The sequence below is a fragment of the Saccostrea cucullata genome, unplaced genomic scaffold, assembly GCF_032062105.1.
Source record: "Saccostrea cucullata isolate Sc308-1 unplaced genomic scaffold, CSIRO_AGI_Scuc_v1 ctg268, whole genome shotgun sequence".
Classification (NCBI taxonomy): Eukaryota; Metazoa; Mollusca; class Bivalvia; order Ostreida; family Ostreidae; genus Saccostrea; species Saccostrea cuccullata.
Genome location: NW_026935288.1, coordinates 296,534 through 440,712, shown reverse-complemented (window position 1 = coordinate 440,712; position 144,179 = coordinate 296,534). Strand labels below are relative to the sequence as shown.

General features: G+C 32.9%; 7 protein-coding genes, 1 long non-coding RNA gene and 1 other non-coding gene across 14 annotated transcripts in view; 4 read left to right on the top strand and 5 right to left on the bottom strand.

Moving 5' to 3' along the window:
- Positions 1 to 13,612: 13,612 nt before the first annotated feature.
- LOC134242400 (uncharacterized) lies at positions 13,613 to 44,551 on the bottom strand. The gene is made up of 3 exons (XR_009986858.1): positions 44,499 to 44,551; positions 41,498 to 41,650; positions 13,613 to 13,677 (listed from the first exon to the last, which is right to left on the bottom strand). It is a non-coding gene; the product is annotated as an uncharacterized LOC134242400 (long non-coding RNA).
- A 10,107-nt stretch (positions 44,552 to 54,658) lies between these two features.
- On the bottom strand, positions 54,659 to 60,453 carry LOC134242377 (terminal nucleotidyltransferase 5C-like). The gene is made up of 2 exons (XM_062724441.1): positions 60,337 to 60,453; positions 54,659 to 59,716 (listed from the first exon to the last, which is right to left on the bottom strand). Exon 2 carries the CDS (start codon positions 59,472 to 59,474, stop codon positions 58,254 to 58,256), a length of 1,221 nt encoding a protein of 406 aa, XP_062580425.1. The 5' UTR covers positions 59,475 to 59,716; positions 60,337 to 60,453; the 3' UTR covers positions 54,659 to 58,253.
- Positions 60,454 to 61,742: 1,289 nt separating this feature from the next.
- On the top strand, positions 61,743 to 61,815 carry Trnak-uuu (transfer RNA lysine (anticodon UUU)). Its single transcript has one exon. It is a non-coding gene; the product is annotated as a tRNA-Lys (tRNA).
- Positions 61,816 to 68,552: 6,737 nt separating this feature from the next.
- LOC134242376 (mucin-2-like) lies at positions 68,553 to 79,646 on the bottom strand. Of its 3 annotated transcripts, none has more exons than XM_062724440.1 (6): positions 79,490 to 79,646; positions 74,150 to 74,252; positions 73,704 to 73,840; positions 71,545 to 71,965; positions 71,172 to 71,258; positions 68,553 to 71,050 (listed from the first exon to the last, which is right to left on the bottom strand). In XM_062724440.1, the coding sequence occupies exons 2-6, from the start codon at positions 74,241 to 74,243 to the stop codon at positions 68,817 to 68,819; spliced, it is 2,973 nt and encodes a 990-aa protein (XP_062580424.1). In that variant the 5' UTR covers positions 74,244 to 74,252; positions 79,490 to 79,646; the 3' UTR covers positions 68,553 to 68,816. The 3 variants fall into 3 exon arrangements, with proteins under 3 accessions (XP_062580424.1, XP_062580423.1, XP_062580422.1); XM_062724439.1 differs by lacking the exon at positions 79,490 to 79,646 and adding an exon at positions 77,211 to 77,329; XM_062724438.1 differs by lacking the exon at positions 79,490 to 79,646 and adding an exon at positions 75,098 to 75,234.
- Positions 79,647 to 83,947: 4,301 nt separating this feature from the next.
- LOC134242391 (protein PIF-like) lies at positions 83,948 to 94,195 on the bottom strand. Its single transcript, XM_062724464.1, has 12 exons — positions 94,159 to 94,195; positions 91,282 to 91,812; positions 90,892 to 90,999; positions 90,546 to 90,740; positions 90,153 to 90,344; positions 89,801 to 89,977; positions 88,440 to 88,638; positions 86,314 to 87,969; positions 85,268 to 86,216; positions 85,043 to 85,139; positions 84,516 to 84,598; positions 83,948 to 84,174 (listed from the first exon to the last, which is right to left on the bottom strand). The coding sequence occupies exons 1-12, from the start codon at positions 94,193 to 94,195 to the stop codon at positions 84,028 to 84,030; spliced, it is 4,371 nt and encodes a 1,456-aa protein (XP_062580448.1). The 3' UTR covers positions 83,948 to 84,027.
- A 4,711-nt stretch (positions 94,196 to 98,906) lies between these two features.
- Positions 98,907 to 100,686, bottom strand: LOC134242399 (uncharacterized). Its single transcript, XM_062724469.1, has 4 exons — positions 100,580 to 100,686; positions 99,695 to 99,844; positions 99,426 to 99,530; positions 98,907 to 99,091 (listed from the first exon to the last, which is right to left on the bottom strand). Exons 1-4 carry the CDS (start codon positions 100,619 to 100,621, stop codon positions 98,963 to 98,965), a joined length of 426 nt encoding a protein of 141 aa, XP_062580453.1. The 5' UTR covers positions 100,622 to 100,686; the 3' UTR covers positions 98,907 to 98,962.
- Positions 100,687 to 102,269: 1,583 nt separating this feature from the next.
- Positions 102,270 to 119,436, top strand: LOC134242381 (metalloproteinase inhibitor 3-like). The gene is made up of 6 exons (XM_062724450.1): positions 102,270 to 102,336; positions 102,448 to 102,553; positions 102,999 to 103,103; positions 118,027 to 118,116; positions 118,691 to 118,806; positions 119,253 to 119,436. Exons 1-6 carry the CDS (start codon positions 102,289 to 102,291, stop codon positions 119,406 to 119,408), a joined length of 621 nt encoding a protein of 206 aa, XP_062580434.1. The 5' UTR covers positions 102,270 to 102,288; the 3' UTR covers positions 119,409 to 119,436.
- A 7,269-nt stretch (positions 119,437 to 126,705) lies between these two features.
- LOC134242380 (metalloproteinase inhibitor 3-like) lies at positions 126,706 to 130,243 on the top strand. 2 transcript variants are annotated; one of them, XM_062724448.1, is made up of 6 exons: positions 126,706 to 126,803; positions 126,914 to 127,019; positions 127,222 to 127,322; positions 128,165 to 128,267; positions 129,720 to 129,835; positions 130,052 to 130,243. In XM_062724448.1, the coding sequence occupies exons 1-6, from the start codon at positions 126,756 to 126,758 to the stop codon at positions 130,205 to 130,207; spliced, it is 630 nt and encodes a 209-aa protein (XP_062580432.1). In that variant the 5' UTR covers positions 126,706 to 126,755; the 3' UTR covers positions 130,208 to 130,243. The 2 variants fall into 2 exon arrangements, with proteins under 2 accessions (XP_062580432.1, XP_062580433.1); XM_062724449.1 differs by having other exon boundaries at positions 127,222 to 127,326; positions 128,178 to 128,267.
- Positions 130,244 to 143,428: 13,185 nt separating this feature from the next.
- Positions 143,429 to 144,179, top strand: part of LOC134242378 (metalloproteinase inhibitor 3-like) — a 15,637-nt gene continuing 14,886 nt past the window's right edge. For all 3 annotated transcript variants that reach the window (XM_062724444.1, XM_062724446.1, XM_062724442.1), the window contains exons 1-2: positions 143,429 to 143,535; positions 143,643 to 143,748. In XM_062724444.1, coding sequence (XP_062580428.1) covers positions 143,488 to 143,535; positions 143,643 to 143,748 — 154 coding nt within the window. In that variant the 5' untranslated portion in view covers positions 143,429 to 143,487. The remainder of the gene's footprint in view (positions 143,536 to 143,642; positions 143,749 to 144,179) is intronic.

The following is a 144,179-nucleotide window of genomic DNA, read 5'->3' as shown; positions in this document are numbered from 1 at the left end:
AAGAGTCTCTTGCTTAAGGCAGTGGTTATTTTAGAGTCACAGAGTAAGGAGTTCCATGTGTAAAGCGATGGTTAGGGCTAAGATCTTTTAGTTTTAGAGTCGCAAAGTACGAAATCTCTTGTTTTAGACAATGGTTATAAGGCATAGGCATCTTTCTAGAGTTACAGAGTAAGGAGTATTATACTTGTTTAAGGCAATGGTAAGGGCATTGAGGCCTTTTTGTCTTAGAGTAAGAAGTCTTTTGTCTTTGGCAACTAGGCTTCTGTTTTAAATTCAGGGAGTGAGAAGTTCACTCCTCAATGATGGTGAGGCAAAACCAAGCCATCTATGGGATTGATGATATTAGTGGCCTCCAACATAAGAGAAGTTTTTTTAAAGGAATGTAAATCAAGCAAACAGTATATGTTGTACAAAGTATCGTCTTCTGACTGTAGAAAAGTAAATAAATACCAGTAATGCATTTTACGTTGAGTTGATCCTTATTTAGCATACAAATTGGTTCTAGCTCAACATATACAAGTTCAAATGGATACCTTATCTGATAACAACAGAGCAGTCCAATACTATTCTGCTGGATATAAATGTAATTTAATGTTTTCTACCACATTGATTCTCTTTAAGAAAGCTATAATAAATGATTTAACATGGGGTTTGAGATTACAATGGATTTTAGAGGACACAAGAAGCTTCAAATTTCATTCATCAATCAAATTTAAGAAAATCAATTTTTCAGGCATTAATGATATCCTATTTCTTGTTCTCGTTTTTCAGGACTACCATTAGCAAAAGTACACTCCTTTGACACTTCATAATTATAAGCCCTAATTTTAATGCAGACAGATTTTCAGAAATCCATTGCACTCTGTTATACTGAAAAACCAATGCAGAAAAATCATTAGGCCTCATCAAAATCTCTGATCACAGACTAAGGTGCAAGCATCAATGTCGTATATTATTTATGATTTATCAATAATTGTCTCATCCATTATTACTTAAGGTCCTTATCATGCCTCTGTTCTACTTTCTCTTAAAACACACCATTCCCGTCCCTCTTTTTACAAAAACTCCACGGCATGCATGAAGGCGTGAAATATCCCATTCAATTATTGATGTTACGTCAATGTTGTCATTCAGATTCCATTTAAAATGGCAATAGGAAATAGACTCATGTTAGGGTTAACCATAAAGAAATGGCAGCATCACACATGGGAAATGATTAGTAACAAATGGAACATTGAATCCAGAAATCTTATTACTTTTTAATTTATACGCTCAATTAACACCTTAGAATATCAGGTAATTTCAGGTAAAATTGGTACTTCTCTACAATTTCAGAACACACTGTCAGTTACATCAGTATAAAACTGGTATAAGCATTACATATACTGCAGCTATACCATAGATATTTTAAAGTGTGTTTGATATATTAACCACTTTGCCGAATTGTGTATTTTAACCTGAAAATTTCAAATATCTATTTTTTTATTGGCCCAGCAAGTTTGGGATGATAAGGTTTTGCTGTACGTAGTAAAAATAAATTTCTGAAAATGAAATGTAGAAATGAAGAAATATCTCAAGGGAGATCACCAAGAAAGTAGCAAAAATGGTTGGGTCATTATAAAATCTTCTCAAGTACCACCTGGCCAGAAAAGTGAAAACTTAGAGGAAGCTTCCACAGGTAGTGTAGATTGATTGATTGATTGTATATTGTTTAACGTCCCTCTCGAGAATTTTTCACTCATATGGAGACGTCACCATATGCCGGTGAAGGGCTTCAAATTTTGACCTTTACTCGGCACTCAGGGCCATTGAGCAGTGAGGGCTCTTTATCATGCCAACGCCTGCCGCTGACACAGGGCCTCGGTTTTTAAGGTCTCATCTGAAGGACCCGCAACTTTCACTTCAAAGTGCTGAGCGCATGGCGAAGGAACAGTTGCTACCCATTTTAACGACTAGGTCAGTCGCGGCCGAGATACGAACTCACGACCTCCCGATCAATAATCAAGTGAATCGATGGCATATATGATTGATTGAATTACCAAAAATTTTAACTTTATTTAAAGGCTACAATAAGATAAAATCATGTCATGTAAATATTCACAAAATCCCTGTAAATCATAAAATAATATTCCTGTATTTCTGATTCCCTGATTTCTTCTGTCGAGTCCCATGCATGGGCTAGAGGCTTACAGGCAAAATTTCTGCTCTTTATACTATAGCAAAACGTTTAAAGTGCATACAGGTGGCTTCTAGGGTATGCAAAGACAATTTAAGGAGGGATGAACATAGTAGTTTGGTCTATTAACAGAGATTATTGGCCATCCAGCTATCCAAGCTCAGTGGTTAGAGCACCTGACCATTAAGGCATTGTCCTAGGTTGGATTCCAGATCCATGCAGCTATGGTGGTCAGACTGATTCAATCCCTGGTAGCAAGTTAGCTCAGTTAATTGATAGAGCACCTGACTGGAGAATTCAGGGGGCCCAGGTTTGAACCACAGACTGGCCAATGATATTTTTATCTTCTCCCATTAAACAACCAAAAGTTTTCTGCTATTCTCCAGTTACAGTACCTAGTCAAAGATTATCACTGCTGTGACTGGTATCAATTCATTTTTGTGAAAAGTACATTCTGTGGTCACCAAAAGGTGTACATAAGGTCGTTTATCAAAGTTAAATGGCTGATAACGTTTGTTTTGGGTTAACAAGCTCTCGTGCAATAGCACCTGTATTTAGTCTTATCTATAGACAAAGAGAGCACCAAATCACCTTTGATACAATACAGTACAACAAATCTATAACCTTCAAAACAAAATTTTATCTATGCAATGTTATTAAAATGAACCATTATTAGATCTTCAGCTTAAAGATAATCCTGCAAACTGCTACAGAAACAAGAGTAAAATAGCTAGCATAGTGGGAAATACAGATCATTTTTGGAAAAGACTTTTACCGTGCATTGCCCCTGAAATAACACATCTTTTAAAGATTCACCATATCAAGAAAAACAAAAGGTAAAAAAAGTTAACATCTCATGACTTGCAAAAATTATCCACTCTTAGCAGCTTATTTGTATACAAATATATATCTTTACATATAGGGAGTCACTGCTCTTAAAACCAATGAACAATATTTAATTGTAAAAGTATTCCGGCAATGAACTGAAAACAGAAAGAGCTGAAACAAAATACACTATCTGTTGTTTTGAAAACTAAACAACCTAAAACTGTCAAAATTCCATTTGTTATGATAGACCAATTCAAATTATAAGCTAGGACACACACTCTGTAAAACAAATTAAAATAGCCATAAGCTAGCTTTTTTTTTTTTACCCGGTACATGAGAAGTTGTTTGTTTATACATAATTTGTAATGACTGCAGAAGTTTAACCACACATAAACATGTTTACATGTTTATTTAAAAAAGGTGGATCATCTGGAAAACAAGAGGCCCCTTGGCCACAACACTCACCTGAGTCACTTTGACCTTGCTATTCTGCATCAGAATCTTTCTCCAAATATGCAGTGGTTAAAACTGGCTCAGACTGGTTCTTGACTCACAGCACTTCAAAATTGTTAAAAGTTTACAGATGGATAGACAGACAGATGGACAGCAGACTGCATGTGTTCTGAAAAAGTTCCTTAAGCGAAGTACAGCTATTTCTCTTTTGATATCATGCAATAGATGAAAGGGATGGCCAAAAAATTGCAGCAATGTTAATACTACTCACACCTTGTAAACTTTGGGGGGGGGGGGTCTTCTTCAGCATCAACAGGTGAGTTATGACTCACAGAAACTTTAGTTAGTTATCTGGAATAAGATTTAGTGTGCATGGTAATGATTCCTGTGTTCAATTTTAATATAATCCCCTGCCCCCCCCCCCCCCAAAAAAAAAAGTCAAAGATCTTGAGAATGGGACTAATGAAAGAAATTTAAATTGCTTTACCCTGTTTTATCCTATAACCTGTTCAAAAGAATTTTTTTTTATGTTTCCATAAATTAGGTCTGCTTATAGTCCTATAAATATGTTTTAACAAAAGCGTTATCAGCCACAGCAATTTGTTGCTTGGGGTTCTTTTTTGTCCTCTTTCCGCCAAACCTGCATCGCTTGACGTCACAGTTCCAAACTGCCTGACAGCTGGACTGGGTACGTCAATAACAAACATCCCCCGATGAATGGACAAGACTTCCGATTGATAAAGGAAGGAGAAGACTAAATTAATACACTGCAGATTACTGCATTCATCTGCTGTGAGCCTTGCCCATTAATTAGCTTGATGCTGTAATAAATATAGCAGGCTAACATTTCCTTATCAGGAAATGCGTCTGGGGAACATCGCTTAACATCTAGTAAACAACATCTCGAAGATTTGTCTCTATGATAAACAACTTTGACACCTTCATTAAGAATCCATTGTAATGATATTGTACAAACAACTAAAAGAAATATTTTTGTTATGTTGATAAAATAATATTTGTGCAAAGAACACAAAATAAAAATACTTTGCATATTTAGTTCTTTCAGATTAAATGACTTCAAAAGACCATATAAATTTACATGAATGACTTTAATTCAGGGTACATCAAATTAAATTTTACAGGATGTTAGATAAAATCCATCTCAGATTAAGTAAGGAACCTTATTTGTACCTGTTAAGAATTATTCTAGAAGATATCACCATACCAATTTTATACTGCAATGCTTTCAAAAAAAAATTTCATTAAGCAAAGTAAGCAAATCTATACTGAAATAGCATCAACAATTAAATTGTTTCTTTTAACTTACAGTGCTTGAAACATTTCCTTTAATTAATTATAACTTCTCTAAGCCTGGTGTAATCAATTTATGTACGTCATGTAAATCAAGCACAGACAAACTCGTTAGAAGTGTTTTTGAAATATTTGTCAGACATCAATTTTCAAATGTCTCATCTTTAATTAAGAAATGACCAATTAATGAATACTGATCAATTTCCGAAGAACTGGCAATCAAATGTAGTGTAAAAAAATTAGGGATGGCAATCAACTGTAGCCAACTGATGAACCATTGGACGTTCTGACCAATTTATCGGTTTATCATATCAAATGTTCTCAAAAATATTTTGTCAGCCTTTTAAAAAATGTTACTCAAAATAACAAGACTATAAATATTTAACATGTAGAAATATAAATAAAATGTTTAAATTTGATAAAGGTCCAAAATAAAGGGGTCCAAAACAAATTCTATTAATTGTGCTTTTTTATACCCCCCGCTTGAAAAGCAGTAGGGTATACAGCAATCGGTATGTCCGTCTGTCTGTTACGCTTTGGGCTACCAATCTCTTATCCGCAACTCCTCTCATACCATGAAATGAAATTTGATGAAACTTTCACAGAATCTTTATTACATATATTGCCATTGTGGACCTCATATTTTACTTTTTGAACCGACATATATTTTGGGTTTCCCATGGCAAAACATGGACACTGCCATTATATTAATATGGGAAGGGGGAGGATATCATTTAGTGAGATCATTGCTCACAGTATCTCTAGTTTAAATTACAACTTTTAGGAAATTGTAATGTTCAAATTGACTCAAATATTTTTTATTCGACCAACCGAATACAGATTTTTCTAACTGATAACCATCATTGTGACCGAATAATCGGATAACCAAATAAAATTTGCCATCCCTTGTAAAAATTTTCAACATCTTTAAGGTGCTTGCAAAGTGCAGTCTTTATTACAACATTCAATCAAAAAAGCATTGATCTTTCAAAAGTTTATTATTTATATGTCAAAAATACAAATAAAATATTTAACGCAATTTTATGACATTATTTTTTGAAAATGTGAAGTAAGCTTTTTTGTGCTTATGGTTGCATTAAAAGTTACCTATTTGAACCTTACACTAGCTAATATTACTTCACAAAAGGTACCTACCAGGCAGTGTACAATCTAGTTTGATTGATTGTGTCACATAAATAATTCAAACCAGAACATCTCCAGCATTTCAAACAGTCACCTTACAACATTAGATGGTCGACTGTACTCAATTTCAGAATTGAAATCTTTCAGAAGTAAGTGATTCATAACATTATGGCAATAAAAGAATTTTAATTTATATTTTAAATTCAAAGTTTGTTCATTGGTTTGGTCCTATTGCTAACTACAAAAATCATCAGATCTTTCATAACTTCTCTCTGTGTTATTAATCTCCTTTGAAAAGGCCATGGCTCAATATAACAGAAAATAAATTTCATTTTATATATCTGTTCAACTATAAATTTATACTCACACCCTGAATCGCCAATTACACCCCCAGGATCATGAAACAGACTGAATCGCCAAAATATTTATTATTAATTGTAGTAAAACAATATTGTTTTTTGGCCTGTACAACTTGTACAACATTTTAGTACAACTCAAAGATTTTGACTTAAGCTTAAGATGTTTCATGATCCTGGGGCCTGATCTGAAAGCTCAAGTGAGCTTTTCTGATCACCCGTTGTCTGTCATCCGTTTGTTTTGTCTGTCCATCTGTTCGTCTGTAAACTTTTCACATTTTCAACTTCTTCTCAAGTATCAGCTGAGCTAATTTTATCCAAATTAATGGTACAAAACATCCTTGGGTGAGGGAGAGCTTAGATTGTTAAACCGAAGGGCCATTTTAGTCCCATTGCAAAGGGCAACAAAAAAGGTGGGTCATTAAAAAATCTTCTCCAGAACCACTGAGACAGAAAAGCTCAGTGTTTTCCTTTTATTTTGGGTCATTAAAAAATCTTCTTTAGAACCACTGAGGCAGAAAAGCTCAGTGTTTTCCCTTTATTTGAAAGTTAAGGGTTAGAGATCAGTTGTAACAGGCTAGGGGCTGATGTTTATTAACAAATTTTCAATAGACCTTACAACAATTTAATTTTGAATTTTTATTTCAAAGCGGCCTTTTTATAAATTGAAGCAGTCAATTTGGCCGGAAGCCGGTTCTTAGGAAAAAAACACTGAAAGCTGAGACTTATGTGGAAGCATCCTGGGGTAGTGTAGAATCTAAATTGTTCAAATCATGACCTCGATCATGGAGTAGGACAGGGCCACAATGAGGAATCCAATTTTTACATTGAAATATTTAAAGAAAATCTTTAAATTAAATCTTCTTCTTAAGAACCATTGGGCCAGAAAAGCTGAAACTTATGTGGAAGCATCCTGGGGCAGTGTAGATTCTAAATTGTCCAAATCATTATCCCTTTGGGCAAGGTTGGGTTACAATGTGTATTTCAAGAGAGAAATCTAGTTAAGAATTATATAAGTGTGCAGTCGATGGCCAAAGTTACTCAGGTGAGCAATGTGGCCCATGGGCCTCTTGTTTTCATTAAAGTGTTGATGGGAAAAAAATCTACATGGTTAAGGGAACCATCTGCATGGTTAAGGGAACCATGGCATTATGAAAATGAAATCCAACTTGAAAATTGACTCTCTCAACCTTCCTTTTACCTTGAAATAATGCAATTTAAAGAACACTGAAGGCCATGTTCCCAAAAAAATAGCGATTTGTACAATAAATAATGAGCTAGTCATGCTTTTATATGAAATACACTTTTTTTCTGCTGGTGACCTTGTTCTTGGGCCAAGGTCATGACACAACAATATTTGTCACCATAACCTTCAATTTCTTCTTCATTTTGAACTTTTGAAAAATACATGAATCAAACATTTTTGGCCCTTAACTTTGCATGATTTAACTTATCAAAATGTTCTAGACTAATTAAATATTAATTTTTAATAGAATTGACATAAAAAAAGGACTGTGTGCACAGAGCTTCTACATATTTTCTGAGCAAGTGAACTTGAATTTTTCTTAATTAAATATCTCACAGAAATTCAATAATCTATCAAACCTGAGCTTCCAACGTTTCTCCATTATTTATACATAATTATGGTCCATACATATAATTATATAGATGATGAAGATGCATGGTTTATATATGAAAGCATTTTTTATTGACCTCAGTTTGCTTCCTTTTTGTTAAAAGGTAAAAGTGGGGTGGGGTTGTATTATCTCTTACTTTACATATAAATCTTTTTCAAACAAGCTTTTTAAAATATATATAATAATTACAGCAATTACAATCTTTTCAGCTGTCAAAATATCCCAAAGAAAGGTATGGCAATTGTGATTCATGTATGCTGCTATCATAAACTCAGGGTCAAAATTTTCTTCAAATTACCAACGACAAATATTCATTGAGTTGTCTAATACACATTTTTTTCTGCCCCAAAACAGGGAACAATTGATATGAAATGTCAATGTCTGAGTTTGGCTTTTAATCCTGGAATGATCTATAAAATACCAATCTGGATCATGGTGCATATCAGTTTCTAAAACTAAACTCTCTCATTATTATACTTATACAGATAATACATCAATCCCTGGAATACACTTAGATCAAGCAGGAAATTATCACCAGGTCTTCAGGGATCGACACTAACTTTAAGACCATAGTTGTCAGCAGGGCTAGCCATTTCTAATTTCTACTAGCCCTGTTCATGTACTAGTTGTCCAGCAGCCGAAGGCTGTTGGCCGAGTCGCGAAGCGACAAATAATCTTAATCAAGGGGGTTTCCCCTGCTGCTGGGGGTACGGGGGGCCTCCCCTGGGAAATTTTGAAAATAGAGATGCCAAATCCTGCATTCTGGCTGTATTTTGGGTAAAAATTATATGACACTCTATGATTGTACCTAAGACACTTTTCTCTTACAAAAAGTCAACATTTATAATCACTTATGGTATTTCGAGTTTTGACTAACAAAAATAATACTGTTGATAAAACATGTTTGAAAATAGATTTAACAATTATCAGGTACATTGTGTGTAATTGATAATTATTTCTGTTGTTCTGAGTGAGTATTTGGTAAAAATCTTAGTAGTCCTGCAGGGCAAGTTTATAGGCATGTTTATTAGCCCGACCTCAATATTCAGTTGTCCCAGGCCAGCGGGCTACCGTTAGTGTCGAACCCTGGTCTTTTGATCATGTCCTCCTTGAACTGACAATTTTACAAAGCCAAAAATTAATATCGCCATCTCATATCTTGATTTAATTTTCAAATGAAGTAGCATTGGCCTTGACTTTATCTATTTTGTAAATACATGTAATTACAATAAAGATGGGCACAAATTTTAGAAAGATTAGCATACTATTATAATATGAAATTTTTGTTAACTAGATGTAACACAGATTTAATTCATATATGTCACAATGACAATAAATCTTACAATTTGACCCTATATTTTTTAATATCTTCAAAACAAAACATCATTGCGAAAAATGCCCCGACTCACTAGGAATTTCAGATAATTAAAAAAATTGATCTCAAATCTCTTAATTAATAGTATTGGTAACAAAATGTCATAAACCAAGGGGAAGAATTCATCAGTCAATAGATTCAAGATTGAAACTAGATAAGCTCACAGTTCCATTATGACATGATTGCTCAAGAAAAAAATGTAAAAAAAAAAAAAAAAAATGTTAACAAAACATTATTTTCTCTGTCAGATAGCTAGGTCTGATAACTTTAGCTAGCAGTCATTCTTACATGTCTATAGCTATAAGTTTTACGGTGAGATTCAAACACAAAACAACAGAACCAATGCTATTCCAAAATACATATCTTAATTATTACATATATCAGTACTCCACGTGATTTTTTCCTGTAGTCTAGCAAAAAAAATCAAATAAATAAAAATGACAGCGAAAAAAAGACAAATCATTTGAAGGTTTGACATTGCTACATGCATGTAATGATTTTCAGGCATTTTTATGTCTGTACAAGAAGTCAATGATAGGATATTAGTCGGTCAACTTTTCATAGCCGAGTGTTAATGTAGAACTGTGTCAATTTATTCACCGATATATTATAGAAAGACGAATATTTCTGATCAAAGGGAGCCTATTTTCCATCTTCCAACAATCATTGTCTAAATTAAGCCACAGTCTGGAGTCCACAAACAGCTCTCTCCTACCCTATGGAAGAGGATGGTACATTTTGGTCATGGTTTAATTGCAACGATGACCAATAGTATACCTGAGTTGTGATTTTGAATGGCCAGAGTGAGAGGCCAGGTCTTCAGTCCCCATTGATTCAACAGATAAGGAATAATAACACGTGCAGGCAAGGATCCATGATTTTGTGTTAAAGAGCAGAGCTGCCAACAGTCTGAAATGACAAATAGTAAGGCGGGGTCTACGGACCACCAATGCCCCCTGCCGCTGAAGATGTTTTGTAAATGGACATGCAATCTTACAAGGTCCCTGGCATCACATTCATGTCATGTTTCTATTTTGTTTAAGACATGTGTCCATTGAGGAGTAAGAAGTAAATATATAACAATTATAGTAGAAGAGATCTGTTGCAAATTTTGTCCTCGTAAAGTCGAGCTGAGAAGTGATTAAAAATTTTGGTCACAAATTGAATCCAGGTGCCATTGAGTAACCATTACGCTATTGGGAGTACTGCTCTAAATGTACTTGTGTATACTTTTGCTACAGTACACCTGTCTGAATTATAAAAGACGGGCCATTATTCATAATTTCGCGCCAAACGCCACGTTAGATATTCGCGCCTTTTCTTTGGACTGATCTATTAAATAGGTGTGATAGCTTCAATGAAGTTAAGAAAAAAGTATGTTCTCATAGCCTACATTTCGAGGTTTAAAAAATATATTTAACACATTGTACACATTCTATAGAAAAGTAACACTAAAGCACTGAAATGACTGTAATTTAATGTTTTTTTATTTCCCGTCTCAGAAGTGAACTATGCCGATTAGTTACACTTTCATAAAAAGGTTGAAACGTTTCGCCAAAAACATGCGTGTGACAGTCAAGGAATCAGATACCATTTATGTTCAATAACACAACAAATAAATAAATTAGATGGTCTTATTAAAATGTTTTTCTTATTTTTGTTTTTTCTAAATATCACACAAGTGTGCATAAAAACAGTGGTTCTACGTTTTATACTTACTATGTATATGCATCGAATTTCCCTTGAAAAACTATAACTTATAACTATGATTTAAATATGTTTTTCCGTTTTGCAAAACAAATGATAATAGGTATCTCTCATTTGCACATTTTCTTTTCTTTTTCTACTTTGAGAACCAACCAAAACCAGTTACAGAGGACGTTTGAGAAGACACTGGAATAAATCTTTAGTTTGACACAGAATTGTAACGTAATTACTACGTGATCTATTAACGGGTAAACCATTAAGCTATTATGGGAGCACTGCTCTAGATATACTTGTGTATACATTTAATTGCAACAGTACACCTGTCTAAGAATTATAAAAGGCGGGCCACTGTTGATAATTTCGCGCCAAACGCCACGAGTAAATATTCACGCCTTTTCTTTGGACTGATCTATTAAATAGGTGTGATAGCTTCAATGAAATTAAATAAATGAAACGTTCTTATCGCCTTTATGATATGAGATGATACCAAATAAATACTACTACTACTACTTTATTTTATTTCAACGTTAAGAAGGTATATTTAACACACTGTACACATTACATATCGTATCTAGCCCAGTTACACTAAAGCAGTGAAACGGAAATAAAGTTTTAAGATTGACACGTAATTACAACGTACTACTACGTGAAAGTCCAAGAGTTTTTTCTATTTCATGTATCCTTATGTCAGAATGGTTTAATCAAACGTTGAGCTGCCTCCATAAACCACTACAGTGAATATTTCACTTACAGCGGCCATCCCCGCTCAGATTTTCAAATATTAATATCTAGCGTTAAGATTACCAATATTCAAACAACTTATATAGTAAGCATATATAGAAGGGTCTCTATTAATATTTCAAAAATCAATAATAAATAATGGAAAACAAAAAAGTTAGAAAATGCACTTTTTTAAATTCGCATCTCCTAACGACAGGAAATATTAGACTTCTATCTATCACGAGCTATAATCCTGAAAGTTTCACATTGATATCTTTTACCGTTCTTGTTAACTGCAGACAAAATTGCATTTTAAAATCAGAAAATTGTCTCTGGCAGAGAAAAATTGCTAAAAAATCTCTCGAAGAAAATAACTTGAAACAACACATTGTTCCTGTTTCATGAAAATCCATGTGAAAGGACAAAATTAGATGGTCAGATTAATAATAAGAAGAAACAATATTTTAAGGTCTTCCGCCCTCACTATATAGATTGCCACTATGAAAATACCAGAATTATCAACTTTACAAAACATCTCTCTAAGGCGTTTTTAACTTCCTTTCGTAAGGGTTGGCAGCTGAAATTTTGAATCAATTGACTACCAAGGTCCCTGGCAGTTCGAAGACAGTGTCCATTGAGGAGTAAGAAGTAAACTAGTGGAGAGCTGCAAATTTTGTCCAATACTGGGCACTTACTGCCATTGAGTAAAGAGGGGTCTTTTTTGTGTCAGCACCTACTGTGGCACGGGACCTTAACTTTATACGGTCTCATCCAAAGGACTGATCTCCACGTCAAATAGTAGGATTTGAACCCGTGACATAAAAATCAACTCCTTACTTCGTGACTCTAGACCAGACGCTCTAACCATGGCGCCACACGTGTGACATTCAATATCGTGACACAACAAATAATAAATATTATAATCCCCACTAAAAACTCTAATAACACCTAAGTAACATAATTTCCCAATATTTCGGTAAATGCTCAAATCAAATGCTTATAATTGTAATTTTTTGAGATACAATGATGCATAAAATTTTCTAACAATACTGTACATGTATGTAATATGCAATTTAAGGACATATGCAACGTAGTTTGTACTTCTTGATATTTTTCCATGGAGATGAAGAGTTCTAATTCTTGAAGGAACTGTGTTCTATATTTTAATGTCTGTATATGGTGGTGTACACTTCTTTTAAAGCAATTTTTGATGAAAGAAACATCTAGAATATATGTTTGATATTTTTTATATAGTTTTCTTTAAATCATCCAAGAATATTAATCAATTGATATCTTTCAAAAAACCCTGGTAATGCATGCCGATTTTTTGTCAATAAACATCTGATGACACTAAAATGCTAATTTAGGAATATCTTGAAAATCTAGAGTAGGTGTGTTGCGTATGTCCTTAACAGATCAAATTTTCTAGCATTTAGCCATCAAGAATTATTATTAATGTTGTGTAAACACTTTTAATCAAAAATATAAATTGCTGCAAAATCTTAGACTTAGACCCCCACTTATATGAATATCCAGTTGTTTTTATATGAATAGTTTAAAAACATTTATACAGTGTATTTAATATTTTACATTTAAATACTATATATTTTGATCTATACTATAAATGCAACTCTTAATGATGTTTAAGATTCTTACATATTTGCTTAGTATACCAAACAATAATTTTTTTTTATATGTGTATGTTTTTAGAGTATTTATCAGAACAGAACTTATATAATAAAGAGGCCTCTGGACAACAACACTCACCTGTGTAACCTTTGTCTTCTTAAAAACAAATTCAGTAGGATGATATCTTTTTGTGGCTTGATGTCAGTTTCACAATTGTAAACTAAGCATTGTTGTTTCTACGAAGGCTGTGTTTTTCTATGTAAAACATCCTTCCCTGTTCTTCGTTATGGTCAAACTCTTGCCCCAAAAGCCATCATTTATTAATGTGTGCAAATTGTCAACCTAAAGTTAATGAGAAAAAACTTCTTTTTTTTTTTTCTACATGTTATTATATATTTTTATTGGCCTATTCCTGAGTGTCTTGAATCTCATACAAAAGGCCCATGGGCTAAAATGCTCACATGAGTCATTTGGCCCTGCTGTTTTGCAATAGATTTTTTCCCCCAAAAAAATACACATATTGTTTTAAATAACTCCACCCTAGGTTTACATTTTCTTAATATCTCATATCCTTCATAAAAATTAAGGATAAAATTACTCAGGAATGCTTTGTACCAACTTTGTTGAAAATTGGCTCAGAGGTTCTTCTGAATTAAGTTGAAAATTAGAGATGGAATTGAACTTGAGGAGGGGGCAGTGTTCTTCAGCAAAATATTTTGAAGTGACCTCACTCTACCATTCATACTTTTTTATATAAATCTCCACCTAAAAAGGTTTATCCCTTCATTTGATAAAACTAATTACTAATTAGCCCTAGAACACCTTCACTCAAAGAGATGAAAGCAGACTTTTACATTGTATAATTATTGCAAGCTTCACTTGACCCTCTAACCCTGGTTAGCTAAAAATCATCCAGATAAATCAACATACTAGCGTACTTGAAAACCTGCGTAATAATTCAGTGTCACAGCTGCTGTATTGATGGGGATCGACAAACAACTGCTGAGCCAGCGGTTTTGATTTATACTAATTCATCTCCACAAAAGACAACATCTTTTCATGTTTCTCCTTTATCATCTTACTTTTTTTTTTTTAAATTCATTCAACTTTTGGAAAATGCACTCCATAATTTTTTTTTCCTCTGACAGCAAGTGTCTTACATTTATTTTCAGTGAACTTAATCTATCATACCTAATAACACCTTGTTCAAGGCAATCCCATAATATTGGAAGAGCTTATACATCAATTTTTTTTCCCTTAATTATTCTATGTTTACAACAAATTCATCATTCTTAAATATGTTCCTGCGCAAAGACACAAAACAAGAGAAAACAATCTTAATGTATAGTACCAGTGTAAATATATCCGAGTGAACTTATATCTCCCGCTTGTAAAGGCATTGTTTTTGTAAATTTTGCACATTTTGCAATTTTTAATATAAAACGAGCTTAAACGTTTGATATATGATACATCCATCTTTTTAATATGTTCCTCTTCACAATTTTTGTCCCCCGCTTGAAAAGTGGGGGATATTAATTTGGGTTTGTCCGTCCGTCAACGCTTTCGTTTCCACACGATATCTCGAGAACCCCTTGAACTTTCGCAATGAAATTTTGCATAGCAACTCCCTATGAACTAAAGAAGACCTCTATTGATTTTGAGGTCAAAGGGTCAAAGTTCAAGGTAATAAATTCGCAAATTCTGTCCGTTATAACACATTCGTTTCCACACGATATCTCGAGAACCCTTTGAGCTTTTGCCATGAAATTTTACATAACAACTTCCTATGGCCTAAGGAAGACCCCTCCCTATTGATTTTGAGGTCAAAAGGTCAAAGTTCAAGGTCGTAAATATATACATTCTGTCTGTGTGTAACACTTTCCTCTCCGGGCGATATTTCAAGAAGATTTTGAGCTTTTGCAATTGAATTTTATACCAAAAGTCCCTTAGACCTCTCTCACCCCTCTCAAAGTGTCCCGCCCCGTTTGTTTTAGAAGTATTTATTGTATTACATGTCTATATTTTTAGCACAGGGACATGAGGAGAGTTATTACGCATAAAACAGGTTTTTTAGCGGACTCTATATTCTTATTTCATCTATTAGAACTGTTTAATAAAGGTTAAATTAGACACAATGCATTGTGTAAAATTTTGAAAATATATACATGTATGTGACTTCATCTTTGTATATACTAGTAGCTTAAATAAACAGGTGGGAAGAGAGAGGCTTCGTGGCGTAGTGGTATGTCTCTCGCATTTCGTGCGGGAGATCAGGGTTCAAGTCCAGGACGACGTATTTTCTTTTTTTTTCTGAAAAATTTTTTTTAACTAAATGATAGTATTCAGCATGTGAAATGAAAAATTTGTAAGGTGTGGCTTCTACAAACTCATAAAATCATCATCACAGAGTGATAAATATTCCATATAAAAAAGAATCTTCTATACTCATAATAAAGAATAAGCAATCAAATCTTTATATTCATATTGATATATTTTATTTGCTTCAGTATGTGTACATGTATACATTTAATAATTTTTCAACTTAAGTCAGGGGGATCCGACAACCCCCCTCCCCGAACTGCGCATGGTTTACTTTTTCCCTAAGCGGGGGACACAAATTCTCTGAATTAGCTTGTTTTCTATATCACATGTATCTTTCCAGAAAGTTCTCTCAAGATCAATCCACACATTTAGTTGCAGGCTCCATTTTGTACCCATTATAAAAAAAATATACCCACTGGAATCTATCTATCAAATATATATATATGGGCTTGATTTATAAATGTGCAGAATTTTTTTTAATAATAAGACCATCCCATTCCAGTGTTAGTCAAGAAAAACACTATTGTTTATAGGGGATGACAAATTCCATTGCCCAATGCCTAGGGCTTAGTGAATTTTAGGGGTGGGCAAGTGAAATTTTAACAGGCACTTGCCCATGGGCAAGTGACTTAATTATCAAAAATCAAATCAATATGTAAGCCATAGATTCAAAGCTGGGCATAGGAGCTAATGGAAGATCCTACTCAGTTTTTGTCTTCCACCTTTTTTGAAATATCTATATATACAGTATTAGTTTATAAGTAGGGCAAGTGAATTTTGACCATGTACTTGCTCTTGGACATTAGTGCCTTAAAAATCTATTGTCAGCCCCTGTGTTTGTGTATACATTTATAAGCTGAGGAAACTTCCCTGTTCCTGATACAGCTATGTTTGTAGGTAATAATTAAGATGCACTAAGTACCTGATTAATATTTATTTGTAAACAAGAACGGTGTCACTACAGTACACTTGTTCATGTAATTGTGACGTCCAATCAGATGGGAGCGACACTTCCTAACATATTGTACGTTACAGCACATCGCCTATTACAGGTCTACAGGTCCTGCTGGAATAACCAACTAATAAATAACTGTGCTCTACACAAATATATGATAAAGACTTCTTTTCCAAAAAATTGAGATTAGTCGGGACAAAAATTTTAAGACATAGTAAATAAAATTAAACTTTGAGTCATTGATCTTCCAGATAACTTATCTGAACTCATATAAATGGATACTAGGTCAATTAAAAAATATTGCCATGTAACCTTTTAAACTGTTTGTAAATATAAACCTTTGCTAAAAAATTGATTTATTACGCAAAAAAATATGTTAATTTAATTAAAGTACTGGTTGAGATGTCGGACATATAACGATAAGAAACTGCATTGCAATGATTTTTCTTTATCACACTTTATGCAGGATCAGTTATATCTTCACTGCATTCACTGTTGATCAACAGTTATGGATCTGACCTAGTTTTAAAATCTGCATTCACAGTGAGGGTAAACAAAATTTACATTCCTTGCAAAAAAGATAGCTAGCCATGCAGTGTAAGATTTGTCATTAGAGAAGGTAAAACATATAACAAAATGTTTATTGACTCATGTATTCTCAAAAAAAAATGAATTTTGTTGACCCCTCGAAGCAAATTTTTCGCCTTCAGCCTTAAATAGCCTCAGGCAAAAAAGTTAAGTCTTGGGTCCAACAATTTTAGGCAGTGGTAGCTGCCTTCAAATCCAGAAAAAAAATGTAAAATAAAAAATTAAAGACAATTCTCACCATGCAATATTCATATTGCACTTTAAAATAAGATTTTTTTTCTATATTTTATTTGATTTCATTGATCAACTTTCTCCTGGTTTATTTAATTCTAATAACATAGTTCTTGGAAGAACTGTATTAAAAAAAACTCCAATGAAAATAATCAAATACAGTCAAATCTCATTATCTCATACTCAATGAAACTGAAAAAATGATATCCAAGGATTTGATAAATACTTCTACAAGAACAGACTAGCTCATAGAAGGGACTTCAAATCCATGGTATTTGAGATAACTCTGTAACCCGGTGTTTGAAATAATGTCAGAAGTTTAATGTAGTCCATCCCATTGAGTCTCTTTTAATATTTTCTTCTTTGTACAGCAAAACTCGTTTAGTACAACACGGATATTGGAAATTTACGGATATAGCGAAGTCATCTTGGATCCCCAGATACATAAATTTAATGAATTTCTTATACAGTTATAATGAATTAGGGATATAACGAAGTAATTTCAAGGTCCCAGTGACTTCGTTATAACCAAGTTTTGCTGTATTGCATCCTTTGGGATGCTAATTTTTTTTCAACTTTGTGGGGAAAAAGGAATATTGATGATCACATCTCAATCCTGACCTTTTGTTTATTGGTCTGTTCAATGATATACCTTGCCATAGATCCAGAATAGAACAAATTCTACTTCACCTGCTGTCAAGATGCAACATCAATTTATTAATCTGAAACAACAAACTATATTTACATTGTGGATGCATGCATCAAAATGCAAATTGCAGCACAGCATAAACAGGCATTGAAATGGCTTATTATGCAATTTTTCTATTTATTTAATTAGGCTTCTTGTCGTGAAGACGAGAAAAAAGTAGATCAAAACAAAAAAATGTAAACATTTTTAACTGGTGCAGAAAAGTCAGCTGGTGTTTGGAAACAAAGTGACTGATATAAATATACTCCGGCTTCAGCTTCTGTTTTGAATCAAGTGTTGTAACACGATTTTTTATAACACAGTTATCGCTTTCCTTCATCTTACAAAGTGCTCTAACATACACCAATCAAATCTTCACCACATGGTGTCAGCTTCCAAGATGACTGCTAGCGTCTGACCTTTGTTTTAAAATGAGGTCATGAGAACTTCTGCTAAGAAACCACAAAACAAAAAAGCTTGCTTTTTATCCAAAAAAAATTTAGAGAAACAAACACTTCTTGTCTGGAATTTAAACAAAATAAATAAGAAAAAATTCAACTGTTAACAAATTGGAATAAAATATTTAGGCCTATATTCCCCCAATTTCTTGGCTGATACCATGTCTTGTTCTTCATTTGGAGAAGTGACTCGAGTCTTAACAGTTAATGTTGCAGGTTCAAATCTCACTGCAGGATGCAAATCAATCGAAATCACTACTTTTATTTAGAGAAGATCACATAGATACTGTGAATGTGCATCCTTACATTCAAAACAAAAGAGTTTAACAGCAATTTTCTTCCTTGGAAAAAAAAGAGAATAGTTTATTTACAACACAAGGCAAAGGGACACTCGGATAACCTTCAATCAGAGAAGCTCACCTGAGTCAAGTTTGATTCAGGTGAGCTAAAAATTAGTGTTGGCAAATCGGATGATTTTTAGTAACCGCTTACTCCCTTCATCTTCCGATCGAGTACCCCGGTTACTCGGATGATTTTTAGTAAAAGTATCAACATCTATTATTTATCTTATTCTATACTTATCTGTAGTAGTAATGCACAAATATACTGTATAGGGACGTTAAATTTACAATACACACATACGATATCGTCAAAGATTTACGACTTTAAAATAAAGAAAATTAATAGGGAATTCGGCACACAAAGAAGACAAATAAATACGTCATCGTCAACCACCATTTTATGCTTTCTTTTTCAGCCCCCGATATAAGTCACAATCAAGGAGAATAATTATTTACATACTCCATAATTAATAGCTAATATGTGGAGTGTCCAGTAAATAGCTGGTTTCCGAATAATTTAAGCTTAGGTGATTTAACAGATTTTGAATCAGCTGTTCTTTTGTTAAACTCCAAGGTTATTATGTCTGCGGCGGCATCTAGTTTTTAGATTATCAAATGAGGTAATTATAACTCAGGCCTTCAAAATAGGTATATCCCAAGCAATCAAAGCTATCAATTATATAAACTGTGAAAACTAATCAAAACAATTTCATTCACGACAACCATGCACTACATCAAGTCTAACGGTACCTAACATTAGGGAAATGTGTAAGTTAGTATACATTTATAAATTATAAAACATTCATTTTCTATGCCTTTACTATGTAGAATTTATTTTATCCGAGTAACCGAATAGCAGTTTTACTAACCGATACTCGCAACGTTCGACGGTTAACCGGTTAACCGGGTACTCATTGCCAACACTACTAAAAATGGACAGACAATGTGATATTATACAGTTAGCTCTAAAGAAACAATTTCTTCAGAGTACAGTTGAAGAGGGATATTTTCTTCCTCATTTCAAGACCCAACGTAGAAAGGTAAAGAACGATAAGTTCTCATACTCATGCATGTATATTTCATGACTGATTAATTTAGCAATCTAGACAGGAATCCATTAAATAAATTGCACACACAGCTGTATATATTTTTTTAAAAGAGGACATATTGAACTCATTAAATATCATGAAAACTGTAATTCCAAAATCCAAGTTCTAGCTAAGACCACAAAAACATTATGAAACAGATATTGAAGAGCAGTATTTATGAGGCCAAATGATATTCAGTGGGTATATTTTCTTTCCTTTTTATTGTTTATGTTTATTTTCCTACAGATTTATGTTTTACAATTTCTTTATAAAAACGAAATATAATTTTTTTTTTCTAGCTGCATGCTCTAAAGCAGATGATCAGCAGTATTCTACAGCAGTTGTTTTTAAATTTCGTCAAATTAACCAAAGATATACACTGTTAGTATTTATGGTTTAATTCTTTTAAAGTGGGTCTTCACATTTTCATACAAAATGAAAAAAAATTCAAGCTTTTTTTTACAAAAAAATTTAATTTTCTTTACATTAATAAACTCCATTGAAGCAGAAAAATGAATGAATCAGCCGTAAAAATATTTCTTTTTAATAAGAATTTGCTGATTGCATCAATTCAAGATGATACAGAAATTAAAAAGACTATAAAAACAATGAAGACATGGGGACCACCAGCTACGTTAGCAATGGGCCTCATCCAACCTCTTACATGAGAATTCATCTTAATTTAAATCCATTATGAGATTACTTTTAAATACAGAAAAAAAAATAGTCATCTACCTCTTAATGTTCCATCAAAATTAAACAAACATCAAAACATCTGCTTTTCAATTTAAGTCTCTCCGAATTCCTACCTGAATCTGCTTGAACTCAACCATTAATCTAATCTCTAATTTACTTATGTGGGGGAAACACTTTTTTCACAGGAGTATCACTTTGACAGCAGGTGCCTGCGATGCCAATTACTTGATATATACTCGAAGAATCCCAAGATTTATTACAAAAAAGTGCCCTGTTTGCATTTTTAGACACTGCATGTACTCACTTCATCTTTAGTAAAAGTTACTAAGTTACACAAATATTTCTTCTTGCTTTTACATACTTTATACTATTTGTTTTGATGTTCCATACCTTATGCTTTGATAGTCTGATGTCTAAATTAAGTTCTTAGCCAACCACAATAATACTTTCCCAGAATCTGCACCAGACTTAACTGTCGACATATCTATGCTAATACAGTAAAACTCGTAGTACGAACACGGATATAGAGAATTCACGGATATAGTGAAGTTTTTGTGGGTCCCCGGCAAAATTATTAACAAATCTTTGTAAAATTTTACGGTTATAACGAACTCTGATATAACGAATTTATGGATATAGCGAACTGGTTTTGAGTCCAGTTGAAGTTAATTATAATGATATTTACATCTTTTATAATGAACTCTCAGAGATTATTAAAAAAATGATAAACTGATCTAACCTTATTTCCTTTTAGCATTTGAATATAAAATTCAATTCATAATTAAACCTTAGTTATTGAAGATATGTTTATTAATATTTGCTTCCCTAACATATTTAGTAGTAATAATTGAAGGAAAGCATGCATATTGCGAATTCGCTATAATGGTTATAATACGAATTAATTATACAGATATAACGAATTACGGATATAGCGAATTAAATTCATAGGTCCCAAGGACTTCGCTATAACCGAGTTTTACTGTAGTCAAATTATTACATGTAACAGGGTACCCAAGGGCAGACAAAACCTGTAAAATTCATTTCTTAAAGTGTTGAGTTACAACCTTTAAGACTTTTGCTTTACTTTGAACTTGGAGTACTTATATGACATGGTCAACAGCTTCAAGCATTTTTAATATATTCGATCAGTGCATACTATTAGTTCAAGATATATTACTGTAGTCAGCGGCGACTCACACAAATTGTTCCGACGAAAATAGTTCCATCATTAATAAGTAGATACAACATAATTGTTCATTATAAGAATAATGTTGTGTATGTCATTCGTTAAAGAAACCAAAATTAATGTTAATTTTTCCTCCAAAGATCACTTTCCCTCCTAAATGCAAATAAAAAATGTGAATATTCCTACGCTCGCTCCCTCCTCAGCTTTTTTTTATTTTATTTAACATGTTTGATAACAGAGAATATCTAGGTCATTCTTCGGTTGATATTTTTTTACTGATGAATTGATTATACTATATCAACAACTGTAGTAAAATCATGTTAATTGTTCGTTAATTATCATATAGTTTCCTCTAAGAGAAAAAAAATAATCATTCTGTGTGTGTAGTATATTAAATGACGGAATTTTCAATCCCTGAGCAGACTCCTGCACGTGTGTAGACAAACTACACATCGGGAGAGTACCTGTAAAATGTGTAACAAAACCCGAACTGGCCGGGGATTTCTAAACTGACAATAGTTTAATTTTTATGAATAAGAATTTGTATTCATGTGATCTAATTATGAAAAAAGTTCTGTCTGCCATTGTAACTTCTCAGTTCGCGGGAGTCCGTTTGACAACTCCATCGCACGTGTGTATAGACCAAGGCTAACTGTCTTGCGGACATATAGGTATGTATACTGTTTGTTAGCATGGTTAGGAGACGGGTGACCGTAATGCTACGGACTCACGAAATATACACAAGTCCTATAACTAGACAGTGCAGTTTTATTTTTATAAACGTCATTAAACACTGTTAAACATATTAAATCTAAAAGTCGAATATCTTTGGATATGGGGTAACCCATATCTATTCTTGTTTATGAATTTTACTTGCATCATGTTTCTTTTCTTTAACCTGGAATGCAGATTGGTACATATTAGGTTTAGGAGAACCAGAAGTCTCTGTCGAGACTGTAGCTCTACTGGTATGTATTTATTAAAAACCATTGCACTATTTTATGTATCTTTGTGTAGTCTACTTGTGTGCCAACTTATTTTGAAATCAAACTAGAACTGTAGAAGGAGTAGCGTTTTTAAGGAATTTCACAGAAAATTCTATTTTTAGTAACCATGGTAACACCGTTCATCGAAATCAGAAACCGATGCACTATTCTATGTATCTTAGGGTAGTCTACTTGTGTGCCAAGTTATATTGAAATCAGACCAAAACTGTAGAAGGAGTAGCGTTTTTAAGGAATTTCACAGAAAATTCTATTTTTAGTAACCATGGCAACATCGTTCATCGAAATTAAAAACCGATGCACTATTCTATGTATCTTAGTGTAGCCTACTTGTGTGCCAAGTTATATTGAAATCAAACTAGAACTGTAGAAGGAGTAGCGTTTTTAAGGAATTTCACAGAAAATTCTATTTATAGTAACCATGGCAACACCGTTCATCGAAATTAAAAACCGATGCACTATTCTATGTATCTTAGTGTAGCCTACTTGTGTGCCAAGTTATATTGAAATCAGACCAAAACTGTAGAAGGAGTAGCGTTTTTAAAGAATTTCACAGAAAATTCTATTTTTAGTAACCATGGCAACACCGTTCATCGAAATCAAAAACCGATGCACTATTCTATGTATCTTAGTGTAGTCTACTAGTGTGCCAAGTTATATTGAAATCAGACCAAAACTGTGGAAGGAGTAGCGTTTTAAAGGAATTTCACAGAAAATTCTATTTTTAGTAACCATGGCAACACCGTTCATACAAATCGAAAACCGATGCACTATTCTATGTATCTTTGTGTAGTCTACTTGTGTGCCAAAGTATATTGAAATCAGACCAAAACTGTGGAAGGAGTAGCATTTTAAAGGAATTTCACAGAAAATTCTATTTTTAGTAACCATGGCAACATCGTTCATCGAAATTAAAAACCGATGCACTATTCTATGTATCTTAGTGTAGCCTACTTGTGTGCCAAGTTATATTGAAATCAAACTAGAACTGTAGAAGGAGTAGCGTTTTTAAGGAATTTCACAGAAAATTCTATTTATAGTAACCATGGCAACACCGTTCATCGAAATTAAAAACCGATGCACTATTCTATGTATCTTAGTGTAGCCTACTTGTGTGCCAAGTTATATTGAAATCAGACCAAAACTGTAGAAGGAGTAGCGTTTTTAAAGAATTTCACAGAAAATTCTATTTTTAGTAACCATGGCAACACCGTTCATCGAAATCAAAAACCGATGCACTATTCTATGTATCTTAGTGTAGTTTACTAGTGTGCCAAGTTATATTGAAATCAGACCAAAACTGTGGAAGGAGTAGCGTTTTAAAGGAATTTCACAGAAAATTCTATTTTTAGTAACCATGGCAACACCGTTCATCGAAATCGAAAACCGATGCACTATTCTATGTATCTTTGTGTAGTCTACTTGTGTGCCAAAGTATATTGAAATCAGACCAAAACTGTGGAAGGAGTAGCATTTTAAAGGAATTTCACAGAAAATTCTATTTTTAGTAACCATGGCAACACCGTTCATCGAAATTAAAAACCCATGCACTATTCTATGTATCTTAGTGTAATCTACTTGTGTGCCAAGTTATATTGAAATCAGACTAAAATTGTAGGAGGAGTAGCGTTTTGAAAAATTGTTTACAGACAGACGGACAGACAGACGGACAGACAGACAGACAGACAGACAGACGGACGGACGCCGGACGCATTACTATCGCATAAGCTCTTCTGGTCTCTGACCAGTAGAGAAAAACTACAAAGGTTTAAATTCATAAAGAATCTGACAGTGGGCCTTATTGTACATGTATGCATTAATATCCTGAAACATCCCCCAAAAACCTGATTCAAGAAGGTGAAGGACATTCCCTACATTTCATGGTATTGGAAAGAACACTTAATTTGTTGCAATAATTACAAATCCTGCTCTTATCTGTTTGAATCATAGAAGATTTAAGATTTTACACCTATATTGATATTGTCTTAAAATGCAATATACAGATATTAATTCTGCATGCCGCAGCTTTCGAGATTTTTGAAAAACAATGTAATTATTTGATTATACCTTCAACAGCTACATTTATAGTAAGAAAGCTTCTGAGAAGAATTATTAATCATGATCTTTCCTCCTCAAATAATATTACAGTAACATATATTGCTCCCTAAAATAATTATCTGCGATTTCAATACAAATAACCCAGTTCAAGGTCATGCATTAGCCTTTGGATAAAGTTGATGTTTTGATGATTTTTAAATAGAATTTTTTTGTTTAAATCTAGCATCAATGAAATAAACATCTGTCAAAGACCTGGAGGTGTGGCAGGGATGTTGTTATTGTTCAGCGGAGATGTTGATGTTTTCAGTTTTATGTCTGAGAAACTGGACACCCGTTGGATTCCGTTAGATCGTCAGGATGAAAGGAACCAGATCATTGGCCATTAAATACCAATCAAGATCAAGAGTACCCAACACTTCACTTACTGCCTTCTGTAATCCAAGGGCTTAATGGCAAACATAAACACTGCTCTCTCCGTGATTCTAAGGATGCCACGAGGGCCCTCTTAAGCTTTGTGGTTAGACATACAATACCATAAAATATTGATTCTCAAGTGGCTGTATCTCATAAATATGAAATTATCCACTTGGGGCAGCCACTATACTAGTAAAACAATCAAAAAACTGTAAAACAGAAAGGAACTTTGTGGTGCATGCAGTAATGAGGGCTGTTTATTGGCGGTCATTAGATAGGGCTGTATAGATCTAATGACCCATTCAGTCCACATAACACTGACCAAAAGATCCCCACCACAAACCATAGGCCACATACTAAATGGTTGATTCTCATTATTAAGGTATACATGTACATTCAATAATGACTGTTATTTTATAACTGTCATGACTTTTTATACTTGATGAGAAGGAAATGTCTTTAATAACCAGGGCACCGATTTACGCAGAACTAAAAGACCAAAATGTACAGTTTTGCAAATATCTAATTCACATTTGTTGGGAAATATACGAGGTAGTTATTCAAAAAAGGAAAAAGAATTTTGAGAGATATTTTTTTGATAACATTCTTTAACAAATTCATTCATCTTGCAAGATTTTCATAATCAGTTAAACTTTATGGTCTTAAGTTGACAGTTCTTTTATAAAATTGACCCCTCAACTGTTCTCTTCATGTGTACCTTTAAGAGCAAACATATTATAGTATGAGTACTTCATAATGTTCCTTTTATTTAATTGTAGGTATTTTGCCCTTAAAATCAAGTTCAAAATACACAATTTAAATTATTAAGATATTGAGGCATTGAAAAACACCAAGGAACTGAATTCTTGTTTTTTCATGTTGTTGAAGATGAATTTCTAGTTTTAAATTCATGGACTTCCAGCCAAGACCCAACCCTTAGTGCTTGGACCTCTGCAATCTAACTAGGTAGGAATAGTATCTATTTCTGGAGTAAGGGAAGGTATTTCACCATGTACAATTCAGGGTCGTCAGGTTAAATCAGGTGTTGTAATCCCAAGTAATAAAATCGTAACCAGCTTATCCTACAAGCTGACAACTTCCACCGTAAAACAAATTCCAAATCTCCCGTGACACTTCATGTCTGTAAGTCTATTTTAAGTAACATAATTGTATTTAATTAACATCCCAGTTACAAGACTTCTTCTGTAAACTCATTAAGGGGCCTGTGATTTCCTCTGTTGTCATCTCACCTGGAGGAGAGATGAAGATCAGCGATTTTAATGACGGGAACTATCCGTCAAAGGTGGCAATAAATAATACATATATAGGTGCATGCTTTTCTAGGCTCTTTTTTCATTGTGTTCTAAAATTTGCAAATGTTTGACGCCTTATATTTACATCCATTGAATATTTTCTCCTTTATTTCTAAGAAAACCCATAGCGTTAATCACTGCATGAACTACATTAGGCATGTCGCCTGTACAGATTTCTTGATCAGTGGCTGTTCCATCAATGAAACGTATAAAGACGTTCGCATCATTAATACAATAATTAATAAACTTTTTAATCCTTCTTTAAATGATTATTTAAACAGATATAAATATAAACAATAAAATGTCTTTTTTTTGTTTGTTATTACTGGAATTAACGGTCGCAGCTATTGCAGAAAAAATTTACATAACCCCATAAGCGGGTTATGTTACGCGGGTTATGTATTTTTCTGCAACAGCTGCTTCCATTAATTCCAGTAATAACAAACAAAGAAAGCATTTAATTGTTTAAATAATTGCAAAAGGAGCAATTTTAATTATTGAAACTCCATCAAAAAATTATGGCCATCTGTCATACAATATAATGTCCCCAAGGTTTGTTAGGGTAAGGGAGGTTAGATATGTAGCTATGCTAATAAAATATGGCCATGGGCATTGAGACAAGGTCAAGGTTAAGAAGTGTCAAATTCTGTAGGTCTTGGAAATTGATATAAAATTCTCAGACAAAATACTGCATAGGAGGAGCATCAAGAGATTGGTACAAAGCTTACTTGTGTCTTGTCGTATGTTTGTTGTAGAGTAAATCAAGGTTACATTTTCTCAGAAGTTAAAAAACAAAGGTTATCTGGGCCATGATGATTTATTGCTATGTGGACTGTCAGTTTTTTCATTCCACAACAAAAAGGTTAAGGTTGCTTATACCACAATACACTACAGGTATGAATACAACCTTTCATCAATTAAATTTCAGCAAAATTTTGGTCACCATTTTTTCCCCAAGATATTTTAAAGCAATTTTGAAGTTGCCCTGGCAGGAATTTGGTCCTTAGGACAATTCCAGTTTAAACAGGTTATCAAGGTCACTGTGTCTACTAGATAAGTATTTCGAAAAGTGGCTTAGCAAATGAAATGAAACACTTCATAAAGTACTTTCACATTCAGTTATTATATAGAATGAGTGCTTATTATGACCTTGGCTTTCAACAGATTGAGTACATTAAATGCACTAGTAAGTTATTTTTTTCTTAAGTACAGTGGAACAAAAAATTGTACAAAACAATATAATTATGCCCTCCCCCCCCCCAAAAAAAAAGGCATTAATTTCCATCATTCTGGTCATCATTTTTCATATATTAAGGAGGACAGGACCTTGAGCTGAAACAAAAATCTAGTCAACTGTGTTAATCTCTTGTTTATTACTAATTTAGTATGCCCTACATATCTGAAAGAAGTTCTCTCATCAGATTTCTTGACTTACTACTCTTAGTGATATATTGCTGCATGCACACATACTGCTCAAAACTGAAAAATGGACTTTTTATATTTAATACATATCTAAAAAAAATTTATCATCAAAGGGAATAACTTTATCATTTCAAGGATCTGGAATTATCTTACACCAAATAGTTGAGAAAATGATGGATAAACAGCATACAAGAGACGACTTCAATCAAATTGCTAGACAACAACTTCCAGAGCTGTATCAAACAGCAAAGGGATGTGCAAGTAATCCAACAACTCATCATTGATAAACGGGATATGCTTTACTCCAAGCCTGCATCTAATTAACATCAATCAGTAAATGAACAATTAATAAAGGAATAAAGGGCCTCCCTATATCCAAGGGAAGTCCCCAAACCATACAAGCTTCAATATGGAGCCTGTCTGCATACTAGGAGATTCTGTATGTCAATCACTGATTGGTCATGATAGATCAAGGATCATAACTTTATTGCTATACAGCAATTATGAGATTTAATGGTTAACAGTTTTGCTTTTTTAAATTAATCATTTATTACCGCATTAAAATTATAGGCATATTTTTTTTTTTGATACAATTGAAAATTTTTGACTTTCCCTAAGTTAATGAAAATGTTTAATATTACTGTTGCAGTGAGACAGTGTAGCTTAATTAATATCTTTAAACAAACACTTCATTTAGCTTGACCGGGAATTCATCAAATCATAAAACAGTTCTCAAGATTTGTGAATGGACTTTGATCAAGAATTTTTTCACGTATTTCAGCAATATTAAATTAAAGCAAGGTTTTTTTTTTCTTTTCTTTTGGAAAGTGTCATTTCCTCATATATATATACTCATTTATACTCATCTATATCAGAAATTTAAAGTATATTACTAGCATTGTCAATTTAGGCTAACTGGAACTAATTCAATATGTGCAAAATAGAATTGTTTATCCCTAAAATAGACTTCACTTTCTTCTATCATTATATATATACAAAGACATGGACAACAAATGCTACATTAACAATAAGTACAACAACCCCAGTCCAAGGAAATAACGAGAGATCGATGCCCAACTTCTGGGGATCTTTCTATCCCACTACAATTGGATTCTCCACGGATGTATCCACGAAAAGCCAACGTTAATGACACTGTCCATTATAGACCTTTGTGTGGGAGGAAAGATCACTTTTAACTTTGATAGCACCCTCACTATCTCTTGGTAACAATTGCAGAACATTGTCTATGGATTCAGATATAATTAATGAAGTCATTCAAATCACACATTAACCCTTAGTATTTCATATTTAATGGAAATTCAATCATAGAAAACACTATTTTGTGGCTTCATTATTTACTAAATTGAACCCAATGTAGCAATGTTAATCATATCCTTTCCACTTCCTAACCTTGCACAAAACACACATTAAAAAACAACCTGTCTCTGACAAAACTCTCAGAAGTTGCAAGGATCAAAGAATTAACCTGCACAACACCTGAAGTCAACCTGGAGAAACCATGTCCATGACATTTAAATATAACTGTACATCAAGAAAACTTCAAGTAACTTAAATGTTCAATCTTATAAATATTATCATATGGCATCACTCACATATCATTTTCCTTCCAAATATGCATGGAGCATTTCAAAGGACAGCAAAATGCAATAGTGTGGTAGTTTATGAAAAACAAAATTGTTTGACAGCTGCAGCAAAATTTCAAGCTGAGAGTTATAGCTAACAGTATTTTAATGGCCCCCACAGTCTGAGTAAATGGCATCTGTCACAATTCAAGAGCATCAAGATGCATTAATATTGCATGAAAAAAATATGGGTCATTTCTCATCATCCACTTCAAGAATGATGTTTAAATTCTGAAATTGCTGTCTCAACTGGTGCAGAGAAGTTAGGTGACCCATTTATTTTTCAGCTTCTGTAGCAAGATTGCCAGATCTTAACAAGCAGAATAATTTCTTACCCTAAAACAGCAATGTTTATGACATATGACATGTCCTTCATTGACCTTGGCAGCCACTTGATATGAGAATTTGACCTTTAATTTTACGTTCACTCGACAGGAAGTCTCAAGTTCTTCTATCCAATCAATGGCCTATGATTTGTGGTGGGGATCTTTTGGTCAATAGTAAAAAAAATATAGTTGTTGAAGTTGGGTTTTTTATGAATGACCTTGACCTTGCATGAAGTTCAAATATGCTATAGTTTTCAACTTTAAAATTTGTGACTATAAAATATGCAATTATGCAAATAGTTTTAATATTTATAGTCGTTTAATATTTGTAGTCTTGTGATAATAAACTGATTGATTGTAAATCATGTTCCATTTTTATCCACAAACGAGTCGACATGATTGACCTTGACCTTTATGTTGACCTGGTAAATTATTTTGTATAATAAAATCTTAGAGCCTAAAATATATATTGACAATAACAATGTGTACATAGAGATCAATAAAAATATCCTACATTTTGAATCTGGTGAGTATTATGTAGTCCAACCGTATTTACAAGGGGTATATATTTTCCTTTCTTAATTTAAATTACAAAAGTTACTACCATATGGTATACATGAATGACGGTGCATAAAGTTTTGCACATGCAAACTCCACAAAAGATGCACCTGCAATGCAGACAAATGCCTTAAGTAAAACAAACCCTGGGGACTCAAACAAAACCTCAATAATAATTGTCTTATTAAATCTCGTTGCATGAATCTCACCTCTGAATTACCTACGTAAAGCCTGCATTCTAAAACCTCATCTTCTAGTTTATTGATAAATCAATTCCTGATAACTATTTATATTTTATCTTTACAGGCATGAAAACTGAGCTATCTGCTACACTCTGTTTAGTAAAAATCTCATAAATTCAGTTTTATTTTAGATATTCAGCTAAACAAAGCTTTTTTTAAAATTCAACCCAATTTCCATGACTAATTATTGCAATGTACTGACCTAAATTGAAGCTACATGTTGGGAAAAAAGTTGTAAGCAATTCTTATTGCTGATTTTTTTTTTTTTCAATTAAATTGTTTTTAAATGCTTACCAGCTGTTATACGTGTAGTTAATTTCATCATTTTTGGCTCCATTTTCATTTTTTTGCAGTTTTTGCTATTTTAAAGAATTATATTTCTAATTTATAACAAATAATTACCACTTTAATACAATGATAATTTTATAATCATTTACTTGGATACAACAGATACAATTCCTTCCGTTATTCTTGACATGAAACATTATAGGATATAATAATCATGGTAATTATACACATGAATGATAGAATACACGCTCAATACAAATGAAGCTCAGGATATTTAATGAACCAGAAGTCTCTGTCAAGACTGTAGCTCTACTGGTTTATACTTAAAACAAACGAAGAGAAAAGTAGCAGTTGGGACTTGAGACTTTAAATCAGCAATAAATAGAACCAGAAGTCTCTGTCGAGACTGTAGCTCTACTGGTTTGTACTTATCAAAAACCATTGCACTATTTTATGTATCTTTGTGTAGTCTACTTATGTGCCAACTTATTTTGAAATCAGACAAAAACTGTAGAAGGAGTAGCGTTTTAAAGGAATTTCACAGAAAATTCTATTTTTAGTAACCATGGCAACACCGTTCATCGAAATCAAAAACCGATGCACTATTCTATGTATCTTAGTGTAGTCTACTTGTCTGCCAAGTTATATTGAAATCAGACAAAAACTGTACAAGGAGTAGCGTTTTTAAGGAATTTCAGAGAAAATTCTATTTTTAGTAACCATGGCAACACCGTTCATCGAAATCAAAAACCAATGCACTATTCTATGTATCTTAGTGTAGTCTACTTGTGTGCCAAGTTATATTGAAATCAGACAAAAACTGTAGAAGGAGTAGCGTTTTAAAGGAATTTCACAGAAAATTCTATTTTTAGTAACCATGGCAACACCGTTCATCGAAATCAAAAACCGATGCACTATTCTATGTATCTAAGTGTAGTCTACTTGTGTGCCAAGTTATACTGAAATCAGACCAAAACTGTAGAAGGAGTAGCGTTTTTAAGGAATTTCAAAGAAAATTCTATTTTTAGTAACCATGGCAACACCGTTCATCGAAATCAAAAACCGATGCACTATTCTATGTATCTTAGTGTAGTCTACTTGTGTGCCAAGTTATATTGAAATCAGACCAAAACTGTAGAAGGAGTAGCGTTTTAAAGGAATTTCAAAGAAAATTCTATTTTTAGTAACCATGGCAACACCGTTCATCGAAATCAAAAACCGATGCACTATTCTATGTATCTAAGTGTAGTCTACTTGTGTGCCAAGTTATACTGGAATCAGACAAAAACTGTAGAAGGAGTAGCGTTTTAAAGGAATTTTACAGAAAATTCTATTTTTAGTAACCATGGCAACACCGTTCATCGAAATCAAAAACCGATGCACTATTCTATGTATCTTAGTGTAGTCTACTTGTGTGCCAAGTTATATTGAAATCAGACCAAAACTGTAGAAGGAGTAGCGTTTTAAAGGAATTTCACAGAAAATTCTATTTTTAGTAACCATGGCAACATCGTTCATCGAAATCAAAAATCGATGCACTATTCTATGTATCTTAGTGTAGTCTACTTGTGTGCCAAGTTATATTGAAATCAGACCAAAACTGTAGAAGGAGTAGCGATTTTAAGGAAATTCACAGAAAATTCTATTTTTAGGCCAGCATTTTTTTATTTTTAGGTTTACGAACATCAGAATGAAAAAGTCCCGTAGGAGGAGGAAATAAAAAAAAAAAATAAAATTATACTTTGGATACATTATCAACTTTTCTACATTAATTTTTGCTTCTTTTTTTATGCTCTCCTAACAGGCTTCTTGCCACTGGACGCATAAGGGTTACAAAGGGGAAAATACAACTTTAATTCTTTATTTCATCATCTACCTGTTGGGGGCAGTGATATAAATCTTTTGATGTTGGACAAAATACAGATTTTTTAAAAAAAAAAAAATCATTTTTTTAAATCTCTTTTAATATATCTTCATTTTTGTTTTTAATGTGTGTTAGGTAGAAATTATTCTAAAATATTAATATACTTGAGACCTTTAAAAGTAATAATTCCTTTCATAAAACAGACAGGGAGTATTCCCAAGGAGTATTGAGGAGTAGAGTGGAATTTTTTTCAATTAAGTGTAAAATAATTTTTCTGGCTGCCATAAACGATACTACATGCCTGTATATATTTGTATATTCTTGTTTTTAAATAGTTGAAATATTTCATTTCTTTAGGCTATTCTTTATTTCTTCCTCAAATGGACTTAACTTCTCCCATAGTTTTATTCATTACATCTGATGCATAAGCGACCTTTTTCTGAAGAATGATGCTAAGACTGTAAGCTATGACAGAAACCTAAACAATGTCTCTGACAATAGCTACCATGGGCAGTTTTAAACCTGTGGGAGGAAAATAATTTACAATTACAGACAGTTACTTTTGAATACGGATACATAATTATCTCACCAACATGTCACTTTGCAACAAAGTCGTCAGCATTTTATTGTTCTCTGAACGGGTGAAACGTTTTGAATGGCCCTCCTATCGATAAATATTTACATTAAACCAAGCTTTAGTGCTGCTATGGACTTGACACAAATCTCCCTTCATTGATTACCCGCCATGTTTAAAACCGGAAGTACGAGTTTTTAAATTTGAATTCTCCCCGACTCAAATTTGACATAAAGAAAAAATTCTGTTTTTCTCAATTTTATTTTTTTTCTGAAAATTCAAAAACTTGAGCGGCGGGTTTGTAAACCTAAAAATAAAAAAATGCTGGCCTTAGTAACCATGGCAACACCGTTCATCGAAATCAAAAACCGATGCACTATTCTATGTATCTCAGTGTAGTCTACTTGTGTGCCAAGTTATACTGAAATCAAACTAAAATTGTAGGAGGAGTAGCGTTTTGAAAAATTGTTTACAGACGGACAGACAGACAGACGGATGGACGCCGGACGCATTACTATCGCATAAGCTCTTCTGGTCTCTGACCAGTAGAGCTAAAAATGATCCTTGCCACTCATCAAAATAAAAACCGATGCACAGAATTATGTATCCTAGTATGGTCTACTTGTGTGCCAAGTTATACTGAAATCGGACCAAAACTGCAGGAGGAGTATCATTTTGAAAGAATTTCACAGAAATTTCTATTTTCAGTAACCATGGCAACACCGTTCATTGAAATCAACAAGAGGCCCATGGGCCACATCGCTCACCTGAGCACTGTGGCTAGATAAAAGTATACATTGGTTTATTATTGAAAAAGTAAAATTCAAAAGTAGTCCCATGAACAATCATGGATTTTCTATCTTTGAGAAGAAAATTTTTAAAGAATTTTCCTATATATTTCTATGTAAAACTTTGGTCGGCCATTTTGGCCCCGCCCTACCCCCCCCCCCCCCCCCCCCCCCGGGTCATGATGATTTGAATAAACTTGAATCTACACTACCTGAAGATGCTTCCATGTAAATATGATGAATTATGGCTTGGTCATTCTTGAGAAGAAGATTTTTAAAGAATTTTCCTATATATTTCTATGTAAAACTTTGGTCGGCCATTTTGGCCCCGCCCTACCCCCGAGGGGTCATGATTTGAACAAATTTGAATCTACACTACCTGAGGATGCTTCCAAATAAATATGATGAATTATGGCTTGGTCATTCTTGAGAAGAAGATTTTTAAAGAATTTTCCTATATATTTCTATGTAAAACTTTGGTCGGCCATTTTGGCCCCGCCCTACCCCCCCCCCCCCCGGGTCATGATGATTTGAACAAACTTGAATCTACACTACCTGAGGATGCTTCCATGTAAATATGATGAATTATGGCTTGGTCATTCTTGAGAAGAAGATTTTTAAAGAATTTTCCTATATATTTCTATGTAAAACTTTGGTCGGCCATTTTGGCCCCGCCCTACCCCCGGGGGTCATGATTTGAACAAATTTGAATCTACACTACCTGAGGATGCTTCCATAAAAATATGATGAATTATGGCTTGGTCATTCTTGAGAAGAAGATTTTTAAAGAATTTTCCTATATATTTCTATGTAAAACTATGGTCGGCCATTTTGGCCCCGCCCTACCCCCTGGGGTCATGATTTGAACAAACTTGAATCTACACTACCTGAGGATGCTTCCATATAAATATGATGAATTATGGCTTGGTCATTCTTGAGAAGAAGATTTTTAAAGAATTTTCCTATATATTTCTATGTAAAACTTTGGTCGGCCATTTTGGCCCCGCCCTACCCCCCCGGGTCATGATGATTTGAACAAACTTGAATCTACACTACCTGAGGATGCTTCCATGTAAATATGATGAATTATGGCTTGGTCATTCTTGAGAAGAAGATTTTTAAAGAATTTTCCTATATATTTCTATGTAAAACTTTGGTCGGCCATTTTGGCCCCGCCCTACCCCCGGGGGTCATGATTTGAACAAATTTGAATCTACACTACCTGAGGATGCTTCCATAAAAATATGATGAATTATGGCTTGGTCATTCTTGAGAAGAAGATTTTTAAAGAATTTTCCTATATATTTCTATGTAAAACTTTGGTCGGCCATTTTGGCCCCGCCCTACCCCCTGGGGTCATGATTTGAACAAACTAGAATCTACACTACCTGAGGATGCTTCCATATAAATATGATGAATTATGGCTTGGTCATTCTTGAGAAGAAGATTTTTAAAGAATTTTACTATATATTTCTATGTAAAACTTTGGTCGGCCATTTTGGCCCCGCCCTACCCCCGGGGGTCATGATTTGAACAAACTTGAATCTACACTACCTGAGGATGATTCCCCGTAAGTTTCATCTTTCCTGGCACAGTGGTTCTTGAGAAGGAGATTTTTAAAACATGCCACAAAATATTCATTAATTGCCAATTATCTCCCCTTGAATGAGGGCGTGGCCCTTCATTTGAACAAACTTGAATCCCCTTCACCCAAGGATGCTTTGTGGCAAGTTTGGTTGAAATTGGCCCAGCGGTTCTTGAGAAGAAGTCGAAAATGTGAAAAGTTTACAGACAGACAGACAGACGGACAGACGGACACCGTACAAAATGTGATCAGAAAAGCTCACTTGAGCCTTCGGCTCAGGTGAGCTAAAAACCGATGCACAGAATTATATATCTTAGGTAGTCTACTTGTGTGCCAAGTTATATTGAAATCAGGACCAAAACTGTAGGAGGAGTAGCATTTTGAAAAATTGTTTACAGACAGACAGACGGACGGACGACGGATGCATTACTATCGCATAAGCTCTTCTGGTCTCTGACCAGTAGCGCTAATCAAAAACCGATGCACTATTTTATGTATCTTAGTGTAGTCTACTTGTGTGCCAAGTGATATTGAAATGAGACTAAAACTGTAGAAGGAGTAGCGTTTTAAAGGAATTTCTCAGAAAATTCTATTTTTAGTAACTATGGCAACACCGTTCATTGAAATCAAAAACCGATGCACTATTTTATGTATCTTAGTGTAGTCTACTTGTGTGCCAAGTAAAATTGAAATCAGACCAAAACTGTAGAAGGAGTAGCGTTTTAAAGGAATTTCTCAGAAAATTCTATTTTTAGTAACCATTGCAACACCGCTCATCGAAATCAAAAACCGATGCACTATTTTATGCATCTAAGTGTAGTCTACTTGTGTGCCAAGTGATATTGAAATGAGACTAAAACTGTAGAAGGAGTAGTGTTTTAAAGGAATTTCACAGAAAATTCTATTTTTAGTAACCATGGCAACATTGTTCATCGAAATCAAAAACCGATGCACTATTTTATGCATCTAAGTGTAGTCTACTTGTGTGCCAAGTGATATTGAAATGAGACTAAAACTGTAGAAGGAGTAGTGTTTTAAAGGAATTTCACAGAAAATTCTATTTTTAGTAACCATGGCAACATCGTTCATCGAAATCAAAAACCGATGCACTATTTTATGCATCTTAGTGTAGTCTACTTGAGTGCCAAGTGATATTGAAATGAGACTAAAACTGTAGAAGGAGTAACGTTTTAAAGGAATTTCACAGAAAATTCTATTCTTAGTAACCATGGCAACATCGTTCAACGAAATCAAAAACCGATGCACTATTTTATGTATCTTAGTGTAGTCTACTTGTGTGCCAAGTAATACTGAAATCAGAGCAAAACTGTAGAAGGAGTAGCGTTTTTAAAGAATTTCTCAGAAAATTCTATTTTTAGAAACCATGGCATCACCGTTCATCGAAATCAAAAACCGATGCACTATTTTATGTATCTTAGTGTAGTCTACTTGTGTGCCAAGTAATATTGAAATCAGACCAAAACTGTAGAAGGAGTAGCGTTTTAAAGGAATTTCTCAGAAAATTCTATTTTTAGTAACCATGGCAACACCGTTCATCGAAATCAAAAACCGATGCACTATTTTATGTATCTTAGTGTAGTCTACTTGTGTGCCAAGTTATATTGAAATCAGACTAAAACTGTAGGAGGAGTAGCGTTTTGAAAAATTGTTTACAGACAGACGGACAGACAGACAGACAGACAGAGGGCCGGACGCCGGACGCATTACTATCGCATAAGCTCTTCTGGTCTCTGACCAGTAGAGCTAAAAATGATGTATAGAAAAAAAAAATCATAAAAGGGAAACTTTAAATTAATAGACATTGCAACTACAATATTTACATTTGTATTACTTTTCCCTTTAATGCAGATTGCTTTGTAACAATCAAAGGTTTATTCTCTAGCAACTACCACTAATAACCATGGATATCAGTGTTTTTTTCCATGACATCAACACTCACCTTAACAATTGACAAAAACTCTCTAGTTACCTAGAAACATTTCAAAACCTAGGCTTATTTTTCACAAAAAATATGTGCGCTTATGTTAGCTAATAAATTAAAAAGAGAAATATCCAATGTGCTTCATGAAATAATTAAGCCTAAGTGAAAAGTCTTAAGTTCGTATACCTTCATGAACTTTTCACGGAGGAAATTAATGCAAAACAAGACAGGGCAGAAAAGCTGCTAAATGCCAAATACAACAAGTTATTAATATAAAATTTACTGAAAATACAAAATATGATACAGTTAGAGGAAAAGCTAACATGCAAGATGGCATAGAAGTATTATAATGAACGATACCTATAACTTTGCCCTTAACTTTTGAAAGGTTGAAGCTACAGCTTTCATATTTCTGGTCATAATTATAACTGTGACACAACCTTTCCTTGGGTATAACCATAAATTTGACCATTAGTCTTGTAGTTTGATTTATCTATAATTGGTAAAAAAATAACCAGATTTTAATCTTGGTCATATCTTTTGAATAGTTGGCACTTATATTATAAGGGATTTTAAATTTCATAGATGAGTTTCAAGTGTCAAGACCTTTCTTTCAGTAGCAAAATTTTACCTTGTCACATTGAAATCGAGTTTGACCTACATTTGAAAAACTTTAACCTTGGCCATAATTTTTGTATGGCAGGGCTCAAATTTACGGACAAGTGACTGGGCACTTGTCACATTAAAGAAGTCTTTGAATAATAATAAAAAAACAACTATTGATTTAATTGATAAGTTTATCGAATACAAACGGAAGCAGTACATAAACCCAAAATTCGATCCCGATATCAATCGCTATGTAAGTTGCAATAAATCTGATTGAATTACAGATTCACTTGCAAACATTTATGTTGATGTCAGGTCAGGTTGTGTAGATAAAATTTTGTTTTATATGTGTTTGTCTTTTTTATCAATAACAAGACTAATAAATCAAGCACGTTTATTTTTTTTTTCATTTATGTAATAGTTTTCAAGTTGACAGAATAAGACATTCAATGAATTTTTTTTCGGACAAGTGAAGTAGAAGTTCGGACAAGTAAATATCTTGGTCACTTGTCCGAATGGACAAGTAGGGAAAAAAGTTAATGTAGAGCCCTGTATGGTGGGTGCAAAGACTTTCATCTTTCAAAATGTTTTCTTTGTTACATGAAACCCTTCGAATTCTTTGAGTTCCAACATATTTGACCTCATAGACTATGACCTAATTTTGAAAAACTTAACCTTCGCCATAACTTTTAGATGGTGGGTGCTAGGATTTTCAAATACTTCACAAGTGTATTCCTTGTGCAAAGACCTTTTTTGCCAAATACCTTAAGAGTAGTTGCTTCTACCAATTTTCATATCCTTGTGACAAAACCTTTCCTTTTGTAATCCCAATTATCAATTAATTTTTAATGACCTTGGAGTATGACCTACTTATTGAAAAAATTTACCTAGGTCAAATTTTCTTAATGGTTGATACCAGGGCTATAATACTTCACATGTATATTCCTTGTGGCAAATTATTTCTTTAGGTAACATTTTTTAAACTCTTGACCTTGGACCTATATATTACAAACTTAAAATTTGGCCTTGACCTGCCTTAACAGGATATCAGTGTTTTAAAAAAAATCTTGTTTTGTTTATAATTGGTCATCTAGACCTCAGAAAGTATAGCTATAAAAATCATGTATCTATGAATGCTTAGGAAGAAAAATAGAAGTCAGAGGTGGCAAAGGTAATAAAAACAAATTATGTACGATTGTATAAATACCATATATATTTAATAACTATACATACGTATCAGGTTTTTAAGCCTGATGTATGGATATATTGCTTACGTAGAGGAAAAGACAAAAGTATCTATTTTTCTGAACTTTTGATAAGGATAATAGAGAGAGCATAGCTGTGACCTGGTGGAACCTGATATTTCTTGCATAAGCAGCTCTGCTGTCTATCTGAATTATCAGGTCTTCTGGACCAATTATCACCTCAGGATACCAGGTTAGGCATTAAAGTCTTATATAAATATGCTTCTGTTCTATTTTTTAGGGGGTTTTTTGCCTCCAACTTGTGAGAAAGATGAGCTTTGGGTTGGTGTATTCAGTGTGATGAGATTTATGTGGTGCGAAGGGAGGTGGAGGAGTGGCAGGTTTGCCATTATTCCATATTGACTTTTAATCCTTATTATAGTTCCCAGTGAGTAGTATGTCGACAAGAATTACAGGAGTAAAAAGTTTAAATCCTTGTACGTGTCACACATTCCCTTCATCTGTTGCATAATAATATATTTTATACAATAAAATAATACTTTATTATTATTTTTTTTTTGTACTTCGTAAATTAGTGATTTTGAAATTTTGTTAAAGGACAAGTTCTATCATCACAACCAATTTCCTCAACAAGCTCAATGAACACAAAAAATGTGAACGTTTAACTGAAGACTATATTTTACTTCCATGTCATAATGTTTATAATAACCATATATATAAATTTAACAAATTCTTTATACGGATATAATAATTCAAGGATATAGTGAAGTAATTTCACTGGTCCCAGTCACTTCGTTTTAACCGGGTCTTACTGTATTTGTTTCCATCCCAGTCAAAATCAACAACTGACATCATCAGTTAACGAAAATTTTTTTATACTGTGATTGGGTATGAAAGATCGCATCAAAGTTCATTTTCTGACTATGCTTTAATCGCATTGGTCAATATTTTAATGAGCTACGAAATATTCTCTTCTCATTCAACCACGGCCCGAATGAAAGAGGATTGTACATTTTGGCCGTGGTTTGCGAAAATGATATACGCAGATCTAACCATGAAACTGCTTAGTTTCACAAAACATATCAATACATGTACATGTAATAGATTTACTGGGAGAAAAAATTAAACTATTGCTTTTTTTCAGAGTAGTAAAAACCAATATTTTGGTGTATAACTATTTTGATAAATGTCAAATTACTACACTAATTTCAGTTTTAACTGGTAATAAAAAAATCAATCATTTTAGAGAGTATGTCATACTCCAATGCTCTATTTTCTCTCATATACCCTGGTAATACTTGATTTTAGCAAATATTTTCTTGCATCCCACCTGCAGATTAACTTTAATGTCAATGGGCTAATTTAATCAAACACTCTGCCCTGCCTTCTTTTTTAATCAACTTATTCAACCGTATAATTTCCTCTGCCACCAATCCTTCTCTTCCCCACTACATTGATTCAAAAGATTTTTTCTCCCATCTTTTAAATTCCTACTCTGCACAACTTTTCCCATGGGTTAACACCTACCAGAATACAATATTGCGCTACCTTTATTTTATTTTCTGATGAATCAGTGTTCATAGTATGTCATCTAATTCCCAGATGTGTTAATCATTTTTAGAGTAAAACAAAAATTCTAAACCACATGATGCTACTTGATGCAAGGACTGCTCAATCAATTTGCCGATCGAACATCTATTGTCACGAGAGTCTGATTGGATTGAGCTTCCCACCCAAATACCTAGCCCAGGTAACGCGCACAGGTGAGAAATGTTACCTGAAATTCCACCAGGATTGGCACAATAATTACCGTGGCAACAAGACGTCAGCCTCAGTCTCTGACAGACTTTGACATTCCATCAATAGACGAGTTCAATCACAGAAGTCCCCTTATCTTCAGGATGAGACCGTTAGCTGGTGGGAGTAAAACCTGCAATTAATTGAAACACATTAACATGCATTTAACGTCAGAGTTTAGCTTTAGAAGCATGGTGATGACTAGAATTGCTAAATAAGTCTGGCCAAATCAAAGCAAACATGGTTTTTCCATAAACTTGAGGATTAAGTTTTGCATTAATCGGTTAAAGGATTCAGAGTTAAAGAGGGAGTTTGGGTGGGGAGGTTCTGAGAGATTAAAACAGCAAGTCGATTTAGATTTGCTGAAGGCTTTGACAATAAGCTAGCTGAAAGATACTTAGTACAGCAAAGCTTTAATGACAAAAAAGTGTAAATGAATAGAATTAGAATTAGCTTAGTTAAATTTCTGATTGAATGATTACCCTACTCAATACAAAGTAACTCAAAGACACAACAAAATTAGCACCCAGTAACTTAAATTCTCAAACAATTCATCAGTTTATATTACTAAAGCCTCCCACATTTGAGTTTTACTTTTCCCTAATTTAACCAGACTAAGAGTCATGTTTGACAAGATTACAGGGAGTATCTGCCAGCTCAGGGTATTCTCCCAGGACTCTACCTTCCACAAAAATGACAATATTTACCTCCCCCCTTCACTAGCTATATCTGTCTGCCTATCCCTCCTTCCATCTGTCTGTCTGTAACTTTGTCTATGTGTTACACTTTTGTTTCCAGTCACTATCTGAAGAAGCCTTAAAGATTTTGCGATGTCATTTCATACCACAATTTCCTATGGCCTAAAGAACACCTCTATTGATTTTGAGGTCAAATGATCAAAGGTCAAGGTCAGAAATTCAAACATGGCATATAACTATAATATCATTATGATTTCCTTTAAAATTGACCTTCTGAATTACAATGTGTGTGTTAATTGTGATAACAAAAAAATGTCCACTGACATTCAAAAGTATCTCGATCCCTTCACGCTAATGTCCTTAGAAATTAATACGAACATTGAATTGATTTTAAATGGCATCATTATCTATATCAAAGATGCCAGTACAGTGCCCTTTTACCAACCCAATCCAATCCTTATCATTTCTACTTTCAGACAGTATCAACATCTGTGGACAAAGTTAGACTGATGACACCGCAAATATAATTTTTCTGTTGTAAGGTGATCAATATCCAATTTTCCTCTGTGACCTTGGTGTCCCCTTGTCTAGCCGTCCGCATAAATCTCTGCAAAAATTCATATTGATCAGGCCATTCCCAGTCCTATGGCATAAAAGATATATTCTCTTTTCTTAAATTCAGATGATAGCTGCTATTTTCTACTGCGTTTCCTGAATCCTTATGCTGCGCTCATGGTCCCCAGGTCATAAATCTGAATTAGCGTACTTCACCGCCTGCCTCATAACGCCTACCATATTTCTTGTTGTGTATTTATTATTGATGGGGGTATCAAAAGTGGCAACAAACTCAAGAAAGTGATTTTACCCCCTCCTAGAAATCAATAAATGTGTTTGTGAAACAAATAGGAAAGAAGAGAGTTATTTTATTTGAAAGATTTTTCACTGAAATTGAAAACCTGAGGAAATTAAATTGATCATTAGAACATAGTTTCATAGCAGAATCCAATTAAAAACACTTTCAACTGAAGAGCAAGTTTACATTCAAAATCAAAATACAGTAAAAAATATTTGTACTGGGAATAGCTCACAAGGTAATACCCTGAAACAATTTTTTTAAGTGCCAACAAGGTCACAAGTTCACAACAAACCCAAATGTCATTGGCAATCATTGAACCAAGGCAGAGCTTCCAGTGGTTCTCTATCATAGAGTCAGACAATAATTATATAATTTTTTCTGTCAATGACCTTGACCTTGCCAGAATGACCTTGGATCAAGGGCATGACAAACTTTTGGGTTATAAGCACTATCTGGACTAAGAATGAGCTTCTGTGTTTCTCACCTGTGTTTCTCAATTACAAAGTAACTGTTATATTAAACCAAGTTCAGATTGCACAGACTGACAAATGTCATAATATATATGTATCCTAACCCTTAATTTACATTAACTTGATTACTATTAAAAACCTTTTCATATGTTTGATTTGGCATGTTTTGTTACAAAATTAACAAAATTTCCTTGGTCAAATCATTCACTTACAAGAGTCATTTTCAGCATGTTAAATTTTAAAGAAAACTGACTTTAACAATATATACAAGTTGGTCCATCCACACTAACATTTCTTTATCTAATTTTCTTTTTCACCTGACACAATTACCTATATATAACCCTCCTCAATATAAAGACTGGGTAAACTCTGTGATTATGGTTATTTATTTTTATCTACCAGGGGTATTCTCCTTCAATGTTTAGGTATTGGACAGCTAATATCAACTGGCTACTTCCCAATATATAGTGCAGATTTGTTCCCTGTTCCTGATATATGACCAGTGGAGATTATGGAAGATTGGGTCACTATAAATTAATTAAACTGTGGTTGGCACCTTTTTAAAAAAGCAAGTCACTCCTACTGTTAGCCAAGTGTGCATTCTTGATAGAATTATAACTTTACGAAGAATATCTTTTTCCAAATGTTAGCTATAATGCTAAACCAAGTGCACTAGGCAGTTGGAATGTTTGTTTTGACTCAGAGAGCAGATTGATAAATTATACCTTTATGAAACAACTGTTGTAAAATTAGAATGATAAATATGTGAACATAGACCAACCAATCTTCAGTAACCTTGACATATTTTCATGGCTTTCAGTTCTCTATGCACCTATTTGAATCACACCCCGACTAAACTTTGGAATCATTTAGATAGGTATACCTGGTGGCCTTTGGGAGTCTTTTTCGTAGTTTATATTTAGGACATTGGAGAGTCGGCTAACATAGCTGCGTTACCTAAACAAACGTCTCAGTGCAAACAGCATCAGGAAATCGATGTCATTCTTTTGATCGGCGGGAGACATCACCCAAGCTTCACCTGTGGAAGAAAAAAGAATTAAATGAGTTGTAAATCATCGAAAAAGGAAATGTTCCTCCATGATCACTCATTTTACGTAATTTGAGGCCTTCAATATGCAACATCCATTTTTAAACAAAGTTGATACAACAAAGTATTTCAGTGTATTTGTAAGATTGATTATGAATGTGCCCTTTGGTATGAGGAAATTGAATGAAATTTTGGAGCCATGTAGTCCTGACTTAAGAACGGAGTATGACCCTAACTTTTTTAACACTTTCTGCACAAGTGTTCAATCTGAGGCAAACAATCACATTTACAATCATTAAGAACTGCGTAAAATGACATTTTCTTTGAAGTTTTGGATATATACAAGGAGGTGAGAGCAGTCGTACAAAGTCAGTCAGCGAGACCTACGTTTGAACCAGGCCTGTTTGATAAATATTTGCTGCAGTTAATGCAAATATGGTAAAAACAGCCATTTGCAAAAATAGTATCATCATTAGGAATTCATACACGAGTTTATAGCTACAAGTCAAATGGAAGGTTAACTTTTCAATGTTTATACATGCATCTGTAATCAACATCATTATATATAATGTACATGAATTTGGAATGTATCAGCTAGGGCTGTAAATTTATGTGTGAAATTTGAGCTAATTAATAGAGATTCATTCAAATTACATATAAAACATCCATTTTGAATGACATAAACTACCTACACAGTGGTATTTTCTATCGGTGTATTTTTTATTTGTTATAAATGACTTACAACACCTGCATAATTCCTACCAATAAATAACCTAAAATGTCAAATTTAATTAGTTACTATTTGCTTTGAAATCTACATTGAATTTATGAAATTTTCTCTAGCTACCATTCCTTATGGAGTGCATTATATAAAATACATTTACTTCATATCAAAGATAATCCACCTAATTTACTTTCATACAGATGAATATTTTCATTAAAGATCAAACCATTGTAAAAATCTTCCTTAAATGTCATCTAAAAATATTACCTTGAGAAAATCTTGTCAATGATAATGTAATATATATGTGTACTCCGTATGTGCTTTTCACGCAAAAATAAACTTCAAAGACTGTATAATAATAAGTAAAGTTTTGCCTTCTTGAGATGCCATTGAAATTTTCAAAATTTATTTACATCCTTTTTTGACTGGCATTAACCAACGCTCAAGGCCTATATAAAATATGTTTGTTCAATTAATAGTTATCCAACAAACCCTATATATATAAATCCTATGTATGGACCACAGACAATCCACAAAACATATTTTTCTGATAAAATAAAAAATCAACCTATATACCTATTATGAGGCTTGCCTGTGGGGTTATATTTTTTTTAATAAGAAAAATACATATATTACGTATAACGTCACTGGCATTTGTGCCTGTACATAAGATCAAGACCCCCCGAAAAATAATGTTAAACACATGGATATTTGAGGGAAAACTTTTGAATATACATATGGTGTGAATTTTCAGACTTATAACCTAATCTCCAGACAAGAAATCCATGTCTTATGTCACATATATGTAGCTATTTGTCCTATAAATGACACCTCAGTGTGGTAATTAAATGTCCCATGTACATAAAGTTGAAGTGTTTAACATAAGCCTTGTAATAAAAGAGCATGTTCTTCCGTAAGACTGTCTGATTATCAAGTCTCAGGAATTGGTCCTGATAACTATATAAGGTATATATGACCTTTATTATATGGAATTAATCTGAATGGGTTTTCCATTAACACTATCATACTATCCCATGTGTTTCTGATAAATTATTCAGTCTTCTCCTAAAAACACCAATTGTAAAACAATAATTTTTGTGTGTTTTCCAGTTAATGGGAACATATTTTTCTCCAACTCTGTTACTGAACATTGTTCAAAATTTTATTGACAAATTCATGCATCAATTCGAGAATATTCTCTCTCCATCCCCTTCTCTCTCTCTCTCTCTCTTGAGAGAGAGAGAGTCAGTTTTCAGAATTGACCTTGAGGAGCTGGCATCATTCTTTAAGTGGTGTAGATGAATTTGGAACACTTGAATAAGTTCTTTATCTAAATACCCTCTCTCTTCTAGATTAAGTCTGTCTTCTATTTCAAACAACTTAATAAGCTTGATTGTACAGTAAGATCACACTATGCTCTATGTAACACTTGACATACAAAATTCTAAGATGTATTAATATGATTTTTTTTCCTTTCTTTTAATCAAGTCTAAATTCCTGCAGTTAAGTCTTAATTAATAATTATATCTATTAAATAAACTTAACAACTTTATAAAAAAAAAACTAACTTTTTACATAAAAGGGACATTTTTATTTTTTACTGGACTTAATAAAGACATAAAATGTCATCTATAACACATGTACACATGTATTTTTTCTTCGCATGCAGATAGTTGTAAAAACGGGAGAATACATGGGAAAAGGAAAAAAAAAAGATGGGGAAACACATACCCATGTTAAATGGCCTCTTAATGTATAATTGCAAGTCTGCAAATAATTAATTGATTAGATTAAAATTTTAAAACAATTACCAGATCACTTTCCAATTATTAGGGCTCCCTAAAATTAGCCTGGAATGCTTCATGTATGCATACATATACTAGAACATATATATATAAACTATGCTTTTTAGCAATAATACTATTTTAACTCAGACTTTTTTTAGCATGAAAAGGCCTTAAATGGTAAATGTTTAATAATTTAATTTAGAAATAACTTCATAGCACTTAGAGTGCTAATGGTATTTGGTTATGTTAAAAATGTCTTTGAGGTTTTGAATCATGCATCAAATTTTTACAGTCAACTTCTCAATTATAGCCACAAAGGCTTAGCCCCATATGTTACCAAAAGTCGTCTCTACTGGGAAGTACAGCAAGAATGTATATATTTTTCAATAATAGTACCAATTTTAGAAACAAAAAATTAACTAAGACCCTGTTAATATGAATAAATATAAAATTTCTGGGCACATTTACCAATAAAAACGGCAACAAGTTTCACAGAAAGTGCTCTGTTCCACAATTCAATGGAATTTACAACATGCCCGAGTAATGAAATTAAATTTAAATTTAGCAAATTAAGATGTCTGTCCGCTAATTAGAAAGAGTTAACATTAAAATCTGTCACGCTTTTCTGTATCGTGTGACCTGACAGTTTAATTCTCCGACTTTTGACACCTCCGAGCTCAGAATCACCTTTCCGCTTCTCAAATTAGCTTCACATACCTGGAGGAAACAAGGGCAGTATTTTTTGTAAGGAGATTCAACCGTAACTTTACATAGATAATCTCTTTTTCCAAACTTCAAAGTCTGGAATCAGTTACGCATCATTTACTCTGGCAGGATACTTTAATGCTTCGTTAAACGCAAGGTTAGTGAAACCTCGTGTATAAATTGTGTGGAATAATCAACGTCTGCTTCTATCTGATCCCGAGATTAGAATCATTTATCTCAAACTTTGATGACTTATCTCACACCTAGCTTATACCTTACTCTCATTGGCGTTGCATATTACTTACAAAATAACCTATACATGAATGCACCATGTGTTGCTGACCATCTGCCTCACTTTACGACTTGCGTCTCTGTTCAAGCACCTGTCCATGCCTGCGTCAGCATTATTGGCAAGGCGCTGATTGGTCAAACCCAAATCCACGTCATTGCTACGTCAGAGTTGCATTTGAAAAAAAATAAATAGGTATCCGACCCATATTAGGACATAACTTTCTAACCTTAAATATCTATCCTATTTTAAACAAATTCCAAAGCAGTTTAGAGTAGAAAAAGGATTTACCAGGAGAAACTTTCAAAAATATAATTACCCGAGCAGTTATTAATTAATGAAGAATGCTTTGAGGGTCTATGGAAACAAGCACAAATTTGAAAATAAAAATTTAAATACTATGAATATCAAAATATGCTATGGTGGAAATATGTAACTATATATAAATATTAAGAATAGAAAAACGTTAAATTTAAAAATAATTTTTCACAGGATGCATGTAGATTTAAAAAGAAAAAAAAAAGAATTTTGATTAAGAGCAAAGGGGGATAACTCTTCAAGGACGGATCAAGGTCAAAGGATTAGGACACACTCCACTCCTACATATTGATACTACATGTATAGCATGAATACTTTGTCTATATATATATACATACTGAGTATATCTGTTATGCCCTTCAGAACAAAACTTCACCTGAAAAGAACAAATAATTAAGGTCTGCTATCTACGTCGTTTAATCACCCCGTCCATCACTGTATTTAATTTGTCAACAATTACTTTCAAATAGGAAACCTTGTCTGGTTGGTCTCTAATATAGTTATTGATGATAGATCACATTCACTAAGAATGCTAGCTACAGTATATTCTTAATTTCTAAAGCAGGTTTATCATATCATCGTTAGCACAAATTAGAAAAAAAATATTAGCGATCGATTGGGACGCGAGGCATCTCAAAATTAATCATTCGAAAAAAAAAAAGGAGTAACTCTATGTAATAAAACGATTTAAGGGGGATGTGTATCGGAGGTTGAAAGGGTGATTTCTAACCCTCCGCCGGCGACAAGCACTAGACCATACACATACATCACTCACAGACTCTTGTCCCTCAAGAGTGGTGCAGACAGCTCTATTATCTAACTGACCATTAATGTGGCGCTCGGACAGTACAGGACAGCACGCCTAGATTTGTAACGTTTACGACAGGGGGTGAAAATCATCACCTAAAAACATCCATCACACGGGACTTTTTTGTGTTACAGGTGTAAGTTAGAAGTCATAGGTGTTGGGCAATGACTGGAGAGGGCTCGAAAGAATTCACTTGATGACACTTTTGTTACTTTATATGTTTGACCCAATTATGAAAATAAAAGACCCCCAACTTTGAAGTACGCATACACTTTTGAAAGTTTCCTCACAGACCAAATTTGTTTTGTCTCAACTCCCAAGAGCCCGAATCGTTCATTTTTTTTTTCATACTAGGCAATTTATTTAATATGGTTGTTTCGCGGGAAATAGCTATTTAGCAAATGTAAACTATCATTATTTTGGCTGATTTCTTTCATACCCATAGTAAAAGGCCTTTGTTTACATAGTTTAATTTGACTACGGAAAGTTCCGTCTATACCTGATCAATACTTAGGGCTCAAGGTGGGTGTGACCAGCAAACAGGGGATGCCTGCTCCTCCTAGGCATCTGATCCCATTGGATCCCTTGAACTGAATTTCTGGGGTCTGTGTTTTCTTATTTGTATTAATTGTAGATTCGTGGAGATTTATTACTGTTTGTTATCTTTATCATTTATATAAATAAACACTGATCGAGTACCACGTTCATTTTAGGGAATATTTTTTCTAGCGTCCATGTCTCAATGTATTTTCTTTCCTGTGGATCCGAGGAGAAAAATAAAAAATAGGGAAATTCCCTTCTTCGAAGTCTCCTAATCACACTAGACCCTCGGCCCGTCACGCGCCGGTCCGCGGTAGAGTTTGGGTGTTTTCTGCTCGAAAGACACTGCCATTGATAACCTATCGTATTTTAATTATTCTTTCCACGTTAGTGAATTTGATAGAAATGCGTCATTCTGATTTTTAATTTTGTTTTTCGTCAATTAAGCGGAAATATTTCATCAAATCGTGAACCTACTGTCGACGGCACCACTTACATAAGTACAACTTACAGTTTCAAGGCCTTCTTTCCTTGAACGAATTTAATATGTCCTACTCATTTAAAAATTGCTTACAGTGTCTTTTTTTTTCAAACCTCATTATTCTAAGATATTAAAATTCTCCTGAAATGAGCAAAGATGGATAATGTCATGCATGTTCTTTCTCCTGCTTCGTTACATTCCTAGGGGGGGGGGGGGGGATTGGTCAATTGGACGCCTAATTATTAAGATTTAAAATGATTTTTTAAGATAAAAGAGGGTTCGGACGTAACAGTGTCATTTTAATATATCTAATGAAAAATGACGACACTTACATCAAACCGTCCCAATTATATTACAGAAGGGGGAAATATAAATATCTCCCTCTCTTCATATGCACCTCTCTCTCTCTCTCTTGCTCTCTCTTCATATAATATATAAACATTTATTAGATAAATATGATGATGCTTTAGGCCAACATATGCGGTTGACCACCAATGTTTAAAATAAATTCAATAATCTTTATGTTTGTCTTAGGTCTGTATGGTACATGTACGGTGTCTTTGAAATTTTGCGCCAATGTTATTAATCACAGACATTCACAGACATTGGCCATTTTTTATCAGACTTACTAAAAGGATTTCGCAAAATATTATGCCAATATGAAATTTACGTGTCAATATTATATGGGGAAAATGTATTGTCCAATCTAACCTCTCTTCAAAACCACTTTCACAAGTAGCATGTCCGTTTTTATCAAGTCCACACAGACACCTGTTCTCGTGTATTGATTTAGGGATGAAGACTGGCCATGATTTACCTTATATATATAATATATGCGTACATAAAACTCGATTGTATAAACAGGTCATGGTCACATATTCTGACCAAGTGTCAGCTCCCCCGGTCCCTACGGTACAAACGCCCACTCAAAGATTGGATGAACGATAACTTGTTTTTAACAAGTTCATAACGCCAAAATCTTCACAGTGCTTAAATTTAATGTTCGTGTGGTTTTAGCAGTAGCGATTTATAGGTTTTTAAAGGAAGCATTATCAAGTCAAATTAAAATAGTTTCTTATCCACTCACACATGTCCAACACTTTGGAGTTTTAAACCGAATAAAAACTTATGACATCAATTCTGATTGTAATATCCCCTCTTTTCTGTCCAATTTTTAAATCTTTCTCTCTCTCATGAACTAGACACACATTTACATAAATTAAGACAGGCTGTGGCATTATTCTAAAACAGATCAATGCCCAGTGTAAGCTAGAAGTCCTTCACCCGAGAAGATTAAAGATCCCCAGTCCTTACACCAATATTGACAGTATGGGGGTTCACAAGGATTAAGTGCAGTTCTGGAGTTATATTAATCAAGCACAATGACTTAACTAACCTTTAATACAGCTCTAATCAATACACACAGAATAACAAACACGGTATTCAATAATTGATCACCAAATGCGAATGTTCTAGAGAGAAAGAAAAACACATACCTAATACCATCTTCTTATACAGATCAAGATATTTTCTATGGAGAAGCTGAAGGCTCTTTGGAGAATGAAAGAGCCTTCAACTTCTCAACATGAAATAATTTCAAGAAAGCTACGAAGTGTGGTACACAAAAATGATTAGTCTAAATATTAGCTGGGGGAGGGGGTTGTTCTAAACTGATCTACTCTCTTCCATTTTTTTCTGTTCTTTGTATATATAATGGTCATAGGCTAGCATTAGATAAATTTATGAATTACTTTTCTACTCAGATGTCTATTTGCTGCTCTTTCTTTAAAGCATAACGTGTTAGAACCGGCACACTAATTTGTAAGAGTAATTCTGTGCTTTTAATGGCACATTGCAAAAAAAAAATATTCTGATAAAATATATTTTAAAATTTGAATCTAAAATTTTGTATATGAAGTATGCTTTAATAAGTATTTTAGATCCAGACCCATAATTAAGTAAAAAGAAAAATAAGCAGCAAGTCTGCAGAACATATGAACATGTAAAATAAGTACCGGTATATAAGTAAATGTCAGAAGATGTTTATCAGATATACTAGTACATATAAATAAATCCCTGTTTCAAGGTTCTGTAAGAAGATCATAGCTCCACAATAACATTGTACATGTACATAACTCCCTTATCAATGAAACAGGAATAGCTTACTAACAAAACCTTTCATCTTATCAGTATCCCCAACCTCTCTTCAGGGGCATCTGAACAGCTCTATTGAATGCTATTATCTAGTTATACAACAGATGTGGCAAAGAATAGATAGATTCTGCACTCTAAACAGTGAAAGATCATATATACAAGAGGGTCAGGAGTTAGTAGATTATTTCATTCTGGATTAGTTCTGGTACATTTACTTTAGATTAATGTAAGGCCAGATAAAATTAATCTTTAGATTCTCATCCCCGCCCGCCCCTCTCAAAATGTCCCGCCCCGGCGTTTTTTATTTTGATTTTTGGATATTAATAAAGGCATTTTCATATATTTTTATTCAGTAAGAATTTAGGTGAAGTTTAAGAGTTATCTCCCGTCTGTATTAAAAGTCGCGTGTCGCTATTCATAGCAAAAGAGCCATGTGAAGAATGTAGAAAAATCGGCAATAAAAGTTTAGATATGTAAGGAAAAGATTATTTGTCAGTATAGAGAAGGCAGAGAAAATATAATAGCATAAACACATCTAGATACCATTACTGCCATTTATGAGTAAGTTTTTAAAGATTTTTTAAAACTAAGTATAAAAAATAGACATGCAAAATGACACCTGGTCAAGTTTAAACGATCTCCAACTGTGTGTGATTTAGATTTGAAAAAAAATAATAAAACATGGTAGGCAGGCTTTAGAGAATGTTTAGTGCTAAGAAAATGTTAAATATCAAACCTGTTCAGGCCTCAGTTTTTTTGGTAGGATATTTTATCAAACCTGTTCAGGCCTCAGTTTTTTTGGTAGGATATTTTATTGGAATATTTTATAGATTTTGTAAATATGACCTATTTTATTGTCGAACATGTCAAGTCTCATTTTTTAGGAAGGTGGGAAACTAATATTTTACAGAAAACAGAGGGATTTGTAGGTAAAACTAAAGGGTCTTTAGGGAAAGGCCGATGAGAAGTCATGCATACAAAATTTATTGATATCAGAACCCCACCTCATTTCGTTTTGCGTGTGCCGTACGCATACGTGTACTTGATAATTTGTTAATTAACAATAAATATCTAATAATTTAAGCAAGAATTTTCTTTAAAATATTTAAAAGAATATGAAAAAAAAAAATCTATTCATATTGGCATTAACATAATGAAAAAATGTGTACGGAAAGTCCATGTTTTGGTAATACTTACAATTTAACAATTATAAAAAATAAAAAATAAAATCCGCCCACCCGCCCCAATTTTTTAGCAAATTAGGATGAGAATCTAAAGATTAATTTTACCTGGCCTAATAAACTTCATTTTAAAACAATGGTATGCATAATTTGGCACCTCAGACTTTCTAGTACACTAGTTTGACTTGACAGCACTGGCGTAGCTTACCAGAATTTACACCATAGCTAAGCTGTCAAACACACAGCACATAAAGTAGCAAGAGAATGTTTTATTCATGTCTAAGTCCTATCTTGCCAGCTTTCTATAGTTTTCCCTGGGTCTCGAGAATAGAAAAAATATATTTATATAATTTTTATGCCCCACTTTCCATTAAAACCACAAGATTTTAGCGCTTCTCTATATTTCCCCATTTCTAATTCTGCACGTTAATGGAAAATATTTGCATAGACTAGCCAAGCTGAACTGTTGTGTTAATTAATTGTGCCTGTATACATAAATGTACATCGATTGCTGGTATTTACTCTGGAGTTCAGTACATGATCACTACAAAGTCTCTAACCCAAGTCCAAGAACTTTCAGTACAACCAGTGAATTTACATGTTCCGTACATATTTGGGTTTTTTTTATGAGCATCCAAAACTTCTTCCCGATTTGATGAAATAAAGTACACTCAAGTTCGGAATATTTTGTACTTATAACAGTATAACTACATGTACTGACTGAAATAATACTAAACATTTCTTCCTATTTGTTTATACCAGGCTCTACATTTCTGCATGAGCAATATCACAGTTTATTACATAATTAAGGAAAACCTTTAATTAATAGGAAATGTTGGATATTAGATAACCAGTCACTTTATCTTGCTTATTCCACAACTGACTCATGTAAAGCCAAAAACTTCCAAATTATAGATAGTTTCATTATTTAAAAATTTTCATATAGAAAGTTACTTTTCCCTTAGTCACCATAATTATAGTCTTCTAAATCTGTATTCAAACTGAATCTGCATTCCAAACTTATTCTATATTCAAACCACTGATGACACAGGTTTTAAAAACTGAACAAAGTAGTTGTTTCAAAAAAATATTTTATTTGTTTACTGGAATTTGCCAAATAATACAATTTAGTTCCAGTTGCTGAAGCCATGATAATATGATATACAATTTGACACTCAGTGTCTTTAACAAGTAAATAATACATAATATGTAAATTATACACATACATGTATATACTGTATCATATATATATTTATATACCATTTTGTGATATAGTATACATCGTTAAAAGATCTAGAAACAGACAAGCAAATACATTTTGTAGCAATCAATACATGTGTATGATAATGAAAATGTGAACAAAAAAATCTATATATACTATACCCTGGGAAATTTTTAAAGCATTCTTTATATTTTTTAATCCTTTTTATTCAGTCATTTTTTTTTTTAAAATAGAAAAGTTTATTATAAAATAACCCAAGTCCCAAAGAAGTATGTTAAGTTCATAAGACTTAAAATTTCCCATGGAACAGTACAAAAAAATATAATGTACACATGTACATACTCTTGTCTTTTCAATCTAAGTGAAAGCTTTGGTTTATAATGACATTCTTATTGAACAACATATTATAGTATTGGAGAAATGATCAAATGATGTTCGACTAGAAAATTGTGGCTATTGAAAACCGAGACAGAGAAAAACAAACCCTTGAAAAATTATGAGCGAATGAAATCGTACGAGACCTGCAACACATTAAGAAAGGGAAAAAAAATGTGTGAGAAAAATATTTACAGGTCAACTAGAAAAAACACAGGATGAAAATAATCACCATTATTTTACTTATCGCTTGTTCACAGTGTCCCTAAAATCTGCTACTTTAAACATATTGTTAATCATCAGAAGTTGGAAAGTTGCCGAAGATTAAACAAACTTTGTGGAGTGGTAATCAGCAATGACCTATATAAATAATTCTGTACAATTGGACTCTTCTGTACATTTCATGTCCCTACCAAAATAACACATCAGCCAGACCAATAAAAAATCACATGGGTCAAATATACAAGTTTTTACAGAACTCTTAATGAAATAATCTGTAATTGGTTGATAAGCTTTCATAGATTACACCAATTTTTACAACATTCCTTCACTTCTCTGTGAAAGGGGATTATACTTGTTGGATTGAATAATGTACTAGAGCACAGCTTATAACAGGTCTAAATCAGGAGCCCTTGGGACATAGGCTGTCAGACTGTGATGGATGTTTAGGGCCCCTGTTGAAGTGTTAGCTATGTCAAACCATCCCTATGGAGATAAAATGCCAGAATTTATTTCTCTTCACTGACAAAACCAGCTGGCAATACACAGCTATCTTACATGATTTTTGACAATCTTTTTCCCCCATTCTTTTAAATGATCGATACAAAACAAAATGATCATTGCTGATAACCCACCCTTAGCTTTTCTTTATTCTATTTTTACTTGTATGATCACAGATAGTTTTAATGCTACAACAAAAAAATTAAATAAATAAATCTCTGAAATTAGAGTAACTGATGAATAAATTTTATTTCCTTAATCAAAAAATAAAAGGACAGCTTGTAAATTTAAGAACGTACACAATGTATGTCAACATTTGCCAAATGTCTTCATTTACATTTTTCTTTAGAATAAATAACAAATTACAATGTAAGTACATCTTAATTTATTAAATTATGCAGGCATTTTATTAACTGAAATCTTTTTATAACAATGAGATGAGGAAAATAATTTTTATTATGACAGTTACGCACATGTATATCTTGCCCCCTCTACTCAGAGTCCACAACTTGATTAGAAAAGCTTTATGCTCCCTCTCTATTAATTAAAACAGTCTACAAATGAATACATGTGGTTTTAACACGTTTGATGAATTTCAAATTTAATATATGTTAAGAAAACAAAAATCTTTGGTTAGCCTGCCCTCTCATTGAAACAAATTTTGCAAGGATATGTCACATGCAAATAGTCCTGAATGACATATCTTAAACAAACTTATCTCTTCCCCTCCATGGCACCCTCCCCCCCCCCCCCCTTCAAATAAAGTGATAGCTGTTCTTAATATTATTATGTATAAGATGAAGGCATTTATTTAATTCAATTTTTTAAAATAGCTAGAGAATTCAAAGCAAATTTACCATAAATGAAGACTAACCATTTATTGATTAAAATTAATAAAAAAATAATTTTTTGTTCCTTTTCAAACTTCGCATTTTTTCTTGTCATTAAAAAAAAGGATTTTATGGATATATTACACAATTACATAGTATTAATTAGTAAATTAATATGATAATATCTGGTCCCAGTAAATTCATAATGTGTTGTGGTTTCAATTAAACAAATTTACAAATGCAAATCTAGAATTTAAAAAAAAAAAAAACATTAACAATAATGTCATGCTAATAGTATATAACAATAACAATATGTAACAAAAATTGCAAGTATTTCCAAAAAATAGGGAGCAACCATAGAATTTTTTTAAACAAACTATGTATCACATAGTCAAACGTTCTACATCACAGGTGCTATGGTCACATGACACACGCACAATAAACAATGTGCACCATTTTTGCCATATCTTTCCTCTACGTCTTTTGATTACACATCCAATACATCAGGTTGTAATAAGTAAATACAGGAGCAAAAACTTGCATACCTTTGATATGACAATCAAATGCTTTTCCCTATAACAATGATGGAACTGAAATCACATGTTCTGTATAATTTTTTAGATGAACTGTTAATTAGTATGTGGTGATAAATATGTACCATTGCTACAGGTTTACTTTGGAAAATAGTTGCTGCCTATTCGTTCCTAACTCTGTGCATTGCACCTTCTCACATGCTGTGTTATTTTTTTCCTTTTGATCTTGGCACACAGATTAAAAAATCTTATCACACAAACATATCAGGCAATCATCTGATCATGAAAAAATATAATGGCTGATTTTATACAAAAATACTTTTTTTAAAATCCCTAAATTATAACACCTATATATGGAAAATGATTTCATTTGTACATCATATGAACTTTTTCCCCCTCAACTTTTTTTTTTTCAAAAAAATTATCAATTAAAGTGAAGCATAATATATGTTTTTTTAAAAAAAAATATATCACGTTGAAATGAAGCAAAAAAAAAAAAAATCATCCAGTTGTTCATTCCAACATAACAGAATCAAAACATGACTCGGATTTCAAAAAGTACATGAACACATTCTACAAACACTTATCAATTCAATGTTCCACAATGTTCCATTTCATACAAAAAAGTCCATTATTTATCTATTGCTACTTTGCTCAAAGTACACAAACGTTATCAGGTAAACATTGTGATTCTCTACCAGGTATAAACCTAAAGGTGCTGTAGATTAAAAATCATGCATACATGTACGAGATTAAATTCCTTATCATATTCATACAATGGGTATGATTCGCACGATTATTTGAAGATCATTGGAAAATACATCCCTGATAAAAATCAAAGATTTGAAGATCACAGTTTTTTTTTTAAAAAACATTTTCAAGGCTCCTTACAAAACATTTACAGTTTCCCTTTCTAAACACTCAGAATATGGATCATTTCACAAAAAAAGCACTTTATTCTTGCACACGTTTTTCGAATTTTCATTCCTCTAACCGTTTAGGAGCACTGCAGAAATGGGGGCGGAGGACAGTGAGGGCAGGGGGCATTCATCTGAAACACATTGGGCATGATGTTGTAATAATGAGTGCCGTTGGAGACCGAAAAAGGACCATGGAAAAACACTTGGTCTATTGTGAGATTGTTCAACTGGTCGAATTGCTGCATCTCCAAAACCTTGTTTTGGGCACGACGCTCTTGTTCCATGTAAACTTGGCAGGCCAACTGGTGAATCAGATTCAGAGTTTGTCTTCGTTCATGTCCCATAAGGCAGATTGTGCTTTCATCCACAACACGATATAATGTTAATAAATACTCGTGTTTCAAGTCCTCCTCATCACTGAAATGATTGTTTAAGTAAGCGTCCAGCTTTTGGCGTTGCTGATTTATATCACTGAAGTCGATGAAGAATCTAGAACACATGTACCTTTCCATTGCACGAATATCTACGTTTTCTGCTGGGTTGTATCCTCTTGTCAGAAGACAGCAATACTTCAACAGGCCCCCACCTCGGATTTCTTCTGGATTTCTGGTTGCAATCAGCTTATTGTCTAAATGATGCCATGCCTCCAAGAAATCTCCATACATACTCTCTGCAACAACAGTTGGATAAAATCTCTCACTCATTGGAGCAGAAGAAATTTCATAGAAGGTCAGCAAGCTATCCAAAATAACTTGAAAGGAATCAACACTGAATTCAAACTGTCTTTTCATTTTATCCACAAACTTCAATTCCACATTCTTTCCCTTGTTGTTTGAAAGAGAAATCAAGCTCCATTTGTCCCCGTGCTCATTGCAAACTTTTACCATTTTCTGCACATATGCTTCCTTTAGACTGCAACTGCTCATTTTCTCTTTATTCACACCATCTGGGAGAAAATCAACGAGACAACCAAGAACGCAATTCTTAATTTTCTGAAGCTCTGCGTGATTCGAGCCATGGGAGAGATCAACACCAAAAATCAAATCCACATCGTTGTATGAACGGACAGAGTCCGTTCCGAAAATATAGCTAGCTGCACCCCCATTCAAACGAATATCTCGAACACATACCCCTTCTGTCTTCAATTTGTCCCTCACAACCTGTACTAAATCCTTGAGCTTGATGTCCAGAGTGGGAAAATTACCGCGACCGTGTATTGGAATCACATCTTCCATCACTTTATTCAGCCGGTCAACTTGTTCATAGCACAAAACTTGAAAACGGTTCATACATTCCATCTTGACAGTCCCGTTTCCAAGTATATTTCACTTAAAGTTTGTCCAATAAGTTTCGAAAATTGAACAATATGGCTCAATACTTATGAATACAAGGTAGGTTCAACGTTTCCCTTGACCGTTCTCTTTCGTTGTGCAAGTCAATCTGCAGAATTGGCAGAAGTACATTGATTGTCACTTCACCGTGTATTCATACGCACTACGACGCGATAACGATCGTGATGGCTGTACTGCGATTTAAAAACCTAGAATTGTAAAAAATTAACAACACATCAAAATTAAAACACACTATAAAGTTTCTTATCAACTCAATAAACTAAGTATAAATTATCTTGTTATATACTTAGAAATCGTCAGCACGGACTATTTTTGAAAGCGCATTGATATTTCTCGAGAGTGCGTAGAAACAGCTGATTATGGATAAAAATAGACGTAATCTGTGATTGGTTCATCCTAAGGGAATACACAAACTTACGATAGGTTGTGAAATTGATACGAAAAGCTTATACAATGACTACACGAATCCATCTGGAAAATTTCTCTAAAAGTTACCAATTCTAATTTTAATGAAAAGAGTTTTTAAATTAAAAGATTAGCCAAATTTACCAATTACGTACACAAAGGAAAATCATTAATTCGGTTATTTTACATATCTAAGTATATCTCAAATACTAACATATGGAATATTACTATAAATTTACAACATCGATATACCATGAAAGTTAATTTAGTAAGACTACACTACGCAAAATAAATTTAACCAATGAGCCTAATAATACTGCTAATAATTTTCCTTTAAAAATTAAAAAAAAATTCTAAAATAGAATAAAAATGTTACAGTGACTGTATATATGTATTATCTTACCTTTGATCAAAGAGATGTCATAGGGCAGTTTAAAAAACATGTAATTTTACAAATGTTTGTTCTTTCCTGTGGGAAGTATATCCTGACAATACGGATATGCTGATGAAAATGACAGAAATTTTGTAAACAACTCAATTTCCATCAGCCTCCCACTCAGAGGCTCGGACCAAGCTCTCTTTACGCAGAATTGCCTAAAAATATTAAATACATATCGACTTTTGTGCTAGTCAATATCCACGCATACGTCAGAGAGAGCCCAACGTAAAATTGTAATTACTCGACTGATTGGAGATGCTGCTAAAATGGAAATCGATCGCATCATTCACGTCAGAGCAGTGACCAAATAAGGAGAATTTTATGAATGAATGAGGCGAATCTGTGAAAATGATCACGTTCTACAATGTTCTGTCTCAAAATCTGTGATCAATATGATGTCTCTCACAGAGAGAGAGAGAGTATGATAATAATTATATTTTTCTAATATAAGATAGTGAGAAGCAATCGATTCAAAATTTTGCCCGCAACCTTATTGAAAGTAAGATTTAGTGTAAAATAATAAATGTTGCTTACTCCTATTCAAGTATCATAGGAGGTAGAACTTGAGGTACACTTTTTTAGAGAGGTCAAATATATGCATGTTTATATATTTTTTTTTGTTGGGATGTTAGGGCCAATCTTTTGAGAATAAAACACACACGTATGACAATTTAATTACTAGTAACAGTTCCTCAGTATAACAATCTACAAATGTGATTTTTTTTCCTATACAGCATGTATTGATTTTTTGGAAAACTTTTTTTTCAACATCAAAATGTACATTAATAAACAGGTATTTATTTTTAAATAAAATGAGCAAAAATAAATACAATTCAGATGATAAAAATTAACTACAACATTTACTCCAAGAACTCAGGTTGGAAATATCTGAATTGCAAGAAAGACAACTCTAACTGGCAGAACAGAAGATAGTGAATAGAGTTATATTTCTTTGTTCGCCCAAATAATAAAAAAAAAAATTGTGCATTGTTTTTAAATCTTGTAGTGAATAACCATATGAAAATTTTTATTGAATAGTACTATGAGACTTTAAAACACATTCATTTCATACTAAAATTTCAATAGTAAATTATTAGGGAGACTAAAATATTATTTTAATAGGCCTAGTTAGGTCCTATAAAAGAAAAATGAAGTGTTCCAAGAAAAGTAACCCTTCCTGACGAATTATTATTATTGTGACAAAAATATTGGTGGGTTCATATATATGGATATTGATGTAAATCAGAATATAAATTTAGGTATTCATGCCGGTTTGTCAGCACACAGATATCTACCCTTATTGAAAAGAATAGACGAGTATCAATGGGTACATTGGTATGGAAAATCTATTGTCTATGGGCTTTCATGTAGCCCGCGTAGCTCAGTCGGTAGAGCATCAGACTTTTAATCTGAGGGTCTTGGGTTCGAGTCCCAACGTGGGCGCCACGTTTTTGAAAAATTCTGAAAGTTGGTTAACTTTTCATGCAGCCATAAAGCTTTGATAATGACATATAATTTCCCACTCCTTCGATCATTAACAGTTTTGTATAATCTTCGTAATATATATAAAAAAAAATAATATTGAAAACAATATTTCATACCTTGTGATCGATTTCTAAACTGGTTTCTAATTCATTTAAAATGGTTTGTATTTGTTTTAAAAAGATACATGTATGCCAAAGCTAAATTTTTGATTTGGCGATTTATGTTATCTCCAAAAGGATTATATAGGCAACAACATCATCTGCTTTCTTGCACAAATGTCTGGTAAGGTACCTCAAATATTTGTGGGATAACTTGTTAAAGTAGCATTACTTCAACAACAAAATCTGGGAAAAAATTATATATTATTTAGAAACGTGTCGTCTGTTCTTCAAATGTTTTTTCCACAGACACGCACAATACAAAATTTTAATACTTGATAATATTATACTAATAAAAGAAAATAATGCGCAGAATAGCAGAAAATAATGCGCAAAATATTGTTATCTGTTCGTAAACACAAACACCTGACGTACGAAAGTTGTTACCGCCCCCTTTTTATCCATGTTAGTAAATTTGTAGCGATTATGCATGCCTAAATTACCATGATGTTGATACACGTAAATTTTTAGTACCATTAAGATCTTCTTTCAGAATTGGAGAAAAAACACACATCTGTTTATAAAACATACACAAATTCATACCTTTCTGATATCGGATACATTTCTCTTATTTTAAGAGAGACTGCTCATCTCTAGTTATAAAAATATTAAAATATATACACTAGAAGTTTTACACGTAATGTCAACCAACTGTCGAAAAGGGCAGAACGTGTAAGAATACCCCCCCCCCCCCCCAAACATGTTTACATCGACACACATTCTACGAGCTACGTACAGTCTTTATCGTCGACTGGTTCGATATATAACCGGACCCTCAGGTACATTAGATATAAACTTTCAACACATTATAACCAATTCATTATGTTAGTAAATTCGATGGCGATTATGCACGCTTTGAAACATTACCATGATGTTGGACAGATTCAGGACGTTGAGAGCTTAATCGTGTTGCAGGCAGTGCCCATAACCAGAATTCATACTCCATTCTATAGGCTTTTATCAGAGAAAAAAAAAGAAGAAAATTTACACAAAAAGTTTTGTAATTCGTTTCATATTACTGTTATCAATATTGAGCTATCAATTTCCCAATTTCAGTAAATGACATTATTCGTTACTCACCCTACTGTTTGTTTCCGCGAACTGACCAAATCTCGCCAATCTTCAGCTACTTTGACCCACAATCCTTTACATCCCCTGCAGTGTGTTACGCAATCTCGATGCTGTCGGGCACTTAAGAAGGGTTTGTAGGTCAGAAGTGGACTCCTGCATGTGGTATAGCTGGTTAAATTGTCATTAGTACTGTGTCTGACCAAAACAAAGATTACTGAAACTTTATCTTCCGTGATAAACAAGAAAGTGTAATATTCATTAGATTCGTTCAAAATCTGCTTAAACCTTCTAATGTCCGGGAGGGAAAGGAATTAATTTTGCTGATTTTTGGTGAAAAAAGATGGAACTTGTTTGTTAACATGGTTAATGCTTTCTATGTTCTGAGATACGGGATATTCCAGATTTCATCCCTCCCCTTCCAATGTCTTGATGTAAAATGTAATAAAGTTTTCGATAATGTTTAAACTATTATGTATATCCCTTTCCCTCCCGTGCAAGGCGCCTTGCTTGGTATATAAACGTATAATGAAAGTGTCATAGTCAAAGAATACGGTAATTAACAGGGAAAAATTGTTTCGTCTTGATTCATTCTTGAAATAAAAGCAGTCCATTATTGTAATGCATGTTACATCGTCTAATCCTACTTGAGAGAACTCAAACTTTGTAGGCCAGTGTTGGGGTTAGTGAAGTGGCAAAAGAAAATTTTGGCAGATCCAGGATTCAGTGTTCAATGTGAACATGTACTAATAGAAAACGGAACTGCAGCTAGGAGGTGTGTGTGTGGGGGGGGGGGGGTCGAGCTCATTAATTAGTGAGCTACTTAACCACTTTTGATTATCATCAAAGTACCCCCCCCTTTTGCACAGCTCTTGTTTGTAATGTATTCGCTAAGTGTTTGTGTGTGGGGGGGGGGTGTTCCAACCTCTTTCAGTACTATATTTTATTCTTACACACCACTTAATTAAATTGCCCCTATTTGACTATAATGCAAAAATTTGGAGGGGGCAACCTGACTTTCAATGATATTTTTTAAAGAATTTTCTGGTCGTCAACACTCCCTTCACCTTGAAAAAAGAAGAATTATAAGAACGTGCCTAGCGCAGTTTTGCAGTACTTACAGAATATCGGAAAAGCAATCCCGTATTTCATAAATATTTTTTTTAGACATTTTTTTTTCTATTCCCCATTTATCATTATGGGGAGGGAGTTGAAGGAGGATTTTGAGCAGAATAGTTATAAAAAAAAATATAAGTAAACCGATTTCATATGATGTAAAACCGATTAAAACGCTTTTAAAAATATCACTATGAAATTCGCATACATACACTAGTATAATATAGATATACCACGACTAGATCCATATTTTCAGCTGGTTGCAATTAAAGCTTGCAGGTAACTCATTGTGAATTTTCAATGATAATACCTTATTTTCTTCGGAAGTAAAAAAAAAAGCTATCAAAACTTTTGACAATACGATGCCCTGAAAATAACTACACTGTACATGATGAAGTTCACACTTTTCTTGAAAAGGCGAAATGGCAAAATACATTTGTAAGTTGTCTCTCTTTGTATACTAAATGTAGTACATTGTATATGAACTTATTGACTAAAAATTATCTGTTCTTAGAAAGATAACTCGAATCAAAAACAAACAAACAAACAAACAAAAACATGCACTTCTTTCTTTTATTAGCTTTTTGTCGTAAGGTATAATATCCCTTGTCTGGTATATGTAATTTTTTAATTTTCATTTTTTTCCATCTTGTGTGAAAAATTTTCATAAATGCAGATTTTTTAAAAAAGTTTAGCTGCACATGGAAAAGCCTCAGACATTTAACACTACTCAAAATAAAGGAAAAATTAAAATCGAGAAAAAATCAAAATTCAGAGAATTGTTGTTCCCCGCTTTCGGTGTCTTTGTGGATGAGATGTTACTTATTTATGGCATATTGTGTCAAATATGAATGTCCTGTCATATGTTATTTAAAAGGCACATGTTTCACCAAAGTTTTTTTTTTAAAATTAGGTCAAACATGAAGGTCAAAGTCAAGGTGTCAGAAATCTTAACATGCTCGGAAATATCTTGTCAGATATGTCAGATATGAAAGCCCAGTGTCGTCTCAATTTAAAGTTATTAAAAAAATATATTTGAAATGTAGGTCAAACGTCAAGGTTCAAGGTTAATGGGTAAAAAATCATAGTTTATTTAGAAAGGTCTTGTCACAGGTAAAAAACATGTGAAATGTGAGAACCCTATCTCTTCTCATTCAAAAGTTTTGACCAAGGTCAAAGTTTTTGAAAAGTAAGTCAAACTTCAAAGTCAAGGCCACAGGTCAAAAATTATAGACTAAGTGTATTATCTAAAAATAGAGGAAATCCAACTCATCCCCGGATATCGAAATTGACAACAACATAGCAGAACTTGACATCGGTGTGGAGGAAATAAGTGTAGAGGAAATACAGAAGGCCATCAGAAAGAAGATAGACAACAAAGCTACAGGAGTAGATGACATACCAGCAGAATTACATAAAGTGGACATTAAAGCATTATCAACGTTCCAGACATTTGGACAACCCACATGATACCAACAGATTTGAAAAATGGACTAATTATAAAACTACCAAAAAAGGGAGGTAAATCAGAGTGTAACAACTGGCGTGGAATCCCACTTCTACCCACAATAAGTAAAGTGTATTTTCCAGAGTGTTTTTAGACAAAGTGAAACAAGTCGATGCACAACTGAGAGAGGAGCAAACAGGGTTAAGACCAGGAAGATCATGTTGCGATCAAATTTTTGTATTACGAAATATTATAGAGCAGTCAATAGAATGGCAGTCTTCTCTATACCTTAACTTTGTAGACTTTGAAAAGGCATTTGATGTGTACATCGGGAAAGTTTATGAAAGCTCTTGAGATTGTATGGCCTACCACCGAAGATCATTGACAGCATAGGGTACTGCATGAAGGATTTCAGCGCAGTGTGATGGTTAACAATGCCAAAACAGAGTGTTTTCCAGCAGCATGACTGAAACAGAGCTGTATGCTATCGCCTCTGCTCTTCTTAGTGGCCATAGACTGGGTCATGAGGGAATCCACCAGGGATAAGAAAACGGCATTAAATGGAGAATGGAAAACAAACTGGATGACCTAGATTATGCCGACGACCAATGTTTCATATCATCCACCTATCAGCAAATCCAAGAGAAAACAACCAAACTCTATACAACATCTAGACGTCTAAGCTTAAACATCAATTTTAACAAGACCAAGATACCGTATAAGTGGAAATTTTATCGAGACGCAAATTTAGCGATTTGACCTTAAGAATCTGTATTTTAATTTTAGCGAACACCAAATTTAGCAATTTTATAATGCTCACTTAAGAAGCTATAACAACTATAAGGCAATTAATTTTTAGCGATATTTATTTTTAGCGATCTCAGCACCCTCGCTAATAATGCCAAAATTAAGTCCTCGCTAAAAAATTCAACTTATACGGTAATGAGAATCAATGCACGGAATAACAACCCCGTAAGAGTTAATGGAGAGCGTTTGGAAGATGTAGACACCTTCACATACCGAGGCAGTATTGTAGAAACATCAGGAGGTACTGATGATGACATTACATCAAGAATCAACAAAGACTGTCATGTGTTTGCCATCTTAAAACCAGTTTGGACCTCCTCCTACATGACCATTAGGACAGAGCTTAGGATCTACAATAGTAATGTAAAATCAATACTATTATATGGATCAGAATGCTGGAAGCTCCGGAAAGACCTCGCAAGGAAACTGACAGAGTTTGTAAATCGTTGCTTACGGACCATATTTTAAGATCAGATGGCCAAAAGTAGTGTCCAACAACGAACTCAGAGAGATGTCAGGACAGGAAGACATTATGGTGGAAATCGTAAGAAGAAAGTGGAGATGGGTTGGACAGGTGCTCAGAAAAGACCAACAAAACATTACAGGTGAGAGCATGTTTTGGAAGCGGACGGCAAGAAAAAAAGGGACAGGCCAAAAACATTATGGCGAAGAAAAGCAGGGAAAGAGCTGAAAGAAAAAGGGCTGACGTGGAAGGAAAAAGAAAGAAAAGCAAAGGATAGGACTGTGTGGAGGGACTGTGTGGTTGCCTTATGTGCCACCTGGCATTAACACCGTGTATAGGGGCACGTGTGGGTTTTCGGTTAAGTAACATATGGGGTTTCAACTCCGAAGCGGTGATTTTTTGCATTTGGAAAATATGTTTGTAAAAACCGTTTGCTAAAGAATTCTTCGGGGCCAAATGACATGCGCACGGGTTGTAAGAATGTATTACCTTCCAATTTAGTGCAATAGGCTGGTTGAAAGCGTTGCGGATTGTGCAAACACTTCTGGACAATTCAGTCGATTGGGAAATGTTGTTGTGTCGTTGATATTCTTTGCTCTATGATTTTCAAAAGCGGACCTTTACTTAACCGAAACCCCACACGTACCCCTATACACGGTGATTAAGGGGCCTAAGTAAGTAAGTATTTAGAAAGGTGTTGTCACAGGTAATGCATATCTTTAATATCAATGCCCTATCTCTTATCATTCAAATGAAAAGATATGACCAAGGTTAATTTTTTTGTAACTGACGGACAGACTGACAGACAAACAGACTTACAGGCTGACCAACAGGCAAATGAAATTTCCTTCGTTAAATTCGCGAAAGCGGTTGACAATAATCGATTGAGATTTACTCAGAATGAAATTGCAGATAAGGAAAGGATCTATACCTACAATATTCAAATTCAAACTTGGCTTTATAACACAAACGCTAAATCACTTTGTTAGAAAACTTCGTGTATTAGTGACGTCAATACTAGCTTTAATGACTCGATTTATAATTTAATTAGCTAATTTTCAAACCGCAAGCTAGAAGAGCAACGACGCCATAAATTATGTTCTGACATGTGTGGTTTTAAGTCTAAGACTAATAATCAGCTTTTTTCCTCTCCTATGTGCCCCTTTCTGTCTGTTTGTCTAACTGTCTGTCTGTCTCACGTGATATTCTTACATTTGTCTGCCTATTTGACTTCTACATCATGCAGTTATGCATTCCTTGTCTCTTAAATATATATCATACAGAATGAAAGAAATTCAATGATATTAGTGTTAACAAGTGTACCTGTCTCACGATACTAGTATTAAATAATTTTTTTCTATACAGTGAAAATAATTTTAAAAAGTATAATTCATTGCTTTTCAAGTGTTTTACATTTTTATGTAGCGATTGTGAGAATATGAACGAAACTATCTAGCCTGTTTTCAAAAATCCAATCCAAAAGTTGTTGGACTGCAGGTAGACTTAGCTAGAGGGGCACTTGTAATATTTCCACAAATGTAATACCGGTATACTGACTGTACAGTACTTTGAAAAAAAACCTCTACAAGTCTTTCAGCATCTTTTTTGTCAAAACAGATAAAGAAAGGGGAGATGCTTAAATATTTAAATAATTTTATTCTACATTAAAAAATAAATACATAAGCTATTTACACAGAATAAATACGATTGTCGCCCGTATAAATACGGTAAATTGACCGTGTACTATGTATCAGTCTGTGTTCTTGGACACATCTAATACGTGTACATATAATTATGCAAAAGATATAAGTTTGTGCACACAAATAGTTAAGTAATTTCATCTATTCATACGCTATATATTATTGGCTTAAGATGTCATTTTTAATGAAAAGTTTCCTTTTTAAAATAGTTTCATCTTTTCATTTTTTATATTGTTATCAGCAACCTTCGGAACAGAAGGCGTAACGTCCTTTTTCACAATTTTCGTGAATTCAACTGTCAATGGAGAAGCAGGGTCTACCGATGATGATTTCGATGAAGATGATGGTGATGATGACGAAGATGAAGGTAATGATGTCACTTTAGAGGACGGACTTGTTGGTTGAATCTTTGTTCGTGTTACATTAAGCTTTGGCGATTTTGATAACTTTTTGGTCGGTGATTTTGTCACCGCCTGTTTTGAATTTGATGTCGCTTGACCTTTTCTGCGAGCATCTCTTTCCCTTTTAGAAAGTAAGTTTGATAAATGTGAAGAATGACGAAAATCCCGAGAGGATCCTGTTCGTTGACGAGAGCGTTGGCGTTTTGGATGAGGAGGAAGAGCTACTTTTGTGACCTTTTGTTTAACAATGTGTAAAGCAGTTGTGACTAGAGGTGCTGACTTTGTTGGATATGTACTAGAACTTTTATATCCTTTCTGATCAGGCGTAAGCAATGATGCCGATGATGAAACGATATTTGTCGTAGTGATGAGAAGAGGAGAAGATGTAGTTGCATCTGATGTTGGGACATTTTGTTTGGCAACTAGAACTTCACTTTCAGAAGAACGATCACTAGCATTATACTCAGGAAGATTTCCACTAGAAGTGTGCACTGAAGAGTTTTTCTCCTCAACTGGATGATGCTCATCTGAGTGGACTTTTCGGACAGATTTTTTATTCATGATAATGGCGATGGCCGATTCCAGCTCGTTGATGGATTCGAAGAGATCGACAACGTCACTGGAATCTGTTGTGTTTTCTGTAGAAGGAGTGGTGGTCTCTAAAACACTTTGACTATCAGTAGGAATCGCTGCAGTGGTTGACTCCGGAAGTAGAGGAGGAAGTGTTGGAAGATCAGGGTAATCATAGTCCGTGTGACCCAGCAAGAAATTTTCTTTGTTTAACAGCGATATAAGTCTGGATTGAAGGCTGTTTTCAATGTTCAATAATTTAATCAGGAGAGCTGACTTGGAGGAATTTTTAAGCACGTCACTCTCTGATTTAAGAGTCCCATGTCTGGAAGTGTTGTCCGATATATAAGAATTCTCCTGTGTGTAATTGTCTAGGATTTCAGATTTAGTATATGTGGTATCTTTTAAAAAGGAAATGATATTGGTTTGTACGGAATTCTCAGTTTGAAGTAATGATAGCAACTTCTTCTGCGAGGAAAGATTACCAGAATCAGTTTCGTTTAATTCTGTCGTGTTTTCATGGGTTGCATTCAAAGCAGTGAAGACTGAATCATTCGAAAGTGTCTTTATGGCAGAGTCAATAATGGTCAAAGAAGAAGGAAGAACTAAAGGAACTGCAGCTTCCGTTTCCGGAACGCTTTTTCCAGGAGTATGTAAATATTTTGGAAGGGGGAGAAGCATTTTAGGTTTCTTTCTTCTTGTTTTTGTGTTAGTTTTGATAGATGATTTCAGATTGTCTTCGAAAGTTTTCTTAGTTTCTTCCATGTCTTTATCAAGTAATGAGATAATTGCTGAGTTCAGTATATTATTCTCAATCGTATCATTATACGACGAATTAGTTTCATTAAAACGTATAGTGCTATCATTTGAAGCTGGAGTTGAGGTATTATTTAGATCCAAAAGATTGAATATAGTCTGAAGATCCGCACCCTTTGGTTCATAGGTTTCATTTGTTTGCTCTTCAGGGGGTAAAAATATAGATAAATCAATTTTAGGTGTAAGCTTTGGAGTCTTAAGAAGTGAATGTCCGGGATAAAGAGTAGTTTTTATTTCAGGAACAATAGTAGATGTACCAAGTGTTTGGGGATTTGTCATTTTATTGGGCTTTGGATCGACAGGAGCTATGGATGTGGATTCAGTTCTTGCCGTCGACGTCTGTTGTGGTGCTTTTGTTACATACTCAAAAGGAATCTTTACAGATTCCCCAAGTGGTGCAATGCCTGTTAAAGTTCTTTCCTTAGGAGACACAGTCGTTGCTGTATACTTGTCTTTTTTACGTTGCATCTTTTTTAGCGTTGTTGATTTAGACGACTCTGCATCTTTGGCAGTGACTAATGGTCTAGGTACACACTTGCATTCTGACAAATCAGCACGTTCATTGTCAGCACAATTAACCTTGACCCAACCAAAGAAAAGTATGTGCTTTTCAAGAGCCGAGTTTCCAGCAGATCGACACATGGCACCTGAAAAAAAGGAACTTCATTCAATATCATGTAGAACAACACTTAAACCAATAATACATGAAACACATACCATCAGTGAAATGAAAGACGACAAATATGAGCTTAGTTGATTTTTTCATACCGGAAACGGAAATTGGCATCACGTGCCTTGGTGTGGTTACTGGAGCTGACGTCCTCTCTTTTTTGGCGTTGAGATCAAGAGCAATGGCTGCAAAAATTGTTTATAAAATACATCGTTAAAAGGAAGATATTTTGGTAGGAGAAGAAAGCTTATTCACGAATAATTTAAAATGTGTTTAGGACAGTTGTATAGAATTTCAAGAAAATTTTTACAATTTCTTTATTCTTTTTTATTTTCAAAAATGAAAATGGAAGTTTTATTTTTATTTTAGGCTTTAGAGATTTTGTGTATTCATGGTCTTAAGAAATGGAATCTTTCAATATCATTCCATATTCAATATCATTTCATTTTGAAGGCATTGATATCAACTCACGTAAGCATGATCCCGTAGACAGGTCAGCCGACAATGGCTTTAGTCCATCATATGACGTCAGCACAAAAAACTTCCCATCGTCACTAGCAATGTTCCGGAGCGCATGCAACCTTCTGAAGTTTTTGTTGCCAGTTGTAATAACCAGTAGATCGACATGGTTATCCTTTGCCTCCTGCACATGCGCTATGGTAGCTTTATCGTTCCATGGATTGTCCTTTCCTATTAGCAGTACTGCAATTTTTTTGACGCCTTCTCTACCACCATAGGCAAACACCCTGTTCAGGGCTCGAATACACTGATCTGTATGTTTGCCTTTGTTCACAGGTTTTTCCAGCTTTCTCAAGTTCTCAAGAATATCAAATGAGTAGGATCGGAATTCAGACGTGGTGGAGTTTCCATTTGCACAAACCACGAAACCGACCTGTAATGAGGAAGAAACAAAATCAAAATGTTGTAGGTATGACGACAAAAGTAAATGTCAGTGCTGCATCTTAAGAAGGAGATTGTCTACAATATAAGTTGGGTAAATTAACAAGTAAGGGTAAGTATACACATAAATTTGCATGATGGCAAAAGAACAAACATATAAATTAGTGGACTACAATTTCATAAAATTTTACATTTAGCCTTAAATCATTCATTGCAATAGGGATATAACATACATCTCATATATTCATCAGCAACTTTCTTCGACAAATGTAATTAATTCTAGATAAAATCTTCAAGTCGTGATCTTTTAATATGCAGGCATGTTGAATGACTTCCTCTATCAATAGTTTTATGTGCTGACACTTATAACCGAAAATACCAGATACCTTCTTGTTTCACAGTTTATTAGTATATGTCTATGTATACACAATATGCTGTGAATAACAATTTTTTACTAGCCAATCAGTCTTCACGTGTTAGGTCAGAGTGAGAAATTTTTATTTTAGTTTACGATGAAGGTTATGTTGGCCATCATTAATATGTCATTTTATACCTGGAGAGAGAGAGAGAGAGAGAGAGAGAGAGAGAGAGAGAGAGAGAGAGAGAGAGAGAGAGAGATTCTGTTGCAATGACGCTTTGTAGAAATGAAAATATGATTTGCAAAACGTTCCACATCCCCAAGAAACAAAATTTGTACTCAATAAACATTTGATGGAAATGTTATAGTACTACAGTTTTTTTTATTTAACATGTTATAACCAGCTAAGGCATGTATTTTTTTTTTCTCAGAAGGATGTAAAATTGGATTGCATGTTCACTATTTTGCATAATAGAATGTCGTGTCTGGAAATTTGAATAATACCTTGATGCGTTCTTAAAACTGTTTCTGAATGCTTGAAAATCAGTCTTGTCTATCATGTCACGGAAATCTGCTTAAATTTCATTATTGTGTTTTACGTATGTTAAACAAATGTTAATCAACCCTTTTCGCCAAGTAGGAATCAGGAACTATTTTTTGAAGAAAGACTTCTTAGCTATAAGAAGGATATTTGTACTTATCTTAAATTTAACTGGAAAAATCTAAATACCTAATATATAGATATTTGTTTTCTAGCCTTATTGCAAAAACAATCTTTTTCGTAGGCGTAGAGTTTTTAAATTTTTGGAAACCAACAGCAAACATTTTATTTGAAATGTAATAAAAAAAAAATTACGTGAATTTTTTGTTCGACGTTTAAATCTGGATAATAAATTAAAGCAAAGACAAACCTTTTGGGCTTCTATAAAATTGCGATTAATTTCACTGAAACCCAGGAATAATATTTATGACATGTTTCATTTTATGTATTTCATGATGCATTAAGTTGCTGTGTGACAGATCGGTTTGTTTTGTTGTAGCAGGTGGTAGAAGGGATCAGCGTTTTGTGACAGATGACTTAGGAGGAGTAGGGATACACAAGAAACGCAGTAAAGTGTTGTCTACTATTCGTAAAAAATCAGAACCTTCAAATTAAATTTTATCCCCATAAAGCGCAAAAATCATGATGAAATATTACGACTGCCTCCCAAATATTCAAAGAAAACAAGAGTGGCAACAGCAATCAACAAAAACTGAAGCATTTTAATTATATGAATGAGATTCATTTTTCTTTCAATTATGTTTGTATAAAAAATATTTCTAAGAAAGTACCAATATTAACTCCTGTTAAATAAATTACAGAAGTATATACCTGCACAGCTCCTGCAGGGGATTCATGGTGATCTAAGATGTCCCGGATGAACGCCTTTTGTTTAAAAAAATCCCTGGAGTTCACGCTGGACTGGCCATCAAGCATAAAAACAATATCTACTGTAGGGTTACAATTGGCTGGAATAAAAATAATAATTTATGATAAATACTGATTCTTAGAAATAAAAATATACATATATTTAATAGATTTGTATAGTTTTGTACAAGTAGAAATTAGTGATATCATGTGTATTTAAAACTTTCACAATTTATGAAAAGCAAAATCAAATTTCAAAGTCTTATTTTTGAGGTTTCAGAAAAACAATATCAAGACAAATCTAAATAACTGCATATCATTGTTAAATTTCACCAGGAATTGTTATGAAATTCTACCCTGATTTAGATTAAGATCATTGGGGCCTAAAGATAGAGATAAAAAAAACTTACATTTCTCTTTTGGTAGGGCTGCAGACTGGCAAACCAACAACAGGAAGGCAGAGACGATACAACACAGAGAGGTTAGGATTTTACCGCTGTTCATTTTTCATACCTACAAGTAAATTTAACATAGGGAATAATAGATATATGTACATGTTCTCGATCAGCTACTTTGACAAGAAAATCAATCAAACACTCTGCAAATCACAAAGAGTCAATTCTGCAGTGCTGAACAATCTGTCAGGTAATGTTGTATACTTAATTAAATTAAAATATACCGGTTCTGCGGGGCCTGCAAGGTTAAAATTGTAAAGGATGTGATAATCATTCCATGTAAACGAATTAAAATAGAAAACGAGTTTAATATTATTCATTGATTTTGCTAAATTTGGAGAGACCTTTGATAAATTTGAATAGATTTTTGGTTCGTTAAGGATTCACCATGCACTTAACAAAAAGCAGAATTGAATAATACTCACAAAATAACTTTGATGCTTCTAATTTTTACAATAATATACATTTATTTTTTGTTCATTAACTATTCTAACAATAGAAAGTTCTAATAATTATTTTAACGAAAGAAAGTTTCATGTAATTTATTTAGATTGCATAAATGTCATAAAATAAATGAGAGTTCAGAAAAAAATTAAAAGTGTTTAAATATTTTATTTTGTTTAAACAATGCCAAGAAGGTGGTCAGATGTAAGACCATTACAAATCTTACTATTGATCTACAAATAATTCTCAGACTCTACAAACTTCTGCATAAAGAATATTAAAACATCCTCATGGACTACCCCTTTAAAGCCTTATTGTTCCACGAGAAAGCGTTTCATCATTGATAAATTGACAGAATTAACAGAAAATAGAGCTAAAATCTTTGATCACAAAGAAAAATAGAGCTTGAAACTTTGTTCACAAAGAAAAATAGAGTCTAAATCTTTGTTCAGAACATACCTTGTAAGTTAACGAATAAACAACGCGTCCTACACAACTCTCAATAAAACAGAATTAGAAGCAATTAACGTCCTTGTATAAATAAACGTCCTGAATAACTATCTTTAAATCGTCTCCATGATTTTTCGTAATTAATTCTTCTTACTCTCTCTACTGACTGTCACTAATTTCACGAATAAAATGTCGGCTTATTTAGGACCAAAACATTACCAACACCGACTTAATAAATTCAGCCGATGTCAAGTGTGTCTTAAATTCCAAAGAGGGCAATTAGTAATTCTACCTTTTTTTATATCATATAATTCATCTCCACAAAAAATGAGATAGTTTGAAAAGGATGGCACATTCAAACATGACTATGAAAGAATGAGTGAAACATTTATATATACATGTACATTTAATTTAGTTAAAGACGTAAATAAGAATCTCTTTTGCCAAACAGGATTTTTTTTTCTTTTTATCAATAAATTATAAAACTTTTGCAGAATTCCCATCATATTCGCCAGTAATAAGTTAAGACCTTTTTAAAATTTCTCGATGAGTCCTGGAGATAACCAACCGTAATCAAGCTCAGAAGTTTAAATTAACAATACTCTAATACAATCAGAGCTGAGATCAGATCCCATAGAAGAGTAAGTATCCCCGTTGACCTGTTATACTCGTCTTGTACTTCTTTTCATGATCAGGAAATGGGAAAATCCACAGACAATTTAAAAGTGTGAATAACTTCATTCAGCATTCGACTGAATGATAGATTGCATTTACTGACAATGTCATAATTTCGACCATAGAACTTGAGAAATGATTTAAGCAAGACTGTTGGTATTTTTGTTCCACCAACTAGCTTGTCGATATCTTGCCTTGATTTAGCAAATCGTATAGAATAAGTTCGGAGATATAAACTCCGTTTACAGGTGATGAGGGTATATTGATACATGAATAAGGAATGTTTTAAATAAAAAAAATAATTTATTACGTTTATTGGAGTTAGTTTATAACTAAGGGCTTTTCTAGAAAGATTCCTTATATAAAACGGATGTGTCAGACTTTGTGATGTCTTTTATTACAATTTTACTCGTAAATATATGAAAGTAAGTATCTAATATTAATTGACAATACGTCGTCGATATATCTAAATGACGAGTTGAAGGCCACAAGAAGATTTTTTTCTTGTCTTTTAGATTTTGAATAAATTCTGGTTCATATGAATACAGCTGTACATAAATAGATCTGACCTCAATTGGTACCCATGGTACAAATTTAATGTTACGCATTTTAATAGCTAGAATGATATGAAATGAGAATTTTTCCACGATGCATACATTTGTAGAGGCAAGGTACTTATTTCACCTAAGTGTGTTAATTCAAGAATTGTGCCATTTAAGATAGATGTGTTTTAGATAAAATTATGTGAATAAAAATCATTATCAGAAGTCATTGACAAAAAATTATGAAGATTTTGTTCGAGTAAGATGCAACCCATTCATATTTTCTATTTTTGGTTGGCTATAATGAACCACATACTTAAAAAATATTCACTGAATAAAAAAACCTCACGACTAATTAAGTGACTAATTAAAGACATGCAACATAAATCAACGATTTACCCACTTAAGAATAAAAAGATTTATTAAACCAAAGTGTAACCCCGTTCGTTGATGATAGAATTCGAATTTATCTTTTGAAGAACGGTTTATATAGGAGGAACCCAGAACTCTGCTAAAATTATATTCTTACAGAAAAAACAAACAAACTGGTATTCTATAAACATGTAACAGGTTTAAAATTATTTTCTTTTTATATTTTTTAAAACTTGAAATTGAGATTTTTTCAAAACTTTTTTTTTTGAAAATGAAATGCTTCACTCCGTCTTGGTATTTCAAAAACTTTACAAACTTTCACAATTTGCCTGAAAATAGCAGAATGCGACATGAGTTGGGAATATGTAAAACTTATAAGCATGTAAAAGAAAGCTGCATGATAAATTAAAATATGATATTTTATCTCCATTAGAAATAAATAAGAACACCTTCCAAAAAGAACAAAGAGATGAAAAGTACTACAATAGGGCCGATAAGTGTAAAATCAAATTTTTTATAGAATCAAAATTTACCTCATTTGTATAAAAGGTGGTAAAGATACTTTTTTTTAAATTCCTTCAGGCACATTTCACACTAATGAAATCCACAATCGAGGAAATAGAAGGAGCTGACAAGTTCAATGCGACCACTACATGAGTTTTGTATGTTACAACCAGAGAACAAGGATGTTTTATAGTAACTTTGACAGCTGTGAATCATCAACTTATTATTTAAATATAGCGATTGTCTAAGATAAAATAAATTCAAATGATTGAATCTTTTGTTTTCATGATTATAGAGACTAAAAATATCGAGTGTTTTTTTTTAAAGACATTCCTAACTTTATAGTTACTTTTCGAAATTTATTGAATAAGTGCCATAAGTGCTACAAGGAATATCTTCACATTTGAAATCATTTTTTACGGAATCTTTTCATCACAACATGCAGGAAATAAAAGTGTAATTATTGAAAAACTTTAATTTCTGTTAGATTTTTTTTATATCTGCCAAATTGAAGCCCCTATCTCAAATAAATAGGTAAAGTGAAAACTGATATGAATTTTTTCCTACAGTACAATATCTTTGCAGTTGCAGTCTAGTATTAGGTCGAATTTACAGACATTTAATACAAATTTTGCACCCTAAATTGTACGTATTATTTCCTGACATTTATTATTAATGGTGATTTCCAATCTTACGTCGATACTATATATCCCGGTGAGATTGAGATAAAAGATACCATAGAGTCTGACACATCTGTTTCATATTTGAATATTTTACTTGAAGAAGACGTTAATGGTAATCAAACAACCTGGCTCTATGATAAACATAATGACTTTAACTTTTCAATTGTCAACTTCCCTTATTATGCAGCAATATGCCTTTATCACCTGCAAACAGGATTTATACATCTCAGATGATCCGACACACAAGAGAATACTGTGCGTATGAACAATATCTAAAATGAAGTATGTTATTGACAAACAAGTTGATGAAGCAAAAATATTAGTAGTCTCGTTTAAAATCATCATTTTGTAAGTTCTAGTGTCGATACAATAATGACTAATTGGCTATTATTTACAACCTGAATTGACGATGGATTTTTTTCATTATTTCCCGATCATGACAAGGAGCACAAGGCGATAGTGATCGAGCGGCAGGGGATGCTCACTCCTCCTTGGCACCTGATCCCACCTCTGATGTTTTGGATGCCTGTGTTTCCTCTGCTCCTATTTTATATTATTGCTTTATGGACTTTTCATCTTGAATAGTGTTCTTTAACTCCTTATATTTCATTCCTTTACCACATAATGAGAAAGGTCACGTCGCATATCGGACAGGTAGCTAGTAGGGGATTCTGCTTTCTGTAATCCACCTTTTTGTTTTCTAGAATCTCTGTTCTGCTAAGTATTTATTATGTTTAATAAATCTTTTCAGTTTGATTACTGGTCCATATTTTTACATATCAATACATGTACAAGAATACACTTTTTTTAAAAAACTTTTAATTTTTTTTGTACAAAACAATTAGTTCCATATTTTTCGGATGGGCTATTCATACAGACATGTCATTAATAAACTAAGGTATCTTAAATTCCTGTGGATTATTTGCACATATTTTAGCAAAGACTAAACAATGAAACTCATGTTTAAAACCTTACCCAAAACTACATTCTTGACCCAAATTTCAAAAAGCAATGTTGAGATTTCTTAAAAATGTTGTTAATTTTCTTCATGGCCACACCACCATTAATTTATGTACAATGTAATTGATTTCCTTAAGAAAATTCTTACAATTGTTGACAGAGTATTTTATGGTCTTCCTCTTATTGACGAGTGTTTATTATAGATATATAAATGAGATAGGAAATTAAACCCAATAACTATTTGTATTGGAACGGAATGTCTTCTCCTCCTAGGTACCTTATCCCAATTTTGGTGTTTCCAGGTTTTTTCTTTTCTTTTTTTCTTAATCAAATATTTCATTGGTCACAGTTTCTTATATTATTTTTCTTCCAACTTAATTTAGTTTTAAACAAAAATCCTTATTGTTAATACTGAATTAAATTGAAAAATCAGAAATAGCCGTACAGTATTAATTTGTTTTCAAATATTAACGTCAAAAAGTATTAAAAAATACAAATTATTCATTCCGTTAATATATATAGAATTTTTTTCCCCTTTTCCCAAATTGAATGAAAGACAATGTGAGAACACTTTCAATGAAAATATTATTGCTTTTGGTCTAGATTGTACAAGACAATTAACTATACTCCTAATATGCAAACATTACTTGTTTAAAATCACTTACCTGAAAATATCTTAATTTGTATGATGCCATGATATCCAATTCTGCTTATTTAACCACATAACATTGCTAAAACTTCAGCAACGTCTGTCTACTAAATAGTCTCTCCTCTCTGAACTTGAATGAATGGAATATGTAATTAGTTCATGTGATTAAAATCTGAACCAGTGCACAGTCATTATTACAAACGGACACTTATGAAGAAAGTTTCAAAATACTTTTTTCCCAGGTACTTGACTAAATACCTGTTAAGTTTATGTGTATCACTGTATAATTTGTTGTTTGACCCCATTCATGTAATTTACAGCTATGCATTTATCATCTCCTCTGCACCACAACGCATAATTAATTAAACCAAGACACAAGGACTAGCTTATTTTCTTGTAGTATTAAGTATTCTTATCAATCAAAAACAATTCAGAAATTATAAAATTATATTGCTTAATAAGAAAGATTTATGTTAATTAAATACAGTTTCATCTACTTTGTTTATTTCATGTTGAAATAACTGATAAGAAGCACTTTCCTCATTGAAGGTCTTCAAAGAAAAGAATCTATATTCTGATTCATGTTTATTGCTTCACGGAAAATGAAATATATATCATTAAATCATATACTGTTCGTTATCTCCATATGTTTCATTTTAGAAATTTAAAATTGTATTGCCATCAGAATTTGATAAAAAAACCTGAGGTTTCTGATGGATTGAGCATAAAATAATTATATGGAGATAACGAACTGTATTCATGCTTAGCAGTTCTTTAAATAATACAAATTTGGAGCAGAGCAAGCACGGACCTCCACAACATCAGAGGTGGGATCAGGTGCCATGGAGGAGTGGACATCCACTGCCGACCGGTCACATCCGCCGTGTGCGCCTTGCGATCGGAAAATAACGAATAAATCCGTCGACAAATCATTTTGTAAATAATGTCCTTACAATTAGTATGAAAAACGTCAGTCATCGATTGACTTATTGATAGATTGTATTTGCTGAAATGGTCACTGTATCGACCATAGAACTTAGGAAATGATGACTTAAAACGAGACTGCTTTTGCTTCATCAACTTCTTTGTCAATAACATACTTCATTTTAGCTATGGTTCTTGCATACAGTATGCTCTTGCATATCGAATCGGTCAAGAGATATACGCCCCAAATGTAGGTGATGAAGGTATATTGCGGCATAAATAAGGGAAGATGACGATTGAAACGTTAAAAGCAGCACTTTTATAATAAAACTTGATTGTTAGATACCATTAATGTCTTTGCAAGAAAGATATTCAAATATGAAACATATGGGTCAAACTCTGTGGTTTCTGTTATTTTAAACTCACCGGGATACTGTAAAATCATTTGAATTCGTGGGGGGCCAATTTTCGTTGGTAAGCAAAATTTAACCTGTTTGTGGGGACGTAATTTCGTGGGTTACTCGTAAATAGGATGCTTCAATGAATCAATATGTTAACAAATTAAACGTTCCTGGGGATGTTAATTCGTGGGTATGGGTGGCCCACGAAATCCACAAACATTGATCCCCTATGAACATTGATGATTCTACAGTATTTCGTATGGACATAAGAAAGAAAACGACATAAGAATGAAAATAGTCATTGTTATTTGACAATACATCTTCTATTTATCTAATTGTCGAGTTGCAAGCTACAGAAAGGGTATTCTTCTTTTCACGTATAGATAATTGACAAATTCTGCTTCAAATGAATACAAAAGTATGTCCACTAACAACGAATGGTGGAAGACCCGGTCTTAAAAAAAAAAAACAACACACACATAGATATCGTCAGTCAGAAACTCAAGCATCCTTTTAATTTTAACTTCAGTGTACTTGTGTATATAATTAGAATAATTTTAGCAACATAATTTAGCAAAATTACCAATGTTTAGGAAATTTACGAGTTCCATTTTTATTGAAAAAGCATTTGTCAATGATATCAAAAAGCCTGGACTTTAATTTATAGTGGGGAATGGTTGTATATGTTATGTTTTACTAATTAATTAAAATTTTGATTAATAAAAGTAACAACGAGAGACTACATTTACAATTTAGGTGTATCGATGATTAGAATTTGCGAAATGCTGACCCCAAACGAGAATTAAGATGATATTGTATCACCAGTCTGTTCGTTATAATTAGTAGCCTATAGCGTTCAAGAAACTGTGAGAAATACACCTCATATACATGTATGCATGTTTCTCAGTGAATGTTTTTATTTGGCGATGGAGGATGATGAAATGAAAAGTATTTCTTTGTATAAACTTGGTGTACACATGTTAAAAAAAATACTGAGGTATGCTTAATTGCAAAGACATTAAATTGGTTTAAATATCTATAGCATCTACATGTATTTTATTCTATTTTTTACAAAGTAATTAAGGTAAATAAACGTCAATAAAAACTGAATTGAATTTTTTTTTATATTTGAACCAGCAATATCTTCTCAAAATTTATTAACAAACTTAAACGTACATAATTATGCAAAAAATCACGATAGGTTAAACATTAATGACTTTTGAAGACATTCTTTAAATATCAATTATTTTAGTTTAACTAGATACAAAATATTTTGAAAATCTTTGTTAAAATTCGGGACACATGCAAAACGTTTTGCGCCAAAGAGCTTAGAAACCGGAAGAATCGGTTCCAAATTCTTTTTTTAAATATTATAATAAAGGTTATTGGATATGCAGATATAACACTAAATCTTTGATCTTTGCTTTATGTGAAACTATTCTATAAACGTGTTGATTAATGAAGTCTGCCATATTTCAGATGAATAGTAAATTGACAGGTGAAATCTATTGCAGCAGATAAGGTTCCGTTCCATATCATGTGTCCTTTTGACAAGGGCATTTTAAAAAAGAATGATTTACCTCAATTGAACACTTACACTGCACATTTATTTCAGCGCAGTTAATATATTAACTTTGAAAATAATAAAAGTTACCCATTTCTTGTTTGTGGTAAATAATTATTTTAATTTGTTTAGAAAATGCTAAAGATTTAAATAAAACATGCGCAGAAATTTATAAAAATTATTACATAATTAAATAACTATATTCGTTCACCTTTCTCACAATTTGACCATTTTTGCATGACGAAAAAAATATATATATATCATTTTTGTAGCCTTTTTTCCTTCCGAGTTTAAAGTTTTCTGATCTCCTTGAATTCATCTTCATTTTTATGCTGCTATTTTGTCTTATTTGCAATTCAAAATAAATTTATTTTTATATTAAAGGTGTAATGAAAAACGCACACATAAGAGTGTCTCAAAACTCAAAAGTTAACACATATTGCACATGAGACTTAGACATAAGATTTTGGACAAATATTGCTTCTTATGAATACAAATATAGGTCTGATAACAATGGGGTGCTCTTGGGAATTCCCATACACTATTGGAAGCCCTGGTCTCCAAAAACCACATAGTTACATATATATTGTCAATCAGAAACTCAAGCATCTTTTAATGTCAACTTCAGAGTACTTGTGTGTACAATCAGAATGTTTTTTAACCAAATAATTTTGCAAATGACAATTGACAGGGTAAATCAATTAACGTATTATATTTTTACTTTTCAAGCTTTTACTGTAAAAAGTAAAATTCCACTATATCCGTTATATGGTATTTTACGTATCTCGACTTACTGGACACTCAAGAGCATCGTTTCTAAAATCAAGGCAGAGTACTGACAGTGAATGTGATCCCCCATCTGGAACTTCCGGAGTCTCTGACTTATGACACTATTCGCAGATTTTTGTTGTTTGTAGAATTTCTTTTGATTGACCACTGCTTAATATGTTGACGGTGCGACCATTAGAGCGCAAAAGTTAATGAAGAACTCTTCTTTTGTTTAATATATATCCATTAAATCAAGGCTCATTTTGTTGAACACCGCACGTGACATTTGATGCGTGGGTCTAAACGCTGACGTCACATGACGTCGTATGTAAGTTACAATATCAGGAAAAAGCCTGAACAGTGCTGAAAGTTAATGAAGAACGTTTCTTTACTATTTATCTTCAATATATATCCATTAAATCAAGGCGAGTAAACTTCCGTTGAACATTTGCCGTTATTCTCGCGAGAACGTAGCTAAAATAAGTGATGCATTGTGGGTCCAAATTACTGCGTCAAAAAATTCTGTCGAATGAATCTGCAATAGTCCGAATTTTCTCTTCGCCCAGGCGCTGCTTTAAGAGCTCGCTATTAGCTTCATTTTCAAAGATTTGACAAAAATTTGTATCTTTTTTTCATCATCAAATCAGAAATGTTTATGAAATTTCCTGTATTTAAAGATATGAACTATAGCCCATCTTTATCAAACGATGTTGTAGCCTATTTATTCTATTTTTCATTTAAAATACACATAAAATATGAATCTCTTTATTCTTACCAAACATTAAATACATATATTTACATGCGTATACCCACAATTACTCGCATAGATATATAAAAAAGAGTATTATATGTAATAAATTATAAGTTAAACATTTGCAACGAAATACTAGTAAACTTTCATTTTCTGTTATTTAACCAGTCATAGGCCTTCGGATTAATATAATCACAATTTGCTGACAACTTCGTCGTTTTCGGCACATCAGCATGAAGGCCTTGTCTTTCTTCTAGCTTATTGTTGTCAGGGTCACACAAGTATACATAAATCTGCAATTAAAATGTTAATTCTAATGAGAAAAGTCACTAACATATATACATGTTCAATATGTGGTTTATTTTATTTGAATTCTCAGAAGTGCATTGTGAACTCCTTATCAATTTTAGCAATCTTAATCCTGCATAGGATTAAATTAACTGAAGTTCTACACCTCATTTCAACATTATGTAAACATAACCAAAAAATATACAAAAATCTTTCGCATGATTTGAATTTGTATAACAATCATGCACTTTTCTTCACAATCCCAGATTTTTGTTGGTTTGTTGTCTAAAAAAACAGTGAAATTTTTATTTGGGACAATGTATATAACTATATTCAAACAACTGACCTCGTCCATATAACCTTTAAAGTTCCGGAAACCGGTACCGCTACCTATGTGGAGTCCACTACCTGTAGTTAGTCCAAATGCTCCTGCAAATGAGGAAAATTGAAAAAAAAGTCGTTACAAGATTCCAAAATTTACAGTAAACATTAAATATAACACATAATTCGTGAATAGATTAGTAACTATAAAAAATACACTGAAAGACAAAAAAAAATGTTTTTTTAAGTCTTGAGAGCATCCATATGTCTTTTTGAGAGATATTTAAACTCCACAAAATTACAGTTATGCCGTAAAATCTCTCTTGTTTCTTAGCAAAAATAAGCTTGAATAAAAAATGTTATTCTAATTTTGTCTATTTATTTACTCACAAAACATACCTCAATTTGTGCATTTGATTGTAACCTTTTTTCATTACTAAGAAGACAGATGTTGAAGTTGACGAGGACGTGTTTTCAAATTGAAAAGCTCTTTAAGAATTTAACATTTAATTAGGAAAAGCTGGAACGAACTTTAAAAAAAATCAAACAAACCTTTTAAATATACTTTATCCTTTTTTATTCCATCACTTGTCACTTGCATGATGCCGTCTTTTATTTTCAAAGAGATGGTTTTCCATTTTCTTATCTTCTGAAAAATGAAAAATACATAAGCTACATTAAATATACATGATAAATTCAAGGTCGTTGCTTTCCTTTTACTTTTACAGATGCATTCTCTATTCCACCTTTTTTGTCTTTTAAAATAGTATCTTTTACCTCTTTCTTTTTATTATTCACACTTCCATTTTTCTTTCTTTTATCTTCCCTGTCATTGCTTTTTCTTAAGTCATCTGTCTCCGTACTCTTTGCACCTGGACTTTTCTCATTTGTGAGAGAATGCGTTACAAAATCACCAGAAATTATTCCTTTTGGTAAATTACTACCTTTCACACTCAAAATATCTTCAGTTTCAATGTTATCAACTGTCTTGGATACATTACTTAAACTTTCGCTGACTTCGTTGCTGTTTCCTTGCTTCTTATCAGTCGATATGTCTGGAAATTGCTTGTCAACTGGTGGTACCTCCTTAGTATCGTCTACGTTGTCACCCTCTCTATTTGTGACCGATGGTACATCCTTAGTATCGTCTACGTTGTCACCCTCTCTATTTGTGACCAGTGGTACCTCCTTAGCATCGTCTACGTTGTCACCCTCTCTATTTGTGATCGATGGTACCTCCTTAGTATCGTCAACGTTGTCACCCTCTCTACTTGTGACCGATGGTACCTCCTCAGTATCGTCTACGTTGTCACCCTCTCTATTTGTGACCGATAATACATCCTTAGTATCGTCTACGTTGGCATTCTCTCTAATAGTGACCGGTGGTACCTCCTCAGTATCGTCTACGTTGTCACTTTCTCTATTTGTGACCGATGGTACCTCCTTAGTATCGTCTACGTTGCCATCCTCTCTAGTTGTGACAGGTGGTACCTCCTTAGTATCGTCTACGTTGTCACCCTCTCTATTTGTGACCGATGGTACCTCCTTAGTATCGTCTGCGTTGTCATCCTCTCTACTTGTGACTGATGGTACCTCCTTAGTATCGTCTACGTTGTCATCCTCTCTAGTTATGACCGGTGGTACCTCCTTAGTATCGTCTACGTTGTCATCCTCTCTATTTGTGACCGGTGGTACCTCCTTAATATCGTCTACGTTGTCATCCTCTCTAGTTGTGACCGGCGGTACCTCATTAGTATCGTCTACGTTGTCATTCTCTCTAGTTATGACCGGTCTATCGTCTACGTTGTCATTCTCTCTCTGACCGTGTGACCGATAGCACCTCCTTAGTACCGTTAAGGTTGTCGCCCTCTATAGTTTTGACATGTGTTAAGTTGTTTATCTCAGCAATAAGACCAGTATCTTCATTCACGACTTCATAATGAACCTCAGTGCTTTCATTTATTTCTGTATCTTTCTCACTAATTTCTTCAGTTTTTAGGCTTTCTCTCGATTCAACTTCATCTCCAATATTGTCTTCATCAGGTTCAATATTAACTACTCTAGTTTTGAATGTGGATGCCTTTGTAAGAATGTCTTTTGGAATATCAACATTATTTGAGAGTACATCGTCGGCTTCAGGGGAAGTTATTGATGATTTGTCATCTGTTTCTTGAAGTTCAGTTGATAATACATCATCTTGACCCAGAGAATTATTTAAAAGGATATTATCAGGTTGTACAAGTTTCTTTGATATCAAGTCTTTTTCCAAAGCATTTTCTGATGATGTGTCTTCTATTACAAGAGTATTATCTAGTAAAACATCATCTGGTTGTAAAGAATTATTCGATAATATAACATCTGAATCAGAAACCTTGTTTGCAGTTGTTTCATATTGTTCGAGGGCATTATTAGAAGAAATTTCACCTGGTCCAAGGGTTATAACTATAGGTATATCGTCTGTTTCAGGGGCATTATTTGATGATGCATCTGCTTGATTTGAAGTTTTGTCGTCTGGTTGTAGAGAAGCGTTTGACGACATATCGTCTTCTTCTTGTCCATTGATTAAGAATGTGTTTTCAGATTCTTGTGCAATGATTATGCTTCCATCTACAGTATTGTCATTTTGATTAATTTGTGCATTATTGTTTAAAACGACTCCTTTAATATCATTAATGATTCTTGTTATTCCATTAGATTCTCCATTGGTAAAAATAAGATCGTAATTAGAATTATCTACGTCCTTTTCATTCAGTAGGTCTAAATTTGAATCAGTATTTTCGATCGTATTTGCAACATTTACGTACGTGGTGTTGGTCACGCTAATTTTTCCATTTAATTCGTTTTCATCAATGTTCATCGTATTTTCATTTTCATTGTTTTTGGTGTCATCGATCTTTAATGGAACATTTGTTGTTGGAATTTCAATATCTATAATATCATCAGGTGAGCCAAGAATTATATCATAAAGAGTGATTTTCTTTAAAAGGTCAGAAATTTCAGTATCATTTTGATTTATTTTAAATCCAACATCCATATGTAACAAACTGTCTGGTAATTTTACTTCATATGAACCTTTCTTAGTTGTTGCAGCAGTTTCATTCCGATCTGCATTTAACTCTCGTTGAATTATGTCATCTGTATCTAAGGAGTTAACGTTATCCTCGACCTCTGATGTTTCGACCTTCAAATCCAAATTGTTTTCAACATCATCATCAAAAGAATCTACATTGTTACTTTCATCTACGGCTCTTTTCCTTCTTGAGACTATAGTTGGGTTTTCATTATATCTGTTAACACTGAAAGAAGTAAAAGATCCCGTAGAAGTGATAGAAATGGACGGTTGCTCACAGCTACTTCCATAACAATTTCCATTTGAAATTAGGGCATACGCATTTTTGTCATCACCATTATCATCATCATCATCGTGATTTGAATCAGCCTCTCTATCCTTTCCTTCATCCTCCTCATCAGCTAAATATCTGATAAAATAAAAACTTAAATGAATTTTGCCTTTTCACTTAAGGATATACATACCACAAACAAATTTTCTTATCTTCCATGCATACAGGAGAATTATAATGCGAATTTTTCAAAAAAAATTTCAGTTAAAATCTAATCATGGACTTCTTATCGTATATGATGTAGAATAAATATACTCTTGAACATGTTCCCAGAAAACTTTCCAGTAACAAAGCATTATAGATTTCCTGAACTGTTCAGAAAAATTTAAACTTTTACAGTTAAAATTTCCCTACTTAAAAAGAATTACTAGTAAGGGATTTGGCCAAGTACTTTCAACTAAACTATATTGGGACGCACATATATAAAAAGCGATAATTCATTTTTGGATGAAAAAAAGTAGTTTCCTTTATTTGTCCTTAATTTAGCATTCCTTAAAAACAGTAAAAGTAAAAAGCGCAATAACTCGAATTGAAAACAAAAAACTTACTTGAGCTTTATGACCACCGTAAATCCATAATCCAAGCCAGCAAAACGTGGTATGAAAAGAGAGGAGTTCCCATCAAAATATGCCTTCCCATCATGCACCCAGACCTGACCATGGCTCCCAACGTAAGTTTCTTTTCCAGAAAAATCTTTAATCCCATCACAAAATGGCAGGTACAATTCAGGACTACATGATTCGGAGTCTGTAATTCATATATCATATAAATCTACAAATTCTCTCATCAGATGTAAAATGTTCTTGATTATATTTTTGCAATATTTTATATTTTGTTCCGCAAAGTTGTGATCAGAAGCAAATTCAAACGTGTTTTCCTTTTTTAACTAGGTATTCTTGATCGTTAAAACTTGGTGTAAATTTGAATTTGAACCAAATAAAAGGTCAATTGATATTACCCGTATGCATGTCACTTTTCTGAACTATTGTTGTGTCTGAAGTTGTTGAAATGGAATGCCTAGTGTTTTTTAATTCTAGTTAATTCTATTTTAGTCAATAGTAAAAAATAAATACACCCTGTTTTTACATTGAATATAATATACATGTATATTTAAATGTAATAAATAAAAGAAATTATCTTTTATTTTGTTATTCCAAGTGTTTTCCTTTTTATATAAAAGTTATTGATACTAAAAAAAAATTGTTTGATATTCTTGATCGTTAAAACTTGGTGTAAATTTGAATTTGAACCAAATGAAAGGTCAATTGATAATACCCTTATGCATGTCAATTTTCCGAACTATTGTTGTGTCTGATTGGCGAGGAAATTGGACATTGATATGGAATGCCCAGTGTTTTTTTTAATTCTAGTTAATTCTATTTTAGTCAATAGTAAAAAATAAATTCACCCTGTTTTTACATTGAATATAATATACATGTATATTTAAATGTAATAAATAAAAGAAATTTTCTTTTATTTTGTTATTCCAAGGCAACCATAAAAGTTATTTATAAAATAATATTGCTTAATAACAGTAGTTGAAATTTTCATTTTTATACTGGTTTTGCATGGTTACACTGTGTTAATGGCAACCATAAAAGTTATTTATAAAATAATATTGCAATATGGGATATGGATAATTCAAAACAGTTTCTTTACAGAATCCGCCATTTATGCAAATTATCCCATGCTTTCACTGTTAATACCTAGGCATACCAAACAAACTAAACTTTGATTCCTTTAATATCAACTTAAATCATTTAAGATTTTTGTTTAATTTTTTCTTGGGGGGGGGAGCTAAATGATACTTAAAATTTGCTCATGTTTCCATTGTAAATGTTTCATTTATTTAACAAATTAATTCCATATATAAAATGTCTGACATCATTACCTTTAATGTTCCCCTTACCTTTTCTCTGTCGTGCTCTGTATTGAGAAACACTAAATCTGGCGCATCCACAGTCGTCTTCACTAAACACTGTCCCTTCAGCACATTTGAATTCCTTCCAAATCCCTTCAAGGGTTTTCTGTTGGAACTTGTTTGGAACACCTGGTATTGCTTTTAAATCGCATGAAGTTTTTGTCCCTGAATTATCATGATATAACTTATAAGTCAGACTGGTTCATCTTAAGTAAAATTCAGAGAAAATACAAGCGCGAAATATACATGTGTATGTGATAACTGTTGATAGGAAATCAAGACAAGCATGATATTTTAATGCTAATAATACTATTATTCTTACTGGTAAAGAAAGAAATACCTTTCCCTCCAATTTCGGAGGAAGGACATTTAGATGTACATGAGGGGTCCAAGACACACCAAGCATCCTCCCGATATGACATTTTAGATGGACAACATTTGGGGACAGATTTTCCATCGTCACAATACCAGTAAGCGCTACATCCCATTCCAAAATAGGTGTAAGATGATCGAGTTTTATTTCTGCAGGGATCTATAAAAACATGAATCACGTTGTTTAGTTCATGCAGATAAAATGGTGGTATTACAAGGTTGAACATTCTCATCTTTTAGACAAGGTACACATTACTAGCTAGCAATTACTTGTGACTTAAACTTTATACAGATATTTTTAAATGAGATAAGTAATCAAAAATTAATTTAAAAGTATTTAATTGAATATGTAAAACATTACCATTAGGTAGATTCAACCGTGAAAACTGAATACAAGTAACATCAGATGAGCTCCAATACTGGCCAAAAGGACAGGTTTTGTACGACACCTTCATACTTAAACCCAGTCCTTTGTAACACATTGCAAACCTTCCTATATCGCCCTTCACTGGGGCATAGCCAACATCATGCACCCATGTTGCTTCTTCGCAAATATCTGAAATATGGAAGATAGAAAAAAAAGGAAAAGTCAATTCAGTTCCTTCAGAAAACAATTTTGGTTACATTATATGCTGTTGAAAGAGGATTGCAGTATTTTTTTTTTATTTTGAATTAAATATTTAAGGTCAACATGCCTAAGTTTTCACTTGAGTCTTCGTCATTTTCAGATGATTCTTGTTCTTCCTGTGTTTTCGTTCTTTCATTGGCGGATTTTGGTAGAGGAGGTTTTCGTGTTGGCTTTGTTGCTAAAATTGCTGGATAGAAACAAAAACAATTTTTCACATCACTCATAAAATAAAGTTTTAAAGTACTATCGTTTCCTTATTCTTATTTGAAAATTAAAATATTTAAAGAACTTATTTTAATTTTCAAATAAAAATCAGTAAACGACAGTACCAATGGAATTAGCTAGATTTTTTTTGGAAGGTTTGTTTGTGAGCTTGAAAGTTCTTTCTATATCAAGATTTGTGATAGGCAAAATACTACATGTATTTATAAAATTTTAATTTTTTACTTATGCTGAAATTCAAGAGTACCTTCGCAAATGTAGTTGGGAATTTGTCTGATAGCATTGGATAACGCTTCAATGGTTTCAAATCTGTAAGCCTGTTCCTTTGTCCAAGCTAAATCAGCAAAATTATCAGATCCGATCCCGATCGAAATAATCCTGATATTCTGCTCTCTCATGTCATCAGCCACCTCACGAATTTCTTTCTGCATTTTCTTGGTCACGTTTTTATAAAGTAGAATAGCGACCTGTGGTACGGCATATCTTTTGTTGTTTGCCAGAAGACTCTGTGCTTTTTCTAGCCCAGTCAAAGGTTTGCTCGATCCACCTATTTTCTGTAGATTCATTACAGATCTCCCCATCAACAAACGGTTTCCTGAGAGAGGGATCACTGTTCCAACTTTTGAACCGTACGTCACCACACTCAGCCTCGTTTCAGATTCATCTATTGACATGCCTCTGAGGAGAAGCATAACTAATCTTTTTAAAATCTGGAAATGTGGCAAAGTGACGTCATCAGACCCAGGTAGTACAAATACAACATCAACCAAGTCACAGTCTGTAAATAATAAGTTTAAATGAAATAAAATGAAACTTTAGAAATTCATTAAATTTTCGGTGTAGGTGAGTACAAAAATTATACACTACACTTAATTCAAGGTTTATTTTCTATGTTAATAGGAATTTAAATGAATTTAATTTATGTTAATGAATTAGTTGTGTAATAATGTAATAAAAATATGTATATTTCTGCGATTCTCCAGTTCGTATTTTTTAATAACTTAATGATAAATGATAATACAGTCAACTTCTCTGCATTATGTCAAATTATACATGATGTACATTTTGTATTAATAAATGCAATTAAATAAACATGCTAGTGTTCTTTGTCGGTTTAGAATTTATTAAGGAAGTAATTTCGAAGTAGTACGTACACTGAGTATCATCGTATGAAAAAAATCCCCCTCGAGATCGCAACTTTACAATGCTAGTGAGTGCAACGCATGCTTAATCTGTTACTGTCCAGTAATCTATTTACTAAGTGGAAAACAAAACCACATAAGCTTTATTATAATTGCTAAAAATCAGAACTACTACATTAGTTGTCACAATTTAACCTTTTATGTTCATTTTATTAAGTTAACATTTAGTGAAAACGTTTACACAGTGAAAAAATACATATAATACATAGGCTCCTCACCACCCCCTTGCAGCGTCATGAATAATTACTATTTGTCTTGATAATACATTATAAAAAAATCCAATCCTAATTATTCTCCACTTTTTATTAATCTTTTATGAATTAATCACAAAACATTATGTTAAATTGTTGACTTTTACTGAAATATCATGATTATAAGAAAAGGGAGTGGAGCGATCCCTAAGCAAACAAGGATAATTAGGCAGACAAATGGAGACATAAACTATTTCTAATAAAAGTAATATTTATCTAGTCAACCACATCTGTTTCATTTTTAGTCATTTAATGACGAAAATGACAAATTATAACTAAACTGTTTGACAATTGGGATGACTTCAGATTTTCCATTGTCAACTTTCATTATTCCACAATTCACTACTAGATAGTACTTATGGTGATGGTGTTTGTGTCTTCCAACTGATTTGATATGCAAAAGCGTACTGAATACGATTAATTTTTAAATCGGATCAAGCATCAAACTAAAAAATTAATATTAATATGATTTTAACTGTTTAACAATTTAAGTCAGCTTTTTGCATGTATGACATGGTCGTTGATATGTTTGTAAACCAATCCCATCGTTGGGTCATATTTTCCTGAAATGTTTCAACTCAATTGTTTGTCCATTGTCGCCTCTTTATACACAACCGAGTATGTTTTCTATCCGATGAATAAAAAGAGTTCATTTCAGCGTGGCTAGTTGTAAGGGGATGCTTACTCCTCCTAGGCACCTGACCCTATTTCTCATCTTTCAAAGGGGCCGTGTTTTTGCTCATTTGATTTGTAAGATTTATAACTGTTTGTTAGTTTTACATTTTACATCTCTTGCAACTTCTCTGATAATTGAATACTTTATTCGGTATTTATTTATTGATCTCTGAAGAATATTGTGTACAAATATCTGGTGAAACGTATTCCACTTAGACAATTACCTTGAATTGGAAATGTCTGCAGAGTGCAATACTGTAAAGTTGTCATAAAAATAAGCAGCACTGAAAATGTGTAGCCCATCTGTAAAGAAAAATAAACTATGATGTTATAATTTTTGCTAGACAGTTCATATTAATTGGCATAAACAAATCTATAATTCCCCTCCAATATTTTCAAAGATTTATTAATATTCTGATATATTGGTAAAAAAAATGATTAACATGTTTTTAAATCTTAACCACATTTAGCATTTACACAATCAACCGAAAAAATATTCGTGCAAATGTACGATCATCTGCATTGGAGAAGTAGCTCTTAAATAGATGCATACATTTGAATATTATCTAAATCCAAATCAGAACAAAAAACAAATAGAAAATTCGAAATGCCTAAAAAAAATTAAAGAAAGTTTGAGTTACTAAAAATTTGTTGAAGAAAATTTAAAATCTTGATTTACATATTTAAACATCAATGTCCTTTAAAATCACATAGGTTAATCTAATAGAGGATAAGAATATCAAATTATATTGGTAAGAATATACTGACCATTGCAGTTTTTGGCCTCTTCCTTGAAATGACAAGAGTTGTACCTTACAAGAAATCATCCGTCGTGCACTAGATTAATTAGTAAACTGTAGCTGAAATGAAAATTTTCATAATCGGACATCTCGTCGTGATGTTATGTTCAGATTATGTACTTTCTGATATTTTATTTGCATTTTTCAGAAACATTGAATACCATGGTATTTCTTTGATTGGAAGACGGGGGTTTACCTTTTAGGTCAGATCCGTTGAAGTTCCTTTCGTACATCTATAAACTTAAATAAAGTTTTATTAACTTTTGAACGATTTACCTATGAAAATTCGAATTTGATCTTGCATTTCAAATTTTATCACTAAGTTACGTGACAAATAAACATTTTATTATAAAATGGGTTTTAAAAAACCCTTAACAATGCACAATATTATCAGGGTGGTAGCAACGCCTAATGAAAGTAATTATCTAAGCTGTTAAACAGTAATTTGAGGTCGCCCTTAATTATTTCTGATTAAAACAAATACACAATGCCTTATGAGTAATCAATTTTTTTTTTATTTTGATGCAATTTAACGCATGACTCGAGCTGCACATATACACACTTATTCTTCTGAAAGTTCAAAAAGTGAATGCATTAATAATGAAAACGAATCTCAAATTAAAACTACATTAGAATTTTGTTTAAATTTACGTAGAAGAGTTGAAGAGAATGGAGATCTGAAATATGGATTTATACTCATTTTAAGGTCAGACGAGACGTTCCTAAAAATCTGTTTTGTATATCTTCGTAATGTATGAAAAATATTCAAAATTTTCATAACATTCTGATTTCTAAACCAGTTTCTAAACGTTTTTAAAAAATCCAAACACTTAAACATTTGAAATTGGAAAATTATTTTTCTTCCCCAAAGGATTATATGAGAAAAACTATCCCTGGTATCTTGCAGAAATGCCTGGTAAGGTACCTCAATTCTTTGTGAGAAAACATGTTTAAGTAGCAATACTTCAATGACAAACTCTTAGAAAAATTTATCTGTTATTAAGGAACGTCTCGTCTGTCCTTAAATTGTCTAGAAAGGCTTTTTATAGCGAGCTTTGAATTTTATAACTTCTCAATATCAATGTGAATTTGTAATTCCAATAAATCAATATTCTTTGCATTTCTAACAACTAGTCATAGTCAAAATTACTCTGAATAATTGAAAGTAAACATTAATAATCTTAAAAACCTTATATCACCATAGATAATACACCTTTCGAAGAATAATATAAAGATTAACAACGATAAGAAATGGCTTATCACATCTATGCTAAGTTGGCCAATTTTCAAAATTTTCTAGTCCGTTAAGATAACAAAATAATGACTACTAACTTCCATATCTTTTCTTTAGCCGATCAATGGATCCCAAAAACTTGCAATCAAGCAAACGAGTTATATATCAAGAGTGAGACACAAAAAAACTCATATAACTGGTTATGCCTCTGTTTTTCTAGAATTCGGATGAGTTACTGTAAGGTCAAATGACATTTTTTTATGTTTCTACTAAGTGAATATTCAATGATTTGATTTGATTATGTAATGACTAAATAATTCACCTTTTAAACTTGATTAACTTCATTCGAAATTCATGATTTCTAGTGTTATATTTTTACCTTTTCGAAATATAAAGCATCATACATTCCATGGATTGACAGCTTGTCTTTTGAAGATCAATAAAAATATCAATAGAAATAAGTTTGTTTTAAATTAGCATTTCATGAAGAATATGTAAACGTTAATAATTGTTACGAAATAAACCTATTCTTATGATTAAATTAATGCTTGTAGAGAATTTTTTCCCCGACCACATAAGAATAAGCCGGGATCAATGAATTATTGCAGCCCGGAGGACCGGGCTGCTCTATACATATAAGTTTAAGTGTTGGTGTATGGGGATTGGGGTGGGAGTAGTTATGTAGAATTAAAGGTTTTCTAAACATTGAAAAGATTGTTAATCAGATTGTTCTTTCCGTTTATAAATTACAAGATACATAATGTATTTACTTCCATAAAGTTTATCTGTAAAAATGTATATGTTTTTCATATTTTATATATAAAGTTACTTATCATTTACTATCGAAACAATGACAGGTCCCTTTTTTTTAGAACATCGAATTTTACTTCTCGGATAAAAACGTACTCTGCACAGTTCGTGTTTTATATTCTAAAATTGAAAATTAATACATTTTTAAATATAAATGATGCGTGTATCTTACTTCAATTTATATTTTATGCAGCCAACATTTACTTGAGGAATTGATCAAGTTTAAAATGGTATCGTTTTTGATTGATTTTTATCCGACTAAGTTTTTAAAAATATTTGCGACTATCGTCTCCATCAATTAGACGCATGCCTTTTTATACATATCGAAGCTGTTTGTTGATCAAGACTCATTTTCATTGTTTACTTTATATATTGCCCGGGCGACAATTGATGGTTACATCAATGTTTTCTTGTTGAACATTGTTATACCCTTATCAATAGCTTTCTATATATTTATTACTAATAAAAAGTCCAACAAAGGAAATGTTTATTACATCGGTCTAACAATTTCACTGTTGACCGGCCTGCCGATCCAACATAAGAATTTTTAGACCGCAACGTCACTGCTACGTCACAAGTAATTAATCATCGTTCAATATCGGCGACACGGAAATAGCCGAAGTTAGAGCTGCAAGAGTTGTTGCTACCAGCAAGGTAAGGAAGGAGGGAAGAGTATGTTTTATAATAAATAGTTTTTGTGATAAAAAAATATAATTAATTTTGTTCTTTCTCAGCTATTGTTTTATATTCCATATAAAGTAATTGATAACATAAAGTGTATTGATTAAATCTTAAATGAGCACTGTTCAAAGGGTATAACAAAACAGTTAAAGACTGGGATTCGGGCAACATATGATTTGTTGGACCTGAAGGTGAAAATGTTGCCCTTGGCCTGCGGCCTCGGGCAACATTTTCACCTTCAGGTTCAACAAATCATATGTTGCCCTCAGACCCAGTCAATATCTGTATAACATTTTTACACTTCAAAGACATAGGTTTTGTATGTAGAATCTCAGATACCTATGGACGTTAAATGTACACAGTTTAAGAAAAGGTATGACATTTCCACTGAACTTGGCAGTATCAAATTCATCAGGAAAGCTTTTGTTATCTCTGTAAGTACATTTTAACGAGATATATATTTCTTATTTGTGTGTAAATCATTAGTACATATCTAAATGTAAAAGTTAAGATTACAAACAATGATCGAGTTCTAAAAATCTACAAACGATACAAAGCGAACAGGTCAATAAACACGGGCCATTGAAAGTTACAGAGGTGGGATAAGGAGTGTGCATCCCCTGTTGACCGTTCACATCCACTGGAAACCCTGTGTTTGACCATGCAAGAAGAATATTCCACAGTCTTGTTCAGTAAAAAAAGATAGGACTAACATTCAAGCCAGCCAAAATACAAACCAATAATTTTTTTAAATTACTATCAGGGTCATTGTAGAGATCATAGAATTATCAAAACGCTGTTGTTGAAATCACTGTAACATCATTTTTTGCTAGTTGCCTGTCTCTGTTTATAATGGATCGTCCTCTGAGTACGCCCTTGAGTATCGAACAAGTTAGAAAACCATATACACCATATACAGTGATAAAGGTAAAATACAATATAAAATAGGAAAAGCTGAATTCATCTCGTTTGTCATAAACAGTTAACTTGTTTTGTTTGTCCTAATCGTATTCAGTTAGTAAAACAGCAAAATATGAAACAAATGTGGGTGATTAAGGTAGGACCAAATAGATAGGTGAAATTTTTCCTCAAATTCAATTTTTCTGAAACTTTGATATTTTGTTCTTGGATACAAAATCTCTCTTTATACATGATCTGAAAGAAATTCAACCGCACATTTTTTGCCCACATAGTCTGAAATATGGCCTATCAGACCCCTGTAAGAAGATTGCAAAATCAGACATTCGACTTGAGAATGAGCCTTATTTTAGAATTTTCAATTGATCTATTGCAAATTTGTGTAATACTTTCAATAAAGATAACCTTTTTGTTACTTTAAATCAGTAAGTCACATTGATACTGGAAAATTTGGGTAAAATATTAAGTAAAATAGAACATACATTGTATCAGAAACTGAAAATTCACATGTAAATATCCGACAGTTTATGTTTTCTTAAGAGAAAATGTATAATTCAATTTTTACAAAAAATCAACAGAATGATTCAAACGGGTCCTAGAATAAAATGTGTAAAAATAAAGAAAATTGAACCGGTGGTATAAGATATTTTGGCGATTAAAAAAAATTCAATGGCAAAAAAAAAATGAAAGATTCAGAAGATGACGTCACAATATTTGACCTTTGACCTCGTGATATGACCTTGACATTTGTAGTACATGAAGAATAGAGACTCCTTATATATGTGTCCAAATATCTCCCCTCTACTATTTATGGAACAAAAGTTGCACTGCATTTTATAACAGACTGTTACATGCTTGTTTATTGCACTTAGATAGCGTAAACACATTCCAAAATGTAAGCTCCCAAGTGACCAATATATAGGATTCTCTGATTTTTTCACAAAATATAACGCAAATATGCCAAAACTTATTATTTTTCTTTCAGGGATCATTCATTGTTGTCAATATAGTAAAATTATTCTTTTTTCCTCCAGTAATTTTTAAGAAATGGGTTAAAATAGAATTCTCGGGTGTTTTGTCCTACCTTAATTTACGCATAAAGTTTGTAACTTTGTGAATAAGGATTATATATTGGTGATAAGGAAACATTCATTCAGTTACACAATACATGGCGATCTCTGGCTGATATCACTGTAATGTAATACCAAGCAATCATTTTGTTTAAATATATATTGAAAAAGACATCATTTAGAAGACTCTTTCCCATAAATTCATACCCGTTTAATAAAGAATAACGTAGATGATTTTACATTTTATTCCTTGATTATCAAATACACATAATCCTGGCTATTGCAGCTTAGTTCAGTTGCATGTATACTTGTACGTGACTACAGAAATGTGCCAGTGACCTTCCCATTGCTGTTAAGGCGTCCTTGGTTATTGGCTGCATGGCTGACCCGGCGTCAATTAGTTCGATCAAGTTTTTCTATTAACATATTATAATGAAAAGTCATCAACAAAAAGTTTTCAAAAGGAACAGTTCATTATTTTTTTTTCATACTTTACATTTATGAGAATTAACGATGGAATTACAAGAAATACATCTCCATTTCTTATAGCAAGTAAGTAATAGTTATTTTTCTTCTTTCAGAATCAGGATATTTTAGGTCATATTTTGCAAATCTGATTATATATTGTGAGACCAAAAAAATTGATCAAATAAGTCAATTAAACAAATTTTATAAACGGATTCTTAACCATGATAACGAGTTCCTGTAATTTTTTTGTGACAAGGAAACTTTAAAGAGTAATCAAATTACCTCCAAAACGTGCAGTCCGTGTGATGTATGAACGTCAATTTGTTCTTGTGCTGATGTTTTATATAAATAACAGATATGTAATGAGGATTTCACAGCAAGGACATGCTATTATAATAAAATACATGATTTTATAACAGTGAAAATAAGTTTTCCAAATAATCCATTGTTTTGTATAATGCAAATACGATTTCTTTTCATTTTTATGAAAATCGCAAAAATAATATTTTCTTACAAAATTCTGCAAGAAAAAAGTGAATAAATAGTCGTACTGTACTGTAGTCATAATAAAAGGTAAAAGACTCCAATTCGTTTGGTTCATGTGTTGTTTTAGGTGCGTGGGTGTGATGATGATGGTGACCATGCGCAGTGGTGGTTGTCATTGGTTCAGATGTTGTTGAGGCCATAATTGGCCGAAAAATCTAAAATGCAACCCAATAACACGAATCATACAAGTATAATTATTACACAGATGGAACATAATGATTATAAGATATGTTTCTTTGATGTGTTCTATTTTTAAAAAAAGATGAAAGGGAAAATAAAAGAAATTTACTTCAAAACAGTAATACAATTTATGGTGTTTGTTTTATATAGTCGACAATTAAAAAAAAAACCGGTCATGTGCTCCTTGTGAAAGACTTGATGAAGAAGAGACTGCATGCTGTATACCAGTATTTAAAACTTAACAAGAGACCAAGCCGTAGACAGTTTTCCCCCGAATATTTTAACTTCATTTTTTAGACTTCTTTAAACTTTTAACTAGAAATATTAAATGACTTTAAATGATAAAATAATAATTTATTGAGATCTAGTAGAATCTATTCTTAAGGATTAACAGAAACATCAGCGACATATGTCAATGAGGGTGATCGTGTAGAAGCGAAGTTATATTTGTCTTATTTTGATAACGGTACATATATTGTATGTATATAGAGGACATACTAGAACTAAAAGTATTTGCCAAAAAGGAAACATTCAGTGTGTATGTACTGTGTATGCCATTATAGTATCAAGGTGATCAAATATTGAGAGAGAGAGAGAGAGAGAGAGAGAGAGAGAGAGAGAGAGAATTAAAATCCTTATTCTATATCCAAAGGCTTATTTAAACGAAAACTGGAAGAAAATGTAGAATTAAGGTAAAATCAAATACTTACGATGCCAGAAAAGCATGTAAATATCAGTAAAGACAGAATCATTGTTGGTCTATGTAACAGCTTCTGGAACACCTCTAAACACAGGTAGTGGTAACAGTTCTCTTATCTTTCGTGTTATATTGCAGTGCTCTATCAGAAACCTTGACATTAGTCGAAAATTTAAGTATTTGTGCTTAAAATGTACAGAAACTTGAGAATTTTTATATTCTGTTTCATCTTTTTTGGTATATTTGGTGTTAAGTGGTTGTGACTGGTCGGCAGGGGATGCTCGCTCCTCTATGGAACCTAATCCCGCCTCTGATGTTTTGGAGGTCCGTGTTTGCTCTGTTCCTATTTGTACTGTTTTATGGACTTTTGGTCCTGAATATTGTGCGTTATATCTCCATATGTTTCAAGCATGCGTGTTTTGTGATATTAAAATAAAAAAGGAAAGGCATTCTATGCATAATCTTCACCCGAATCTGCAATGTGAATGATTAAAATGAAGAAATGTATTTGCTTTTTATTTTTTGTCTAAATAACGTAGATAAAGTATTGGAGAAAACAACTCTATAGCTTTTTACCCACGCAGTTAATAAATCTAAGATTACTTTTCTTCCAGAAAAATGACATTATATTTTATGTACAAAAAATACTGTTTTCAATTGCATTCTTGTATGGCAAATACGAATAAGAAATTCTACTTTCCTTTATTTGCTTTTCATCATTTGAATCATTTTCTAGCGGATGCAATTTGCAAATAAAATATTCATGTTTACAATATAATTGAAAGCTTTTTGTTCCAGCCCAGAGGATGGGGAGACTATTAACATTAAAACGATTACATTGCTATCGTAATTGTATTTTAGGAATTGTAAAATTAAAGCAACATATTGAAGGGACGGATTCTTTTTAACTAATGACATAATGATAAATAAGTACGAGATAATATTGAATTATGAAATTTTATTATCAGTGTAAATATTTAAATGAAATGTCTAGCATTCAAGAGTCATTTGCTACTTACTATTCTCAAATAAATGTTACCGTTAAATGATAATTTGTGAGTTTGCCTTTACAAATTGTTAAAATTGCCATTAGGTATCTATTACAATGGATGATTATTACGGTAGAATCTGGCCTGTCAATACAACATCTCTTCTCGGGAAAAAAGAATAAGATATCTTTCTAAAATCAGGTACTTAACTTATCAATATAAAATGAAGTATAAAGAATGATTTGAATGTAAGAAACAATACAGATTTTACATCTGATCAATAGCAGTTTGACATACGAGTATATAAAGAAACATGCTTGAAAGAAAAAATAAAATCTGGTTCTGAAGTTAAATGGTATCATAACGGAACCACTTAAAAGGCAATAAATGTGGAAACAGGACAAAATTAATATATAAAAATCAATCAATTTACTTCTAAATTACAATCAAACATTTGTTTTATTATACAGTAGGTTCGCAAACTTCAACATGTAAAAATAAGTAAAAAACGTATGCAATGAAAGAAAAAAAACCCTGGTTAATTTGATAGATTTATGTAACATATGTTGACTTACTATATATTATATTAGATTATCAAAAATAAATACTTAATTGTCTGTCATATATAAATAATTAGAGTAATGGAATATAACGCTAGACTGAATTAGCCGACGGCAATTTTCCTGTCATATAAAAATGGATAAACGATGCAGGGATAATAGTGTTACAGTGGATGAACGAAACCTGTGTACCATCCAAATATAAAATGAAGACAATGGCGGTAACATATTTTTTTTACACTTTAAAATAGTGAAATGTGATTAAAACAATTTTTATTTTATTTTTCAAAGTTAAAAACTAATAAAAGTTATGATATTTTTATACATTTCAGTTCTTTTCTCTCGTATTCATTGCTTTCTTGGTACAACTGTATGGAGCTGACGCATGTCTTTGTGAATTCACTGACCTTCAAAATAAATACTGCAAATCTGATTTTGGTGGGTCTCTTTCTCTCTCTCTCTCGTTCTGAAAATTATCCCTGATTTTTTGCATCGCATTTTTCTTACACAATAGAAGAGACTATAGATTATTTATTTTACGGAATAATGTACTAAAAGAGTAGTGAAAATTTTAGAATGCAGTGACCATTACTTTTCAATCTAAAGAATTTGTCTACGATTTAACCGGACAACCATCGTATATATTTATCTATTTGCACAGTCATGTGCAGCACACGAAATTGTAAAGGTTATTATCTTTGACATAAGGATTCTAGGCATTTTTTGTTTTATTTTTACTCTTATCAAATAGACTTTTAATCTATATGAATAATGTTATCTGATTATACAACTAGCAAAGTGGCCTTCGTTGTCATTCTGATTTTTTGAGAAAAAATATTTAAAATTGTTTAAATTGCTCAAATATTAAAATAATGTTTTTCAGCTGTTCGTGGCAAAGTTACAAAACTGACTTACGGAGAAGGAATAATAGGGATAGATGCAGAAATAACCTATGAAGTGGAAATCTCGAAAGTTTATAAAGGCGCAAGTATTTTATTAAGAAATGAATTAAATAGCAACTTATATCATTATAACTTGTGTTGCTATTTAATTTATTCCTTATGATTTAATCTTCAATCTTAAGTTTATAAATTTATAAAACAAAACACTTTCTCCCTTGAAAACGCCTTCAAACCTTTCATATTTTAAACTCAATGTCAAGCGGATTGATACAATTTTGACTTAAGGTAGGATTCTTCTCATATTTCTAATATTTAAAAATTGATGAAATTTTCACAGAATCAAGAAGACAATATCACTAAGTGATAGTATCAGTGAGATTCAATTTGACCGTTTTATATTAGAGGCAAGGTCAGGTCAAGGTCATTATCTTTTTCCTTGACATTATGAATAAAAAAAATACTGTTGCCAATCATGTGATGCTTACTTCTATTTCAAAAGTTTAAAGATTGTTCTTCTTGCTTAAAAAGATTTTACTATATCGGGTCTATAGCATGATATTACCAAATTTACATAAATAATTTAACTGAACTGGATATTGACTAGTCCGAATTTTCTCTGTTTTTCTTAATTTTTTTTTAGGATATATTAGTTATTTTCATATGCTTCCTATATTTAACTTTTTCTTATTTTCACATATAATAAAGTAGTCTCATAAATGTACAAAATGATACAAAAACAAAAAGTTTTGATAGTTTACTAAGAGAGAAAAAATACTTTTTATGGATTTTTGGATCAAATCTGCACTTTGATAGGAAGCGTTTAAAAGCTAACAAAGTTGTAGTTTGTTTGAAAAGTCATATTTATTTGATATATTTTGAAAGTTTAGTCCCTCATTATTAATTTAACTTACTTTTGAAAATTTCTCCAAGTCTTCGATTGTGTTAAAATTATAACTAAATTCATTGTTCTATTATAATTTTGAGAGGCAGAAAAGAAGATATTTTCATACGCCACCATTCCGCCAAAAACATAGTCCCTGCCAGTTTTCAAACGCAGTTTACCATTTCTATTTAAAGTTGTACAATTGTGATGAGGAAAAAAAAATGGTCTTTGAAATCCCTTACACCTCAATATATAAGACATATAAGCAAATATACTTTGAATGTTTCATCTAGTCAGAAACCAGAGAAGAACCCTACCTTAAGTTATTGTGACGTAGGCAAACTACATGTAGATTATACAATTTTTATTAATTTTTTATCCAATCAAAAGACGTGTTACAAACAAAATTAAATTATTCAATTCTTAAAGCTGACATGAACTCTTAAAAAGGCATCATTTTTCATCTTTGTACGACTTACTACATTCCTGTACGCCTTTGTCCGCCATATTTCTTCGATTCCGCCATATTTACTTGAAAATTTCTGGCCACCTGTACCTGTTATATAAAGCCTGGTGCATTTGTTTCACTTGAGTGATTTTCTAGCCTGGCTGTCGACATGTACACATCTCCGATAGCATAGTTGTCTAAATCCATAAACTGACCTATTACATGTTTTAAAAGTTAAGAAAAACTAGAACTATACTGAAAAATAAATTATTTTTGAATGCATTTGCTGCAATTTAGAAAAAATAACACGTAAAACAGCAAAAGCCGTTTGGATATGCACGCATGCAGGTCGAGAATACGCATCAAACGCAATGATAAAGATATTTACCTGAATACTGCTATCGTTACAGGGATGTGCACATGTCGAAAGAAGTATCCTATTTTACTTTTATTGAAATATGCATCTCAGAATTCATGTAATCCATTGCTAACTGAACAGTAAAAAATTGTCACCACATAGCACTTGGACACACGTGGTCCACGACGATAGTCTATTTGGTCAGGGGAAATTTCAAAGGTGGAAAGCTTACTGGTATTTTGGTTGACGGAAAAAGTGCATTTTTTTCCAAAAATAAATATTACTCTTGTCTGTATATGTAAATGTAAACAAAATTTTTAGACATGGCTTAATTACATTAAATTTATTTTATTGCATGCAACGTTACGAATCATTCATCCTTTGACGAGATTCTCCCGTGAAAAGGGGGGGGGGGTGTAAAAAAAATGCATAACGCTCTCTGAAAAACATAGGATTTTTTTTACGATCAAATATTTTCATTATAAATAATGTGTATTGGCTTTATTTATTTATCTTTTTTTAAATAAAGACCTTATATAACTTGATTTAAACTTATTTTCATAATTTTATACACAATAAACGAGTTTGATTCTAGGTTACATGAATAATCAAAATAGAATTCATTGGCGGATCCAGAGGTGGAGTGGGGTTCCAGGGATTGGAACCCCCGGCCTTTATTTTTGTACACACATACAGAGAGAGAGAGAGAGAGAGAGAGAGAGAGAGAGAGAGAGAGAGAGAGAGAGAGAGAGAGAGAGAGAGAGAGAGAGAATGTTTTTTCTGTAATATAGAGTATGGATATTTATACGTCTAACAATATGAATAATTTGAAGAAATAAAAAAAAAATCTCTGTCCTTTCAGTTCTCTAGATCTGTAGATTTTCGCGGATTTGCTTTCCTCCGCGTACCTTCAATCATTTTTCAGTCAACTATTTGAATCTCTTCACCATTTTACAACAGTATACAAAAGTCACAAAAATATATTGGTGATTTTATACATAACAGTAGATCTATAAAGCATGCGTGAATAAGAAACTAAACAAAAAAATTGTACGTTGCTATAAATGTGAAGTATGGGAATTTAGGCGGGGGGCATATTTTATTTTTTTTTCTTTATAAACGAGCACAATTTTCTCAGAAAACAGTGTTTATTGTTATTCATAATGTGTTTAAAATTAATCACATTCTGAAATTTTATGCTTTTTCTGAAAGTGGCGAGCTGCACTTTAGCATGTAATGAAACTCACCTCTGAGTTCTTTTAAATTACAACGGGGACAAATTCTATCTTGTCTTGGTAACCCTGTCTAAGGGCTTCGACCACCCTCAAGTAACATGCAAGGAAGATTCCAGCGAACTTTTTTACCATTTTTGGACCATTTTCAGAAGTAACTAACTTTAAGAAGTATGCATGAAATATTTCGATTCGGTAAAGATAAAGGTTTAAAATGTTCCCGTAGTATGCAGATGAGGGAGGGGGGAGGGGGCTCACTTTTTCTGAGGATAATCTTTGCTGCAGTTTTGAATAAATTAAAATTTTGATTTGGAAGCTCCCTCCACATTTTTTGTTTGCAGGAAAATACGCAGATTCAAGCTTTCAAAAGTAATGTACTGAACAGAAAAGTTACAGGAAGCCTCCTTTATCCCCTACCAAAAAGGATTGTATAGAGTGTGGTGCATAGGATTTTTTGTTTTGTTTTGTTTTGTTTTTTTTTTTTTTTTGTCAACTGATTTTGGAGGTCCCCCATCAATATAAATTCAAGTGGCTGTGTTGTGATTCTATGCATGAGTGCCATGAGTGCGCGGATCTAGAGGGGGTTAGGACCCCCCCCCCCTCCCCTAGGATTTGCAAGGTTATTAAATTTATTTACTAAAGCAAGAAAAAAAAGTTACGTAGGAAACGCAGTCTCCCTGGTAAACGCGAATTTGTATTAAATTGGTATGAAAAGGCTAAGGTTTGAAGTATTAGAAGTCATCGGCTACCCCCCCCCCCCCCCCTCCGAAATAGGTTTTGAAGTTTGGGCGAGTTGCATGTCAAGAAATATCTGGGTTGGATATAAATCATCAATAGTCGAAGCATATAGGAAGGGAAAGCCAACTGCCGATGAGAGTTCCACATTCTACCAAAAATTAGCTTTTTTATACCTCTTGTCTAAATAATTTTTGTCCAGATTCCTTACCTGAGAAGGTACATGTATTTAAGAAAGTTCCCAATGTTCCCATTCCTATGATGTAGACTTCCCGTTTACATGTATTTTCCTTTCAATTTCGGCGTTTAGGTTTATTTTCTTGTCAAAAGTAAAATTATCATTTCAATTTTTGAACAAGTTTCGACATCCCCGCCTGACAAAAAAAAATGTTTGATCTGTCCCAAGATCTAATAAATGGTACAGCACAAAATACATGTGATTTTATATCTATTATTGCGCTTACAGATGGTTACAGGAGGAGAGAGAGCGAGAGAGTTCAATGAATAAAAGAGTAATTAAAAATTATCTGTATTCCACCAGGTTTCAAGTTTCCCTACCAAAGTTTTTAAAAGTATCTCCCAAATATTGCAACAGAAATTATTTTTATTTTTAAAAAAAAACTAGACTGCCAGACAGGGATACTGAAATCTTGAAAGACTTCCTGTAATAATTATAGAACAGCCACATTCCGCAAAAATGTTCATACTTTGTGGTCGGAGTGAGACAATAAAAAATCTTCAAAAATGGAATTGGCAGAAATGTCTGTCTTCCAAGAGAATTTAGGTAACGGACATGTCAATTATTTCTGCCCCCCCTTAAAAATACAAATGCCTCAATATCAGTCTAAAAGGGGAATTTTTTCCGCGTGTGTGTTAAAGAACGTACAGATGTACACATAAACTTTTGTATTTTGGTTAAATGTTTTTAAGTCTTGAACTAAATATTTACCGTGTATCAAATTACTTGGTTTAGATTTGAGATTAGTACTAAAATAATCAGTTGTAATTGACAAATGAATTTTGCGATGCAAAACAACTGCAGACTATATAAAGAATGTTTATTAGAACTAAATAAACAGTTTTCAGTTATACCTTATGAAGCCGTTATAATTATACTTTAGACCCCCCCCCCCCCCCATTTCAGCCGCGCAAATACCACTCTTTTCCACTTGTGATATTTTCCCTGACCAAAATCTGATCAGCACGGACTATGTGTATCGACGCGCTAGACTGTAGTGTAGGAGTAGATACAGTGTGTTTATTGAGTTTTTATGGAGTTTATTTCTTTTTTGTGATGCATATTTCAATAAATGGAATTCAGGGTGTATATCACTTGACTTGTGCACATCTTCGAACCGATGCAGTGATCTTATTACCAGGTATGGGTACGTTTACAGCGTTCGACGCGTTTTCTCGACGTGCATCAAAGTCTGCATAAAACCTGCAAATCAAAGACGCTGATTGTTTTGTTCCATTCAAATGATAATAATTTCAAAGTGTTTCTACGGGTTTTAGTGCTTTTCATTTCATGTTAATTCTGCATAAATTGGCGCAGTGTAAAAATGCGTACTCGTGCAACTGAATCTTTCTTTCAAACTTGCATTTTCTTTCTTTTTTTATTACATTTGATTCAAATCTATAATTATTCAGAAATATGATTATTATGTTGTGTGATTTTGAAATGTCTTGATCAACCCATGTGTTTTCAAATGTTTTACCATCGAAGATGTGCACAAGTCGATAGCCAAGCCAAAAAATCATTCAGGTGTAACGAGGGCATTCGGGTATATATCGTTACAATGAGACAAGGTATCTGAAAGAAATATGGCGGAATACGGCTATAGTTGGTATGAAACAAGTCGTACATAGATGAAAAAGTTGCGTTTTTAAGAATTCATGTCAGCTTTAATATATTCGTAAAATTAATTTTGATATTCATGAATGTTCTAACTCCGCGCCAGTGCTAATTTATAATATGTGATTCTTAAAAAAATCGTTTTAAATCTTTATCATAAGAATATAGATGAAGAAAAGAAAGGAACAGTGGAAATTGGGACGGCCCCAGCTGATTCTTTGTGTGGTATAGAACTAACAGTGAATAAAGAATACCTTTTAAACGGTAAGGTGACCAAATACTTTACAAGAGTATAAAAATAAATACTTGTACGTTTTTTTTTAATTATGGGTCATTTTCAAAAAAAGTCTATTTTTTGAATGACATATTTTGAAAAATGAAAGTGGTTTTACTATGATTTTTTCAACTTTATTTGAATAATATAGTAATAAACTACTAAAATCCACTGCATTGCATAAAAGAAAATATTTCTTTTAAAAAATATTGACATTTTATCTTAGTCATTTAAACTTTAATGTCCTTCCTGTTACTTTCATGATAAGAGCTGTAAAACTCTATTTCAAAATTTTCATCAAATTATCTTTTGTATACCGTTAATAAATGAAAAAATTATCATTGAATGCCAAGATGTTTGACATTCATCTAATATATGAGCGTTTTAAAGCATGTCAAACTACCATATACCAAACAGAAGCAAAATCTACGGGTTTTTTTCATGAAAAGCCTTACTTCGGAATGTTTATATGCTATAGTTGAAAAAAACATTCTTGTACATTATTTTTGTGATTAGAATAAACAGTTACAGAAAGTTATTTAAACAGGTGCTCTGCCAAAGCAATTTAAACTAGGAAAATATACTGGTAACAGTAAGGACTCGGGTAACAGGAAGGACAAAACAGTAACAGGATGGACAAAACAGTGTAACAGGATGGACAATGAAATCTACATTTTAAATAAAAATTGACTTTTTTTTTTAACTTTATTGCTTAGGAAAAGAGAAATAAATGTAGAATAAAAAAAATGATTTTGTCAAATCTGGCAAATTTGAGACAATAAAAGACATTTATGTCCATCCTGTTATGAAATTTAATTCTAAAGTGCTATTAAAATATTTATCAGTTCAATTTTTGTTTATTAAAGGTACTCTATGCTGTTGCAAAACTAAGAATTTTTCATAATTTTAAGAAAAACAAATGATGAAACTTAAATAGGTATATAAATACCAGGATAATTTGTCCCTCCTGTTACAATTTTTGTTCTTTCTGTTACAAGAGTGCATGTTTAAGTTATAATGGCACAATTTGAAGCACTGACTTATTTCAATATGATTTACGAAGTTTTTTAACATGTGTTATTAAACTTATATTACTTAGAAAAATAAAAGTAATTGTTTTTATTGTTAAAACTCAAGATATGAAGTCAAGTTTTCCTTACTGTTACCATATTAATGGTAACAGGAATGACAGTAACAGGATGGACATTTCTCATATAAATCACCGGTTATTTAGTATAACGTACTCTTTTTGCATCATCAAGACATTGAAACAGTTTCTTTGTAACTTAGTAAATCTGATTGTTTTAGCAGAATAAACAATTTAAAGAGTATTTGCATATTATGAAGGTAACAGATAGGACATATTTTCATTATACTCTACCAATAAGACAAACTTATCGACCTTTGAACCCTTTCTTTACTCACTTTCAAATCATGGCGCTCATAAACTTGAGACAACAGAAAATGATGATATATTGTGGATCATGAAAACAGTTCCTAGGAAAGTGAGATAACTTTTATTTTAACATTTTCTTTCTGATAACAGGAATGACATAAACTGGTGGGACATGTCACTTCGTGAATGTTAAATGCACGATACTAGTATTTAGAGGGCGGCATAAGTAAAACAATCATATTAAATTAATCTGTAAATGAATTCAATTAAAATGAGGTGCAAAATTTGTACATATCTTCACAAGGTAATATTTTCCCTATCACTTAAATAAGCGCGTTATAAAATTTTTGTTAATGTGACATGGTTTTACTGTTAAATTTTACTCGGAATGCAGAGAATATTTTTTATAAAACACCTGGGAGATGATCATAAAATTACTTATAAGCTATATGACCATGTATATTAACCAACGGGAAAAAAAATTTCACTCTAAAAAATGTTTTCCTATTATTCTGATCAAAAGACAAAAAAGTGGACTTTTTTTGAAAATGGCCCATATATACCCATCAATTTCCTTGTTTTTGTTACCATTTATTTTACAGAGTTTGATCCGATTTTCCGGATCACCACACTGTGTTTTTTTGAATTCATATCAGTGTTCTGTGAAATTGATGACATAGTACACAAAACGCATTATAATTCCTGCGTGAACTAATTTCGTCCTTGACTCACTAAATTTATATGATTGAACTAAACGTAAACACCCCCCCCCTCAATAAACTATATACTAGTATGACATTATCATTTTCTCTACATAATTTCTATTCCTTAAGAAGGATCTCTACACCTATAAAGTATAACTGATTTTTTTTTGCATGCATTTGTTTCTAATAATAGGCTCAATATCTGATAAAATAAGGTTCCAAAGTATTTCAATTTTTTATAGAAATATTTAAAATATTTTATTTATTTTGTTAAAACCCCTCAATTCAATATTTTTAAAAGTCCAGTGCTTTAAATTTCTCTTCAAAGTTTAATGTTATAAAATATTGAAATAATAATCAACAAAGTTAAAAATAAAATCAACATAATTTTTATTTAAATTTACAAAAATAGACATAAGAAAAACTAAAACAGCATTTTTTTTTAGAATAGCTGGTTGGATCTTCTCCAATATCTGAAAAGATATATAATATCAAAGGGTGAAAACAATGAAAAAAAGAACAAAATTGAAAAACTGTCAAAAATTTCAAACATCACAAAAATTCAGGTGTGAAAGATCCGCTTCAAGAGTGGGCTCAAATTGGTACTGTTTTTTTTTATAAACTTCAAATAAACTCTACTATAACTTGCACCAGAATTGAAAAAAATGTCAAGCAAGAACATTGAAAGAAGTTCGTATTGTACATGTATTGTTTTTCAAATGAGTGTATGTGAGATTTACAGCGATGACCCTGATTCTACCACTACTTGATATTCAAATTTATATCTTTCCGCGACAAAAAAAAAATAGTTCCTTTAAAAGTAAGTTTTTGTTGAATTATCAATAAATATTTCGAATTTTGCTTAACATTAGATTTCTTTTTTAATCATTTTATTGATGGTATATAACAAATTTATCGTTATCTTCGCGTTTCGTTTGATCTGGTGATCCGCACATGTCAACCTGACGTGATCCGTCTCTTCGGATCAAGTCACTGTTATAATAATTTATATGTACCACTTAATATTTTTCTGAGGTTGCATTGTTGAGAGAGAGAGAGAGAGAGAGAGAGAGAGAGAGAGAGAGAGAGAGAGAGAGAGAAGGATTGATTTGTGCTTTTTATCCCCTTTTCATATAGAAATAAACATTCGATATTTACATGTCTAAAATCCTTTATTTATAGACACACGTCTTGGTAAATCTAGTTGCCTTGCATGCCAAGAATGAATAAGGATGCTTACGATAATCAGATTTACTTTTTAATTTATTTTTATTTGAGTATATATTGTTATAACAAGAAAACTCATAGTATTTGCTTAAGTTTGCCTTGCTTTTGAGACTGGCTATTCCATTTTATTATATTTCTAACAGGGTACGTACGTAATGGACAAATGGTGATAGGCCTGTGTACTCTTATGTACGATTCGCCTGTCGATGGTACAAACAGAGACTTTCCATATACTGATGACGATTGTAAATCAAAGTAAGATTTGCATATTGATTTGAATAAAAATAGATATAACGTACTTGATTACAATGCAGACGTTTCTGACATTAAGTCCATAATTTGTAAGATCATTTAGAGTTTTTGATTTAGTATGTTTTCAATTCATTTTGTATTTTAAAAACACACTGTTTGGAGGCCAAAATAAAGTCAAAGATTGCCTGTTCTCTAGGGAATAGACTTCGTTGTTCGTCAGGTTCCGGCAGTCTAGGTGCAGAATGTACATTTAACAGCGATACAGACAACTGGGAATGGAACTGCTGAAACTTTGTTAAAATCAATAAAATCTACTTGGACCATCCACCAATTTTTTTCTTCTACTTTAATACTCGTATATTTTAACATGTCACAACTGAATAATATAGTACATGGATAAATCATAATACAATTCTAGTGAAAAATTCTCTTGCAAGTCAGTATATCTGCCAAAACTGTCCGAAGCAAAATTGTGCTTAAAAGAACCCATTCAAAACTAGAGGTACTGTGAGCAATGAGCTCACTAAATGATACCCCCCACCTCCCATAATGTCCATGTGTTGCTATATATTGTTTTACGGTAATGAGTAAAGAGGAATAGCTCGTCCTATCAAATGTTATCAAGAAGCTTCTATATGTGACGTCATAGGTAAACATATAAAGGCAATGTCCATGTTTTGCTATGGGAAACCTAAAATACGTGTCGAATAAAAAAAAATAAAATAGGAGGTGCACAATGGCAATATGTAATAAAGATTCTGTGAAAGTTTCATTAAATTTCACTCAGTAGTATTAGAGGAGTTGCGGATAAGAGATAAAGCGTAACAGACGGACGGACAGACGGACGGAAGGAAATCCCGATTACTATATATACCCTCCCACTTTTCAAGCGGGGGGTATAATAAATATAACACAAAACATGGAGTTAACGAACAGCAGTGAAGGTCACAAATCCTTTGAAATTATAGAAATCAGGGAGCTGAGCAACACTGACATCTACAGACACCTAATGTGGTATCAGATGCCATGGAGATGTAAGCATTACATGCCTACTGGTTACAACTGCCGTGACCTGCTTGTTATAGTAGGGCAGATAGAAAAATCTGTAGACATTTCAATGTGTAAAGTAATGGGCTAGTAATACGTATTTATATTGTCAGTCAGCAAATTTTCCACGTTCTATATGTCCATGTATTTTCTATTTTTTTGTGAATTTTCATGTAGCTTTTGATGACGAGCTGAAGCATAAAATGTGTTAAATAGTTGCACATTTCCATTGACTCGGTGAAGTCACTACGAAATTATATATTCATTCAGTGTTCCTCAAAGGTTTGTTCTTGAACCGAAGGTGTATATTAATTGTTTGTTGGTTAGTTGGAGGAATGTAGTATTGACGAATGTTCTATCGTCAACTTCCCTTACTTATACAGCAATATACCTTCATCACCTGCATTCGGAGTTTATATATCTCAGTTGATTCGATACGCAACAGCATGCTCTACGTATGAACAATTTTTAAAATGAGGTAAATTATTGACAAGCAAGTTGATGAAACAAGAATAAAGTTTAAAGTCATCATTTCGTAAGTTCTATGGTCGATACATTGACCTTGTCAGCAAATACAATTTTTCATTAAGTCAAATGCTGACTGACGATTTTCATACTAATTGTTAGTCCATTATTTATACACTGAATTGACGACGGATTTTTCCGCTATTTCCCGATCATGACAAGGAGCACACGGCGGATGTGACCGGTCAGCAGGGGATGCTCACTCCTCTATGGCACCTGGTCCCACCTCTGATGTTCTGGAGGTCCGTGTTTGCTCTGCTCCTATTTTGTATTGTTTTATGAATTTTGATTTTGAATACTGTTCGTTATCTCCATATCCTTCTACAAGTCTATCTTTAAAAAAAAAAACTGGGCATCTGCACCTAAAATATAGACAATTCCTGAAACTGGCTTACTACTATTCACTTATATATTATGATAAAAATTCTTTAAGTCAGATACAGAAATTTTATTATCATCAGTGCGAAATCTGACAGGTCTAACACCTGGACAACTACTTCTTTATGGAAAACAAGTGGTATCTGTCATAAATTTTTTTATTACCATCTTACGAATTCTTGAAATATTTAGCACTTAAATAATTAATTGACTGATTGTATATTGTTTGACGTCCCTCTCGATATTTTTTTAAACCAAATGGAGACGCAACCACTCGCCAGTGGAGACCTGCAAATTTTGTCCTATACTCGGCACTCAGGGTGATTGAGCAGTGAGGAATTTTTTTGTCACTTTTATATGGTCTCATTCGAAGGACCACTTTCCATGTGCACGTCTCATAGTGTGATTCAAAACAGCAACGTAAGGATCAAGCCCTTACTCCGCGATTCCAGAGCAGACGCTCTAACCACTGTTGATAAATCCTGACTGAATTTTTGAATCTAATACCTTTCAGCTGAAGTCAAATCCTACTTTACAGATGATGATAGCTTAGTTACAAAAACTTCTTAGTTAAACAACTTACGCTAATTTTTAAAGTATTTATACATTTAAAGTATTCAATTTATAATGAAGGGATTTTGAATGATTTTAAATAAATTGAAACTAGTTAAAACACATTGCTAGATAACGGAAAAAGTTAAATGAACAAGACTGATAAAATGTAAGGAGATGGTCATTTTGCATATTAAAAGTTTTTGAAGAGTTATCTGCTTTTGATGAGAAAAAGAAAATTTTAGATTTCTCAAAATTTCTGCGGTAAATTATTCATTTTATTTTATACTTTAATAAAAAAGGAGTTCAAATTACTTTTTCTAATATGCGTGAAAAATTCTCGGTATACAATCAATCAACAAGTGTTTAATTTTTCATTTGAAATTTTCAATCATTTTCACTTATAAATAAATAAAGATACACGTGTATGTAGAAATTCCACGAACTTTTGGATCAATCCTCACATTTCAGATAATAAATATCCCCAGATAAACTGATGATTTTTTTTCAAAACATTTCCTTATGAGAATTTTTCACTCAAATACTGACGTTACATAACTATTTCCTAAATACAATTATTTAAATAAATATTACTATTAAATGATAATTTATGGACTTGCTTCTTTTTACTAAATTGTTAAAATTACCGCTAGGCATCTATAACGATTGATGATTATTACAGTAGAATCTGGTCTGTCAATGCAACATCTGGTCTTAGTGAAAAAAAACTGCAAATTTTATTTTTATACCAAATAAAAATCACGAATTTAACTAAAGAAAATAAAATGAAATTAAGACTGATTTGAATATATGGCAAAAGCTAAGCTATTTGATAATGAAGATACAATATGGATGATCAATAGCAATTTTAGGAAAAGAAGCATACATGGAATAAAGAATAAAATAAAAATATTGATCCAACGTATTCATAATACAATTTCCCCCTTAAAAGTCAACAAATATAGAAACAGGATAAAAAGTAATGCAGGGAAAATACGAAGCTGAAAGATTGTCCTTAATTCCGCTACATTGCCAAAAAATTCAACTCATTACCGCTACATTTTTTCACATTTCCGACTGATCATTACCGCTACAGTTTTCCGGCCGAAAACAACTCATTACCGCTGCATATTGAATCAGCCAAAAACAACTCATTACCGCTACATATCGATTTAGCCAGGTATGGGTCTGTATATGAGTTCTTATCAACAGAATTCACACACTTTGTAGTGAAGTACAATTTTAATTTGAATTCTAATCGGAATGAGTATATTACAATTTACATAAGTAACTCTGCAATCGAAATGTAATTTTTTTAGCGTTATCTAAACATTATGGCCACCATTGATAAGCTTGTTACAAATCGAGGGAATGTATGACCCCCATAGAATGACCGCAATGATAGCAAAGAATGGTATATTTCCATGTTTTAGTGCCTCTTGGATGCTTGTATGCAGAAAAATTTGATTCTTAACATTGAACAAATAAATCTTGATTTTGAATATACTGCACACGGAGTGGTTAGGCATTTCTAGCCTAACATTACCATGAAAGGGTGCCAATTCAATTTGGCTCAAGCCTGGTATAGAAAAATCCAAAGTCTTGTATTAACATCAGAATACAAGTCTCAGGAATCAGAAGTTGGACATCATGCTCAAAGTCCTACTTTCATCTCCCCATGGTGAACAGGGGAAACAGGTCTTATGCATGTATAGGTTATACTGTACACGCATAAGTGGCTGGCTAACGAAAGAGTCATTGTAGCGGTAATGTACACTTTATTATGTAGCGGTAACGTAAAGCGGTAATGACTATGTAGCGGTAATGAAAAATTCGAAAATGTAGCGGTAATGATACGCACCCATTTAGAAAATACATGCCTATTCAGATTTATTTGCTTTTATTTACAATTATTTATTATTCATGATTAGCCATTTTTCTTATGTAAAAAAGGGAAAAAAAAACTGGATGGAATAAAAAAAACCAATTACCTGAAAAAAAATATTTGTTTTGTTCATGGATGTAACATATGTTGAATTACAAGATAACTACTGCAATCATACACTTTATTCTATGTCATATATAAATTATTGGAGTGATTGGTTAAATTCATTATAATTCTAGCCTGAATGATCCCTACGGCAGTTTTCTTGTCCTATAAAATTGGATAAGCGATGCAGGGATAACAGTGATACAGCAGATGAACGAAACCTGTGTATCATCCAAATATAAAATGAAGACAATGGCGGTAACATTTTTCATGTACACTTTCAAATGTGTATACATGATTTTAAAAAAAAGCATAATATTTTAGTTAAAGAACAAGCACAGTTCTAGTATTTTTTTTACCCGTTTTAGGTCTTAGCTCTGGTGTTGATTGCTCTCTTGGTTCAGTTGTCTGGAGTTAACGGATGTAGTTGCATGTGCATTTACAGAACCTCATACTAAATACTGCAATTCTGCATACGGTATGTACATTTCTCTCTCTCCCCCCTCTCTCTGAATATTATCTCTGAATTTTGCACTTTATTTACAAAAAAGAGTACATAATACTTACGCATTTATCTATTCGCACAGGCATGTAATGAATCGACAAGTATAATGGTTACTAACTTTGAAGTTGGGATTGTGATCATTTGTTCTTCCTATTTAGTTTTATTTTGAGATGATACATTGTACTTCTTTCAGCTGTTCGGGGTAAAGTTACAGAAATAAATTATGAAGGTGGACTGATAGGGGTAGATGCAGACAGAATCTATGAAGTGGAAATATCGAAAGATTATAAAGGCGTAAGTACTGCATTAGTACATTATATATTGTATATATAATTTAAGACGTCTTGGACGTTCTTAACCCGTTCCAGTACTAAAACTGTAGAATCATACAAGTTCGAAATACGCGAAGGCCAATATTTGTTAATTACTTGAATTGTTCAGGTTCATGTGGACGTAATTTCATTGAGATATGACTAAGATACCTAAGTTTATTACTTCATGGATGGTATTAAGCAGTGATTGTACATGTAGGGTACTCATGAATGTCACGGAAATTTAAAAACTATGATTACATAGTACATAATGTGAAAAGTAAATAAAATGGATTCTCTTCGTTTTTAAATTTTTATCATTAGAATTTAAATAAAGAAAAGGGAGAAACAGTGCAAATTCGGACGGCAGGATCTGGTTCTTTGTGTGGCGTAGGACTAACATTAGATAAAGAATATCTTATAAACGGTAAGAGAGAGAGAGAGAGAGAGACAGAGAGAGTTATGAAGTCAAAATGAATATTGATATACTTTTATTTTTCCACACAGGCCTTGGTAAATCTAGTTGCAGACACATTAGTAATAAGAAGTGAGGGTTAAATTTTCGAATTTCATTTTTTTCCCTTTTAGTAGGTACTTCCACCTTTTTGTGGCAATACCTTTTGAATATTTTTCCGCAAAGTTTGTTTTTGAGTTTCAAGATTTATCGGAAAGATTTATACATCACGAAATTGTACTTAAGCCTATTTGCAGTTTGTTCCAGGTCAAATGTCAAGGTCATATTTTGATTTTTTAAAAAATTTTTTTTTCGTTTTTTCATCATTCTAACCATTTCCGGTCTTTTCCAAAAATTGTAATTCTTAAATAGTTTAATATAAAACGAAATTGAAATTCAAAGACGATGGAAAAAGCACTTATTGTTCTCTGAACAATTAGTTTACCATTTTTGTAATTTGTTTAAAAAAGTAAAAAAAACTATAAAAGGAAGAATCACAGTCTTTGCTTATTCGTACCTTGCTCATAAGATTTGTGTTTTTCCATAGGTTATTTTTACGAAGGACATATGTGGATTAACCTGTGTGATATGATGTTCTTTTCCCCTGTCGATGGCAAAAATGCAGATTTCCCGAGATTATCTGACGAGGATTGTAAATGCAAGGTAAGACTGTCATCATTGTTTTGAACATATTTTATTGACAATATGTCAAAGGGATTGGACACAAGTTCCAAAAACTTAGATAGTCCTCTCCAATACATTGTCATCATTGTCGTAAACCCCAATCTTAGGGAGAGGACTAAAATAGGCTTTGCCTGCTGCCCGATCCCATTCACTTTATGTGAATAAAATTTGTGTAAATAAAAAAAAAAACACGGTCAAAACGGTCAAAATGTACCCTCCTCTCCCAGAGAGAGAGAGAGAGAGAGAGAGAGAGAGAGAGAGAGAGAGAGAGCGTTATATGCAAACCGGACCGTGGCTTGTGACGGTTGACTGGCAAATCATTTTAACTAAAGTGAATTGCACATGATTTCAGTGTTAGACTTTCTGATATAAAGTCTGTTTTTTTAAATAGTTATCTTCAGAATCAAAATGTTAACATATTGTAGATTGAAAATATACTGGTAAACGTAGGCGGACAGAAACCCAAGATGGTGTGCGCTATAGGAAATAGGGTCCTTTGTTCGTCAGATTCTGGCTCTCCGGGTAACCTGGCGGAATGTAAATATAGCAGCAATAAGGATGATTGTGACTGGGACTGCTAGGAATTAAGTACAAATCATTAAAATCTATATTGACCATTCTATTATTTTTTCTTGTTTTTTTTAAATATGTACTTTACCTAAATTACGGAAGCTCATTAGTGTCACGAAAGATTTTTTTTAATTTGGTAATTTCGATTTTGAAGTTGGAATGACCAACTTTAAAAATATTGCGTGGCATTTCTATGCTTCCTTACTAAGTACAATATATAATACAAGTGTAACATGTTGCATCATCAAAACTGATTTACACTACTTGTAAAATGTATTGCTGTACAGTAGTTCAGATGTTTCTCCTTCACTGCTTTTAATATTTTAAAAGCAACGTTCTGAAAGACTGTTTTTAAGACTATAAAAGAAAAAAAATCCTGAATATATTGACTTGCAAAATATGAAAATTGTTGCTTTAGGACAGATGATGCAATGGAAGGTTTTTGTAAAATATTTTGAGAATAACAACTATAGTCATGTTAAAAGTAGTAAAATGATAAAGTTTAATGTCATAGTTTTTCATTTTTTAATCAGTTTCAGAAAACAAAAATCGGATTTAGGGTGACGAAAAGTTGCAAAGAATACCTCATTAATTAGAGGGGTAATAAAAAGATTGGATTTGATCATCATAAAAACTTTACAATGTCTTAATCTTTTAGAAATTAATTATTTACTCATATTACATGTATTTAATCATTTGCAATCAAAATAGGTCCACAAATATTTAAACAATACAGACACCCAATTAATTTTTTGTTTGTATCATCTGTTATTAACTTCATTCTCAAGGTATAGTTTAAAACTGAGTCAATTAAATAATGATTTTATGAAACATACCTTTGAATAATAAGCGGATATCCTATTGACGTCCAGCACAAAGAAAACCAAAGAGAACCAAACTCTTCAACTTCACACAGAACTATACCGGTATGATACTCTAAATCATGAATATGCATGAACTTTTTCGAAGGTTAGATGGACAAATATAATAATTTGTTTTCCATTATGCTAGACCTATCAGCTATTTAATGTGATAGATCCGAAGATAATTGTGGCATTTGAGGACAAGCTGTAACATGGATCCGGGGATACCTATCCGATAGAGAGCAATGAGTTATCATTGACTCTGAGATATCAGCCCCCATACAGTTTGGAACTTGTGTCCAATCCCTTTGATCGACATGTTGTCAATAAAATATGTTCAAAACAAAACAGTTTTCCATTCAATGTTACCTAAAGGTCCGTTTTTTAACCACAGGTGTATATATAATTTGCTTGCGAGGCCAGTATGTATAAGAAATACATGTATGACATCAACAAATGTTGTACAAATCACTATTTCGACTTTAATAAACAGGCGTAAGCATAATTATATGATTTTTAAATCCCTACAGAGCTATATCAGTTATTTTAAACAGGCTGTCCGGCTTTTACTCATATTCAATTAATCTGATAATAAAATAATTCTAACTTTCCAACTGAAACTCAGATACTGTACTTGTATCATCAGTGCCACATCTATCAAATATTTTAAAGTGCACCTTGACAAGTACTTCACAAAGAAAAAGAAGGACTTATCCGTCAAAATACTGTGTCATGGCCATTTTACCAATTTTAGTTGAGGTATTTAGCACTTTTAAACAAAGAATGAATAATTTATTCATTAATTAACCCTGACTATAAATTTCGGAATGCTTTACTTTTCAAATCCCAATTTACAGTTGTTGGCCGCTTTGTTAGAACACGACTTCGAGATCTTATAATAGACAGAGTCACTCTGGCTTTCTGCAGAATATCACTCAAAATGCATCTTTTTGCATATATTAACAACTGTTAAATGATAAAAATCGTTTCTGATGAAGTAATGAAGTTTTATTCGATAACAAAAATAATGACAAAAGGGCTTTTAATTTTTTTCCCGATTGTTTTGAAATGCTTTTGGCAATTTAAACAACAAAAAATTGGACGAGAATTGAATCTTAAATATATCAGATATATCAAAGAGAAGGGATTGTTTACAAAAATTGCATTTGATTTCTTTCAAAAATTGTATTTCCTTGTGTGTTTATTTAACCGTAACATTTGAAATCAATGAAGGAGAATTTCTATAATGACATGAAACAAAATATATATTTGTGATTTGTGAATGACATAAGTCAACTTTCGAAACTAACTCAATGTGTTGATAAGGTGAAAATACTATTTTGTAGGAGTATGAGATTATACTACATGTATAAGTGAGTATGCAGTCAACATTTTAATTTTTATTCAGACTAAGATACTAGTAGTTATCTCTCTTTCTCTATCTTACATTATATTATTGTAATTTTATGTTCAACCATTTTTATTCTTTTGCATTAAAAACGATTAATTGTGCTTTTGAGCTAATTGTTTTGATTCAATATGTTTGTTTTTTCTTATCTGTTTTTATTTTTTTTAAGTTTAACATTATTTTGAATTGGTCCTGTCTGCCTGTGCTTGTTTCACTTCTTATCTGTATTTAGTAACATTAAAAAAAAAGAATTTCTTACTGTAAATAGCTTGAAATCCAGATTAATTTTGTATGAATTCATTGGAGACTTGAACGTATTACTATAAAAATAAACCTAAAATGATTTTTAAGAAATTAAAAAAAATCTGTTTATTTATAATTCAAATTTGCTATCGAAAACATGTGATGCGTTCATTAGACAAGACAATGAAATATGTAGAGATTAAGAGTTTTAAAGTTCATTAAACATTAAACAATAAGAGCGGAGCAAACAAGGACCTCTAAAAACCAAAGGTGGGATCAGGTGCCATAGAGGAGTAAGTTTCCCTTGCCGACCGGTCACACTAATATTAATAAGTATTTTATAAGTTGTCGAAGTTTAAAACTCCTCTACTTTTTTGTCATGAGTGTTTTGATTTTATATGTCAGATATAGAGAATTTCTTTTGACACATCTTAATGTATTGTGCATCTAATCTTTCAGAAAAGAAAAACTGCTACGAGAATATTTTATGCTTTCAAAGGCTCTCTTTTACACGTCAACTCTGGTATTATCCAGAATATCGATATATTCTTGCAATTATTGACGAATAACCTTTTCTAATCTTTTTTTTTTTTTTTTTTTAAGAATTCGTTGATATTCTTACAGATTAGCGAAGACCGACGATAAAACTATTTGATAAAAGAAATTTTATTAAACTTAATGTCTTATATAAGTAGCAAGTGACATTCCTAGCCATTAATAAAGCATTGTCGTCATGCAACTATGTGATACACGTACTTTATAAACTTTTGACGTTGCATGTTTCGTTAAGATAATACCTCGCAAGGACATCTAGACAGCTCTACAAAATTGTAAAATCAAACACTGTCATTTTCTTATTAAAAAGATTTTAGTCCCTTTTATATCTGAAATATTATTTATGAATGTGGTGAAAAGGCATATAAAGACACTAATTAAATTAGAGCAATATTTTGGAATGTATGAATAATAGACAAAAATGTCAGAGAAACTGAGTTAAGTTACTGTCCTTCACTCTTAAATTTCTATTGATTAAAAGCTTACCAGAGCTAATAAAATTGAAATAGAAAATCAAACTAATTCAACTGTTTTACAAAACGTTTATTAGTACATGAATGACATAAAGGTCTACATGTACTTATTACGGAAACTGAAGTTCCATTTTCCAAAAAGGTGTGAATATTTTTAACCTGTCTTCTTCACGGATACATGTCATTTTCACCAGCTACATTTGACATAAAGATTTATATTATTCATCTGAAGCATAATTATAATCTTACATAAAATATATGTCTTGTCGTATATATATATATATATATATATATATATATATATATATATATATATATATATATATATATATATATATATATATATATATATATATAAAGTAAATTTCACGCACTTTACAATGATTTTCCGATGTAGCAGTACCATTTACGATAAATGTCTAGATTATACATGTATGCCTCACTTGTGAGTGAACATGATGAAGGAAATGTATTTATCCTCAAGACCTGTTGCAGTTCCAATATAATAGTGCAGTAAAAATTATTCGTTGTATTTCGGCATCAAGATCTTTTTCAATACTTATGTTAGATTATCATATAATAATCAATGAAATTAAGGAGAACAGCGAACTTTCTTACTACATTAAGAATTTTCTAAATTTCAAAATGGAGTAAAAAATATCTATAAAATCTCTTAAAATTAAGGTATCAAGACATTTAAGTTAACCAAGGTCTTTATAAAGACCAAAGAATTACAAAATGCTGACTTTAAACTTTTAAAATTCATGTTACATTCACTGATCTGTCCTAAGTGCGAGTATAGGAAAAAAATTGCAGACCTCCACCGGGAAGTGGTGGCGTCTTCTTATGAGTGAAAAATTCTCAAGATGGACGTTAAACAATATAAAATCAATCAATCTATTCTAATACATATTGTAACATGTCACAATTAGATAATATAGTACATTGGTAAATCGTAAAACAAGTCAAGTGAAAAAGTATCAAACAATTTAGTGTACTAGTATCTGCCAAAATTGAAGCTAAATTGTGCTTCAGAAGAACACATTCAAAATACATATTGCACAATAAATGGAGTAAACGAAGAGTAGTTAAAGGTCACAAATCCCTTGAAACTTTAGAAATCAGGAGCTGATCTACAGACATCAAATGTGGCATCAGATGCCATGGAGATGTAAGCATCATATGCACCGTCCGGTCACAAATACCGTGACCTGCTTGTTATAATAGGACAGATAGAAAAATCTGTAGGTATTTCCATGTGTAAAATAATGGGCTTGAAATACCTATTTAAATTGTCAGTCAGCAAATTTTCCACTTTCCTCAAAGGTCTGTCCTTGAACAGAAGGTTTTTATTACTTGTTTGTCGGTTAGTTGGAGAAATGGGGTATTGACGAATGTTCCCTTACTTATGTGTCCGTGTTTGCTCTGCTCCTATTTTGTTTTGTTTTATGGACTTTGATATTGAATACTGTTCGTTATCTCCATATCTTTCGACATGTCACAGTCTATCTTTAAAAAAAATTGGGCATCTGCACCTAAAATATAGACAATTTCTTAAACTGGCTTATTAATATTCACTTAAATATTATGATAAAAAATTCTTACACCTTTAAGTCAGATATAGAATTTTTAGTATCATCAGTGCGAAATCTGACAGGTCTAACACCTGGAGAACTACTTTTTAATGGAACCAGGTCGTATTTGTCATAATTTCTTTTTTCATTACCATCCTACCAATTCTTGAGATCTTTAGCACTTAAATGATTGATTGACTGATTGTATATTATTTGACGTCCCTCTCGATAATTTTTACCTCAAATTGAGACGCAACCACTCGCCAGCGGAGACCTGCAAATTTTGTCCTATACTCGTCACTCAGGGCAATTGAGCAGTGAGGGATTTTTTTGTCACGTTTATACTGTCTCCTCCGAAGGACCAAGTTCCACGTGTACGTCCCCAATGTTTCAAACCCGCGACGTAAGGATCAACCCCTTACATATATTGCGACTTTAGAGCAGATGCTCTAACCATGCTGATAAATCCTGACTGAATTTTTGAATCCAATACTTTTCAGCTGAAGTCAAATCCATTTTACACATGTTGATTGGTTAGTTACAAAAATTTATGTCAAACATCTTATGTTAATTTTTAAAGTTCCTCTGGTTATCTGCAGAATCTATATCAAAGTACACCATGCTTATTTTTGCATGTATGAGTGTTGATCCGAAAGTTCGTGGAATTTCTTTCTAAAATTTTATCGTGATAATGTAATATCAAACAATGGGCATTTTTATAAAATAGAACTATTGTGCAACAATATTGGAAAATTTCAACACGTTCAAATGACCATAAACTCAAACGAGTTTTCTGAACATAGATAATGGTAAAATCCCGGGTAGACTTCGACGTCCAATAACGGAAAAATTCCTCCCTGCTCAATGGCCCTGATTACCCTATTGACCTATACATGTAGAACAAAATTTTGCAGCTCTCCACCGGCAAGTGGTGGCATCTCCATACGAGGCAAAAAATCTCGAGAGGGACGTTAAACAATATACAATCTATCAATCCATTTACGTTTTTTGGTCTACGAGGAAAAAACAGTCTCAAGAAGGCCACATCTTAAATTGACCTCCATTGAAGTTCTAGTTTCTTAAATTTCTCATGCCACTGGAAAGTAAGTTGCTAACAGCATTTTTGTTCAGTCTGTATCGGTGCATGTAGCAAATAAGCATTTAAGCTATTTGATTTATAATGAAGGAATTTTGAATGATTTTTCTATAATTTTAATTATTTAAAAACACATTGCTAGATAACGATAAAAGTGAAATGAACCAAATTCGAAAGACCGATAACATGTAAGGAGGCGGTCATTTTGATGTGAAATTTTTAATCACTTTCACTAATAAATAAATAAAATATGTAGAAATTCCACGAATTTTGGACCAACCCTCGTATTTCAAATATTAAATATCCCAAGATAAACCGATGATTTTTTTCCATATTAGAGTATTTCACTCAAATACAGGCGTTACATAATTGTATTTCCTATTCTCAAATAAATATATCCATTAAATGACATTTTGTTGACCTGCCTCTTTTACAAATTGTTAAAATTGCCGCTAGGTATCTATTACAAAGGATGATTATTACAGTGGACTCTGGTCTGTCAATACAACATCTGGTCTTAGTGAAAAAAAACTGTAAATTTTATTTTTATACCCATTAAAACTCACGAATTAAACTCAAGAAAATAAAATGAAATAAAGACTGATTTGAATACAAGGCAATAGCTAACATATTTCATAATAAAGTTACAAGACGGATAATTAATAACAGTTTTAGGAAAAGAAACATAAATGGAAGAAAAAATCTTATTCCAACGTATTCATAATACAATTTTTCCCCTCAAAAGTCAGTCATCAAATATAGAAACAGGATAAAAATAAATGCAGGGAAAAAACTATACTGAAAGATTGTCCTGATTGCAAAAATACATTCCTATTCAGATTTATTTTTTTTTTATTTACAGTTATTTATTATTCATGATTAGCCATTTTCGTTATGTAAAAAAGAAAAAAAAAACTGGATGGAATAAAAAAAAATAATTACCTGAAAAAAAATTATTTGTTTTGTTCATGGATGTAACATATGTTGAATTACAAGATAACTACTGCAATTAAACACTTTATTTTATGTCATATATAAATTATTTGAGTAATTGGTCAGATATAATTCTAGACTGAATGTTCCCTACGGCAGTTTTCCTGTCATATAAAATGGATAAACCATGCAGGAGTAACAGTGTTACAGCGGATGAAGAAAACCTGTGTACCATCCAACTATAAAATGAAGACAATGGCGGTAACATTTTTATTACACCTTCAAATGTGCATACATTATTAAAAAAAATTAGTTATATATTTTAAGTTAAAGAACAAGCACAGTTCTACTATATTTTGTACCCGTTTTAGGTCTTTGCTCTGATGTTGATTGTTCTCTTGGTTCAGTTGTCTGGAGTTAACGGATGTAGTTGTGCGTTTACAGAATCTCATACTACATACTGCAATTCTGAGTACGGTAAGTACATCTCTCTCTCTCTCTGAATATTATCCCTGAATTTTGCACTTAATTAAGAAAAAAGAGAGAACCTGATATTTATGGATTTATCTATTCGCACAGACATGTAATGCATTAACAAGTGTAATGGTTACTATCTTAGAAATTGGGATTGTGATCATTTTGTTCATTTTGCTTAGTTTTACTTTGACATTTTTTTCAGCTGTTCGGGGTAAAGTTACCAAACTAACTTATGGAGATGGATTTATAGGGATAGATGCAGAAAGAATCTATGAAGTGGAAATATCGAAAGTTTATAAAGGCGTAAGTAGTTCCCTATAACCCCTCATGAAAAGTGGGAGGGTATATAGTAATCGGGATGTCCCTCCGTCTGTCTGTCTGTACGTCCGTCCGTCTGTTACGCTTTAGGGTTTCCATTTCTTATCCGCAACTCCTCTTATACCACGAAATGTAATTTGATGAAACTTTTAGAGATACTTTATTACAGTGTCGTTGTGCACTTTCTATTTTACTCTTTAATCGGAGGATATTTCGGGTTTCCCATTGCAAATTTTGCCACTGCTACTACATTGTCTATAATATTGAAGGGTACCCATCTCTTTTCCGCAACTTCTCCTACACCGCTGAGTAAAACTTTCGCATATTCTTTAAAACATAATGCCATTGTATATCTCCTATTTTTTTTTTTTGATCTGACACTTATTTCGAGTCTTCCAGATAAAAACATGGACTTTGCCATTACAATCATACGGGAGGCATCATTTAGTGAGCTCATTGCTCATAGTACCTCTAGTTAGTGCTTAATATGTAGTAGAGTATATATTTGATGTCTTGAATGTTCTTAAAGCGCTCTAGTTCCAATACTGTGGAATCATACAAATTCATGAAGCCCAATTTTCGTTACTCGCTTAGATTGCACAGGTTCATGGTGACGTAATTTCATGCATTCGCTTATACGTACAAAAAGAGATATGACTAAGAAACCGAAATTTATTAATTCGTAGATAAATTTAAATTCGTGGATGTAGGGTACCAACAAAATCCACGAAAATTGAACTTGTACGAAAATTTATGATTACATAGTTTGTATTGTGAAAAGTATATAAAGTGAATTCTTATCATCTTTTTCAAATGTTTATTATAAGAATATAAATGAAGAAAAGGGAGGAACAGTGCAAATTCGAACGGCAGGATCTGGTTCTATGTGTGGTGTAGGACTAACATTAAATAAAGAGTATCTTATCAACGGTAAGACAACCAAATATTTTACAAGATTTTGATAGTTACTGACTTTAAATAACTTCAAATTTTTCTGTGGTTTCAATGTCGTGTAGTAAGAGAGAGAGAGAGAGAGAGAGAGAGAGAGAGATCTACGTAGTCAAAATAATATATAATGTATATCCAGCGAGAAGCGATTTGTGCATTTTACCCCTTTTCCTGCATATATTATCAAACAAATATTCAGAGAATTTTATTTTACATACACGCCGTGGTAAATATAGCAGGCATGTCAGCAATAAGTAGTAACGCAAAGAGTTAAATTTTCGAAATTTATTTATTTATTAGATCTTTCCACATTTTTGTGGCAAGACCCATTGAAATTCTTCTGATTATTTTTTCCCTCAAGTGTGTTTTTTGAGTTTCAAGAATTATGGATAAAAGTTATGCTTAATGACCATGTAATCATTAAAATATATTTGCACTTGACCTTGCGTATATGAACGTTGACCCCTCAAGGAGTTATTACACCTTTTGCAATAACAACTTGTTTTCGCTACTCCTCCGAAACCGTAAACCGTTTAGGTACCCATACTTCATTATAGTCTTTGACTATCGGTAATTCAGTGAACCCGCTGACTGTTTGAGTGCAAAAGGATTTATCAACCCCATAAAGTAGTTATAATGTCCCTGAATTTTTTGAAGTTTACGAGAAATTACACATTTTCAAACGAAAAGCCATGGAGAAATAACATAACGGCATTAGATTTTTTTTTTACCTAAGACCTTGAAGTTTATATCAAGATCAAGGGTTAATATCATTGCTAGTATGAGGAAATAATTTTTTATAGCTCATTTGTCTTTCAGTATAAATCATATATAATATTTATAGATATTTTCAAATATTTCATACTCATCCCATTAAATTGACCTTTTCAAAAAGTTTTCAAAAGTTAGTGTCCCTTTTACTAGAAACATTGTTATCACTTCTGCACCAAAACCGTAACCCACAGAGACGCCCAACCTTCACAACTGTCTTTAAGGTCCTAACACACAACTTCTATTAGTTCAGTGTGAAAGGATCTGATGACCCTGATATGAATTATTGCCCTTTTACAATTTTGCACTTACAATGTACTATAAAATTTCTTACTTAGAAACTAAAAGTTGTATAACAATGGTATCAATTGCAATGTGACCCTTAACCATGATAATTTATTCCAGGTCAAATGTCAAGGTCATTTTCATATTTTTTTTAAATTTGGTTTTTCCATCCATTTCTGGTCTTTTCCATGAAATTTAATTTTTAAAGAGTTTAATATCAAACGAAATTGAAATTATAAGACGTTGGGTAGAACTTAGTCTGCTTAGCATATTTGAGTCTACTATATTGTTTATAAGAGTAAAACATTATAACAAGATGATTAATTTTTCAGTTTTGCTTATTTCTGCCTTGCTCACGAGATATGTGTTTTTCCATAGGTTATTTTTATAAAGGACAAATGAGGATTAACCTGTGTGACATGATGTTCTTTTCCCCTGTCGATGGCACAAATGCAAATTTCCCGACAATTTCTGACGAAGATTGTAAATGCAAAGTAAGACTGGTATCATCGTCGCAAACGACGGTCAAAATGTTCGCTCCTCTCCCATAGAGAGAGTTATATGCGGACTCGGGACCGTGGCTTGGGTCGATGGACTGGCATAGCGTTTTAACTAAAATGAAATGCACATGATTCTGATATAAAGTCTATTTTTTTTTAAAAAGAAAAGATATTTTCAGTTTTCAGAATCAGAGTGTTTACATATTGTAGATTGAAAATATACTGGTACCTGTAGGCGTACAGAAACCCAAAATGGTGTGCGGTGTAGGAAATAGGGTCCGTTGTTCGTCAGATTCTGGCTCTCCAGGTGAACTGGCGGAATGTAAATATAGCAGCGATAAGGATGATTGTGATTGGGACTGCTAGAAATCAAGTACAGTTCAATAAAATTTTAATTGACCATTCCTTTTTCTTTCTAGATATGTAAAATTACTTAATTACAATATATAACACAAGTGTAAAATATTAAACCATCAAAACTAATTTACACTTCTTTTTATGATTTATTTGCTGTACAGTACTCCAGGTGTTAATTTCTCCTTTACTGCTTTTAATATTTTAAAGGCAACCTTTTTAAAGAACTTTTTAAAGACTATAAAAGAAAACAATAATGATATTGACTTGCAAAAAATGAAAATTGGTGCATAAGGACAGATGATACAATGCAAGGTTTATGTAAATATAACAATTGTAGTCTTGTTCAAAGAGTTAAACGCCATAGTTTTTCATTTTTTATTCAAAGTTTCAGAAAAAAAAAATCGGATTTAGGTTGATGAAAAGTTGTATGGAATACATATGTAATTAGAAGAGATATAGAAAGGTTGAATTTGATCATCAAAGAAAATTTACAATTTCTTAATCTACTGGAAATTATTTATTTGTAACAGGTCCAAAAATATATAACAATTCAGACACCCAATTTAATTTTTGTTTGTGTAATATGTCCTTAAATATTTCAATCTCAAGGTCCGTTTGAAAATTGAGTCAATTAAATAATGGTTTTATAAATCATACCACTGGCTAAAAAGCGGATATAAACGTCCAGCACAAAGAGAACCAAACTCTTCATCTTCACACAGAACTATACCGGTATGATACTCTAAATCATGAAAATGCATAAACCTTGAGAGAGGTTAGATTGACAAACATAATAATTTGTTTTCAATTATATTCGACCTATGAACTCGTTAATGTGATAGATCCGAAGATAATTTCCACTGCCTACAGGTGCATGTGGCATTTGAGGACAAGCTGTAGCATGGATCCGTTCATACCTCCCCGATAGACAGGAATGAGTTATCATTGACTCGGAGATGTCAGACCCATACAGTTTTCCATTTAATGTTACATAACCTGCTTGCGAGACCAGTTGGAGAAACAGATGTTCTATAAATCACTGTTTCATCGGTAATAGACAGGTTAAAGTATAATTATATGATTATTAAATATCTAGAGAGATGGATCAGTTATTTCAAAAAGGCTTTTGGGCATTTAGAATTTTGAAATTTCCAAAAACTTAGTTATACATATTCCATTAAATTTTATAATAAAATAATTCTCGACTTGCAACTGTAAGTCAGCTACAGTGCGTGCATCATCATCATCATCAGTGCCACATCTGTCTAACATTTTAAAGTGCATCGTGGCAAGTACTTAACAATGGATAGTATATATAATGAAAATAACGTTTTATTTGGTATCCAAAATAATGACTGAAGGACTCTTATTTTTTTGTGCGTTTATCTTGAAATGTTTTTGAAAATTTAAACAACACAAAAAATGAAAGATAATTGAACAGGAAATAAATCGAACAGAAGGGATTGTTTACAAATATTGCCTTTCGTTTCTTTTAACATATTTCCTTGCGAGTTAATTTCACATTGTATTGATCAAATACCTTTTGATGATAATTAACCCAATACACTTAAGATTGATATATGACATCCTTAAGGTATTTCCACCCTCCTTTGATGTCATATGTTTTCGCAATTTAAATTTATGCTGAGTAGAACTATAATATTTATAAGAATGCTTTTCATTAAATGTAATGATAAATATTGTTAAGTAATTTTTTTAAAAAAATGTTTATTTTCTCTTTTTAATCAATTATTCAATCTTTAAAAATGTTGACAAGGGCAATAACTCCTTCTCATGTATCTTCATTCAGGCATTTTCTTTATTGTACATCTTGTACATCTTATTTAAAATAGTTTCCCCGGTATTTACAATTCAAAAGTATTTTAGAAGTAGCAAGTATTTTGGAACTTTCAGCATCATAATTATGCATTTGAACCAGTTTTTACATAATTTTTATTATAATGTTTAGAAAAAAAATGTTCAGTTTTTTATGTTGATATACATTTCTGTTTATTTATGTCTCCTGTCGTAAATAATATGGTGATCGATACATTTTTTGCAATAATTAGTAAATTTAAACTATATTAAATGAAAATAAATGCAGTTTTTGAACATTGAACCATTAAAATTGTGAGGGTGGAAAAACCTTAAAATGATTTTAATAATATGTATTAATGGACACAACATGATTAAAAGACATTAGTAAACTTTCGAACATAACTACAATCTGTAAACAAGGTTGAAATATTCTTTGCAGTAGTATGTGATATCATTGTGCGCGAGTATGCAGAATCATCATTTTTTTTAAAAATGACTAAACTGACAAAGTTATCTCTCTTCTTCTGTTGTACATTTAAATACCTTTACTATGAAATGAAATCATACCAGATTAAAAGTCCATAAAACAATTATATCCATTAAATATATTTTGTAATTCAATGTCCAGTCATATTTGTTCTTCGTGCATAAAAAAAATTACTTATGCCTTAGAGCTAAATATTTTGATTCATTATGTTTGTTATTCATTACCTGTTCTAATTTTTAAAAATGTTTTGAAGTGTTTTGAATTGGCCCTGTGCTCGTTTCATAAAACAAGGAATGACAAAAGGGTAGAACCACAGGTATGCCACAGTATAAAACATGTGATATGTTCCTTAAGCCCCAATCACACTGTCATGATTTTAGATCACGGTAAGCTACGATTTAGGGATCCGTAAATATTCTTAGACATCCGCAGTCAGTCCGTTATTATTACCGTGGTGAGCCCTCTTAACTCGGATTATTCCTGGACGATCCGTAAATTGCTACGACTGGTTTGAACTGTTCAAAACAGTCGTGGAAAACCGCGATGCAACTTCATTTCTTGTATATCGTAGTAACCTCGTACTGTATGCCTACTATCACCGTGTGACAACCGTATAGACTTTCGTGATGTTTCGGGGTCATCCGTGACACGTAGGTCTACGCTTACTCAAGGATTTCGACGACTGCAGTAGGGAAAATATACGAATATCAAGATACTCCGAAACTAATCGTAAACACCACACATTTTGAAACAATACAGAGACTCATAGAGTAAATGCAATTGACTAAAATTTATATTTTTAAGCGCCAAGCGCAGCGCAAAACGCTATTTCTGTCAGCGTAAATCTACTTCCGTTTGCGATCCAGCGCCACTATAAGCAAGTTAGATAACTCCTCTATATATTCTAAAAATCTGCAACTGGAAAACCCTGACTCTCTTCCTGCTTTTTTAGTGCACTGCTGCGTTACGTGCATTTCTAATAATTGGAAGCAATTAGTGAGGTAAAAAATATTCCACAGTTAATAGATAAAAGCAGTTCTTATCATGCTCTTCTCTATACATTGTAGTTCATTTAAATCATGTCGGCACAAATTACTTTTGTATCATGTAGCTAATAATTGCTGCATCTATTGCGCAAATACTTAATTAAAAGCAGTATACTATTTATCATGTACATGTAATGTAATGATTGAATAAGTACATAATTTAAAAATCAGATGGGATTTTAATAATTAAGTTTTATAAATCTCAAACTGGAAGTGAGGTACTAGTATTCAGTATAAAAAAATAAAATTGATTAACAATGTACTGCTTACATTATATGGTGTGTTCTGAATAGCTTATATCCATGTAAACTATTATTTTTTTCTTCTAGACCCTTACTTCAGGCAAAGTAACTAAAACAAGCCTTCCTTTTAACACCTTGCACCATGCTGAGAGCTATCAGTGAAGTTGATTTCCGCATCTAAGTATCAATTAGTAACAAACTGCAATGCATTCATGAACTGTCTTTTTAATGTCTTTACTTATCTTGTTCTCTATAATTGTATCATATGGGTAAAACAATTTGTAAATAATTCGAAAGGAAAGGCAGTTTCTGTGGCTGTACAGACATGTAGGGCATGTAGTGGTTGTGTTTTCAACGATCCATTCAAATAGTAAAACTCATTTCTCGGAATATTTTGCTTTGAAATTGTGTGTGTAGTATGCAGGATATAGCGAAAAATGCTAAAACCTTAATTAACGTTCTTAGCCATGGACAGGAATACGGCTAATGTATTGTTGAGCAAACAGTATAATACATGAAAAAGGAAACTATAAGGAAGAAATAGTTTATGTTAAGATGTGCCTTAGGTGTGTTGCCGATTCTTAATGGAAACTAAATAAAACAGAATAAAACAATGTTGTATATCTTCAACAGAAGAAAAGTGTAAAATAAAATATTGTAAAAAAGTAATATTTAAAAATGAGTAAAACATATTGTGATTTCAACATAAATGTTACTGCAAATACGCCATAAATCAGGTATTTGAAAATCAGATTAAAGCCGGGATAGCAACGAAAGATAAATATAATACTAAATGTTTAATTACCTATTAAATGTGTCTGACAAAAAGGGCGTTAATTCTATGGATGTTCATTTCATCTACAAAGAGTTTTGTCACCTGACGATGTAACAAACGTAATGCCAGTCTTCAATTTGAAACACTCATAAACGCGGAATGAACTTGTTATTAAAAATGATCATCAGAAGATTTTAGCTTTCAGTGTTGCACACAAATGAGAGGAATTTTAGCGACATTTTCAAGTGTTCAAAAGTATTTTAAAATATACATTTTCCAGCAATCTTATCGCTACATTTAAACTCTAAGTTTCATCGGAAAACTCGTTTACCATCTCCCTTCCAATAAATAGCAATTTATACGCAAATGTTGCATCTAATAGATTCCCACAAGGCGATGGAAAAAGGAAATATTTTTACACGGAGAAATATTGATGGATAATTTGACAGAAGAAGAAAATGTAAAATGCTTAAAATAAAAAGGCATTAGACAATGTTGAATTTCATAATCAAACGGGAAATTCTCAGGACTCAGTCGACTCACATATACCAAACAACTGTGCTCGCCCTAGCTAGCACTGTCGCACTGTCAACATACTGCTTAAAATTCAATACAAAATGAAATTCAAATTCAAAATAATTCTGATGAATTTCAAATCAATATGCTTAGCGCTTCCCAGTACTTTCAGTACTTTGATTTCTTATACGGTATTATATTTCTAACATTACCCTTTTAACTTCAATTTTTAGTAGTTTGAAAAGCTGATGCTATCATTATTAAACATTTAAATCATTTTCAATTTAATATAATATTTAAAAGTACTGGAAAACAAATCAAGATGAAAGAAAAGTCGATTTCTCTCTATAAGCATATCTATTTGTGTACTTCTATTGGTTCAAATACCAAATTCTTACAGGTCCATTTCTAGGACTCAAGAAAACAACTTTTATAATATTGACTTGCAAAAATTGTTGAGCACAAAAATTTCGATTTCGCTCTCATTCAATCGAATTACGATGACTTTATGAGTTATTCTTCTGGTTGAAGGACGGATAGCCTTATTAAAACCCCTTCCTTCCAGCACAAAGCTAACCCAACTCTTGACCTTCAACAAAACTGCAGTATATATATTCGTTTGGGATCAATACGAGTAACATGGACAAACAAAAGTTTGTTGTAATGTTTGCCCTATTAGCATTTGGATGTAACGATCCGAGGAAATTTTCCACTTTCTATATGTGCATGTAGTTTCTATTTTTATGTGCATGTAGATTTCGATGACATGCTGAAGCATAAATCTGTTAAACAGTGCCGAATTTCCATTGACTCGGTGAAGTCAATATTATACAATTAATTACCCCTTTTGAGGTCAACATGGTGAAATAAGGACCCGAGACCTGGCCCACGAGGTGACCTGACCTGACCGAGGCTGCGTAGCGGCCGAGGTCAGAGCAGGTCATCGAGTGGGCCAGATCGAGGGTCCTTATTTCACCATGTTGAACTCACAAGGGGTAATCAATTGTTTTATTATACCGATATATATTGAAAAATATGAATCTCTAACCGTTATCGATTCTTTCTTTGATCGGGATCGGGATTCGCTACACTCCGTATAGTGAAGTTGTTTGCATTGACGTCTGCAAGTAGTGTAAGTTTTTGCATCATGAATTACTGATTAAAACGATATTTGGTTGATAGCTACATACATTGTTATAACTAGCGATTACTTTTCCTCTACACAGTCAAAATCTAACACAGAATTCAACTCTTTAAAGAGCTGCTTCTACATTCAATTGAACTGAATATTGTAACGATATTTTGAAATGAGTAAACCGTTTAAGTTAACGATAAAACTTTACCGTTTCTGTATGGTAATGCAAAACACACCTGTAGTGTCTTACTATTGCGAATGTATTGTATCGAAATGGACTATTTCATGTACGAGTTAATTAAATAAAGTAATGGAGCCTTGAATGGTGTGCTCTATTATATCTTCAGTTAAATCCGGTAACATGATGGTAATCTGTCAAGATACCACATAAATTGGCAACGAGGAGTAATCGGAAAAGCCTGTTTGATAAAAGTCTTGAAGATGAAAGCTATTGAATTAGGAGGTGTAGGGAAATTTGACCCCAATGGCGATGTAAATAATGTAGGATTTAGATGGAAAAATGGCTTCGTGGTTTTTCCCTGTATGCTTTAGGAAAGGGGGTCACAGATGCTGGTCAAGTAAAGGCATTATTGTTACACTCAGCTGGAAATAAAGTCCAGGACATTTACTACACGTTGGAAGAAAGAGAACCGGGACACAATGAAACTGTGTATGACGTTACAGACTTTTAAGTTATTGACTGACCATTTTTCACCTTTGAAAAACATGCCGTAAGAACGTTCACTGTTTAGAGCAACTTCACAGCAAGTAAATGAAACTGTTGAACAATTTATTACTCGTTTGCGTAAACGAGCTGATTATTGTGACTTTGGAGGAGCACAAGATGAAATGATAAGAGACCAAGTTATAGAGACTACGTAGAAAACTGTTGGAAATGAAAGACTTAACTTTAGAGAAAGTTAGACAGACCGCTCAAGCTATTGAGTTTGCGGACAAACAAGCTTTAGGCATGGAAGGAAAAGATGCACATGTGTCTACAGAACAAGCTTCAGGAACTGTGAATAGAGTTCAGCACAGAAATAAGAAGAAACTACATGTACCCGTTAGTGACATAATATGTTTTGCATGTGGAAAGAGAGGCCATATGAAAAAAGATTCAAATTGTTCAGCGAAGAAGCAATCGTGTCGTAAATGTGGGAGAGTAGGACATTTTGAGAAAATGTGCAAGACTAAAATAACTAAGAAAACAGGACATAGAGTCAGGATGATAGATGATGCAGCTGCAAGTGAATATGCGTTCACCGTAAACCATCACAACATGAGTGAAAATTAAAGTATTTTCGTGGATGTATTTGTGGGAGGAGTGCAGACCAAACTACTAGTGGACTCTGGTGCAACTGTAAATGTCATTAGTCAGAAATTATGGGAATCCATGAAGACCAACAAAGTGAAATGTGTGAGCCAGAAATCTTCCAAGGAGTTATATGCATATGGACCGAAGCCACTTAGTGTCATAGGAACTTTCCTAGCAGATGTTAAGCTTGATGATTCTAGGAGGATCAACACAGAGTTTTATGTGATTGAGGAGGAAGGACCAGGAATTTTGGGAAAAGATTCAGCTTCACAACTGGGATTATTGACATTGCATATTCCGCATGTAAACATGAACACTACTGATAAAAGAGCGCATCTGAGAAACAAATTTCCGACTTGTTTTACAGGAATAGGGAAACTCAAGGATTACAGTCTCAAGATTCTGATTGACTCTGGTGTGACACCTGTGGTTCAACCTGTCCGTCGTATTGCATATCATTTGCGTGAAAATTTTGAACACAAATTAGATGATCTGGTTTCGCAAGATATTATCGAGAAGGTAGATGAACCGAGTGCATGGGTTTCGCCAGTAGAAGTCGTACCGAAGAAGAATGATATCCGATTGTGTGTGGATATGAGACAGGCGAATCAAGCTGTGTTGCGTGAAAGGTACCCTATATATGATATTGTGGTGCATGGAAAAACTACGGATGAACATGATAGAAGACTAGATGCAGTATTACAAAGACCGTGTGATCGTGGACTTACCTTGAACATTGAGAAATGTCTGTTTAATATGACTCATATTGAATTCATGGGCCATATTCTCTCCAAGCATGGAATTGGCATGGCACAGTCAAAAGTGGAGGCTATCGTGAGTGCGAGGAAACCAGAAACAATTTCTGGAGTTCGGAGTTTCTTAGGATTGGTAAACTTCAGTGGTCGATTTATTCCAAACCTGGCGACTATTGCAGAACCGTTACGGAAGTTAACCTGTAAAGATGTTCCTTTCAAGTGGGGAACAGAGCAAACTCGAGCATTCCAGGAACTTAAGAATCAGTTATCAAAGGCGGATACACAGGGCTATTTTGATCCACTGGCACAGACCATAGTTATAACAGATGCAAGTCCAGTTGGATTGGGTGCTGTACTTGTCCAGAAACAAGGATCTGATTATCGAGTTATCATGTATGTCAGGAGTCTAACTGATGTGGAGAGACGATATTCGCAAACAGAAAAAGAAGCGTTAGAACTGATATGGGGTTGTGAGCGTTTCCACATGTATCTCATTGGATCGAAATTCGAATTATGGACAGATCACCGACCTTTGGAGTGTATTTTTTCACCTAAATCAAAGCCGAGTGCAAGGATAGAACGATGGGTTCTCAGACTACAATCGTTTGACTACATTGTCAAATATATATCTGGAAATCGGAACATTGCAGATTCTTTGTCAAGACTTGTTCCAAAATTGGCAAGATCAATTCCAGAAAATGATGATACTGAGGAGTATATTCGTGTTATTGCCATAACAGCTACACCTATAGCTCTGTCGACAAAAGGAAATTGAACGTGCATCCGAGATTGATGAAGAACTTTGTGAGATTCGTAAATGTTTACTTTCAGGACAATGGGAACGTTGTGAATTCAAGGAATACTTACCTGTTAGACATGAACTTTGTGCAGTTGGTCAAATCATTCTACGTGGTACCAGGATGATCATTCCAAGATGTTTACGACCACGGATTTTGGAATTAGGTCACGAAGGGCATCCAGGAATTGTAGTAATGAAAAGAAATCTGCGATCCAAAGTTTTCTGGCCGGGAATGGACAAAGAAGTGGAAAAGACTTGTCGAAGTTGTTATGGTTGTCAGCTAGTCAGTACACCATCTAAACCCGAACCGATGAATAGAACTCAACTACCAAATGCGCCTTGGGAGAATCTTGCTGCAGATTTTCTAGGACCGTTGCCGTCGGGAGATTCATTGTTCGTATTGGTTGATTATTATTCTCGCACCAAGGTCGTGGAAGTCATGAGATCTACTACAGCAGAGAAAACAGTACAGGTTTTGAAGAAAACATTCAGTATATTTGGATTACCCGTGTCAATTACTACAGATAATGGACCACAGTTTGTGAGTGAAGTTTTTGCATCCTACATGCATGAAAACCAAATTCAACTAGGATAAATAGGATAACTCCATTGTAGCCTCAAGCGAATGGGGAAGTTGAGAGACAAAACCGTTCACTGATGAAGAGGATAAAAATTGCACAGACTGAAAAGAAAAATTCGAAGAATGAGCTGGATACCTACCTGATGATGTACCGTTCGTCACCGCACAGTGTTACGGGATTAAGTCCGTCCGAATTGATGTTTGGAAGGAAAATGCGAACTAAAATTCCGCAAGTGGTTGATTTCCATACGGATGACTTCGAAATACGTGATCGAGATTCAGAGATGAAGGAAAAGGGGAAAGATTACAGTGATAAGAAACGAGGAAGTGTACCGAGTGATGTGAATCCAGGAGACAAAGTACTCGTTAAGCAGCAACGTGAGAACAAGTTATCAACAACTTTTAGTCTGGAACCTATGGTTGTTAAGGAGAAACATGGAAACAGAGTTACGTTAGATTCAAATGGAGTTGAATATGATCGTAACGTTACGCATGTCAAAACGTTAGTGGAGAAACCGTTAAACCAGGCTGAGGATGTTCGTGATGTACCAACACCGACTCTTGTGACACCGCCTGAACCGCATGTTGTTCCGCCACCCATACCTGATGTCGATAGTGATGAACTTGTACCTGAACCGTTGTCTGGTACTGGTAGACCTCAACGCACAAGACGGTTACCAGCCAAATTTAATGACTTTGTCATGTGAACATTATGATTTTGTTGTAAACATATAGACTGTTAAAGTAATCAAGATAATGTGAACATTATGTTTTTATGTAAAGTTATAAGGATAACTTTATTTTCTGAGGGTTTAAGATTACTTATTACTATAACTGATATGACTTTTCCGTTATGATTAACAGACAATTAAGTTATTTGTTTTTGAATGATATACAGGTACCATGAACTTCATATTTAATTAGGGGAGGAATATAGTGCCCTACTATTGCGAATGTATTGTATCGAAATGGACTATTTCATGTACGAGTTAATTAGATAAAGTAATGGAGCCTTGAATTGTGTGCTATATTATATCTTCGGTTACATCCGGTAACATGATGGTAATCTGTCAAGATACCACAACACCATGCACAATTTTAAAAACATGTTTTTCTCGAATAATTAATTATTTTATGCATTAACTTCACTCAAAAAGGAATTTTTGATTTAGTGGTCATTATTTAGTGGTCATTACTAATAATGACCGGGTCATCATATCCCACGTGCAATGATTCCTAGGTCATAGGTCATCATGCTGTAAACAGTACCATTTGGGGTCATTCTTACCAGCCAATCAAATTCGAGTATTACCAATAGAAGTATAATAAACAGTTACTCATTCAGTGTTTCTCAAAGGTTTGTCCTTGAACCGAAGGTGAATATTACTTGTTTGTTGCTTAGTTGGAGAAATCTGAATACTCTACATGTCACAGTCTATCTTTAAAAAAAACCTTCTGGGCCTCTGCACCTAAAATAAAGACAATTCCTGAAACTGGCTTATTAATATTCACTTAAATATTATAAATTATCCACTTTACAGCTTTAAGTCAGATACAGAACTTTTATTATCATTTGTTTAACCCTTGGGCAACTACTTCATTATGAAAAACAGGTCATATCTGTCATAATTTTTTTTTCATTACCATCTTACCAATTCCTGATGTATTTAGCAGTTAAATGATTAATTGACTGATTGGACGTTGTTTGACGTCCCTTTGACGAGTATAGGACAAATTTTGTCCTATAGTAGGCACTTGGGGCCATGCATTGAGCAGCGAAGGACCTATGCGACACAGGACCTCTGTAAATATGGTCTCATCGGAAGGACCGGATTTCCACTCCCACCCCCCTAGTAGGATTCGAACCCACGACGTAAGGATCAACCCCTTACTTCGCGACTCTAGAGCAGACGCTCTAACCACTGTGCCATACGGACAATTTAGCTCTTTAAAACAAAAAATAAATGAAAGAATCGAGTAAATTCATTATTGATAAATCCTGACCGGTGTTTGGGATCCAATAATTTTAAGATCAAGTCAAATCCCACTTTATATACAGATGTTGATTGCTTGGTTACATGTACAAAACTTCTTGGTTATACATCGTACGGTAATTTTTATTGTTCCTTCGGTGTTCTGCAGAATCTTAAATTTAAAAAAAACCTTGCTTATCTTTGCATGTATTTCAGATATTAAATTTCCCCAGATAAACCGACGATTCCTTTCAAAACATTTCCATATGAAAATATTTGTTCAGCGTCACACAAAGCGAAAAAGTTTCTTTCTTAAAATCATCACAAATACCAGCTACAAAGTTAATATGTTGTGAACGATAATCGTAATCATTGTATCTTTTTTGCAGATCGAGAAAAATTTTTAGAACGAGTAATTTCAGTTTTTGCGGGACCGATCTAAAACCCGACTTACCACCTCCTTGACCTTGACCTCCTCCCATATTTCAGTCAAGTAGAGACGTTACATAATTTTATTCCCTATTCTCCAATAAATGTTACCATTAAATGATAATTTGTGGACTTGCAATTATCTCTTTTTACATAGTGTTAAAATTGCCGTTAGGTGGGATGATTATTACAGTAGAATCTGGACTGTCAATACAACATCTGGTCTTAGTTTAAAAAAACTGTAAATTATATATCTTTACCTAACACCAATATAACTTAAATCTATAGGTACCGTGAGCAATGAGCTCACTAAATGATACCCCGCCTCCCATATGAATATAATGGCAGTGTCTCCATGTTTTGCTGTGGGGAACCCAAAATATGTGTCTGGTCAAAATGTAAAACAAGAGATGCACAATGGCAATATGTAATAAAGATTCTTTGAAAGTTTCATTAAGTTTCATTCAATGGTATGCGAGGAGTTGCGGATATAAGATGGGTACCTCAAAGCGTAACAGACGGACGGACGGACATACCGATTACTATATACCCATTGCTTTTCAAGCGGGAGGTATCAAAATCAAATGAAATACTGATTTGAATATAAGGCAATTGCTAAGCTGTTTGAAGATACAATACGGATGATCAACAGCAGTTTGACGAAAAGAAACATACTTGAAAGGAAAAAACTAGAGGTACTGTGAGCAGTGAGCTCACTCAATGATACCCCCGCCTCCCATTTGAATATAATAGCAGTGTCCATGTTTTGCTATGGGAAACCCAAAATGTGTTTCGGATCAAAAAGTAAAATAAGAGGTGCACAATGGCAATATGTAATGAAGATTTTATGAAAGTCTCATCAAATTTCATTCAGCGGTTTGAGAGGAGTTGCGGATATGAGATGGGTACCAAATACATAACAGACGGACATCGCGAGTACTATAAGCCCTGCCACTTTTCAAGCTGGGGTATAATTTAAACGGGGGTATAATGAAATAAAGTTTCGCAATAATAAAAAATAAAAACGCAATTGTCCACCTTAAAACCCAACAAATATTGAAACAGGATAAAAAAATCATACATGAAATAGAAAGATTTTCCTGACCACGAAAATTCATGCCTAATCAGATTAATTTATTTGATTTTCAATTACTTATTATGATAATGATCAGCCATTTTCTTAATGTAAAGAAGAAAAAATCTGTATGGAATAAAAAAAACTGAAATGAAAATTATTTTATGTTAATGAATGTAACATGCGTTTAATTGCTAGATAACTACTGCAATCAAACACTTCATTTTCTGCCATATAATAATTATTAGAGTAATTGAATATAATTCTAGACTGAATGACGCCCACGGCAGTTTTCCTGTCATATAAAATGGATAAACTATGCAGGAGTAACATTGTTGCAGCAGATGAAGAAAACCTGTGTACCATCCAACTATAAAAGGAAGACAATGGCGGTAACATTTTTATTACACTTTCAAATGTGCATACATAATTAAAAAAATAGTTTTATATTTTAAATTAAAGAACAAGCACAGTTCTACTATATTTTTACCCGTTTTAGGTCTTTGCTCTGGTGTTGATTGCTTTCTTGGTTCAGTTGTCTGGAGTTAACGGATGTAGTTGTGTATCTACTGATCCTCAAACTAAATACTGCAATTCTGAATACGGTAAGTACGAGGGTTGATCCGCAAATTCGTGGAATTTCTAAAATTTTAAATTTTCGATGAAAGCAAACAACAGGTATATTTATAATAAAGAGTCATAATGCTACAATATTGGAAAATTTCACCACTTTCCAGTTACCAATAAGGTCACACGAGCTTTCTGAAAATTGAAAGTTATGAAACCCGGGGGAGACTTCGACATTACGTAAGTTAGATATGTCACGTTATAGAAGCATCTCACCCTAATGTCCAGTTCGAATACGTGACTCTTCAAAATGCTGCCCTTTTCTCCATTTTTTCTTTCTAAAAAAAGCCTGTGTATCCTCTCGCACCAACTAATCTTTATTTTTTCACTCATATTTCAAAATACTCCCCATCTTTCGATATGATGTTCCAATTTCAGTAGCAATATCAAGAACAGTACGTCAGCCGAC

What these genes read in the sequence shown, in the direction of transcription:
- LOC134242377 (XM_062724441.1), bottom strand. Translation starts at nt 59,474, where the DNA reads ATGGAATGTATGAACCGTTTTCAAGTTTTGTGCTATGAACAAGTTGAC.
- LOC134242381 (XM_062724450.1), top strand. Translation starts at nt 102,289, where the DNA reads ATGAACGAAACCTGTGTACCATCCAAATATAAAATGAAGACAATGGCG. An exon ending in ATAAAATGAAGACAATGGCG is followed by an intron (nt 102,337 to 102,447) that starts GTAACATATTTT and finishes TATACATTTCAG; the next exon opens with TTCTTTTCTCTCGTATTCAT. An exon ending in ATACTGCAAATCTGATTTTG is followed by an intron (nt 102,554 to 102,998) that starts GTGGGTCTCTTT and finishes AATGTTTTTCAG; the next exon opens with CTGTTCGTGGCAAAGTTACA.
- LOC134242391 (XM_062724464.1), bottom strand. Translation starts at nt 94,195, where the DNA reads ATGTACGAAAGGAACTTCAACGGATCTGACCTAAAAG. An exon ending in TGAAAATGACGAAGACTCAA is followed by an intron (nt 90,741 to 90,891) that starts GTGAAAACTTAG and finishes TCCATATTTCAG; the next exon opens with ATATTTGCGAAGAAGCAACA. An exon ending in GAGGTGCTATCGGTCACACG is followed by an intron (nt 86,217 to 86,313) that starts GTCAGAGAGAGA and finishes GGTCACAACTAG; the next exon opens with AGAGGATGACAACGTAGACG.
- LOC134242399 (XM_062724469.1), bottom strand. Translation starts at nt 100,621, where the DNA reads ATGATTCTGTCTTTACTGATATTTACATGCTTTTCTGGCATC. An exon ending in TTACATGCTTTTCTGGCATC is followed by an intron (nt 99,845 to 100,579) that starts GTAAGTATTTGA and finishes GTTGCATTTTAG; the next exon opens with ATTTTTCGGCCAATTATGGC. An exon ending in ACGGACTGCACGTTTTGGAG is followed by an intron (nt 99,092 to 99,425) that starts GTAATTTGATTA and finishes ATATGTTAATAG; the next exon opens with AAAAACTTGATCGAACTAAT.
- LOC134242376 (XM_062724440.1), bottom strand. Translation starts at nt 74,243, where the DNA reads ATGAACAGCGGTAAAATCCTAACCTCTCTGTGTTGTATCGTCTCTGCC. An exon ending in AGCCCTACCAAAAGAGAAAT is followed by an intron (nt 73,841 to 74,149) that starts GTAAGTTTTTTT and finishes TTTTTATTCCAG; the next exon opens with CCAATTGTAACCCTACAGTA. An exon ending in GATGCCAATTTCCGTTTCCG is followed by an intron (nt 71,051 to 71,171) that starts GTATGAAAAAAT and finishes CCTTTTTTTCAG; the next exon opens with GTGCCATGTGTCGATCTGCT.
- LOC134242380 (XM_062724448.1), top strand. Translation starts at nt 126,756, where the DNA reads ATGAAGAAAACCTGTGTACCATCCAACTATAAAATGAAGACAATGGCG. An exon ending in ATAAAATGAAGACAATGGCG is followed by an intron (nt 126,804 to 126,913) that starts GTAACATTTTTA and finishes TACCCGTTTTAG; the next exon opens with GTCTTTGCTCTGATGTTGAT. An exon ending in TATCGAAAGTTTATAAAGGC is followed by an intron (nt 127,323 to 128,164) that starts GTAAGTAGTTCC and finishes GTTTATTATAAG; the next exon opens with AATATAAATGAAGAAAAGGG.